Below are 122,531 nucleotides of genomic sequence, written 5' to 3' on the forward strand. Positions count from 1 at the left end.
AAATTAAGCTATCGCGATAGACCTCGCCGCTCTTGTCCTCTTAAAAAAAAAAAAAAAAAAAGGTCAGCCAATCCAAATTAAGTAGCGCAGAGCCGAACCAATCACAGCCGCAGCGTCACGTCGCGTGACTTGTTACGTACCGCACAAGTGCCAAGCCGCACGTGTGTTTGTTTGGGAAGCAGCCAGCGCGTAATGGAGGAAATGAGTGCGCCGACTAGAAAAATCAACCGAGCGTGACCGAAGAGAAAACAGATGATGGTTCCAATGCCGGAGAGATTGTCGAACGGAAGAGCCATAGAAGTTCCGTAGTGTGAAGGTATTTCGGCTATTTCAAGTCTGACAAAAAACAGAGTAGCGTGCACTGTAAATTGTGCCGAAAGCAAGTCTGGAAATACAATAAACTGGTGCATGCGTCACACTGTGCGCCACGTTATTGTTTCGGTGAAATGAATTTCTACAATACTGTTACTGTTAATTCTACTCTCTGCAGTGTTTAAATGCTTACATATACACACAGTTACTGTCCCTCCACACATGCGACTCGGTTCTGCTTCTATGCCCCAGCTTTGTTTACTTTTTCCCACCGAGGCTTCTAGACTTCTGATTGGCCAACATTTCTGCACGGTTAGGAATCTAGCGCCACCTGCTGCTTTGGCATGTTCATAGCAGCGTTTTCCTTCATTTCTGCCTTTATGTGTGGACGGGATTATTTTTTAAAACGAAAACGGAAAATCTCCGTTTTCAAAAATACCCGTGTACGTGTGGACGTAGCCTCAGTCTCTGACTGGAAGCGCTAATTCGTCATTCGGCTTTTGTCAGACTAAAGTAACTGTTAAAACTGTTTGAAAAGCTCAGCTATACAACAAGGAGAGATTGAGAATTTCCTTTTAGTTCTCAGTTTATTTGATATTGACAAAAGTTAGTCAGTTTTGTCTGTTCTTCTGTAAAACAAACTAAGATTTATTTTTAGAATTAATATTTTGTTTCTAAGTGGAATTGACAATTTAGTAGTCTGTTTCGTTTGTTCTATTTTGAAACTTAAACGCTTTAGCGGCTGCCTTTTGTGTAGTTTGCAATATTTGCCTTTATTTATCTGAAAAAGTCTCATGTTCCTTAAGTACATCTACCCTGTTGAACTTATTATGGGAAATAAATATTTAAATAAAAACAAGCTGCTGATTATTTCACATTTTACTTGTGAGCAACGGCACATTTAAATCTTACAAATATAGTTATTTGGCTTATATCGTGATAGATATCGTTATCGCCTGAAATGAAAAAAACATATCGTGATATGAAAAAATCTCATATCGCCCAGCTCTACAACAAACGATTGATAGATTGATGCATATATACCATCAAAACAGTGTACATCACTGTCACAACAGTGTTTATTTTCATTCAAAGGCTTTATGATTTTTCCTAGTCAAAATGCCCGGGCCAATTTTCTGTCCCAGTCCAGCCCTGTATGTAGCTCATCTGCAGTCTGGTGTTACCTACATCTTCCTATTCAGAAGGCAGAATTTCCGAGTTCTGAGTACAATCAAAGCACCACGACTGCAGTTTTTGTGTTGGATGTAAAAGGCGCACATGACGCTGTGACGTAGGCTAGAATCATGGCAGCAGTCAATGACGGTCCAGGCGTGGGATTTCTCTCGTGGAAATATGCACATTATCTTTTCCTTTCTATTGGTAGGTGGCACAGTGCACTTGTGGCAAGTAAGCAAGCTAGAAGACTGGCAAAGTTATGGAAGAAACACATTAACAAGAGAATTCTGAGTAAAACCAGAGTTACTTTCCCTAGTAACTAGTTACTTTGAAAGTAACGAGTAACTTGAAGTAACTGAGTTACTTTTGAGAGAAGTAACTAGTAATGTAACTAAGTTACTATTTTAAAGTAACTTACCCAACACTGATCCTTAGTCCTCTAGTAGTGCTAGTCTTGTATTAGGAGTGTGTTTTCATTCAGCAGGAGGTATGACGTGTTGATGTTTCTGCCAGATTGTCTTCTCACCTATCAGCCATTAGTTTGCACTGGCTCAGTGTAGAGTGTAGTGTACCCAGTATATTCTCTGATGCTCCTGCCTTGGCTTCCCATTATGGATGCCTACCGCTGTCCCTCGCCTAGCTGCTTGCCCATTCCCAGTATGTCTGAATAGTTACTAACTTTTCCCATGACACTGTTCCAAGTGCTCAGGTCTGAGCATTCACTTAGGATCAAAGGATTCCCAGCATACCTGCTCACATTTCAAATTCCACTCACCTGGTTCCTGTTTTTGTTTTTTTGTTTTTCTGTGCAGCATTAATTTAAACATTTTTTCTCCTGCTACCAGTACTTATACAGATGATCTGTGTGACATCTCTGTGATCTATGACATCTAGTACACACTGCACAGTCTGTGCTGGTTGGATATTAAATACTTCTTAAATAAGACACCAGCACTCACAGGCATTAGTATTTCTTGTTCTACAATGCTTTCTTTAATGAATCCGGTTCCCAGATTCCAGGTGAATTTCCACTTCAGTGTGAAATATATAGTGTGATTAATTCAGGGAGAAGTGCTGCAGGAGAGGACAAGCTGAATGACCCAATCCAAATTTGCAGTGTGACAAAATTAGTCTCCGTCTTGCATCAGGAAAGTGTAATCAAGGAAACTCAGACCTTTATCTCGATTATTATCTTCCAAATTTGGTAATCAGCCATGAGCAGATGGGAAGCCTCATTGACATGGAAAACTGCTGGCAAATACTTTCGAGGGCCTCTTGGCAGTCTCGGTGTAGATGAATTTCAAGTACAGCTTTGCAGTAAAGAAGATCAATTATTTAATGTGGTTTTAAACAATTTTGACAGATAGACCCATATTTTATTCACAATAGTATATAGAAAACATATGAAGTGTTTAAACTGTGGAAAATACACCGTTTTAAGAAAAACTGTAGCTAATTTTGACAGAAAGAAAGAAAGTCACATAAAACAATGGATGCCTGTGCCATGTGAGGTGAAGAAAGCTTCTGGTTTGCTGTTGGGTATCCGGTTGTTCAGTGATGACGCGACGAATCCTACTTCCGGGTCTAAAGTAGTCTGCGTTTAATATGGCTTTTGTGTTGTTAACATGTTTAATGTTATGTATTTTCTTCTATTTGATCTCAAAAAGCTCCTAAAACAGTCAGTGATCACTGTTGACCTCCCTCGGCTTTTATTACCGCTAATCATTTATTTAAGCTCAGTTTTTAAAACCTTAGGATGTAACTACAGCCCAGCCCATGCAGCAGTATATGAATGACTAACCTCGTATTGTGGATGGATTATCTCAGTTGTTCTCCTGGCTGAAGTTTGGTCCTTTTACAGCATCCTGCCATGCGATTACATTTGTTCCTGACCACCGAGAACACTCACGGTAACTTTTATCGAGTGGAAAAAAAAGTTAGCTTGTTTATATTATGCTAACGTAGCTGTGTCGCTAGCGGTCACGCAGCACATCATTATATACCAGCTAGCCCAACTTCAGTAACCCTACAAACGTTACTGCTGTTTAGTTTTCTGTCTTCATTTATGCTGGAAGTAATAACAGAGCTGTACGTTTTAATTTGTTTCCAAAACCCCGCAGTCAGGACATGCTATATTGTATTTAGATAGAAGCTAGCGAGCTAACTCCCTGCTAACTTCTAACTCCGTTAAATGTCATAAATTCCGTTTTCATGGATGCCTGGATGTTAAACTCAATTGTTACACCTGGGAGAGCAGAACGCTGATCATTTTATTAAAGATGAAAGGCTTTAGACAGTTTTTCAACTCTCAGTAATGCCACAGTGATCGTTTGATATATGGACCTGCAGCGGAGTTTAGACCCAGACACGGCTAGTGACGTCAGACTGAACAACCGGATTGGCTAAGCCTGCCTCTGTGTCTAGAAGAAACATAGTTCTGAATATTTCATGAAGCTACAATGATTTATACGCTACTGTCGTCCCTACATGTCCCTTTTGAGGTGTGAGTTCTGCTGCACTATTCAATCTTGAAGAGCCATGGTCAGACTAATTCAGAGACATAGTACTGTTGTTGTGAGCCATAAGGTCTGTAATAATTAAAGTACTCTGCATAAACATAAACTCCATAAAATGAATAAATTCCAAAGTCCAGCTGATTCAAGAACAAAAATCAGTTTCTAGTCAGGATGTTTTGCATTCTGCAGCCCTTTATGTGGATCTGAATATGTTATCAATGGTTCACATACCTGGTTGTTAAAAGGTTATGTGAGCTGAAAGCAGCTCTTAATTTCAGGCTGGCTGAGCACAACCAGCAGTCTCTCTTAATGGCTGTGCAGACTGAGAGCACGAACCTTTTAAGAAATGTGTCCAATTAAATGAAGAAGAATCGCCGTGCACAGGCGAGGGTTTATTTCCCAAAAAATCGGTACAATCGAGCGGCAACTTGAAAACAACTGCGGTACATTTCCACAGAAACTTGTTTGAAATTCAAACGACGCCGTCCTTCTGTTCCTTTTTCTTTAGAAACAAGTTGAGTTGAAAACATTCATTCATTTTCTTTCAAAGTAAAACCAATTTTCTTATCTGGGCTAGACTGTGACTGTGTGCCTGCTAGTTGTTTGCATCTTCATGTACTTGAAGTTAACTTTGCATGCTGAAGAAACTGCGAGATTTAAACGTGATGATAATCTTCTATACCACACGTTTCCTGGTGGTGTGTGTCAGCATGAGAAGCTCTTTCTCTTTTGTAACTTCACACACTCCGAGGTTCTCTGCTAATTATGTCAGTTAATCATCCTGTTCTTCTCTCATTTTTGGATGTCAGAATGAACATTTTTTCCCACATAACAAAGTGCTGCTCGTGTTTCCTCCGATGAAGAGATTTTTGTGCATATCTCAAACCAGACATTTCTCTGAGCGGATGATTTATATTTCACACCTTGAGCTCTTGTGATTACAATAAGCTAAAAGGGTATTTTTTGGAGAGAATAAAATCACTGGTGACAGACTAGTTGAATGGTATTCTGTTATGATTTGAAAAAAGAACCCAGAGCTGAAAATTATAATTTTTTTAAGCACAAAACTCTAATTTTACCTCCACCTGATTTTTTGAATTTTAAAAAAACTAACTGTAACTTTACTGTATCATACAAAATAAGACAGATTATTCTGTATGATAAAGTGGCAGAATAAAGATTTGCCTGTGCTTTTTTATGCTGATCCTTTCATACCCTCTCTTTGCTTTTAAGGGTTTGCACAGCAGCACCACTGCTGTGCAAACCCTTGAATCTTACTTAGTATGATAATAGCTGCCTTAGGCCCTTCTTTTTAAAACACAAGAAATGGATGTGTTCAAAGCTGAGCTGTGTCAAGAGCACTTTGATTTCTCATTAAGTTCTAAAACAATACTATGTCGCATCCATTTAATTTCACACAAGAAATGTAAAATTTCAGTAAAACTGCACCAATAGGCTGATTTAGCTACAGGTGCCTGACAGTCAGGAATGCAGTGTAGAAAGTCTCGATAGGAGGCAAAGAAATCGTGTTAAAAGGGCATTTTCAGAGGTGTCACATTGACTCTCTAAGATAAGATCCCTACCAGGTAACAGAAATAGGTCTGAGTTTGAATTCAGCCCTCTGAAACCATTGCTGCTTTTGCTCAAAAACTGTTTTTGGGTGTTGAAGAGAGAAGATGTAGTGTAAAAACAATCTTTGAAAAGACTTTTTTTTTCCATTTCACTTTGAAAGCGAGCTTGCTAAACTGAAAGTGTAAGTGATATGAATGGAACAAATTGTACCTGAGATTTTCAACACATTGCTTATTGATTTGTGGCGGCTTTGGGATAGTAAATAATGTAGGAACAACCTACATTAACTGATCTGAGGCATAGGGTCACTGCTACTGTGACTGTTTTTGCAAATGCGGTTTATTCTCTGTTTATCAAGCAGACACCGTACACTAGAGTCGCAATTTGCATGTAATTTGCCAAATGTTTGTTGCATATGAATGCAAGAGAAGACCCTGTGGATAATTGGAAGAGGTTAGCATGAAGATTTTATTTTCAAGTGCGGTAACAATTTGCAACAGTAAACTTTGTATGCATTGCATACCATATAATCTAATTAGAGTCTTCAGTGATGCAGTGAAAGACTCTCAGAGTGATACATAATCTTATCTCAGGAGGAGAAAATAGTCACAGATCCTGTGGGTTAACCCTAACAGCGATAGGGGTGTTACTCAAAAAAATTTTACATTTTATAACATATACTACAAGATGTATATAATATAGATTCAGCATTTTACACATTTTCTCCTTATGCTACAGCAATCATTATATTACACTTTCAACTCATTTCAAGTGTCTTATAACTGCCACAAGAACATCAAACTTTACATACACTCAACAGCCACTTTCCTCGGCACTCCACTTGCTCATTTATGCAAATGTCTAATAAACCATTCACATGGCAGCAACTCAGTGCAACTCAAGGGCTGCAGAGCGATCTGCTGCTTTCTTCCAGTCTCCCACAAAAACTGCGATCGGGCAGTTGTTGCACAGTTGCTGGACATGATTGAAGGTGGGCAAATGCATCGACAGAACATGGGTTGTTGAGATAGAACAGACTGGATCCAAGGATTATAAACCATGTACACACATTTCAACCGTTACAGTGAACAGTAATCCATTTATCCATCCATCCTCTTCCACTCATCAGGGTTGACGGGTGGCTGGAGCATACAATGAACAGTAATGTTCTTGCTAAGTTTTTTAAAGTAAAAATCCAGGTTTTCAATGTGGAAGAGACTAGAAATAGAAAAGTAACAGAGGGAATTGATGACAAGTTTAAAAATGCAAGGGAACACTCACATGTTATGAAGCATGAGCATATTCAGGCTTCAGATCCATCAGTGAGGAAAAGAGCTTTAAGTGAGCGCTGAATGCATAAGTGAACAGGAGCCTTCGGATGTGACGGACTTGGTGAGAGGCTGCTCTCATCTTTAATGGCCATCTAATTTAGTTTTCAAGATGTTTTTTTATGCCATGTTAAAAGTCAGAATTTAAAACATACTAATATCCTTATGCTAAACTGTTGAAGGGGAGTAAGGCAGATGAACAGTAAATGAAGTGTTTCATCTACTCTTGAGTGGCTCTTAGGAATTAAAAAAATATATTAAGTTCTTATATTCAGTGTATGTTTTGATTTCTTTGCTATAGACTGGAATCATTTTTTCTTTAATTTTGTGTATGGTTGAGTGAAACCATTATTTTTCCCAGTGGACTCAGACAAAGAAGAAACCAGACACATGCTGTAGTTATTCAGGTCTTATCATTTCTTTGGGTAGAGAAAGTGTGACTGCAGGCTCTATATGTCCATCTTTCTTCCTCTCCCTTTCTGTATCTCTCCGTATCTCTCATACATGTGGTACACAAACAACAGTCAAACAAATTAACTCCAGAAAAGCCCAGAAGGCTGTCTGGGCTCAGCTTGACAAATCCCACAAACACTATGACCACAGGGTGAAAGATAACTGTAGGCATGTTGAGATAGTATGGAAGGGTCTAACTGAAGGAATCCATATACTTTTTCTCAGCCTTGCTGGTGGCTTTGATGGCCACTCCATATGCCTCTGGATTAAAGAATCTTTGTTTGAACACTCCTTGATTCAGACAGCAGGACCCTATACCTCCTCAACCTTCAACCTCAGCACTGGCTCTCCACTCCAGCAAAAGCATCATCTAATTTGCTATTGACACCGCCATTGTGGGGCTCATCTCAGGGGATGATGAGTTTGTTTATCAGGATGAGGTGGAGCAACTGATTGCATGGTGTAGAGATAACAACCAGAACATATATATATATATATATATATATATATATATATATATATATATATATAGGAACCTAAAAATTCAGGAGAATTAGAAAAACAAGATCAGGCAATCAATACAATCAGTCATCAGATACTCTGCTGGGATAATAAGCTGGCCAAAGGAGAAGATAGAAGCCACCAGTGATGGGAATAACGGCGTTACAAGTAACGGCGTTACTTTTTTCAGTAATGAATAATCTAACTAATTAGTATTCCTATCGTTACAACGCCGTTACAGTTACTAACAAGAAAATGATGACAAAGCAACAAGGTGATATATACCAGTTTTTAAATTGTGTTGATAGGCCACGTAAAACCAGAGTCATGATAAACAGTAAACGCGGTGTTTTTTCCTCAATAGTTTTGTGACGTTTACTGTCTAAGGACAGAGCTAGCAAGCCCCCCCCCCCCCCCCCCCCCCCAAAAAAAAAAACAGGGAAAGTGACAACGAGAGAGAGAGAGCAGAAAAAGAGAGAGCGCGAGTTTTGAGATGTGAGAGATTTGTGACGTTTAGCGTGTTTGTGTAGTGTTGCGTGTCAGAACAATGAGGCGACTGCTGTCTCCAGGTAGAAAAAGGAGTGATACACCTGCTGCTGTCAGACCTGCAGGTATCAGGCAGGCATATAGTGGACAGAAATTATTTTTTTGGAGCGGCACAAATAATTTGTGTGGCATCTTATTGAATCAGAACAGCTGATTGTTCTGTAAATAGTTTGAAATGGTTATTTAAAAAATCAAGGTAAAAGGTAAATGGCTCCAAATAACTTTGTTGTTTTCAAAACTTGTGCATAGGATTTTAATTTTGACAATTTATATTTGCATTTAAAGTTATGAAATATGATTCATTAAACATGTTTGTGGTTGTTACAGTAAAAAAATATAACTTTTTCTACTCTGATTTTATGTTTTTTGTTTGATTTTAGATCAATTGTGGTAATACAGTATATCAAAATGAAAACATAACTGTAAATTCAGACACGTGAGGTTGTGCTGAAAAGAATGATACCAAACAAGGCAAAGTAAATAGCTGATATTGAAAAATCCTACAATGGCTGGACAAAGCTGGACTGAAAGACAGCACAGAGGTACTAAACATGGCAGCACAGGAAAAAGCTCTGAGCACAGGATTGATAGAGGCTGGGGTCTATCAGAACAGGCAAGACCCTGAGTGACCGGCATAATATACTGGAACATCTGTCCTGAGTATGACCTGGAAGTCCGGAGGTCAAAATGGGATACATTGCCTCAAGGGTGGTTGAGAATGACCAAGCTAAGATCCTGTGGGACCTCCAGATACAGATGGAAAAACTTGTAGGTATAGCAAGGGGCAGCAACATCAAGAAGAACATGAGACGCTCAAGAAATACCAAACGCTGAGAGAGGAGTTCGAGAAAATGTGGAGGATAAACGAAAACAGTGATCTCTGTGGAATTTTTGAACTTCATTTTTAATTTGTACCATCCTGAATCTTCATGATTTTGCTAATGACCGTACTTTCTTTTAGTCAGGTTGGCATTTGTCAAATGATTAACTAAAAACGGAAGTTGTGGTGAAAAGCCGGACTCCTACAGAATAATGGGGGTAAAGTACAACTCACACTCATGGAGTCACAAAACTAGTTTTGCAAAGAATGAATGATCTTTTTTCAAAGTCACAGAAAATGTTGCACAAAGCATAATTATGATGTAAAAAAGAAGCAGGAAGAGCTCTGCAATAATCCCACACTTTTGTTGAAGTGTATAGCCTCCTTAACAAGTAACCACAGTATTTTAGTGCCAAAAATTTATTCATTATATTTTAATGTCTCTATTTGTGTTTATTGTGCCTACACTGTTTCCTTTATCTTTGATACACATTTAAAAATATTCTAATCCAAATAACTTGTGCTTTAAAATCATTTTTGCATCACAGATCCACCAGATATGTGGTGTCATACTCAGCTGAAACAAAGAGGCTATCGTCTGATACCGTATCTCCCTCTAATAGACAACTTCTTTATCCTACCAGGAATATATCATTTGGGTAAATGGGCCGCACACATTGTTCAGATATCCCTTAAAGCAGCAAGGTTGTCCATGATGTGCCTGTCTGCTCTGTTTGCTTGGCTTTCAAACCCCATGTACTCCTGGATCTCACTGAAGCTTGTTCTAGGTCTAGTAGCCATGGCAAGCCACAAAACATTGCAATGTAGTGATTAGAAAGCTAAAATACAATTACAGCCTATGATGTAAAAAATAAATAAAATAAAATAAATAAAACATACAGATACCTCAGATACAGAGATCCCAAATAGCTTTCCCTTGTCTTTGCAACACTGGTGGGCCAAAAAAAAAAAGTTGACTGTTTCTTTGAAGTATTGTTATGATTTTAAATATCACAGTGGCACATATAAATATACAGCTGGGGTCATAAATGACCCATCCGGGTTACTCAAAGGTTAATCTTCTTTCCCTCTTGTTTATCTCTGAAAAACCAAACAGATGTTTGCAGAGTCACTTTTTGCCTAATTATTCATTGCTCGTGAGGTATATAAATAAAAATGCACAAACACGTCTGTGCTTGGATGTTCGTCAGCTAAGGACATGCACGCTTGTCTTCCGACTATCTATGCCAGAAAATTCACTGCTGCATGTTCGAGATTTGCCACGATGAAGCAGAATGGTGCTTTTGTGGCTCTTGACCTTTTCACATGCAAATCAGTGCAATCACTCTCAGCATGTGAAGAAAACAGGAGTTGATCCAGGCCTCTTCAAATCCCTATTAATGAGCAAATGGTGTCAAGGAACATTCCCATCTTCCATCTTAGCCTCCCAGCCATGACCTTTTCGTAATTGTCCCTCTGGAGAACCACAGTTCCTCACAACTAAACACTGAGTGCATCAGATGTATAAAGATGGAGGCCTGCCAGAGAGTAAATGCACAATCCATCAGTCCTGGAACAATTTCCATGCAGAGCTCACTTAAGTGTTTCTTCTTTATGCACAGCGGGTTGTTATTTCGCGCACATATAATGAGTTATTTGTCTGCTCAAAGCCTATAATCGTCACTGTAGCAGCAATAATGTTTCCTGCCATTTCCGTTCACACATATAGGGAGGCACATCGCATCAGAACAGGTGTTTGTGTGCATATGTGTGTGTTTGAGAGAAAGAGAGAGAGAAAGACCGAGTGTGTTAGAGAGAGAAAGCAGAGCAGAGCTGTGGTGCCCCCGTGTGGTGGAAGTGGAAAATATATTTACTGCCAAAAACTGAGATTTACTAGATTGCGCCTGCATTCTACAGGCTGCACGGTGATGAGGGAAACATCAATTAAACACAATTAAAATAATCTGTGACACTAAATCAGAAATACAGGGAAAGCTTGCGATTAACAGAATAAATCGATTCTATATATTTTATATATTATATAAAATATAGTATATTTTTTCATTGATGTATGTTTAGAAAACCTCACTATGTGTTTATGTATTACATTTTAAAGATGTCTTTCTTTAAACTCACCTGAGCATTATTTAAGAAGTATTCAAGCTGTATCTTAAAAGTGCGTATTTTAAGCATCTTGTTGTCTGCATATGTATGTAAAGCATAATATGATCATCATACTGTGTTAACACTGTAAAAGTGCTAAACACATATGCTTCATGAAGTCGGTGTAATCTCACTGATAAGCTTTAACAATGCATGGGGCTTTATGCTGAACGAGAGAAATAATGCAAAACGTTGTTCCCATTTCTGTTTTAGTGCAGCAACTGTTTCTTGCGGAAACTGTTTTAACATCAGGACAGTCTGTATGTGAGATAGTTTATGGTTCATTTTTACGAGTTTATAACCCGGGGACACATTTCCTCTTGTATGAATGGTGGCCTTCTAACTTTATTACCGGCTGACTGGCTTTCCGAAAGTGTGCTCGCTTGTGTTTAGGATACTGACCAAAGCCAATACAGCATTGTTTTTAAAGCAAACTGGGCGTCTTCAGTTGTGCAGCAGCACAGCTGTGATAATGATCCTCTGTGACCGGACTGTGTGCAGCCTCGGCAGTGCATCTTCTCACCAACTGCGGGCACAGAGCGGCGGTGGCAGCGCGCCTGCGCAGTGCATCCAGGGGCTCGGCGGCGTTCGGTGCTGAAGTGGGGCGGATGGCAGAAAAACAGCGGCGATGGACTTTACACCGCGGGATTCCAATTTACGATGTCTTTAAATAAGCATCGGGACGTCGCTTTTTCACACCTATCATCCTAGGACACTGACAGCCCACCGCAAAGGGGTAAGGTGGTGATTATTCTGCGCTAAGGGTCCACACGGGTTGGCTAGCTGACGTTAGCACGGCGCTAGCTGCTGCTCAGCTGCCACCGCCTCCTCTCCCTGCGAGAGATAGCCGATCTCAGGCTGACTGCTAAAGCTAGCGAGAAGAAAGTGGGTGGTGTTTGATTTCTGTAAAATGTCTGTGCGGCTGACAGCGCTGTGGAGCCCCCTCTCTGACTGCGTTAGCCGTCGGTGGTGTCAGCTGCGAGGGGATCCCCTCTGCCGGCCGGCTGGTCGGACCTGCAGCGACTCTGCTCAGATGGTTCTTGCAGCTGCAGGAGACAACCATGCAAAACAAACCAGCCGAGCAGCTAGCCAGCAGAGCTAGTGTACAGAGGGTGAGAGCAAGGTCTGATGAGATTGCCTTCTTCATATCTGAAGATATGCACAGGCCTTCAGGGAGATTCAAAAGATTCCGTTCTGCGACTGTCCTGTTAACTTTCTCACTCGGGAGTGCATTTTGTGTGTGTTATTTATCTAATGTAATACACTGTTAAGAGATCATGCAGTGCACAGCTGTAGCAGCACCATCACTGCAGTTTCCCATGGGTGTGTTGAGTCAGAGGAGCCCAGGTTATGTTGCAACTGCATCCTGAGAGACTTCCTGATTAATCTCATTAGGCCTGTACTCTTCATTCAAAGAGGTCTAACAGAATGCAAGCTGACCTATCAGCATCTGATGTTATTTGCTTCTAGGATGGCAACTTTTATTCTTGAAAGCAGTGAAACTCGGTGGCACCAGTATCGACATTTAAATTGATCCCTAAAAGCATTCAGTGATATGTCCTTTCTCATATATATATATATATATATATATATATATATATATATATATATATATATATATATATATATCTATATATAGATATATAGATATATATATAGATATATAGATATATATATAGATAGATAGAGAGATATATATAGTTAACAAGCCATACATTTTTTTTTAAAGCATTTGAAGATTAATTTACAAATAAGGTTAGCATGTAGTGTCCAAAAGAGCAGCTCTAATGTCATTTTTAGACTGTCTGCAGCACATGTAGCAGAGCAGCTCTTTTTGTTTGTGATGTTGTCTGACAGGGTTGAAAGCAGATTTTTTTTTTTTTTTCAGGGGCTCCGTTGAGTTTTGTGAATGTTTAATTTGAAGGTTGTTTAGGGAGTTTGATAGCCAAGTCAATCCTCTTGCTAAGTGTAGAATACTTATTAATTTCTGCAACCAAAAGCTTCTTTAGTTCCCAATAGCGAATTAGCATTTAGGCACCAGTTGTTGTTGTTGTTGTTGGGTTTTTGTTTTTTTTTCTTTAAACACTAATAAAGCAATCAATGTATTTCTTCTTCTAGATGTCCCAATCAGTTTTAAACAATTAAAAATGTTTGCGAGATTGAGTGAATTTAAAATTCAGAAGCAGTTTACATGAATTCTAGATGAAAAGATGAAAAACAAAGTGCTGGTGAAGTTTCAAAGGGTTGGTGAAATTAGGCTAGTTGTTAGCCTCCCGCCCCAAGGCTGGCTTCAGACCAACTACGGTAAGCTGATATAAAAAGAGCAGCGCTGGCAAAGTATTTGGGAGGTTTTATGACTTTGTAGGGCTCTCATTGACATATCAAACCTGTAGGTGCCCAGTCAGCAGACACAAATTAATTTAAGGTATAAGGTGACATCATCCACAAAACAAGGTTAGTAATGAGTATTTTGTGGGATTGTTCTAAATTATTCCCTACCAAAATCTCAGCAATGTCTGAATATATCGGTACTGTACAAAACGTAGCTTAAAGGTGTCTTGTATATGAATAGTGCTATTTAAAAAGACAGAAAGCTGTACAGAAGAATAAGGATAATAACCAAACAACTTTTTACAGCTCATGCCAATTCAAAAACATCAAGGGAGGTGTTACTGCAGCATTTCAACACTGACAGCGCTCTCTATGCAGTAGAGGCTTGGACCCGGAAAAAGGCTCGATACATCATCAGTAACAAAGCGCACAGATTGGGCTCTTTGTTGTGTTTCGAAAGCCATTCCTGTGCAGTTTTATCCCGGGATGATTTAGCCATATTGGAATTTTTTTTCACTCACGTGGATTATCAGGGGCATCAGTCTCCAAATTCCAAACCGGGCCGAGCTTTGTCGTAAACATTTCCCATAGTCATTTTCTTCATTTCATTCAGGAAGCACATCACTAAAGTTGGTGATCATCTTCGCAACAGGAATAAGCAAACTCACAAGTACAATGAAAAAGCCTGATCTTAACAAGCTGCTGTGCAAAATAATTTGTCATAGATTCTTAATATACAAGGGAAACTATTGTTTTCAAACCAGTTTAAACTGGCATGAACGGATGTTGATGCTCCCCTCACATTGCTTTTACAGTAGAGCAGTATTGAGACAGCATGTTGTGTCATATGGGAGGGATGGTAGTGACATGTGAACCTCGATTTTTTTTTTTTTTTTTTTTCTTTGTGCTGCTCTTTATCTTGCTAGACATCACTGTGGAGGAAATGAGCCATGTATAGGCAAGGGTGGGTGAGGGACTGTAGATCAGAGCTGATAAGGCTGCTAACCCACTGTAACTGAAGATGTTTAGTTTAGTTTGTTTGGTAAGTCTTTTCAATATTAGATATTATCTTTATCTTCTTTTTTTTGTATATGCTAATTTTACACTCTAAGTTGCAGACTGCTGATAATTTGCAATAGTGTTAAGGTCACCATGCGAACACCTCTAAGCTGCTGTTATGAGTAAGCACGGTGTTGGAGCACTAATTCCTGCATGAAGAACATGGAGCATGAGGGCTATCTAGGAGACACAGCAGCCTCTCTCAGGGCCAAAATCCAGCATATGGCTTTTGACATTGATTGAGTGTTGGGTTGCAGTGCCAGTGAGCTTAATGCTTTGCACCATAAATGTTTAAGATAAGCATTCGCAGCATCATTTGCCATTTACTGCATTTCCTGGTTGAACTGGTCTTATTCTAACCACATCCTTTAGCTTATCACAAGTAAAGTATTATGGTATCAGCGTCTGTGTTGGTGGCTGAGAAGAGGAAGCTGTTGCACAAAGGCGTCAGAGGAAAAGTACAGCTTCAGCTGATGTCTGTTTTCAATAGGGCTGCCACAAACGATTATTTTGATAGTCGACTAGTCACCGATTATTTATGCGATTAGTCGACTAATCAGATCATCATCCACTGGACGTAAAACTACAGCTTATTGCACCAGCAGCATCTGCTCTTATATAACTATCATTAGCTTACAGCTTTAAGCTTTTAAGGTGCTAACTAAAAATAAAGACAAGATGATAGTTTATTCAATTTTAATGAAATTTGCAGATTGTTTCGGTAAAGTTTAATAAACTCCTTGCTATCTAAACTATAACAGGACACCGGAGTATATTCTCCAGCATCTCACACTTCTGATAATCAGCTGTCTGCTTGACGTTTATTCAGCTGTGTAAAAACTATAACTTTAATCTCAGCCAAACCGATTTACTCAGGAACAAATAAAATACAAAAAAAAAAAAAAAAAAGCCAAACAACAACATTTTTAATTTATCTAAGTGACTCATATATATTTAACCTGAGTCGCGAAAGACGGCGGTGGGTTTGAAAACAATTTGCCGGGAGTCCGGTGTTCTCACGGCGCTAGTGACCTAGCCCCCGGCTAGCTATCGAGCTAGTGGGTAACAGACGTCTCCGAAAACGTCGGAGCGCTTTTGAAAATATGTGGTGTCCTGATAAACTGAGCCGATATTTGAGGTTTACACAGCTACATTCTCGCCTGAAAATATGGAAACTAAGCTGGGCCGCGCTATGAATTCTGGGACACAGCTGCTTCTTCTTCTTCGGGGTTTAACGGCAGCTGGCATCCTTGTACATGCTGTGCTGCCATCTTCTGTTTCAGTCCGTTATTACACTCTTAAATCCTGCTATTATTCCTGCGTCTTTTGCGATCTTACAAAGCTTCAAACGACGCGTCGACTATTAAATCAGTCGTCGACGATTTTGATAGTCGACGTAATCGTGACTAGTCGACAAATCGTGGCAGCCCTAGTTTTCAATACAGATGAATATGCTAGCTTTTTCACATAGTCGACTTCCTCATTAACCAGTAGATCTTTGTCATCGTTAACCCCTCTCATGTATTGATTGTATATTAAAATACAGTCCATTCCCAAATTAAATGCAAATTTTTACATTGTCCTATGGCTGTAGTGCTGCTTATCTATCTAGACTACTTTGGTGTGAGCTGCTCAGTTTGGGAGGTTTTGGCTGAAGAAATGCCTACCTTTGTCTTGAATTTAATGTAAATAATTGGCACCTTCCTCATGGTTCTTCAATGGGCACTACATTGAAAAAATAAAAACACAATATCTTTTTTTAGAAATCAAAGCCCGGTGACTGAAAAAGTCCCGGTGTTCACAGGTTTATGCAGCAACTGTTTTTCTTTTGAACTACACCTGGCAACGACACAGGATGTGACAGGATATAAACTCAGCTGAGCTGAGCTCAAATGTTAGGCAGTTTCATACCTATTTTGGCCGGTGCATGTAGATAGTAGAAAGAAAAGAGTTCTACAACAAGAAACATGAATAACCAGATCGTAGTTTCTAGAAAAGGGCATTGCTGCTTAGTTTCTCTGCTGCAATCTTTGCCAATTGAGCACACGTAGACAAGTAAGAGTAGATATCTTTACCACTTATAACTCCAAAACTGGGCAACTGGGCATCTACACCTAATCTAGATGGATGAAAATGAGGTTCTGCTCTGTGTCGCATTTGCTCGTATCTGCTTCTGTCTTCTTGTCGTTGCAGGATATATTTCTCCTGACTGATCATTTTCACTTAAAGTCAACTTCTGTGTTTCATGGTGTTTTCTTTTTGTTCACGTTCTGTGTTTTACAGATGCTGCACTTTGAATGCTCCCTACACCCTCAAGTCCATAAATGACCCTTTCACAGAGTTCTGAGGAAGCTTAGGAGGTGTTGGTGAGAGAAGCAGAAGTAGCGAGTGAAGTAAGGAAACGAGGGGAGGAAGTGGTCGCATTTCATCTCAGCTCTCGTGTCCCTTTCTGTGCCAGTTGGTCAGGGATGGTGATACCAGTAACCTCTCTGCCCTGTGGTGAAAAGAACCTCCTCGCCTTGCCCCAAATCTCCTGCAAGTCAGAAAGACGCTCAGACAGTCCCCCAGTCAGTCACTTCGTCAACCAGCCTGCTAGCATCCAGCAACCTATTACCTCATGCCATGACTGCTCTGTCTGACCTGTGTTTAGGAACTCACTAATTCATGGTAAGTTTCACGCTTTCCCAGTAATTTAATTAATATATTTAGATTGTTTTTTATTTATTTATTTTACAGAAACTGAACTTGTATTTTCAAGTTTACTGTCACAGTGAGGATCCAAATTTGTGTGAAATATAAAGTCAAATGCTTTGGTTAAGGGGTCAAAATGAAAAGTCATATGTTCATGTTCATAACCAAAGTTTGCAGTTGTGGTCCTGGAGGTTGACGGACCAAGCAACATCTGCCAGATCGTGTAAGATAATGAGTCGGCAGCAAAGGGTGACTGGCTTTTACTTCTCGATTTTAAAGTTGAAGTTTTGATTTTCATTTGTAATTCTCAGAATGGACATGAATTTAAATGTTGCTTAGTAAAAGTCTTTTCTTCATGGAAGTGAAACAAAGCAACCCACCGGTTATTTGTATATAGTGCTTGATATCAGTCGGTTATTAGCCATGAATGGAAAATGATCTGTCACCTTGAAAGGACGTTCTTTATCTTTGAAAACAAGGTGTTGTTAACTCAGAGTTAGAAATAATTTGTGTTCAGATAACTAATGGTAAGATGCTTTTTCTCACACAGTTTCTCAACAAACGGTTTATTTGTTTTTGTCTTTTTGTAAAGAAAACGCTATTAACCATTTTCCCTACCACAACAAAGTGAGAATGGAGGCAGGCTGCGACTTACGTGCCACGGTGACGTCATTATTCTGTTCTTTTACTTTTTGCACTTAGTGCCTCATCAAAGCAAACGCTGCTTGCGCTGATGCGAGGTCAAAGTCTGCACAAGGTGCAAATGTTTCTGGCGTTTTACATGTGGCACTAATTTGTGAAATAGGACGCTAGTTTCATTTGCATCGCTCTCGTGAAAAACTGCCTGATGGTGAAGCAGAGTGGAAGCTTCAACGTCAAGTTGGACTTTTGGATGATGATTGTTTTGGTTAATATGGCGTCCTCTATTTTGGTATTATTTTAGTATTTGCAAAAATGTACTGCATGTATGACAGATCTTGTAGCTATCTTTTTCATCTGTTTTTTTTTTTCTTTGCCCTCTGATGTTATTGTGTTAGTATTTCCACCCCATTTGCATGACATGTCAGTGCATCCTCCTTCTTTGGCTTTGGAACAAAGCCATACCCTCTCTGTGGTTTACGTCTAACAGCCTGTTTTTCCACGGTAGCCGCCCAGTTGCTAAATAACCGATGGCTGCTCCGCTGGACGGACGACAGCATTTGCATATCGGGCTTGTCTTTTTAGCCGTACCTTCCATGTTTCTTCATTGAAGCAAATTATCCGTCTGTAGAGTAGAGGGAACAAAAAAGAAGAAAATTAGTTATATTTTTCTTCTTTTTTTTTTAAAATTTGGATTTTCACATTTTTTATGAAAAGATTTTAATTTGAACCATGACATTACAGGTAGGAGTGCTTTTTCAGTCAGTATACTTTTAATTCTCATACTGCATTTGATTAGACCCTCCCAGCTAAGTAAATGCATAAAACTTTAAAGCTAAAGTTTTGACATCCTCGTGGCTGATCTTTCTAGCATTTCTAGTTGTATATGTTTGCAGCTGAGCTTTACGTTACGGTTAAAGCTTATGGCACTGTGAGGTAAGGGTTTTCCCAGTATAATAAGCTCACCAAGTAAACCTATAAATAGCATAAGGGTCATAAGAGTAGGTGAAGTTTTAGATATAATAAGGGAAACTTCTTGTTTCTAAACAAGTTGATTTGGATTTCGTACATGGCGTCAGTCATACCTGGGGTATCACACTAGGGTAGGATGAATTTTTTTCCCACCATATCCAGGTTTTATCTGTGAAACCATTCTCCTCATTTTAGACTGTTTTAAAGAAAGTTATGTGCAATGAATATGAGAAGATGCGAACAAAATGTCAGTCCTCTATCTGCAAAACTGTGGTTTCTACACACCTACAGATTCATCATTCTGTGTTAACATGAGCTACACCCCTGAAAGTCTGTGTGTATAGAGCCGTAGTACAAGATATTTACCCAAAGAATTTTGAAGGAATAAGTTTAGGTACTTTTCTAGATAATGGAATTTGAGAATGGCCTTCTCAAAAAAAGAGTCCTTAAAAAACTGTCTAAAAATAAACACCTCTAACCCCAAAATTTGCATAATTCCTATTAAAGAGCTGCAATTTTCCTCTGGAATATCTTACTGGCAAATCAGATATGTTCAGAAGAGACATGGAGGAGCCCACTGACTAGTCTATAGTGTAATTTTGTAGACTCATGGCAATCCCCATGTATTTGTACTTTTTTATTTATTTATTAATTTTTTCCCCATGTTGTGGCACATTAGTAAAGAAATCATGACTGTAAGAATAACTGCTAACATTTTTCCAGTATTCGCATGCTTTCGTTTGCCTATGCAAAACTGATGAGACACACCAGATAAATTTTCGTCGCTGCTACCGGTAAAAGTGATTTTATTTCTCCAATTCTGCATCCACAGAAATTTAAATTCAAAACCTCACAGATTTGAAACAGAAACTTCTGCCAATCTTTCTAAGAATGATTGCAGTCAGTCCAAGTTGGACTTTGGAGACCTGTGCATGAGGTGAAGTTGACAGTATTGCGCTGGTCACTGCAACTACTTGCAGTCAGTCTTCCACAGCAGAAGAATTCAGTGCAATCTCTGGGCAACCACCGATTTATTTATTTTATTTCATTATTAATATTTCTTTTTCATTCAGTCACAGAGAGGTAGCCACCATATTTTTATTCCGCTGTTACTGAGAGGAAAGCACTCTCCAAGATGGCTTTAATTAAAGGAGAACAGAGTGTGACTACAAAATTGCTAGCTGCACATTTTTGTTTCTCATGGCTATTTTTAGGCATCGCTTAAAGTAGCTGTAGCTGCAGCGGCAAAGAAATAGCCCACAAAACCTTTGCAAAAGTTTCCAATTCAATCAGTGAACACTGCGCTGTGCTTACTGGATATCCAATTATAGTGATTTTTGAAGTGGCTGACGGATGTTTTACAAAATTATGACAACTGATTTCTCCCTGTGCACCTTTAGAGCAATATCGGACTTGGTTTCTCAGTTTCTTTCTGGTGTTAGACAGTTTGATAAAACAAACACAGAATACCTCTAAGATTTTTTTCATTGACTCCTGATTCATCACATCGATTGAGGCAATGATTGATCAGCAATTTCATTACTGCAAGATGTTTTCCCCAGTGAGATACAATAACACCAAATGTTATTTATGTTAGACTATGCTAATAATACAATGGGCGTAGTTTTGCTTTACACTTTGAATGACCTTTGTCTGACTATCCAAGACCTGACAGAGGGGGTTTTGGTTTTTAGTCTTCAGAATCTTTAATAGTGAGTGAAAATCAGTTTGAAGCAACAAGGAGAGTGCAGGCAAACACTACACGTGTTGTTGTTCTAGGATATCGTTGGTTTGTTGCACAGCAAATGGCATCATCGAATCATCTGGACATTTATGTTCCTGATACGATAACGTCTTTAAATGGCGTTGGTGCTCCCAGGATACTTGAGCACCAGTGTGAGTGTTTTAGGCTGGAGCCTGTCAAACTGTAGCTGTCGTGGATCAAGAAGTTTTTGGTCCAGCATGTGCGAGGAATCAAACATGAAGGAATTAGCAGGAGAGAAACCTGTAACGGTATCGTACATTATTGTCATTTCAAAGCAAAAGATCGTAATAACGTTTTAGGTTGACGTCATGCATCATTGCACATAACGTATGTACAAAACCTGAGTGAGTTGGTATGAATTCTCATGAATTTGTGCCTGCTTGTCTGTGTTTGTGACACGCAGATCCTGTTTTTCTGTGTTGGTTAAAATTAATTTGTAGTTTCTGTCAAAGGTGAGTGAAAGACTTGGCTCAGTGCCAGAAACTCTCGCAACGTATGAAGAAGGGAAGTTCCTGTACTGTCCTGCCTGAGTGCTCTTCCTCTCTCCCCTGCACATAAATTCACCTGTCGCACAGTTTCTGTTTTGTTTCCTCATCTACTGTAACATCTGAATGTATAAGATGTTTAACTGCACGTTCTCATCCTCTTTACGGTGAAGCCCCGGAGTGTGAGTGGAGTGGAGATGAGAAAAAGGCAGGCGGCTCATATTGAGGCCCCATCCCAGGCCCCTGGACAGCCCCGACCCAACACCTGCTGCCTCTGCTGGTGTGGCTGCTGCAAGTGTCTCTGGTAAGAAAATGCAAAGCTGTACTAACAAAACTAGTCCATGCTAATATTATGCTATACTTTATTAGTTTTTAAGCAGCACCAGTGTTGTATTCTGTTTGTTTGTCCATCCTTCACGTGAGTGCAGTATCTCAGGGGTGCCTTGAGAGAATATTTTTCAAGTTTTTGCACAAAAGTCTCCTGCGCACCATGTGCTTTTTAGCAACCTTATCAGTTAATTGCAAACCACAGTGCGTGACATGGGCCTGGTAAACTTGAGTCAGCCATCAAGTTTGATGCATGTAAACGGTGCAAAGACGATGCCCGCAGAAACAGCCCACACGGCTGTTTGTTTCTACTGCTCGCCCGTGATGACCGCCAGAGGGTAGAGTTTGTAAACATGTTTGTTTTGCACATTTTACTTCCATTATTTGGTTTTGTTTTTTCCCCCACTGTTGAAACAATTGGCATGGCAACTCACGCTGGACTCCCATTGGCTCATCGGCGCACGCGGTTCATTGTGGCTGTAATGTTGCAGGATATCTTTAGCCACAACAGCTAACTTTGAACCTATGTCATTGTGTATAATAAAACCAGGGCTGTGCAGCCACAACCAAAACTAGGCCAAAGACCTGAGGATGAACTGGTTACATTTTTGCGATCAAAGGTCAAGGATGTTGTGGTTTCACTTCAGAAACACCCAGTAAAGGTCGCTCACACAACATGTTTTTGGAAAATAAGTCATAATCTCATGCTAACCATAACTACTCACACAGCTGTTTGTTGGTTGTTGTTTTTTTAGCAGTTTATTAAATTGAACTGTGAAAACAAAGCAAAATGTGTCACTTGCAGTGATTGAGCACCTATACTTCCTGACTAACACCAAAAAGCAAGTTAGGTACTAGCTGGTAGCGTTTATCAGCTAAAATGGCAGGTGGAGACCAACATAGAACTGAAACAAAGAACGTTATTCACTAAGTAGCTCTAAATAAATGATTAGAATAAACACCTTTGTGCTGACAATGTCATGCTGTCTGGTGGTTATGTCATTGTTGTTCCTCTGCAGCCCTGAAGAGGCCAAAAAATCCGTTATTGCCAGTTAAAGTTGCATAGCAATAAGTTGGCAGCACAGACAAGCAGAATAAATAACTGCAGTCTGTTTTGCTTTAGATTAGCAGGATCTGATTTTATCCTTTGCAAAAGAGGCCCAAAGGAACCACTGAACAAAACCAGTGTCTGAATTGATCATACAATAATGCAAACAGCATTTTAGCATTGTGTGATTAGGCAGCTAGTTGACAAATTATTTATTTTTCTTAATGGTTTCTTCATTTTTGTGTTGTGCTGTTATTTTGAACAGTGTAGACATTTTTAATAGTGTGAGCCTTAAGAGATTAAAATGCAGCCCTGGTACCTGAAATAATAAACAGTTGTCCTGCCCTTAATCCCGTTGCCCAATCTGTGATATTGCACTGATACTGAGTTTTACCTCAGCTGAATGAATTATGATTTTTAATGGCAACACAAAACCGGGGACTGACCAGCAAAAACAGAAAATAAATGTACATTTATTCCTTGAATTTTCTTTCTTTTTAGTTATTTTATTTTATTTTTTTTAATGTCTCATTATTGTGTCTCACCAGTGCTGACATGATGTAAATTGTCCATCATTGGTTACCTAAGCCCTCGGGAATAAAGATTAGCAGGTTTAGACGAGCATGCAAACCAAGCTTTTGGAATTTAATGCATTTCAGTGTCTTTAGTTGCAGACAGGCTGTCCACTTAATTCATCACCAGGCAGCCACCCCTAAACTATCTTTGGCTTTGCTGAGTTATTTTGAGCTCCAGAGTTGTAATCAGCTGCAACAGGCTGTTTCTGATTCACTACACAACATTGTCATGCAAAATCACCATATGCACAACTTAAAGATAACAGTGGTGCTGCATATAGATATACGAGGATTACTGGAAGCAGATTGCTTTTTAGTTTTTTTTCTCTTATACCGTGTACGGCTGCAGACTGACTGCGGCAGCTTGCTACTCTGTCACTCAGTGAACAGAGTCCTCCCTGTGCTGGGAGACCGCAAAGCAATGCTGTCCATGAATCTTTTTTCCTAAAAAAATGATGATTTTAATCAGCTAATCACCTTTCAAAAGCACAGTGCATTTAGACATGGTCTGGATGACCTGCTGAAGTTCAAACAGAGCATCAGAATGGGGAAGAAAGGTGATTTAAGGGGCTTTGAACAGTCATGGTTGCTGACAGACAGGCTGGTCTGAGTATTTCATAAACTGCTGATTTACTGATCCCACAGAACTCATTTCTCTGGGTGAAAATACTAGAGGTTAGAGAATAATGGGCAGACCACATTGAGCTGATAGGCGGTAAAAAACTAAATCCAATAGCCACTTTTTACAACCAAAATATGCAGAAGAGCATCTCTTAACGCACAACATGTTAAACATTGAAGCAAATGAGCTGCAGCAGCAGAAGATCGGGCTACCACTGAGAAAAAGAAATTGAGACTACAAAATTGGAAGAAAAATGCTCCGTCTTGATTTCTGCTGTAACGTTCAGATGGCAAGGTCAGAATTTGGCATAAATGAAGGCATGCAACCATCCGATCTTGTATCAGGGATTCACAGGGAGGCTGCTGCTGGTGGTTCTATGGTGGGGACATCTTAATGTATTTTGTTCCTCTTGTTACCAACTGAACACAGTGAACCCATCATGGCTGTTTCCAGCAGGATAACGCACCGTTCTACAAACCTCAAATCCTTATTGTCGGTTTCTTGAACACGACAATAAGTTCACTTTTCTCAAATGGCCTCCACAGTCACTAGATCTTAATCAAAAAGAGGTTCTTAGTGATTTGATGGAATGGGAGATTTGCATCCTGGACGTGCACCTGTCTATTGGCCCCTCAATGCGATGAGGTCATTCTGTACCCTTGGCACACAAACAGCCCCTAATCCAAATGTTTCCGCCTCCGTGCTCGACTGTAGAGATGATGTTGTTTACTCAGAATTTTTGTTCCTCCAAACAAGTTGATGCCAAAAAGCTCAATTTTGGTTTTATATGACTACAACACTTTCCCCCAAGCCTGTTCTGAATCATTTCCTGAATCATTTCATTCACTGGCCACCTTAAGATGGGCCTGTATATGTGCCTTCTCGAGCGGGGAGACCTTACAGGCACTGCGAGATTTCAGTCCATTACGGCATAGTGTGTTATCAGTGGTGTTGCTTACTGCCTTCAGATCATTAACAAGCTACTCCCATGTAGTTTTGGGCTGATCTACTTCCTCATGATCATCCATACCCATAAGGCAAGATCTTACATGAAGGATAAGATAAGATACCTTTATTAATCCCACGAGTGGGAAATTTAATAATAATAATTAGAGCAGGGCGATATGGCCAAAAATATTTATCACGATATATATTTGAAAATTTGCGATAACGATATAACCGACGATATAATTGATGCGAGACAAAATACAACTCCACAACATTACTAGCGCAAAAAGACAACCTTCCATTTATTTTCACTTAAACAAGAAGCTGGTTTTTATGTACATTAAAGCTTTATAAAAATGTAACAGTGCAAATGCAAATTCCTTGCTGAAAGTTTAACCAAAAGGCATTTCCAGTAGAAATGGGCTGACATATCCTGAGCATAACCATGTATAATATCCACTGAAGTTAAAAAGAGGTGCATTGCAACATTAAACTGCAGTGTGCAGTACGCATTTTTCGGACCATAAGGTGCACGGGATTATAAGGCACATTAAGCGAAACAAAGCAGTCAGATAAATCAAACTTTATTAAACTCATTCTTCTTGCTTCCTCCACTTCTGTACCATTGATTCATTAATGTTGAATTCTCTGGCAGCTGCTCTATTCCCATGTTGCAGTATATTAATGACTAACCTCGTATTGTGGATGGATTATCTCAGTTGTTCTCCTGACTGAAGTTTGGTCCGTTTACAGCATCCTGCCATGCGATTGCATTTGTCTCTAACCATGAAGAACCTTCACGTTAACTTTTATAAGTGGAAAAGTGTTAGTGTTCATCCTCCAGCTTCACTGTTTATGCTAACATAGCTGTGTCGCTAGCGATCACGTAGCACATCATTATATACCAGCTAGCCCAACTTCAGTAACCCTACAAACGTCACTGCTGTTTAGTTTCCTGTCTTCATTTATGTTGGAAGTGATAGCAGAGCTGTACGTTTGATTTTTTTCAGAAATCTCTCAGTCAGAACATGCTATATCATGCTTAGGTAACTAGCGAAACTAGCGAGCTTACTTCCGCTAGCTTCCTGCTAACTTCTAACTCCGTTAAATGTAATAACTTTTGTTTTCATGGATGCCTGGAAGTTAAACTTTATAGTTACACCTGGTAAAGCAGCAATGCTGATCGTTTTATTAAAGATGAAAGAATTTAGACAGTTTTTAACTCTAAGTGATGCTGCAGTGTTGTTTGACCTGAAGGATACGGAGTTTAGGACCCAGATTACTCCCAGATTTAAGAGCATCTTAGTCCGACAAATACGACAATAACAACGGCCGCTTGCATGTTCTGCAAAAAAATGTGCTTTGTTGTGTATCTGACGGACAAACACCAAACCAGTTCCACATCACGGAAGTTGCACCATTTTTACAAACCAATTCTGGTTCATCTGTTTCACTCAACAATCGGCCATGTGCGTATGAAAACAAAGGCACTGCGCATGCGCGTTTTACTCCCATTCTATCGCGATATTTCATTTTCCTATCGTTGCCTAACATTATACCGGTATTACCGTGAACGGTATAATATGGCCCAGCCCTAATAATAATGACACAAGCAGTTGACCCCTTCTCGCCAAGTTTCTTTCTGATAGTCTTGTAGATCATTCCAGCCGTGTTCTGGTCTGTAATCTTGTCCCTGAGGTCCGTTGACAGCTCCTTGGTCTTGCCCACGATGGTGGGTTGTAGAGGATCATATATTCAATGATATGCAAATCGGTTCAGAGCTTTTATGAAATGTGTTTGGTTTTCTGGGTTTTTGGTTGACATTCTGTCTCGCCGTTAAAAGGAGATGAGTCATAAACGAAAATCATTTGTATTATTTTTAACAAAGCAGTGCAGATGTTACACACAAGGATAGCCAGGACACTGACACAGTTTTCACTGTTTTAGCTTCAGGGGAATGAAGGAAAGCTGTGACTGCTACGTCAAAGTGCACGATGAACTCTGAAGAAACACCTCAAGATTTGGGGATTTGCGTGTGTTTGTTTTCTTGTTGAGAGTAGAAGAGTAGAGTAGAACTATTATTTTGACTTTACATAAATGCTAGAGAGCATTTTTTAAAGCTCGGACCTGTCATCTGTCACCATTTCTAAATTGTCTATGTCTTACACCAAAATCTGAGCACAAACAGACAGGTTAAAAATATGTTTTGATATTTCGGGGAACCAGCAGAGTTTCCAGGGAGTCGCTGAGTTCAGCCGAGTATCAGTTTCAAAAGTTCAGGTCAATTGTGGCTCAGCTATAATTAATATTAGAGCTGGAAGTATTAGTCAGTGGCCTGACAAACAAAAAAAAATGCAAAAAGGCTAAAAATCTCTCTCCCAAAATGTCAATTTTTAGTGTTGTGTGATTTGTAAAATTAAAAAAAGGTCAACTTTGGTAAAGGTTGGTGATTTTTTTTTTTCATTATTATTTATTTATTTTAAACATTAAGTTTAAAAAACAGTGATGATGTGCATTTGTCCCAGATTGAAGGACCAGAATCCAACACAACCAAAAAGAAAATAGTCAGCATCCTGTCACATACAGATTTCACCTTAGAGAATAAAACCTCCTGTACCATGTTGCCCACGAGCAAGGCACCAAAGCCAGGTGCTGGTACGTAGCTCCTATAGCTGCTTTGCTGTGGCTCCAGTCTTGCTGCGAGAGGGGAGTGAATGAAACATTGTTTTCAGGCAGTGAATGGTGAATGTGCTGCTTTTTTCACACCACTTCATCTGAAGTGGTGGCAGCCTGTGGACTGTGACTCTACTGTGTGTTTTTCAGTCAGACGCTCATATCAGATCTCCAGAATGAGCCTGGAAATTTGTCCTCAGAACCCTATATGTTTATTTATTTTAGTGTCGAGGCCGGCGGGGATCGTTAGTCCAGCCTGTGTGACACTGCTGAGAGTAGTATACGAGCTGCTTGTAAAGCACATATTGCTCTCTGTGTCACTTTTTTTGCAGTCGTGCCAAGTCGAGAAGTAGAGGCGTGTGTGAGTTTGTGAAATCTCTTGTGCCGTTTTAGAGGATCGGGGTGTATGAAAGTATTAATCTTCTTTTTATTTTCTCCCAACCTCTTACCCTTTAACCCCTCCTCATCCACCCTCACACAAGGCCCTATTCTGGTAGGGGTGCCTTCTATTTCCAACCACACATCACATGCAAAACAGCTGTGAGGAACAGCCTGTATATTTAGCAGTATTGTGAGGGCGCCAGGGGGCTGAGGCTAGCTTAGCCCATTACTTCTGCACAATGGGGACTTTGACAAGAGACTGCAAGAGGAAGGAAAGATCCTCCATGGTGTGGACAAAAATAGACAGCTCAGTGTGTGTTGCATTGTGGACTCAGCAAGTGTGACTGAGCTACGATAGACACAGAGGCTACCGTGAGTGTTTGCATAAAGACCTTAACTGATGCTTTATTGTTTTAACAGAGTACAAATTAACAGCTGAGAGAGCAGAGCTGCTTTCATTTTATCAGGTTTTATCAAGGTGGTGTCTTAGTGAGAAGCAGGAAGTAGAAAATGTCTGCCAAGCCACTGTTATGCATTTGAGACTTCATGGTATAAAACTGCAGCTTGCAGTAATCGTAGTGGAAAGCAGAAATTTCAGTTGACACACGAGATATCTTTAAATGTGTTACTGCCTTTTTGTCCATGAGTCCTGACCGGTGGGGTAATCTTTTTTTTTTTTTATTTATTTAATTTTTTATCTGCTATTACTAAGTCCTGCTCCTAAATTTATACCACATATCTCTCTTATCTACACTCCTCTGCACAGTGCTACTGCACAGTGCAAATTTACTTAAATGTAGGCCTGCAGGAAAGTCTACCCAACCGCTGAACAGTAAGGCATACAGTAAACACAGCCCACATAACCGTTTCCTTTTTAATAGTTTCAGACTCATGCAGATACACTTTTCATACAGCACTGTTTGTAGCTCTTTGCTATTTTAAACGATATGTGTAGAGAGTGAAGGTTGGGGCTGTACTGAGAGGACGGTTTAGACAGCGTGAGATGGTGGGACACAAAAATATATCAAGTGTTTATTAACCCAAAGCGGCTGTGCTTGCTGACAGTTACTGGAGCATGCTGTCAGTTTAGATATAATTGATATAAGCCTCTAGCTGCCATTTATTTGCCTCCTGATGCTGTGCATTATGAAGCAATTCCCAGGTTTAGCACTGCGCTTTGGTTTATTTGACAGCTGGTGTACCCATGGAACAATAGACAGAGGATTACAAATAAATCTGGCTCTATGTAGCTGACCGAGTAAATTTGACTCCAGCGTCTCCTACGCTTATGTTGTTGGCTAGCTCTTAAGATCCTTTATGAGAGGAGAAATCAAGTTGGTTGGATGTAAAGAAGAGAATGCGGAAGAAGTGAAGCAGTGCTTTGGTTAGGTAGATAGACTGGCCAAAGGATTTTGAAGATGGCGTTTCTTGGTTGGAGGAGCACTACAGAAAAGATTCATGGATGTAGTGAAGGAGGTGCTGGTGGGACAGAGGAAGATGGAGGCAGATGATCTGCTATGGTGACCCCTAAAGGGAAAAGCCAAAAAAGGAGGAGAAAGGCTCACGACCTGAGCCTTTCCTTCCTGCAGTTTCAGTTTAGTTTTGTTGTTGTTCTGTAGCATGCTGGTGAAAGTGAAATCATTTTTTAAGCATAATGATCCCTATGAACACTTTTAATTATAATATTAGACAAGTTTGACCTGAATAAACAATGTTATCATTTTTTTTTTTTTTTGCTATTGTAGGACTAGCTTCCTGGCTATCAGCAGCAGATGATTAGTTCCTATTGGGAAGCTTTTATTACAGTAACAGTAATCTAATAACTTGCAGTCAACTTAGGTAATGTTGTATTAGCTTCACGTGTCTCCTCTGCTCCATTAAAGGGCACATAAATTATGTAAATGACAAATTATTCATGAATTATTGATTTTCCCTTCTCCAATCCATCCAGGGGTAGAGAAAACACTGACATGTTTATCACAGTCAATTTAATGTTACGACCCTAAGTGTATACATAAATATTAAAGAAACATGCTCATTTTAATAGACATATATTGAGGCTTTTATTTTGGCAAGTATAATACTTTCTTCCTTTGATCCAGGAATGAAGACAGAATGGAGAGGAGTGAACGGCAGACCTGCACCAAGATGGACAGTATTGAAGCTACTGAAGAACAGTGAGTTCAGCTATCTATTCTCCCATTTGTGTGTCTCTGTCAATCTAACACAAGTGTGTCTTTTTTCTCTTTTTTTTTTTTACTGTAGACGCCCTAGCCTAGAGGAGGTGTTGTCGTGGGCACGGAGCTTTGAGATGATGCTGCGCTCGCTGGAGGGCCGGGAGGTTTTCAGGCAGTTCCTGCGTTCTGAGTACAGCGAGGACAACCTGCTTTTCTGGTTGGCCTGTGAAGAGCTGAAAAAGGAGACGGATCCCACAGCGGTTGATGAGAAGGCCAGGATCATATATGAAGATTATGTGTCCATATTATCACCCAAAGAGGTGAGCCACCACAGGAACGCAACCGAAACACTTTAAATCAAGACCTTGCACTAAATGGCAAACCTGTTTCCTCGGGGTCATCTTTAGTCCTGATTTATGAAACCCATGTATGGATTGCTTTGGTAGTCTCCAGTAATTAATCCTAATGAAACTGCCGATGCTTTCCTTTTTTTCTCGTTCCACTAGTTGTGTTAGGGCAATTTCCAAGGAATGCATGTCGCTATCAGGAATAAGTGTGACCACTTTACTATTCCCAAGATAAATTTTCCATTTAGCTACTACTTTATTTCCCATCAGCCATAGCTAGACTTCGTGTAGGGTTCATCACTAATTTAAAAATGTGGCCATGAGAAGTCACTGAACTAAAACTGTAAACACAGTTCATGGCAGTGGTTTCTTATTTCTGATTTACTATGCAGACATGTGCTAATGTGATTTACAACTATAGTTTTAAGTTGGATTGATTCCTCATTTGCAAAAGAAAAACAAAAAATGGTCTTTACACATGGATATGGGAGCTCTGCAGGTATACTGTGGTGTCTGGAACAGTAACTCTGGCAGAGGATCCGTTGGTTACTGTGCTTTAGGAGTGAAGCCTCTGTGGAATAGGCTAGTGCTGGCACATTCTGCACATCGGTGTTCCTCTAGCCATTCCTCAGTGTCATTTAATTAATCTATTAGCTGGGGTTTCACATTACTAAAATTTTAAACTGGGCACCAGCACCCTGAAAAATACTATTTCTGATGCCACTTAGGAAAAAAAATCACAAAATTAAGCATTTTTTATTAAAAAAAATGATGATAATAATAATAATAATTAGATCATTACTGGTTCGTGCAAATGTATTCATCTGTTTATTTCCTGTGGCTTCTGGTGACTTGGCACCATATTTCCTTGCTGATCAGAGTTGGTAAGGTAGGGTGCCACAGCTTCTAGTTGCAGACTTTTGTCTGCTTCATTTCCTGTCTGCTTCATAGCTTAACAGACAACTAATGTTACCAGTTACGCTGATGACAACACAAAATTCTTCATAAAGACTGGGGTGTTAGTCTTTAAGATGCCTCGTCACATTTGTTGTGCTGCTGTTCATCTGTTCAGCTGCTAGTGAGGGGCGGGGCTGTGTACTACCCTGTCTGCAGCAGTGCTGTGTGTGTGTGTGGGGGGGGGGGAAGAAGGAAAAAAAACGAGACTATTGCAGATGAGTAACTAATCCATGTCATGGCTACGGTACTGATGGTACCAAAAAACAAAGCAAGTACCATCACATTTTTTAGAGTTGTGGTATTAAAATGTACTGAATCCATTCTGGTAACGTCCGTATCTATCATTGGATTTGATGTTCTGCTTAATCAGGTTATTTGTGCTTATTTGCTTACTGACTTTACATTTACTCAAATTGGTAGGTTTGTAATGCCTCAGAAAGGCCCTTTGTGGTATGACTACACTCAGAAGCCTGATTGGTCTTTATACAGTAAAGTCAGAGAACCTAGTCACTTTATTTAACAGGGGTCTATGCATTTTCTTAATCTTGAGTGACAACTTTAATCGTTGTCATTTAAAAACCTGCTAGCAGCATGCTGGTTGTTGTGTTTGTATCTCTACTTCATTTTTGTTTGATGTAAATACTATAATTTCACAACTCTGTATGTTGTTTATGTTATTTCTACCAACCAGACTGATTGTAGTGGTTGCAGTCTGTCGCAACATTATGGTTACCTTTCTGGGGTGGTGCATGATTCAATGCAGAAGTTGAAGTCCTTAGCACATTTCCTGTCCCAACAAACCACAGATCATCACTTCTACTTAATTTTGTTCTCCTTACCCGAGGTGAGTCTGGACTCACGGGTCAGAGAAGGAATAAACCAGAGCCTGGCGGAGCCGAGCAACCTGATGTACGAGGAGGCCCAACTCCAGATCTACACCCTGATGCACCGGGACTCCTTCCCCCGTTTCCTCAACTCCTCTGTTTACAGAGACCTCCTGGCCAGCAGGAGGCGCACCTGCCTCGACACCTAGTCTCCTCCAGCCTCCATCATCGCCATCAAATGCCAACAAGACTACTACTTAAACTTCAAATACTACTATGGTGCCAGAAGTCGGGTTTGGAAAAACCTCTCCCTCTTTTTTGGTTGAAATGGCCGAGTGACATCCAAGATAGCTGGTTGTTAGTTTTTTTTATTTATATTTTTTAAGCAATTTATATCCAGTTCTCCGCTGGAGGTGGGTCAGCCTTTGCTGGTGGTTATTGGTCCGTTTTAGACCATTAATGCTGGCCAGTGATTGTTTTGCTAGCAATTTGTGCTTTTCGTTATGGTTGACTGGCCAACCCACGTATCAGCTATCAGTTGAGATGGCCAACCTAGTGACCCGCTGTTGGTTAACTGTGGACAAAGACTCCTTAGGAGGTGGGAACAGAGTGCGAGAGAGAGAGACAAAAAGGACAAGCCCACTGTTCCTGTACTGTAATATTTTAGACCTCATGCTTTTTACCCTTACTTAGTGATATTCTCTGTCTTTACTCATTATTTTTAACAACTTTTTAGTTTTTTCAAGTCTGTCCCATTCCTCAGATGTCTTTCATTTAATTTTGCTCTTCATTCCTTCACTGTCCAAACATGACATCTATCTGTCGGTGGGATTTAGGGCATTTCTTGCCCTTTTAACCAGTAGACACACTGGCTCTGCATGCAACTCTCTCTCACTATGATCGCTTGATGATATAAGCCGCGGACTGCAACTGTTTTTGAATATTAAGAGGTATTTAAGGGGGGCAGGGAGGACTGTATCTCTGTTTGGCTGTCTGTGTCCAGTGATGGGAAAAAGTAAACTTCTGACATCTTTAGGCTTACTGCAGTATTTTTATTGAGGAGATTTGAAGGTGTCTGCAGCACGTGCAGCACCTACCATTTATCCACCTGTCCATCCAATCCATCCGTCCATCCAAGCACTTTCCTTCTTTAGGATTCGTTAACTGGGAGAAGGGCTAGAATTGTGGTTGGGCAGCTACATCTATTATTATTACTCATGAACTTTAGACAAAAAAATCTCTCCACTGAGAAAATCACAATGCCTTTACATGCAGGAAAAGGCAGCACAAGTGCTGCTGCAGGTTTTCTGGAAAGCAACCACAGTTGGTCCACCAATCCCTACCTCCCTTTTTTTTTTTTTTTTTTTTTTACCCTCGTTTCCCTCCCTCCTCCTCCTCCTCCCTCCAGTTCAGACCATCAAGGCCTGACAAGCACAGGTGCCCAGTCTAGGGGAAAAAACACAGCTGGAGAAAAACAAACAGACGAAAAAATACATTGAATCCAAATAAATAATCATCTAATTTTTTTTAATTCTTGAGCAGAAAAAGAGGGCTTACCTTGTAGTGTTTTACAGTGAATTTTTGAGCATTATAGAAAGCCGCTTCTGCTTTAAGAACAGTAGCAGAAATTGCAGGCGCGGGTGTAATGTAAAAGGTTATCAAACCCTGGCTTTTGTCTGTAAGGCTTTAGCTTTAGTTGTGGCTAAAAACCGGAGATTGGATGCTTGTTATAAGCAGTTACGCCGAACCAGGTCCCAAACACGATGTCAGAGATGCCGTGATGACGTCAGTACTGGTCGCTAGGCTGTGGAGCCTTGGTCCTTCTGCCGTGTGGTGGTCCTTCAGTTAGCTACTGCCTGTTCAAGACGCTTGTTTCTTCATACCAGAGCTAGTGAAGAGGGTTGGTAATAACAACGCTTGCACACGGGGCTAGTAAAAGAAGCTTGCATAGTCATGCTACACACTCGCCTTTTCAACTAGCCGTCTAGGTTTCAGCATGCTGTAGTCAAGCAGTTAGCATGCTTGTGCTAGCCATGCTAATTTTCCACTCCACTGCCAGCCCTCGCGCACACTCTGGTTTGTTTTTCTAATCAGACTTTGACAGCATGCTACGGTAACGGCCGTGTGTTTATGGTACAGTGACACATTTACCAGAGAAAAAAAGAGGAGAGTTTAAGCGGTTGTGCCAAACCTCCCATTAACATTTTTAATACATGAAATGATTTTTTCTTTTAATGATGTAAACATTTGAACATGAACATGTGCATCCACATGAACATGTGGATGTACAATAGACAGTGCATGAGTGCTGTATATGCTTTTTTTTTTTTTTTTTTTTTTTTTGTAATTAACTGAGCCTCTGAGTGTATTCAGCACTCGATAGGTAGCTGACCTCCTGGCTTGTTTGGGTGAGTAGTGCCACATCTTAGCGTGTCAATGAAACGGTGCCACTCCTCACTGATTAATGTCGGCATCCATGTTTCTGGCTCCTTTAACTACCTAACATTCATGTGCCAAGCTTGGTCTAGATTAATTATAAGAGCGGATGTTGCACGACGCCTAGCAGGCCTTTGAAATGCAATTGGATGTCAATTTGAGGCTCTGTCTCACTTGTCGGAAAGTTAATTAATAAACACCTTTCAGGATATAAAGTTTTTGTTTGTTGCCACTGTTTCTAAACTGCAACTTCAGGTTTTGTTGGAGAAACTAAATAAGGAAACGAATGAATAAAAAAAACTCCTTTGCAGGAGCCTGGGATTTTGATGTTTCCTCCAGACTTATTTCAACAAAAGAAACAGACAGGATGTCACAGTAGTACAAAAGCTGTCTGCTGTGAATAATGGTCAGGAAGACAGGTTGAAACTAATAACCACGCCACAGTTTTTCAGTGTTCCTTATTAAAAATATACTCTTGTTTAACCTTTGGCAATATAGTACTCACATTCAGGCTATGTGAATATCCATAAGGGCTTGAACTGATATTGCTTGGCTGCTTTAATGAAGAGTTCTGCATGCATGCGCCCAGTTGACCAGAAACAGAGGAATACAGAGTAATTTACCAATTCTGATACCGCAAGATCAGCTTTCACTCTCACTCCTTGGAACAGTTTTACCTTTTCACAAAGTGAAAGCATTTTAGACATTTGTATTTGGACAACTCTGGAACTTTTTAACTCATAAAGCTCTCATGCAGACACATCCCTCTTCTGCACACTAGAACTACATTTCCTTGTTTTTTTGCAGGTTTTTTTCAGAGTCTATATAAGTAACATGAGAATGTTTCACCAACAACCAGATATTGAAATCATGGTGCAATCAAAACAAGTTTACATTTATAAATTGTGAGATGTGTGTACCTTATTAAATACTCGTAACTGTGGGAAGCTAACAGCCAGCAGGTTTGAAGCTGGCGCGAGTCTCTGCCCAGGGCTAACGGGCAAGCTGGAGTTTAAAACTGGGAGCGTTTTACAAGGAGGACAGACACGGTAGAAACCCAGGTTTTCTGCTCGCGTCCATTCCTCGTAATTTATTGTGACTTTTACACAGCGGGGAGAAGTACACAGTTGTTTATTTTTAATACCTGCGTTTTAAATGTGGATTTTGCAAGCAATGACGATGATGTGAAGTGATATAGTTGTCATCGCTAAGTTTAGATTTTTGTCTTTAAATTTCCATGGATTCCAAGTGAGAGGGTCTTTAAAATGTGGCTATGGTTTTATTGAGTAAAAAATATATAAAGAAAAATATTAAATAAAGGTTGCGAGCTAGAGCTGAAGTGTCCTAACGGGATGGAGGAGGTTTGCGAAGCTTTGGCCTTACTGACATGTGTTTTTTTTTTTTTTCTTTGTATAAAAAAGAAAACAAACGTCTCTGTAGGCTTTTCACTACCTCTCATGTTGGTTAATTTATTTCACATCTAGTTGTCAATGTAAAAGTTGTTTTTAGATCTACTTGAAGCCTAACACTGTAAACAAAAATGTGCACAGAAAATGACTATGTATATGACCAGAGGGGTTAAAGAGAGTTTGGCCTAGTCAACATATTTCTGTTTGTTTGTTTGTATGTGTGTTTGTTTTGAACTTGTGTTGAGCTGAACTAGATTTTGCATCTCTATAAAGAATTCAGGAATCCACTGTCTAAGGGCTAATCCCATTTTTGCCTATGCAAATCTGTTACTGTGGGTGAGTTGGGAAAGGGTGGGCTAATGCACCTTTCACCTGTTTTAGATGGACCATGGTTTACATTGCCCTTTGCTGATATTCTTCTTATTCAGCAAAAATGTACGCTTATTTTTGTTTATACATATACATACATACAAAACAAATAATATACAGAGTAAATAGTATATGCCTTCGTGATGATAAAAAAAAAAAAACAAGAAACCTTGATGAAAACAAATAAATGTGTTGTCTGACATTATGTGGCTGTGTGCTGGAGTCTTGGTAACCTAGATGACTGGAATTCAACTTGACTGTCATAAAACTGTCATTACTCAGGCTACAAGACTTGTAGCTGACCCTGTGCAGTATTACCTGACTGAAGGAATAAATTTTATTTATTTAAAGATCAACCAAATCATGACTTTCTGTGACAAACATGTTACCCTGACAGTAGCATGTTATTAGACAGTGGGGTAAACAGGGGACCACCAAGGATTTGTCCTTATCATTTTTAAAGCCTAAGACTATGTAACTTTTGGTAGGAAAAACCTTTTGTTGCCAAAGTAGGGGTAGGCAGGTGTTTAAACAGCAGTAAGTGTTTAAAGAAAAATATATCCGTAGTTTTTATGATCTGAAAAAGAACTTCACTCCTGCATCTCCTCTGGGCTTGTGATGCCTGTGATAAAGAATTTTGATCAACTACAGGTCCTTACAGACCAAATCACACACGGGAGAGCTTTCCTTTAGTGCTTTAACTAAAATCTAATGAATTAAAATCTACTCGACTACTCAACTAAACAGTAACCGGAAACAATATCAAAGTGCTACTACAAAAAGACTTAAAGGCAAACTTCTCCCACTTCTGACCAGATTGGGTGAGTAGTACAAGACGAGGATGAAGAACAGCGGATAAGGTGGTACAATGGGCTAAGCCAGAGACTTAACGTTGGGGAATGTGAAACCAGAAGGGGAGTGACATACAACCATATTCCTATGCTCGACCTGTTAGTGGGGCTTGAAAGAGAGAGGGGAGAGTGGCAGGAGGAGGGATGATTTTTCTTTTTTCTTTTTTTATTCTGTAATTGTTTTGTCAACCCCCCCCCCCCCCCTTTCTTTTTCTTTTTTCTTTTTTTTTTTTTAAAAAAAAAATCCATATTTCTGCCTACTACAACTTCAGGGTTAAAACAAAATGTTGTTTAGAAGTAGCACAAGTCATAGAGTTAGCAAACACACTCAGTAATGTCAGTCGCACAGCAAGTTCGTTAGCAATAGCTAACATTAGCCACTTTGTCACAGAGGCCTAAAGACCGCTCGGTGAACGCTTGGCAAACTGATCGCTGTAGAAAAAAAAACTCTGATCAATTGGTGAGCAGTTGCTGGCCTGTATGTCTTTCAAGACATACAGGAGCTACATCTGTGTTGTATACGATCTATGGCTGAAGCAACACGTTTCAAAAGGTGCAGCTTTTACTTTGAAGGCGTTGCACTCTTTACAGTTTTAAAACCTCTTGGCGAGTAGTCGGCAAACGCAGACAAGTCAGTGTCACGCAAACTTAGGGCAACTGTAGCAATCTACTCATCGTATACTACTTTGCTATCAGTTTCAGAGATGGCAAGCAACATCCAGAATCCTCTCACACCTGGTTTGAAACTGCTCCTTTTTCCACTGTGACTGATGGTTGCCAAGTGGTCTCCAACTGGTCTCTACGCCTGTGTGACAGGAGTCTTAGTTACATCCAAACTTTGAGTATACTGAGTGGAAAGAGTTTGTTTTACTGCTTATGAATATAATTGTTTTATCTCTAAGAGTGAGACCGTGTTATTGACTCATTCAAAAGTTACATAGTCTCACTTTATAAGGGCTTTGGAGCTGGCGCAAACATGGAAACAAGCTAGCCGAGTCAATGACAGTATCTGCCTTTGAAGTGTGCACTGTCCACACGCAAGTCGCAGTAATTCACTCTAACCATTCAAATAAACCCCGCTCACCATGAAGTATTCCATATTTTATTGTGATTATCTTTGTTGTTTGTCAGTAGACTCTCCACGAATGTTGTGAATTATATGATGAAATGAGTGGCAACACTGTGGCAACAGCAACTTATTTTTCTATTCTTCAACTTACTGTTCTTTTTGTAGCCACATCCAGTCAGACTATCACTGTGTTTATACAGTAGCATCGATGTGGAGCAGAAGTGGGCTTTGTGTTTGTTAAACACTCCACTAAGGCAAAACGATAGACTAGTCAGTTATAAGTTACTTACGGGACCATTTATTCAGCTCTAATGAGCCACTTTTAATGTTCACTTGAGGTTTGATTCAGATCTAAATTATTTTTTAACTTTTTTTTTTTTTTTTTGTCAGGAAAATTTAGCTCCTTAACTGAAATGGAAGTGACAGTAGTGTGTGTGTGCGTGTGTGTGTGTGTGTGTGTGTGTGTGTTTTCCTTCTTTCCACAGTGCATCATGGCTAAAGAAAGGTTTATTAATTGATGTCGGTTTTGTGTGTTCCCTCAGTTGGATTTGGTGCCTCTTTATGCTTCACAACAGACCTCAAGATCTTGTTTTCTTGTCTGTCTCACTCTCCCCCTGTCAGGCTTACGCTTTCTCTCTTTGTGACATCACATATAAAACTCTGTTATTAGCCGTTAGTGGAGAGACGGGCCAATTTTACAGCAAAAAATTGCACTGATGTTTAATTCCTCCCTCATATTGTCTGTTTTGTACCTCTTCTGGAGGTGTTTGTGCTACTCTCGGAAAGAGATTTTGTCCGTGCGGGTACTGCTCGAAGTTGGTTCTCAACAGTTTTAGGCAATCACTTCTCTCTTTATTGATTTAGATGCCTAAGCCTCTTGCTTTATGTCATGCCTTTGTAGATAGATCACGGTCATCGAGAAATTATCTGCAGGTGAAAATGAAAAAAAGAATTTTACCGTCACTTTAGGCGATTAGAAAAGTGACATTTTTTTCTATTCAGCATGCTTTGTGCTAAATAAATGAAATAATTCAGTTATTTGCTATAAACGATACTGTATGAGTATGTATTCAAGTACTGCAGTATGCAGACAATTAAAAATATGAGAAACTCTTTTGAGAGGTTCATATTTTTCTTCTAGTATGTTTGACTATAATATTGATGGTTATGGGTACTTAATTCTTGTTTTGAGTGTCTCATGAATTACCCGAATGATTAAATGAACATCTTTGTAGTAACAGATATGGTCAGTTATTTCCACATGCATGATTTGAAGAGAGATTTACCAGGACAGTGCTTTTTAATCCAGAGTCAGGCTCAACTTTTCGCTGTTTTTCACTGGTTGCTTGACACGTCTCTTGAGCGAGATCCTGATTGCTTTATTTTGACAGGTGAAATTTAATCTTTGTGGTCACTAATGGTCCAGAAGGTGGTCTGGGGTGAGATGTATATTAAATTTGGAGCCTCATCCTGCCGCACTAAACAGATGTGACCTCCCTTTTCAGAATTGAAATGCAGAGATGAGAATAGTAGCCAGTTTAAGGGTGAAGTCTTAAGACAATAGAAAGCATCTCACTGTCTCCAGTCTTCAAGATGACTGCTTGTATGTATGACTTTGAAATTTATCAGAGGAAACTGATTGTCAGTTCTTAACTGTAGCATGTAAAGACTTTTATATCTTCTAGTTTAAACCCAACCTCATGTTGTAAAATAGCACTGGAGGGACTCAAGTCTTGTGGCACACAGTGATTTAAATCTGTAGTCCAAGAAAGAGAGAAAATTAAAAAGTATTAGGGAGTTTAGACTTTGTGAGAGATATTCAGTCATGCTTGTACTGGCATTTTTTTTGCATGATGGAACAAGACAGACAAAATATTTGCATCCAGTTTAAAAACAAACAAACTAGGTTTAAAGAAAATTGCAGGGAGGAGTGTCAAAAGGAAAACGGATGATATATACTTGTGTACTTTTTTTGGTGAGATTTATTTGGGAAGATGGGAAGAAACTGCAAGCCTGACCTGAGGTTATTAATGCTGCAGTCACACTAGGGAAAAACGGGGTTGGAGACTGAGGCATGACCAAGATTATTGCAACCGTGTGCCGTTTTGGTACCGTCTGCGTGTATTTATAAATTAGATGCCAATTTATTTGCAAACCAGAGTGACTCTAGTCAGCCTGAGTTGACTGCTGGTATTTCTTTATTTTCAATGCCCTCGCGTCTTGCTTTATGCCATGTTTTCTGCAGGTGAAATGGGTTGCCTGGTGGATGAGAGGCCGCTCCCCAATAGGCAACCTGTGAAATTGCCTCATACTTGAAAGTGGGTGCTGCAACCACTTGCAATCAGTCTCCAACCAATTGCAAAATATTCAGTGTATTCACCAGGGGACCATTGGTTTAGTTTTATTTTTGCCATGTTAATTTTTCCTCTAGAGTGACTGAACCATAAGCTAGAAATAAACCTCACATAAAACCATTTTTTTCTTTTTTTTGTAATAGCAGCAGGCTCCAGTTTCATTCTTGCAGTCCCTGTTTTACTCTCATCAAGAAAAGAAAATAAGCCTATTTGCTGAACGTCACACAGTTTCTTTACGAATAAACAGCCTAAAAAAATATAGAGCTTTGTGGAATTCAGTTAAATAAATAAAAAGAGGGAAACTCGAACTGCAAATGTCCAACTAAGTACAGAATGAGTATGTCTCTGTGGTGGATGAAATGTGCCAAAATAATAATCTACCTTCCACTTTAGTGGAACGGGGTGAAAAGAATTGTTGGAATATAAAAAGATCCTGATGAAACGCATTTCATGAGCTTTCTTTTCATGTTGCTGTTGTGGGTTTGTGTCACTTCTGAATCATTCACATGTAATCCAGCTACCCAACATGTAACCAACAAAACCATAATATAACGGGCACTGAACCTTTTGAGATGTGACTGATGTGGACTGCAAGCAACCAGGTCAGCTCCCAGTAAAATTGTACAACTCACTCACAAAAGAAGCTTGCTATTATTTTAATTTTATCTTTACTGTTGCTGTTAATTTATTCCAGTCAGAAGTTTTTCTGTCATTGTTTTTCTTTTTAATCTGAAAAGACACACAAAAATGTTGTTCATCAGCCTTTAAGCATCATGTTTACACGGTGCTCAGTCTTGGTACACTTTGATCTACGGTTCTGTCTCTGTCTTTGTTTACACAATGACATCTTGCATTAAAAGAAAACTCCAACTTATGGTAACTGCCCTTGAATATCTGTAATTTAAATCGTGCTGCTAGAGAAAGAAATCTAAATGTAACAACTTACAATAAATACTTAATAGATTTTTGCCAAATGTGACTGTGTTTTTCTTTGAAGGTGTGGGAAATGAAGACTCTGATTTAAGGGACTCCAAATTGATTGTGTGAGAGACAAGGTCTGAAACAAAAGAAATATCCAGTGAGCAGCATTTGTGTGGACCAAAAGTCCTTGATGCCAGAGGTCAGGGTGATGATAGGAAGGCGGCTGTAACTCAAATAGACTCTCCTTCCAACCAAGGTATGCAGAAAAGCATCTTGTTGAACCTTCAAGCAGATGGGCTGCAGCAGAAGTCCGCAGTGGGCACCGCTGACGAGTGATCTGAGGCTACGATTGAGTTATCAAAACTGGACAATAGAAGATTGGATAAACGTTCCCTGGTCTGTGCCTTGATTTCTGCTGTGACATTTGGATGGTAGGATCAGGGTACATGATGAAGTGAGCGGCAAGTCTATTCATTTTTATTGTAATTTCCCTTTTATTAATTATGGCAGCAGGGTGTGGTTTCCCGACTCAGCTGTAGGAGGGAGAGAGGTGGGGCATTTACGGGGTGGCAAGGACTAAATTCAGTCTCTTATTTCATCAATTTATCATTTTAATCCAGAGTTAAATATCTTAAGTAACTATCAAGCAGGTGTACAGCCAATTTTGTGTAGGGATTCATGGATGAACTCCCTTTTGTAGATTTTTAAGCCTGTTCCTTCATCTTTATACCTGAAGCTGGCCAGTTTTCACTTGTCTGGTACAACAATACAAATAGTTTTCCAGGATCAATCAGGAAAAAAGGAACCATTTTAAAATCCAGACTGCAATCTGTCCACATAGGAAATTGTGCAAAAGTTTTAGGCCACCACTTATTTCTTTATATTTTTCTGGGGAAATGGGTGAAGCGGTTTGTTGAAACATGCAACGTATATGGAAATGCACGATATAAGGCAAAAACACAGTTTGTGCAATCCTAATGAGTTTGAAAGTCTATAATGGGTTTGACTACTTTTATTGTTTAACATAGCGTGAACTCTCTCAGGTCATCTGTCTCGTAATTTCTTCAAGTGGTCTTCAGGAATAGTTCTTAAGGCCTCTTGAAGAACATTCAAAGCTTTTCTTTGGATGTTGGCTACCTTTTGTTACATCCTCTGTAAAAATTATTGCAAATTGCTTCAATAATGTTGAGGTCTGGGTTCTGAGGAGACCAATCTATGACTGATATTGTTCCACTGTGTTTTTTCTGTCCAGGTATGATTTTAAGCCAGATGAATCAGCTAAAAGGCCAGATTCACCTCTCAGATCCTCTGCCTAGTCTTTGCTAGATTTCTTGTATTTTGCTTAAGGACACTGCTTTCAGATACTGGTCATTTTCTTGCATTTTTTTTTTCTTTTTAGGTCTGATACTTCTTCTTTTATCCCCCACTTGGACAGCTTCCTCAATTTCTTTCAAGGACACGCTGCACACCCTGCAGAGGCTTTTCAGCTAATAGCTCTTAGTCAATCACCTTGTTGGTTCAAAAGTACCAAATTATGTCCATAAAATTGACCATAATTAAAAAAAAATGTATTCAACAAAAGAAATGGGAACAAATTACATGCTTTTGCAGTGGTTGCTGGTAACAAAGTGGCTACACAGAAATTAAAATTAGTTCTTTGCTAAGATGTCACTGATTCAGCTCTTGAAGTAGATTACTTTTTTGTGCTTGAATGACTCATAGGTCAGTATTAGGTGGTGCAGCAAAAAAAACCCCAAAAAAACCAAAAAAAAACATTCATCTGAAAATGATCAGGTAAAAGAACAGAACTGAAAAACAGTGAAAAAGCAGCCAATGACCAAAGAAAGACCTCCAGAAAGCTTGGAGAACCTGCTGGTCAGCACTTTTACATGGTGCTGTACATTTTAAAACCTTAATAAATAAAAATGGCCAAATAAGTCTTTTATTCAGATTTAGGGGCTGTTTAATCCTATGTTGTGTTATGTTTCTTTGCAGGCTACTCTTAACTTACAAACCAACCATTCAGCTGAGAACTGGAAAGTCCTTTTCAGGTTTCAAATCCATACCCCGCTCAAAACGAGGCATACATTATTTTTTAAATGGATTACGCATGAAGTCAAATAGTGTTTAACAGAGTTTTCGGGGAGATCATCTGACTAAAGGCCAAAAGGCTAGTAATCACATGTTGGACTCAGACATAATGTAGTTGCTTTTTTGAAACAATTCATGATCATTTAAAGTAAAATGTTTAAACAACCTAATACACGGGGGAGTTTTGGCATCTCTGAGTAAGACTATATAATTAACCTGTGGCATTTTGATAAACTATACTTCCAAAAATAAATATTTCCTTCTGACACCCAGATTTAAATGAGACCTGTTAACCACAGAAAGAGGCCACGTCGTTTAAAAATGTCTTTATTTTTATCCTCTGCATCAAAGACTGTGTTTTCAGACTTTACATTCAGACAACAGGGTGAGACCACATGCTGAGGACAGAGGAGGCAGGTTTGTGTGCATGGGTGCTCTCTCATACAATCTTCTTTATTTATGTGTGTATAACTCTTCATACAGTCCTGTCTGTATGTGGGCATGAGTATGGGCACTGTCACAGATGTGTTTTCTCTCTCAGACAGTCTTTTGATCAGTTGGGTCTGGAACTGTTGAGGCAGATGTTGAATCCTCCTGGGTCTTGTCTAATCCCTGGCTGCAGCCCTGCTCGCTTAACTGTGTGTCGTCTTTCACCGTGACTGCAGCGTTGGAATTGCTCGCGTCTATACTCTCATATGGCTCTGATGTCCACTGAGGAAGAAAGGAAGAGAGAGGAGGCCGGTTTCAGGCACAGGAGAGCATTCGCTGTTTGTATAAAGCAACTAGCATGTTCGAACACAACAAGAATATCAGACGGCAACTCTGATCGTACCACTCAAAAGTGTCAAATGATGCATGAGAGTAAAAATCTGATTTTCACTTTGTTTTTTTCCTCTATTTTAATTCTTGACTTCACAATTTGGGCTCCAGGAGTACAAAACAACCAAAATGAGTCTCACTTCTTCAACTTTTTTCAAAACTTCAAACAGTAAAAATATGGGACTCTCTCCACTGGAAAAAAAAAAAAACCCCACACAAACATTTTTTGCCATGCACAAAATTTGGGGTTATGTTAAAATTTAGACTTAATAACTTAAATTTAAAATTCTTTTCTCTGAAGTTTCAGTTGGCAAGTCTAAATTTGGAGATAATAACCTGAAATGTTGACTTCTGAATCTTAAAGCAATTGTTTTTCCAGCTGCTGAAACAGGCTTCCACAGATTGATCGGTAGGTTTAGAGCAGCCTGAAGCCTGAACATTTGGCTCACAGAGACTCCTTGTAAATCCACTGACATCCTTATTTGAAACCCTGGTTATCTTTAATATGAGCATCCACCTGAATAACAGTGAATACATGGCAGAAAATAAGGAAAAGCAGAATACGGGACTGTGAATAAATATACGCCGCCCCCCTTCCTGATGCATTAGTTTTGTGCATATTTTCACACTGTTGTTTCAGACCATCAAACTAATTTTACTATTAGACAAAGTCATACAAAATGCAATTTTTAAATAATGATTTCATTATCAATCAACCATTTTTAAAAATTACCCCCTTGAGTGGAAGCTGAGTTCCATTTCACTAGCAACACCCAGGCCTGATTACTGCCAGACCTGCTGAATTTTTAACAAATCACTTAAATAGAACGTGTCTGACAAAGTGATGTAGATTAAAAAGTCTCAAAAAGTAACAAATCATGCCACGATCTAAAGAAACTCAACTATAGATGAGAAACAAAGTCATTGACATCTATAAATCTGAAAAGCTTAGAATAGCATTTCTAAGGCTTTGGGACTTCAGCAAACCACAGAACCATTTTCCACAAATGGTGAAAACATGGAACAATGGTGAACATTCCCAGGAGTGGCCGGCCTACCATAATTATTCTATATTCTATTCTAGAAGTTCACAAAAAAACTCAGACCAACATCTAAAGAACTCCAGGCCTCACTTACTACAGTTAAGGTCAGTGTTTGTGATTCAACAAAAAAGCAAGAGACTGGCCTTGGAAAACGTCCAAGGACAAAACCACAGCTGACCAAAAAGGCTCATCTCACATTTGCCCTAAAACATCCTTAAAAAGAGAAACTATTCTGTGGACAGACGCGACAAAAAATGTAGTTTTTTGGAAGGTTTGAGTCCCATTACGTCTGGAATAAAACCAACAACATTTTATAAAATTAACATGATACCAACAGTCAAACATGGCGACAGTTCTGTGAGGGTATGGGGCTGCTTCAGGACTGGGACTATTTACTGTGATTGATACAACCATGAATTTTGCTCAGGTTGTCCTTGAATCTCAAATATATTTGGATTATGCAGCAGCAAGTTCACCTCTGAATGGCTCAAAAAATCAATTACTTTTTCACACAGGGCCAGGTAGGGTTTTCTTTCCCTTTACTATATGAAATCATCATTCAAAAACTGCATGTCGTATTTACTCTGATTTTTCTTTGTCTAATATTAAAATTGTAAATCCAATTGAATCTTCTCAAACAATAAAAATGAGCTGTGCTTTTAGACAGACACTGGATGTGAGAGAAATATCAGTCTCTTATCTATTGGCAAAAACTGCAAACAAGCTCCTCAAGATGTTGAACTTTTCCCTTAGTATTTAAAACCTCTACAAAAGCAAGACAAGCAAGTCAAACTAGGAAAAAGTGTGCACTTGTTTTTCTGTATATGTGTACATCTAACTGCTGCCTACCTAGTCTAAGCTGTGTTGTGGAAACAGTCTTAAGTGGGTGCAGAATTCAGACAGTGCTCTTTTCCCCACCCACCTGTGTGGCTCTGCTGCTGGACCTATGTGAGGGCCCGATGGCAATGTTGACACTGGAGGATGACTGTGTATCGGTGGTGTTGCCCCCTTCAGCAGCGGACAACCCGGAGATAACCAGGCCGCTGGAGAAGCTACGCTTCCCAAACAGCAAGCTGAGTGTGGATGAAGATGAGGAGACCTGGCACCACAAGGAACGGAGATATTGCAGTTCTGTTATAATGTCATACAGTAAACACTAAGGTGATTTATAGGAACATCAAGAATCTCAGTTTTCAGATCTTCCATCTGTCGGCCATGTGTTTAGGCATGCTGCATTAGGAGTGTACAGTTCCTACCTGACTGGAGCGCTGCTGATGCTGCGCTGCCTGAAGCTGCGCGCTGATGCCACCTGCTCCTGAGAGACGAGGGACCTGGAGACAGACAAAAATCCTCTTTACACTCTTAGTAAGGGAGCACAAAAGCAGCTGCAACCGAGAAAAGTAAGCTTTTTACAATGTGTGCGTATACCTGGGAGAATATAGAAGCTATGGAGGTGTTAAAGGACAGCTGACTGTTAGACAGACGCTGGACAATCCCGTTATTGGAGCCCGAGTCCAGGATTGGGCCAGACTGGCTGCTGACAGGGGGGCGCTGACTCTGGGGCTGCACTGATCGACTGCGGTACTCTCTCCTGGCTGTAGAATTAAAAACGTGAACATTTGTAATGAAACGCAAGATTTAATAACCTAATGTACAATTTAAAAAGCACGTTATATTTGACTTCAGGATTTTAGTTTAGCTATGTGGCTCTCTGTGGTCTCTTAAAAAATAAAAACACTGGTACATCTACGTATTTGGACACCACCATAAAAAAAACAACAAGATGTTAAATGAAGACTTTCATTTTTCATTTTAAAAGAGTTTAGCAAAAGCATTGCAGTGATGTGGTGATCAAAGTTGTTATAATGTTAACATAGGTAAATTGGGTAAATAACTTTCAGAGTTGAACTAAAACCATCTAAAACTATAGCCAGTGAAAATTTCAACTCAAACACATGTTTTGGGTTGTTGGAAGACCAAGCGATGACACAGAGCAGTTTTGCTGCTCACTGGTTGAGATTTTGTTCCAAAGAAAATTGTCTTTTTTCACGATTCCTTCCAGGTTGGTGAGAGTCCCAGCTCCAGATGCACTGAAGCATCTCTACAGCATAATACTCCCACCATGTTTCACTGTGGGGATGTTATTTGTTGGATTGTACGCCTCTTCCTTCCAAACATGTTTTCCAAACATGAGCAGCATCTCTGTGGCCAAAGACCTCTAGTTTTGTCTCATCTGACCAAAGGGCGCACTTCTAAAATGCTTGATCTTTGTCCAGGTTGTTCTTAGTGTACTTCAGTATGACTTGAAGGCTTCTCTTCTGAAGAAATCAAGATTTTCTTGCACCGAGTACATACCTGTGCAGGTCTCCATCGAGACTACAATTCCCAGCCGGTCTAAGTCATTTACTAATGTCTTGGCAGTTGTTCTGGCGTCTTTACACACATCTCTCAGTAGTTTTATTTCCAGAGAATTTAAAATCTTTTGCCTCCTATCTCTGCCAGGCTTGTTCTGTACTGTGTGGCTCTCTTTGTGTTTCTTGATGATACTTTTCAATCCTCTTCTTTACACTTGGAAAAAAGTGACAACTTTGTATATCCATCTCCTGCTTTGTGAGTATCGAAAATTATTTTTCTCAAGTTGAAACTGATTTCCTTTGTATATGGCACTATGACACTTTCTCAAGTGACAGCTCAAACCCTTACTGAAGTTTTTTTTTTTATACTGTGTGTAAATTGTGCTTTAGAGTTCAAAAGTTGACCTTATTTTTACCTCATAAGTAAGCAGCCTGGTCATTAGTTACATGCGAAAAACTGAGTTAATCCCATGCTTGTAGAAACACCTTCTGCTGCATGAGTGACTTTATCGGTTTCTCACATAATTGTGGAACAGTTTTGTCCCACTCTTCTTTACAACATTGCCTCGGGTTATTGAGGTTTCCAGAGATTCATTTTTGTCCCACCACAGCATTTCAGTTGGGTTGTAGTCTGGACTTTGTCCCATTTTCCTTAATTCTTTTCTTTTTCGGGCATTCTGTTGGAGTTTTTCTGCTGTGCTTAGGATCGTTGTTTTGTGGAAAAACCTAATTTCTTTCAAGTCATAGCTATTGGATAAAAAGCCTCATATTTGATTCCAGAGTACTTTGACACACAAAAGAATTCATAATGGACTCAAAAACCGCAAGGTTCCCAGGCGCTGTGGCTACAAAACACACCAAAATCATTACCTCTTCGCCACCGTGGTTAACAGTTGTTATGAGGTGTACGTTCTAATATGCTGTGTTTAGTTTTTGCAAAACATGGTGGTTTCGATTATGACCAAACATCTCCACTTTGTCCTTGTCTCTCTACAGGACATTGTTCTGGAAGTCTTGTGGTTTGTTCAGATGCAACTTTGCAAACTTAAGCTGTGCTGCCAGTCTTTTTCTAATCATACTGTCATTAACCTTAACATTTAACATGGTAAGTGGAGCCTGTAGAGTCTGAGATGTTCACTCGTCATTCACTCCTCGAAGATCGTGGCGTTGTGTTAACACACACCTGAAGGCTCCAGACCATCAAACTGCCAAAACATCTGCTTTCATAGAGGCAGCCACACTTGTTGATGATCAATTAATCAAATGCATTTGATTAACAGCACCTGGATCTACTCAGTACGACCTTAACGCTACTGGAAGCAGTGCAAGTGTACTTAGTTTTTCATGTGATTGCACAGAGTAGTCTTTCCTGCAGTGGGAAAACCTCTCCCAGTGAAAATTTAGTCTGATTGTATAGAACTATAGGAAAATGACCCTATTGCGTAATTCATCTTTGATGCTAGTAAACACTTTTCTGATAGGTTTATATTCCCTTTGCTTGTTTCAAATATAATATAAAACTACATATTATTTTATAAAGCAGGGTCAGAGGGTAGGCAATGTGACAGACTATCATTTAGGGTGGGGCTTAGATTTGAAAAGTTACATAGCTTGACTTTGGTTCGTGTGATTAAAAACAAACAAAACCCAAGCATTATTAGGTTTACATCGAGATTGTAGTAGAAGAATTTGTACCAGCGTTGCGGTGTCTGTGGCTGTGTGCCGTCCTGGCTCTGTGCTGGCTCAGGCTGTTGGATGTGACAGAGGATGGGCGGTTGTGGCTCAACGATGACGACCCACCGGCACCGCAGTCCACATCCTCCATATTCATGCCGCTGTTACAGCTGGTCAGGTTGTCCTTACGCACCCTGCAGAACACAAGCACACAGCTCTGATTTATTTATTCATGTCCACATCAGTGCAAGGGATGCACACAGGCAAGGGGGACGTTCAAAAATTTACAGAGCCTTAACTATCAGCACTGCTTAAACCACACACACACACACACACACACACTCAGAGATGTTACGTAACTGTGCTAACATATGTGGTGGTGGTGGTGTTCCTCGTAAATTAGTTAAATGTGTTCTGGCTGGGGAGGCTTGATCCATCTCCTTATCTCCTTTTCTACTTAGTCGAATTAAGACAACACCTTTCAGTCAAGGCGGATGAAACAGGCTTAACAAACTAATCTAATCTGAAAGCAAAACTCTGCCCCAAGAAGCTTAAGGACGAACTGCGCAGTTACAAAGACACACACCATTAGCTGACCTGCAGAGGTTAATGCAGCGCCTGTACGATAAGCTCTACCGAAGGTATTGTGTAAATGATGGAGAGAGAAACAAAAGGCAGGATGAAACTGGGGCTGAAGGAAGAGAGAGCCAAGAGAAGGAGGTTTCTGCATAGCAAAGCAGAGAGTTAAAGCTTTCAGCTTCCCGCTTACTCTGTAATCCAGCTGTCTATTTCTCTCAAACATGCACTCGCACTGTCCCTGTACATGTATTTAAAACTACATCAAGTTGGCAGAGAAGCCTCTTCGCAGCACTGACTACCTCCAAGTCAATATCTGTAAATCCACAGAGCAGGCAAGGCTCCCACTAAGCAGGCAGCCAGAGCATTACACTGCAGTTTGCATCTTATCCAGAGTGATTTATACTAAATGCAACCAGCTGAATAAGAGCATTAGGAAGCTGGCATAAACTGCTTTATCCCAACTTTTTCCTCTTTTGTCCCGGAGACATAAGGCCTTCTGTAACAGCTCAGAAATATATATAGATATATATCAGATTTCTGATATGTAATCTTTGTGACTTACAAAATGCTATTAAGTAGATGATGCATTTTAGAAATCGCCTGGAGAAAAACAGAGAATATATACTTATTAGGAGTAACCACAATACTTTTGTACTCATCTCTGTTCTTATTCACCTCTTTGAAAGGCAGGCAGCTTCTGTGGCAAACTAAAGGGTTATCAAGGCAAATAAAAATACAGTCTTTGAAAACACAGAATAAGGAGACGATTTCAAACAACGAGTAAGTAAACAGTGCATCAAAACAATGGTCAAACTAAAGCAAAAGACAAAATGATGGTAAAAAGAGCTGCTGAGACTTAGAGGCATTTGTCAGTGAATTTCAATGCATACTATATCAAGAGGAAAATCCATAACATCTGCAACTGATGCACATGAAGCAATTGCACCGTCACAAACTGCAACTGTCCACTGGGCATGTGATGGGCCACACTGACCATGCACCGTGTGCCGGAAAACTACTACAACTTACTTTCTGCGGTCTTTGCAGCAGATAATTAGCTAGTCCAGAGATTCAAATCTTCTCTCCTGAAATGATTTTGTCCCAGTTTCAGAGATGAAATCAACTAGATGATTAGAAGAAATATGAAAGTTTTTGTCCTCCAAATATTCCAAATAAAGAGTGTGTTATTCAAGACTCCTCAGAGGCTCATGTTCAACCAGACTGAACCCATGACCTTCAACTTACAGCATCATCTTCTTACCCATCAGAGAGAACTAAATAAAGTCTGTTTTCTGTTTATCTTTAGCATGTGAAAAAAAACAACTAATTTTGAAGCACAGTCACAGGAAGAGATTTGGAAAAGGCTGAGCCTGGAAGGCAAGGATGAAAAAAGAATAACAAACTGCACTTTCTACTTAAGAGGGACAAAATGTACTGACCGCAGCCATTTAGAGCAGAGCCAGGAACGAATGGCATCCAGGCTTAAAGCCCCTCCTCCAATGCCGCGTAGTGTACCGTGTGTTCCTGCGTATGAAGTTGTCAGAGGTGACACGTACCTAAAAAACACAAAAAGAAAGAAAGTTAAACAGAGAAAACGTCTATGTGAGTGGGCTAAATACTTCTATTGAAGCAAATTAAGATTTTTCTGTGTAATAATTTGGCACGCACATGGGGTAGCCGAGTGGCTGGTCACAAGAAGAGTTGACCATGTTCCTCAGTGCTTGCTTTGAGTTTTGGATGCTGCCTCGCTCCGGGTTTCGGTTCCTTAAAAATATCAACTCCTGCTGCTGTCCTGCCCAGAGGCCTCGCACACACTCCTTATTGATCTGAAGAGGTACGGAAAAAATAGAAACAATCATACAGGAGTACAAAGTCCAAACACGAGAGAAGATCCAGAGAACATCTTGTTTGTTTTATACAAAAAGCAATGTGTGAATATGACAATGCTGTGGCCTTATAATTAGCATGTTTTAAGGTGCTTGTGTGAGGATTTTGTAACATTTGGGCAGCCTTGGGCCTTAGGGTCATGGGAATGAACTGTTCCTTTGTAATCATCATCTTATTTTAAGTGGTGTAAACTTTCAAATTGACCTATTATACTGATTTCTAACTCCATGTCAACCAGCCTCTGGAATAATTCTGGATATGTGACCACTCTTCTTGGCAGAATTTGTAGACTTCATTTACATTGGTTAGTTTCTTGGCACAGGACCTTCTTTGAAGTGTAGTCCACAATTTTTTAATACGGTTGAGGGCAGGGCTGTGGGAAGATTAATGTTAGCTTGTTTTATCAGTTCCAAAATGAGTTTTGATTTGCATTTGGGATATTTGTCCTGTTGGGACAACAAATTGTGTCCAAGTTTCAGTCATCCAGCTGTTGACATGAGATGATATAAAAATTGCAACAAAACAGCCCTAGACCGTGATGCTACCACCACCATGCTTGGCAGCTGGTACAGTGTTCTTGGGTTTGAAAGCTTCCCCTTTACTCCTCCAAACGTATCCCTTGTCGTTGTGGCCAAATAGCAGAATTTCTCTCTAACCATAAAACATTTTGTCAGAACATATTTGGCTTGTCCATGTGGACAGCTGTAAATTTCAGTTAATCATGAAGGTGCTGATTTTGGAGCAGGAGTTGGTCGGTGCCCTCAATTTACATGCAGTTTAGTGACAAGTTTGAGCCTCGGTGGTTCTTAGGATTTGCCTGAAATTCACGTTTTCTCTCATCTGAGGGTGACAGATTGGGTCTTCTTCAAGATCTTGGTAAAATAGTGATACCTGTACTTGTACAGTCTTGGAATCTGGAGACCTTCCCAACTTGTGTAAATCTACAATTCTCCTTCTTCACTGAGTTCCTTGGACTTCCCATTTTTTCTGAGTATTGAGTGTTGTTGAACAAATCCTTTTTATGCTGGCAAAGAGAAACTAAGATATGTAGTCAACCATGATCACCAACGTGAAGTTAATAAGCTTTGGCCTAGTCGAGTTAAACGACGCTGAAGAACTTTTAACGCCACTGATTAAAATATTTAACTGAGTGTTTGCATATATTTGAGCCTTTATATATACTTTTGACCCTGTGTGGATTAGAGAAAATCCAAAATAAATTCATACTTCCAAATCTTGTTTTTTTTTAAGTCATTAAAGAAGTATGCTGTACAATCATTCCACCCTGGAAAAAAACAGCTCAAAGAAATCATTAAAAGCCCAGAAATACCATGAGATGATGAGTGTATGTTATCCAGATGTGCGCATTTTCAAAAGTCTGTTTGACATCCTGAAGGGAAAGCAGCAACTCCAGAATCAAAAGGAGTTTGAACAGAAGAAATTCAAATTTGCGTGATTTATTTACACTAAGATTAAAAAGCAAAAAAAGCCACGATTATGTTCTATCATACATTTGGAAAAGTGATAGTGTTGGTTTGTTTATTGTCAAACCTTTGAGACCAACCTTCTCCTCATAGGTAGGCAGGATGCTGTCACACTGTGCACACAGCATTTAGCTGTTTAGTCATTCAGCCAGAAAATTAAACGTATTTTACCTTGATGACCTTGAAGCTGAGGTGGCGTTTGTACAGCATGATGATCTTGTACTCGTCAGTGCCATCATCAATCATGTGTCTCAGAGTGAGCAGCGTGTCACGGCTTGACAGCACAGCCTTACGCCAAGCGGGATCGCTCTCGTGGCAGATTACGAGGTTGCTGCGGTAGTTTGTGATGGCTTCGTACAGGATAGACGCCTCCTCGGTCTCTTCCAGACAGGTAAAGTGATCCTGCAAAAGCAGGAAGGTCATCATGAAGTGTTGAAGGAAATGTTTTCTCTATAAGGTGTATTTCCAGTACAGTTTGAGACTAAAGGTTGAAAAGCTACATGCTCTCGCTTTACCTGATGCAATTTGAGGCTCATTCTGACTGCAGGAGCCACCACCTTCTGGAGGAGGTCGAGATCAGTGAAAACCCACTCATCCTTAGTGGCGATGCGGAAGTCGCCTTTAAACAGGGTGTTGAAACCGTACAGAAATGATTCAAGACTTTAAAGAGGAAGGGAGGGATTTGAGGGGGGGGATAAAGGAAACACAAAGATAGAGAAATAAAGGATGGATTATAATAACATATTTTAGATTAGATTACAAGACATAATAACACTGCAGAGTCAGAGGTATGTTTGAATGACGGGGATGTTTAAAGATTTATCCACTGGCTCCCCCTTCTGGCGTTTCTGTTTAGCACCGGGTAATATGTACAACATGAGACAGACGTTCCAATAATTTGTGCATGTAATCTCAAATGCAACAGAAACATTTTTACTGTGTTTTAAGATCAATTTACCATAAGCATTTAATTTCATTGGTTTCCATTCATTTTATTTTAATGGAACAAGTTTATCTACTGCCAAAGTGCACAAAGGAGAGGAAGCAGACTGAAGAGGTCGACACTCTAACAACACACAGGGTATTAAATTTAGATTCAGATTCAGATAACTTTATCAGTCCCGAAAGGGCAACTTGTTTGCAACTTACCCACAAAACCTACATATATGGTCAAACACACAATCTATAGTATATACACATTGTCAAGGTAGAGATCAGCAAAGAATGAGGTCAAAGCAAAACAGATTCTTAAAGAATAAATAAATGTATTAAAAATAAATAAATAGACAAAGAAGAACAAATGCCTAAAAATGAACAGTCACGGAAAAAACTCATCTAAATGATCCCTGCAAGTAATCTAATAGCTGAGGGAATGAATGATTTCACCTCCTAAGACCCGAACTCTTTCATGGCATGCATTTTATATTTTTCTTTGCTATTTGGGTTGATTAGGACCTGATGAATGTGAAAGCAAAGAATTACCAGATTGTTTTTTTACCTAATTTTTGTTTTTGAGAAAAATGAGATCCACATATGAGGACATTTGTTTCAAATTTTGATAGAACAGTGGCAGTATAATGTCCTCGTAAGTGGATATCAGGCCCTTGTAGAGAAAAATTAAGTATTGTGGTCTAGACATCCCAAAATGTGATGTCCACATATGTGGACACCAGGTCCTAGGAGGTTAAAGTATTTGTTAACAATTACCACAACATCACTGTTGACGGTGCTTTTCCAGTGTCCTAAAACACCCTTCAGCTAAAGAAATGACACATAGTAGCAAATAAACCAACTAAAAATTCATAATATTCCCATAGAAAAGTCACACCTGAATAGATTTTAAACACAGTCAAACATTTCTACATGTTTACAACTGAAGCACATTAAGCAGTTGTAACCGTCTTACTGTTACATGACGGCACCTCTGCCTTTCTTGTGTAACTTCAGCTAATGGAGGCACAAATAAACACTTTGCTCACACCGAGTTCTATGAAAGACTAATGGGCTACCAAATATTTGCTCAAAGTGATGAGCATAAGCCTATGCTGTATAAAGACCTTAATAATATTTCCACACAGCTCACTTCACAGAGGGATTTGCAGGCCAGCCAAACCAGTCACGCACTCTAATATTTCACTGGACTGCCTTCAGCTTTGATAGCCTATAACTGTCACAGCATTTATTTCTGACCACAGTTGGATTTATTTATTTATTTAGTCAAATTCTTTCATTGATGATGGGAGAGTCAGACTGCTGCATGAAGTCTTCTCTGCCAGCTGAAACATATTGATTAATGCAGTAATTATGCAACAGAGGGCTTTTATGTGTTCGCTTTGTTAAATCCAGGTGGTGACCATTTTTGTGGCCAGGCAGTGTATGTGTGCTGTTTTTGAGTCAGACAGGCTTACCTGTTGGACATGTTGTGTGACGCAGTGCCAAGGGATCTCCTCCCCAGGACGGAGAGAGCATAAGACAGAGTGACCAGAGGAGAGTCTTCATCGCTGTCCACAGGCTGGATATAAGCACAAACACACGGATGAAGGCAATGGCATATGGGCCAGAGATAAAAGTAAGTACAGATTCAAGCATTATGAGTGCTATATGGCAATTTGCAGCAGTTTATTTTCACTGTGCAACTCTTGCTTTCTTTCTTACTCATGTCAGATTTCTAAACAAGTAAAAGCAGAATGACAATAAACAAAATTCCTTAAAGGAGACGTAAAACATTACTGTTTCCAGCTTCTCAAATCTGAAATATATTCTAGTTTTTCTTCTTCTTTCAGCATTTTAAGCATTTGGGCTCGTGACTATAACCACATTAAGTTGCAGCAGAGTGTAAACTGAAACTCGCAAGACGATGTTTAATAGAACAGTGTTAAAGGGACGTACCGTCTCCATTTTCCCAGCACAGTGCTGGATCCACTCCAGGTAAACGTTGCAGAAGCTGGCACGCGTCACCCCCTGCAGGCAATGCACATAGTCCTCATCGATCTTCACGCTAAAGACCTGAGGGTCGCGCTCAATGTGGTGCCACTTGGTGTAGGACTGCAGCGCCTCCTGAATGGTGGCATCCTTGAGCCATGTAGACAGTTTGGGAGAGTGGACCAAGTAGTAGATGATACTCTGAAAAGGAGATTGAGAAAGAATGGGTCAGTAAGTAAAAACTTAATACTCACTCAAAAGGAAGACGTGCTCTTGTACGTACTGCATTGCTTAGGATGTCTAGAGTCCTTTATTGCCATGCTGCTATTTGTAATGGTGATTAATGCATAAGATGCTAATTAATTTGTCATTTAAACTGCTTAACCTTTGTGCAGGCACCTCTTTAAGAGCCTTTTGAGACGAGCTGAATGTTCAATTTTCCAGAGGAACAACCTCCTTCTAAACGTCAGTAAGACAAAGGAGCTGATAGTGGACTTCAGCACTAAGCAGGAGAGAAACTACCAGACCCCTGTCATCAACGAGTGCCCAGTGGAGAGAGTGGACAGCTTCAAATACCTCGGAGTTCACATCACGCAGGACCTGTCATGGTCCTGTCACATCAACACCGTGGTGAAAAAGGCCCGACAGCGTCTCTACCACCTCAGACGCTTGAGAGACTTCCAACTGCCCTCCAAGGTGCTCAGGAACTTTTACTCCTGCACCATAGAGAGCATCCTGGCGGGAAACATCTTAACCTGGTTCGGGAACAGCACCATGCAGGACAGACGAGCTCTACAGAGGGTTGTGCGGTCAGCTGAGCGCACCATCTGCTCCGAGCTCCCTGACCTGCATTCAATCTACAGCAGGCGGTGCTGGACCAAGGCCAGGAAGATTGTGAAGGACCTCAGCCATCCCAACAACAGACTGTTCTCTCTGTTGAGGTCAGGAAAGCGATTCCGCTCCCTGAAGACCAACACAGAGAGACTGAGGAGGAGCTTCTTCCCGCAGGCGATACGGTCTCTCAATCACACCACCACACAGTACTGACCCACACATATGGTTCTTACACACACACTGGACTTTCTGGACTTTGGTTTTGCACAACACTGGTCACTATATTCTTCATTTCCAGTTAATACTTGTACAGCTGCTGTTATTGTGTATATATTTATTTATATTTAGATTTCTTCATACATTCTTATATAGTTCTATATTGTGTATTTTGTTGTACAGTTATTTTATTTTCAACTTTAATTTATATATTTATCTTTATCTTATTCTTCCCAGTTAAATTTACCCTTCATTCTAATTTGTGTTGTACAGTTATTTCATTTTTAACCTTAATTTATATTTTATTCCTTCCTAGTTAAATTTACCCTTCATTCTAATTTGTGTTGTACAGTTATTTCATTTTTAACCTTAATTTATATTCTATTCCTTCCTAGTTAAATTTACCCTTTTTAATTTTTCATATTTATTTCCTATCTTATTCATAGCCTTTTCCTTTTTTTGTTTTCTTTAGGTCACGAGCAGTTGTCCAAGCATTTCACTACATATCGTACTGTGTATGACTGTGTACGTGACAAATAAAATTTGAATTTGAATTTGAATTTGAAGAATGTTCAAAAATTCCCATAAACACACTCCGAAATCTTGTGGAAAGCCTTCTCAGAAGAGTTGAAGCTGTTTCAGCTGCAAAGAGCGGGCCAACACCATATTAAACCCTTTGGATTAAGAACAGGATGTCATTCAAGTTCGTGTGCGTGTGAATGCAAGCGAGCAAACACTTTTTTAGCAATATAGTTTGAAATGTTTTGATGCCCTGTAAACGCACATACTCTGTGAATCTGGAAGCTTCAGGTTGGAGTGTAAATGTACCTTCAGGTAGTAGGTGATGAGCAGCTTTCGAAGATCGTACACTTGCAGCATGGTGGCAGCATTGTTCTCACTGATGCTGTAACCCTCCAGCAGGTACTTGGTGGCCATCACTTCCCAAGCCAGCCAGCGCAGGTTGAAAGCAGCGTTGCATGACAGCATGTGAGGCAAGTGGCCCGGCTCACAGCAGCAGCATGCGTCATCTTCCTCCACGCCCTCTGTGATGGCCTCCACCTCGCGCTGCTGACAGTACGTCCCTGGGATAGAGACATGGAGTCATAAGTAAAGCAATAAGATACCTTTGCCATGGACGCGATGGGATGGCTGTACTTTACCTCTGAACTCTAAACCCCTCAGCTGGAAGGTGACCAAACCATTGCCAATCTCTATGAGGTGGACCAGGGCGTTGAGGTAGTCAGAAGCCAGGATGAAACAGTCCCCAGCGCTATAGTTGCCCCATCGGCCCAGCATGAGGTCACCACAAAGCGAATGCTGCAGTGATCGAGTCAGGTACTCATAAAAGATGGAGTTTAGGTTGTTATCGTCGCAACCTGCAAAAGAAGAGCCAGAAAAACAGATCAAATGTGCTTGCTGCCTTATCTGATACTAAAATACAAGATGCTCTTTGTGTTGGGGGAATGAAATAAATTAAACTGATTTGATAGTCCAGTTAAAGCTCACCTGTCTCCTTGTCCACCTGGGACACCAGCCTGCTGTTGGAGTTATCAATACGTTTTGTGCTGCAAGGAACACACAAAGAAGCATATCTGTGCAACACTGACCAAATGTTTTTCCTGTATGTGCTTATACATCAGGTTAAAAGCTGATAAAATATATCATGCAATCCCGTATGAAGTGTCTCACTATAAAACTACTGTATGCTTTTATTTCACTTTATTCCTGCTCTGCTGTGACTGTTCTGCTATACTTTCTGTGTCATGTTGCATTGCTGCTCATCTGAGCTTCACTGTGACAACTTGAGCAAACACTTCCTATTTCAACTGACTCCAGCTGAGGTGATGCTGTCAGTGATTTCAAGGTTTCAGGTCTAACACTGACAGTGTCACCTAAATATAGTCGTGGGGTAAGCTTGCACATGAAAGCTCTGGGAGTATTTCTGGCGTGCTCTCAGGGTGCTGAATGCGTGCAGTCTCTCACATCAATAAGTAAGAGGGAACAAAGACACTTTATTGTGTAAGCAGCTAAGTGTGAGACAGAAGGGGAGCTCAGTTCAAAAGACAAAGATTGATTGCTTCTTCAGTAAATAAAAAAACAGATGTGCAAATTACAAACTGGAGAAGGAAGTCACGACTCAGTATTTATCCTACCACGTAAGCCCATTTAACCACGTAAAAGCCTAATCAAAGACAACTTCTACATGAGCTATAGGGCCTGGACACCTTGTAGTCACTGAGTTGATCATGTGCTCCTCTATATATCAAAGTATTGTGGAGTCAAATGTGAGGCCATGTGCTGTAGCGTTCCAAAGTGAAATGCTGTGGGGGCACTTTAACAGAGTGGGCCAAAATTCCTCCACAGCAACGTGAAAGACTGACAAAGTCATACAGAAAATACCTCAAGTTATTGCTGCTAAAGGTGGTACTATAAGCTACTGAACCCTGAGGTACAATAAGCTTTTCAAAAAAATTGCATAGACGTGAAAAATTGTTTTTTCACAACTGCAAATCATTTTTTTAACACAGCTGGGTATTGTAGTTTTTAATTAAAATGACTCTAACTGATGAGGACTATTTTTAGCCACATTTGCAGCTGGACTGTGCAATTCAAACGTGTAAAAAAAGGACCATGCAACAGAATACAAGTCTACCTCATTAGTTTGTTTTAATTAGAAACGACAGCTCTGCAGCACAGAGGGAAAAAAGGCTATTTTAGTAAAAGCTAAACATATTATTTATTTTCATGAGCTACACTAATAATGACCTGTTCTTTAATTTTCAAGAATTCCTTAATCTGGACCATTTGAGAGACTGACGGCACATTCACTTAATTTCCTCATCAGGCCCTTACTTGTAGTTTCTCTCCCAGAACTTAATGGGCCTCGGATAAGAGGAAATGAAGATGGCACTGCCCAGGAAGGGGGCGAGTGGAGTGTAGAAAACTGTGGTGAGCAGAGTCTGGAGCAGCAGCATGGCTGAGTCTAGACGCACACACACGCCAGTCAAGGAAAGAAAAAACAGGCACTGATACACTTTCACACACTTGCAGGTCTTAGAGAAAGGATACGAGGCACAGCAAATGGCTGAGCAAAGGCATGAAAAGCGCTGCCCCAGGCGATCTGCCAGGGAGCGATGTAAACCAGGATGAAATGGAGTTTCAGCAGCAGCTCGCGCATCTGGACAGAAAGGGAAGCACACAGTCAATCCTCTGAGAGCCGCACAGTAGCGACAGCCTTATTTAACTGCCTAGCTTCATATACGCTCTAATTATTCTGCAAGGTTCACGACAGGCACATATTAACAGAACACAAAAGGGAAGTCTGTTGAAGGTTTCATATTTCAGTCACACTTTCTTTGGTTTCTGTCAATGGCTGCACATAAAAACACACAAAAACACACCTTTCAATCGCAAATAAAAACATGTTTTTGTTGCTCTCAATCAGCTTGAAGTTACTATTTTTATTATATTTTTGAGAATCACTTTCAAAAGGTTTGTCAGCAGATTTAATTTTGATTATTGTATTTTCTCAGACTTTACCAGAGCATGTAAATTAGCAGTTAGCATTCAAGTCTCAGCTGTTGTGGATAACAGTTTCTTTGTGACCTTGTTTCTGCTTATCACAAATGTGTGCTTATTTCTATACCCACTAAGTATTGTATACGTGTAAGATAACCTCCTGCATTCTCTCATGTGGTCCTCCAGAAATCATCGGTGGCTCTTTTACCTTGTGGAACACAATGGACATGATGAAGAAGTCCAGCAGGAAGCTCTCAGAGGCACGTGGACAATCGAAGTGAAAGAAAATGAGTGTAAAGAGCAGAGTGAGAAACTGGAAGCTGGGGTTGCAGAAGGATGAGCGCAGGAGTTTCAGTCCAGCGACTGTCGTCAGGAGAACATCACAGCTGAAGAAAGCACAAACAAGGGCACAAAAAAACGATTAAATCCCCCTCCTTAATGGGCTCTGTACTATCTTTTCATTATCTAAGTGGATAAGCAGTCGCACCAAGCTGACTGTAAATTTTACCAGTTAACCCAGGACGTCACATAAAAGGATTGATGTTGGCAGAATCTGATCAATCAAAGATCTACCGTATAAATAAAGTAAATGCTGAACCTTGGCCATCTTTGCTCCAAGGATAGGGTTAACCCTTTGTATACTCCTTCGTCAAGTGTCAAGATGCAAGAGCATCTTCTTAAAAATGTTTGCTTTTACCTTCAGTGAGATATTGTGTGGCGATGGCTATCGTTTACGAACACTATTTAAGGCTGTGATGAAGTGTGAAGATAAATAACTTCTGTAGGTCTCATAGTGGACATCATGTTCAAAGAGTGCCGTGGTCCTTAGTAACTCTTAAAACCACAGAAAGCAGAAGCTCCATCATCAGTGCTTGTAGTCAGGGACTGGGTGGTGTTGGTGTGATGCTGTTGTTCCATGATGAGTGTGTCTCAGAAAAATGTGATGCTTGAAAACAGAATGGAGGAAACCTGATCAATGCATTTCAGCATGTTGACCCGGATGAAGGGCACAGGCCAAAATGCTGTTCTTTATACAAGTGACGCTGGAGACGTGACTTCTTTAGGCATTTGTTTTTCTCTATGCACCTTGGAATTAGGTGAAGTTAAGCTAGAAGCTTCCATTCTGTTCACAAGCCAAAATGGTGAATGTGTAAGTTAACAGAGTTTTCACTGTTACAGCTATATCGTTAAGATGTTGTTTTGACCTTGTCCTTTCAATTTGGACTGTAAATTAATTCTCATACAGCAATAAAATTCCTATAAAACTGTTTGCAGCCAACAGGGGAAAAAAATCAAGTTCCATCTAAGAATCTAGATTTATAATTGCAGCTCATCACGGAAACATAAAGGCATCAGACACTAAAACTTTAGACCCGCCTACTATCCCAAGGGGTCTCCCACGAAAGTTGATGTGATTTTTCAGAGAATTAATTGGTCAGTAGGAGGTTAGGTTTGGAGCATAAGTTACCATGGCAATATACCATGGTCAGTAAGAAGTGAACCACCACCTTTGTAGTCCAGCAAACCCAGGGTTAACCCTGAAGTTACCTGGTTAAGATGAAATCTTAACCTTCCCAGTGCATACTTCTGGATCCGGTCTATAATTGTAATAAAAACACATTCGGCACATCCACTGAATAAACCAACTACTACTACTGCAAGTATCATCACATTTTGTAGAGTCACAATTGAGAATTATTAGATTAGCGTCAATAACATCAGTGTCATTCATTCATTGTTTTATGGCTGCTACTTGGTCTCCTATCTGCAATTTTAATTAGGTGGAATTGTCAAACAAATATTATTTGTTGCCATTTTTCAAATTCCACTGGACTTTTAATAAGCAAAAGGAAAATTATTATTATATTATATTATTATATTATTATTATATTTGAAAAATCTGCAGCCGACTGTCTGCCTGTTCTGCAAAGCCATGTTTTGAACCGGTCACAATAATACACATGCATTCAGTGACTCCTAAAAGCTGTGCTCTTTTCTAAACAGCAACTTGGTGAATGCCTGCGTGTGACCTCTGTAAACTGTAGCTACAAAAACATAGGTTACACTAGAAAATAATGATAATTAAAATCCAGAATGTGGAATCTTAAATGTGATGCTGTATGTTTTCTGTGGTCCACTTACTGGATTCCCAGCTTCTTGCGGTGACTGAGAGCAAAGCCATCATTAGTGAGCGCGCTCAGCACAATGGCGGGGTACACCACGTATTTCTCAAAGCACAGCAGTCCCACGTACAGGCGCTCAAACCACATAAGCACCGCGTCCTCTGCAACACATGACAAAATTGAAAAACCCATGAACGGAGCAGAAATCACAAGATTCCAGAGCACAGTTAGCGGGGACACATTTTAAGTTTAGAGTCTGACCCGCTGGTGGCGCTACAGCAAAATCCATCCACCCCGGCTCATTTCACAAAAACATAACGGCAAAGCAATACAGCAGTTATGTAGATGTTTCAGTGTGGGCTAACCAACAGACACAGCCATACTTTAGGTTTCACCACCATCGTGAAAAATCAGGGTGACTGTGTATAAGCAGGCAGGGTGTAGCAGTGCAGACCATTTCATTTATTCCCTCCATAAATTCAATTCAATTAATTCATATAGTGCCAAATCATAACAACAGTTGCCTCAAGGAGCCATCATTTAAAACCCATGTATAGCAAACGATATGACATAGTACTGGATCTGTTATTTCTCTTGTAAACACAAACTACTGACTGAAAATAAAGAATAAAAAACACGAAACAATACCAAAAAGCTACCTTTGTCTGCTTTCTTATTCAGCAGAGGTCATCACAGCGAGTAGCTCCATGTTTGATATGGCAGAGTTTTTTATACCAGTCTCAAAAATATTCTAAAAAGTGTCATCTGCTTTTGATTTTTAAACAAAGTTTCTTTTTTTTCCTTTCCTTTTGGCCTGCTCAAGCCATGCCTGGACTTGCACCACCTTACTTATCTGAGCTAATTGTGTATAGACCAGCAGGCCCTCTTCACTCTCCCAATGCTGATATACTTCCCTAAAGTGCTCTTATCTCCAGAGTGGCTTCCCATTACATGATTCTTTTTGAAGAGACTGAAAACCTGCCTTTATTTAATTCATTACAAGCCTTTACTCTTGGGCCCATCAGATTTCCACTTAGCTAATGTTTTTTAATGTGGTTGTGATATTATTTTAGCGGTATATTTATCCCATGTACTTGCATTAATTAGGTAGCGGGACCATGCTGCACACAGTGATTGTGCACTTTTATAACCGAGTGACTGATTGCTGTTACGCTAACTGTATGGTTTTGCTATTTGCACGCACATACTTCATTATTAACTACATGCAGTAGGGATACTGACCTCTGGGTTCAAACTGGTAGTACTCCTTGGTCTTGAGGACTGGGTGGGAGATCCACAACCAAGGGTGATGCTTCCTGAGCTGGGGGATCAGGTAGTGGGTTACAAACCCCACAGTCCCCGCCAGAGCATACAGCACTATGGTCACAAAGGGCTGCACACATGGGTATATAATAAAAGAGACATAAGATGAAATTATTGTGCCAGAAGTAAAGATCAAATGTAGAAGGCAGTGTAAAAAGCAGAAAACAAGTTGAGCCACCTTGAGAGACAGAAACACGGTACTCGCGGTGATGGCGAAGGTTAGGATGTAGGCAACGGAGCACACAATGATGTCCGACAGCAGAATTTCTTTCTGCAGAGCACAAAAGTGAGGGACAGCTGCAGTCATTCATAATCCACATGAAAACGCATATCCAGCTCATTTAGGTGTGCGATTATTCCTGACTATCTGCGCTGAGCCGCCAGTTTTTGGAGATCAAAGGCACAGGAGCACGGGAAGAGTTAAGCTTTAGAATCTCCATTAATGCTGTAAAAGGCGACGGGAGGTTTGCGTTCTCTGATGCATAATTCCCTTTAATCACACATAGTGATTGCCAGCAAACACTGATTCATCATCTCACCTTTATGCAGTTTATGCCTGCTCACGCTGTATAAATTCAGAGATGCACAGAGATAATGAGGATTGATTTTCTGATAATTATTATCCCAGATTAACCTGAGCTAACAGGGACAGGCCTGTAATCCTGGGGCTGATAATAACCTGAACCTCACCTTCTTCCACTAATATGAAGATAAATATTGTTACCATGGAATTCTGCAGTTTCTCAGGTAGAGGATCTTTGATGTTTGTATCATCCTCTTCCTCTTCGTCACTCTCCACAAGCGCAGGCATTATCTTTGACTTGATTAGAGATCTGAGAATAAGTATTTTACACGTTTAGATTAGTAATGACCGATGATAATAGGCAGCTAATAATAACAGAATTTATTTATGAAGCTTTTTAACAGCTTCAAATAAAACTTCTGAAGAATACAAATAAAGTGAGTCAGTGACAGTTTTTTAAATAGTATAAGTAGTATCAGCATGTTTCATCGGAGTTATCAACCATCTGCTTCCAGTTCCTTGTGTCAATGATTTCAGCTTTTTCAGCTTTTTTTAAATAAAGAACAAGAGGCTGCTCGCAAGCAAACACACACCCACGCACACACACACACACACACACACATCGCGTGATACTTACAGAAGTACAGAAGGGTCACTGCTTTGTCGGCTGAGGTGATAGGAAAGCACCACTAAAAGGCCACAAAAACCAGAGAACAGGGCTGGGGTGTGCTGCTCATCCCATGGTTCCTATAAACACCAACAAACACACACACACAGCAATGTGAGTTGTGAGTGTGTGTGACATGTGCTTGACTAGCAACACCTGTGTGTCACAGTCTTGGGTCATGCAACCCAGTGTTTTGAGTTTCACTGTATTTTGTTATTCATTTATGTTCTAGCTTAGCTTATCCAGTTATTTCTATTTTGCCTAGATTGCTGTTATAGTTCATTGTTTTGTAGATTCCCCTTGTGTTTTCACTCTGTGTTTTGGTCTCACTTACCATTCATATTGTCATGTCTGTCTCATCTTTTTTCCTGTTTTATTTTGAAAGAGTCTGGTGTTCTTTGTTCATTGTATTTAGTTTCACCTCCCCTGTCCCGTCATCAGGTTCATGTGTGTCAGCTGTGTCCTCATGTGTCTCCACTTCTCATGATCACCTCGTGTGTGTATTTAAGTCCTCGTTCATTGTCGCGTCGTCTGTGTATCTAGTCAGCGTCTAGTTTATGTCTGCGTCTGTGCTTTCTGCTTTGTTTGCCACCTTTAATCCAGCAAAAATAAAGGCTCGCTTTTCGTTTCAAGTTCAGTGCTGTCTCCTCCACTGTGTTTGCACCTGGGTCCTCACACTTCCACACACAGTCTGCCCTCCCTTGCAGACCGTGACACTTTGTTTAACTGAAGATTATTTTAAAAATTCCTGTACCTGTACTACATGCTTCCCTCTACTCCTTTAACCATTTAGGTGAACACAGCATTAGTTCAACAGGAAAGGAAAAAAGTACGAAAGAAGAAGATAAGTAATGTTACATCCTCTAAGTGCTCTTCCTCTGTTTCCTACCTTGAGAGCGCCGAAGCAGAAACCGTAAAGCAGAGACAGAGCAACCAGACTACGCAAGATGCTGTACACTGCAGAGATGAGACTGGTGGCAGCTGAGACACACAAGTTAGAAAGGTTAAAAATACATACAGTGGTTTAAAATGGCAACAAACTAACTCAGAAGATACTTTTTACTCGATGGCCCTGAAAATCTGTTCTGTCTTTGTATGTATGTTTATGAATAAACAACCAAAAGTTACAGTTTATAGTGAAAATAGGAACTAGGATCTGAATTAGCTAACACGAGCAATGCTAAAATCAAGAGATTAGAAACCTGTTCCTCCAAAAAAGTGCATGTCAATCTGCTCCAGCAGGTAGATGGTAAAGGTGTTGATCTGAGGGAAAAGGCCCACCAGGAAGGTGATTGGGAAGCAGTAGGTAAAACCTGTGTAATGCATAAAACAAAAGACATTTTTATGTATTTATCAAAGGAAAGAAATACTGTTAGCATACTGCAAGCAACTGCATCTGCATGTTTTCTCCTGTTGCATTTATCCCTACCCACTAGGAGGTCTCGTAAGAAGCGCAGAACATCATAGCAGACGATGGTGACTCCATAAAGGCTGGAGACCGGCAGATCCTTCCTCCTCAGCAGCTGCTCCAGCACCCAGATCAGAGCACAGAAAATGCAGAAGTAGGCCGCTCGGCTGTAGGCCACCAGTTGGTTGTGACCCTGGAGACATAGAGGGATGCCACCTGTAGGGGTTTACCCTGATTTCCATCACAGAAAGATAACACCTACACCAAAACACCTTCCTGTGTTTTCACAGTAATATGACACAACTACCATAGCGTCAAATAAGGCAGATCCTCTGTAGCCACTCTGCATGTTCACCAGTCAAAGCTCAGCAAAATTATTCACATGGAAAAAAGGAACTGTTTTGAAATTCATAACATCATATATCAAAAACTGCCACACTGAAGAGGAAGAGCAGTCACACGCACACACAACAAGGATGCACGTGTTTCCAAATTATTAGTGATTATTATACAATCTTTTCAGTATTTTTTTCAGTAACAAAGAAACAAACTTACATGGGTTGGTGAAGCTGCATCTGGTTGAACACTCTGCAAAACAAACCCATAAAAGCCAGTTTGAAAACAGCAGCAATAATACCAACTTTAGTCTGACAACATCCATCCACCAATCCTTTCATCTACCCATTCATCCATTTTCTGCTGCTTATCTGCGTCATTGGGTTATCTGTGTAAGTATCCACTGTAAAAGCTACGATTTAGAACCTCGACTTCACTTCAGATCAATCCTTGACTGCTGTTGAACTGGAGATGGCTGTTCATGTCTTCATCTCCTCCTACTTAAATTATTGTAATTCACTATTTTCTTATCTGTCTAAAGCATTTACCAATTTCCTTCAATCTTTCCAAAATGCGGCTGCAAAGCTTTTAACTCACACGCACAAATTTTGATCATATCAGCCCATTGTTAAAGCACCTGCAGTGGCTTCCAGTCAGGCTTAGGTTTCAGTTACAAACCTTGGTTCTTACTTGTATGGCCTTGGGTGAAGCCCCCAACTATATCATCAAATTACTCCACCCCTATTCACAATGCTGGATCCTTAGGTCCTCGGATAGAGGTTTTCTTGTGATCCCACATACTAGTCTGAAAACTAAGGAGGATTATGCATTTCAAATCTTAGCACCAAAACTGTGGAATAGCTTAACACTCTCTCTTCATGTTCGGGTCATGTTTTTGTGTTCTCTGTTGTTTTATTTGGTTCATGTGTGCTCATTCTGACCTCACATTAGCTGTCTTTTTTACCGATAGTCTGAAAGGCACTTTATGACTGCTTTCTTGCCTCAATAAATACATTTTACTTTTACTTTACTTTTACCCCCAGATCTTCCTCTCACTAACCAACTCCTCTAGCTTTTCTGGGGGGACAGCAAGGAATTCCAAAGCCAGCTTGGCGATGTAATCTCTCCAGCGTGTCCTGTGTTTGCCCCGAAATCTCCTGCAGGGGGGGACATGCCTGGAACATCTCACTTAGACTGTATCCATGTCAGATGCCTGAGCCACCTCAACTGGCTCCTTTTGATGTGGAGAAGTAGTGGCTCTACTCCTAGTCCCTTCCAAATAACCAAACTCCTTACCCTGTCTCTAAGGCTGAGCCCAGCCACTCTTTGGTGGAAGCACATTTATTCAGTCACCAAGCAGCAGAACACCAAAGCCTCTGCTTTTGACTACCACCTGACCAACAGGAGGGCTGGACCATAGGCCAGAATGAGCCACCTGGGTAGGCCCTGGCCACCAGACACTCACTGATGAGCTCCTCCAGCAGACCTGGTTCCTAGTATCCCCAATCCAGGAAAGTTAACATAGCCCAGTGTTGTTTTTTTCTATAGAGATCCTATGAATCACAGTTAATCTGGCCATTCACTCAGGGCCTGTTTGCCTTTGGAGATCCTATATAGCACATAACTCCAGGGATCACCAGGACATACAAATCTCTCCACCATAATGAGAGGGCGATTCATGGATGAGAAAATATGCAGCATAACATAGTGGGAGTTTAGTGTCTGAGGTAGGTCATCATTTCCTTGTTTCTGTATATATCATATTTCATTATATTTGACTAAATATTCTCTCTGGAGGCTGGAGGGTCTATAAAGCAGTGACTGACTAAATTAGTGTGCAGGCTTTGCTGCATTTCAGCAGAGAGGAAGTGAGTGGGAGTAAACAGGAACTGGCAAGTCTGAGGTCAGTTTTACTTTTTGTCTATATTTAGTGCCCATGGCTAATATTTTGACCTCACACTTTATTCCTTAAACGCAGCACAAGCTGTACCTATTAATGTGGCAATTACATCATGTTGGATTTTGTCCTCAGTTTGATATACAGCATCTTTATCCTGGACTGAAGACTTTTTTACCTTCAGTAATGAATAGTGGCAGCTGGCAATGACCAGACAGAACTGGAAGATCCAGAAGTCTTTGAAGCACCCATGGTTGAGAAGCACAAAACCCAGAAAGGAAACCAGGAAGGCCATGAAGACTGCAACTAGATTCTCCAGAACATCCTGGTTTCTATTATAAAAAAAAGCAGCACATGCAAAAGGCAGAGACAGGTCACAGCAGAGCCTCTAATACCTTATTAGGAAGGAAGAGTGCAAAGAAAAGAAGTGACTCAAAGAGAGACCTGATGCTGAACAATGTTCTTCACCACACAGTGAAGGATACAGGAGATATAAATACTAACGTGACATACAAAAACTCATCTCTAAAATTTTGTATGTAAACTAGATTTTATTTTCAAAGTGTGAACAGCTGGAAGATCTTACAGCAGGTTTTGTGTGTTACCTGTCCAAAAGGGCGAGCAGTGTGAGTCGGTCATATAAAATGTTGATCCACTTCCCAGGAAACAGTTTGAGTTTGTAATAAATTTTCCTGGCCGGCTTCTCCTGAGTGGACGTCTCTGATGAGTCATCCAAAGAATCCTCTTCCTGACACATACACACACACATGCACACGGACATAAGCAGCTTACACCGACTGAAATTTCAGTGCAATAATACAGAAAACAAAAACAGTCTGCTGTTTGAAACCTACATGATCCCGCATAATTCAAAATGCAGTCTTTTTATAACCAGATCTCTGAAAATGAGGTGCAGTACCGATTCATTCGCAAATCGTAATTTGATGTTTCAGCTTCAATAACTGATCCAGACAGCTTATGTCACTCTTGCTCGTCTGGGTCCAGATGCAATAAAGACTGATTCAGGATTGACCTTCTTGCTACTACAACAGCCTGACAGAGACAAGACATTAATTGGATTTAGCTAAGTTAAGTGGGCCATTCTAATGTGCATATAGAATATATATATTTTAAAATATATGCTGCCTAGCAACCTGTCCAGGGTGTAACCGCTGCTCACTCTATTACAGCTGACAGGCTCCTCCTAAGTTGAGGATGGCACGAGCAATCCTACCTGAATAAACAGTTAAGAAAATGGATGAATTGCTATTACTAGTAACCACACTGAGAAAAGTGTAACAACAGTAGAGACAAATAGCATATAAATATGGGACTGTTTATGTTTATGTACAACAAACTTAATTTAGATGTATGTATGATTAAGGGATCACGTCAACCATCCATTTTCTAAAAATGAGTGTACGCATGAAGTGTAATGAAAAACTGGTGTGTTTGTTCAATTGTATATACACCCGTGGAGTAACAGGGGACTTCATAACTTTCATAATGGTTGCACATTTACATCTATTATGGGTTATCTATGCATGTAAATAACGTACGTGACAAGAAGGCATACAATTACATGCTGGAAAAAAGCTACTCATCCAACATTAAACTTTTGATGTAGTCCGTAAATACACGACACTTGACTTCATAAGTTAAAATGTCTAATGTGGTAATAAAAATCTGAATTTGGAGACATCAAAACTGGTTGCATATTCAATTCAATATCTGCTAAATTAGATGCTATTGTCATGTAATTACAATTATGCTTTTATATGTGCATAAATGTTACAAATGGGTCATTTTAGCCTGCTGGTAGGTGGTTGCTAAGCAACGTGATGACATCCCAATAGTTAACATAAATATGAAGGATTTAAGTTGTGACTGTGCGCTAACTGTGGCTGCTCGACTGCTATGGTATAGGAGGAGTTTATAGAGAAACAGGCAGACAGATATGGTGTGTTATATTAAGAGTTACTGTAAATTAAGTACTTGGATACAAAAAAAACCTGATAAATTTATCAATGGATTCATTTCATCACCTGGTTAAAGTACCTCAGGAGTTTTTTTTAAAGAAGGAAGCAGATGTGTTGTCAATCTCACATCATTTGGGTTCCTTATAAAACATTTACAAACCCCTTTTGTAACCTTGTTTATTCTCAGGCTTCTTGTTGACTCCCTTTACAACATTTCTTGAGATTATTTTCATATCAGATTTATTATAAATTTGATGTTACTGGGTTGCAAAGCATATATATATATATACACAAAAAGGAGACAGACACCTGGAAGATCTCGGGGTGCGTTCTTCGTGGCCGAAGCCTGTGTGCAGGGATGATGCGTCGCTGGAAAGGGCAGTCACTGTGACCGCCCGCAAGGCCGTCCTGACACTCTGAGTTGGAGGAAGTCGACAGCAGGTCACTGAAGACACACACAGTGGAAGTTGATGTGAGTATGTGGAATATACTTGATTATACAGGCAGAGATTACGGTTTAGCAGAGGATGGAAACGGGCACTGACATAAGATGATGTTTAGAAAAGCTCATGGGAGCAGTTACAGACAGCATGCAGGTAGAGAAAGAAGGGAAAAAACAACAGAAAAATAAAAATTATTTATAACAGACAACTTGTTGCAGGCAGATGAAGAGGGGGACGGGTGGAGGGTGGAATGAAGATATAACAACAGTACCACATGTTGCCGGTAATGAGCTCTGCTCCTAGCGGCAGATTGAGAGCTCTCTCTGCATACAGCTTACGAGGCCTGTCTCCTGGTGACACAAACAGACACATTGAACTAGTCAGACACGCTCTATTTTGATAATAATAGCTTGGATTTGTTTAGCATTGCAGCCATCTGAGACTGAAGGGCTGAAAATCTTGGAGCCATTCCAGGAAATTGTCATATAATCTACAAGCTGCTATCATTGTGTGTGTGGGAAGCTGCTGGCAATGCTTCCCACACACACAATGTATTTGCACAGAAAATCATAATATTATTAGACCCCCCCAGATACTGACTGAGGATATTAACAGCACATGGTTGTTGATTGTGACTACAGGCAATTCAATTGTCTCCTGCATGAAACACATGAAATTTCTAAGAAGTAACAAAAAGATAAGGCAGTCTAAACGCTGGACAAGACTAGCTACTTACGGTGTACAGTATGAAAGGTGTAGGCCTCTTCTTTGTTGGTAGCCTCTGGTCTGCAGATGACCTGCAGCATGGAGCTCTCAGATTGAGACGTTTGCGAAGGAAGGGAATCGTAATCCGGATCCTTTTCTCTGTCTGTCTGTGGACTGCAGACAAGAAACAGAATCAGCCAGAGATCCTGGATGCTAATAGATTATATAAGTGCTGTAAACATGTGCTTATATCTGTGTGTGTGAAATCAGCTGAAACATGTGAGAAGTTAATGGAACGCTTACCTGTCAGGAGAGACTATTGGGATCTGTGTAGGGGGTATAGCCTGTAGTGTGTTGGTAGGCAGACTGGTGGGTGGTTTGGGTCTCTCTGGTTTGTTGTCAGTGTTGCTATCGGTTACTGTTTCATCTTGTTTCGAAGTTGCACTTTGATTTTCTGTACATGGATTAAAGGAAATCATTTTAATCCAATGCACTTTTCCAACCTTTTTCTTCTATCTATCTATCTATCTATCTATCTATCTATCTATCACACCACCATCTCTCACCTGGAAGTGCAGGGCCGTTACGCCAGGCTGCTCTTTGTTGACTTTAGCTCTGCTTTCAATATGATACTCCCGGACAGACTAATAGTTAAACTGCTGGAAATTGGACTTCCTTCTACCACCTGCCGCTGGATCAGAGACTTCCTCTCAGACCGTGTACAGAGAGTTAGAGTGGGGCCTCATCTTTCCTCAGCCCTCAGCCTCAACACCGGCTCTCCACAAGGCTGTGTACTGAGTCCCCTACTGTACACTCTGTACACACATGACTGTGTTAGTTCCCACCCAGACAACACAGTCATCAAGTTTGCAGATGATACCACCGTGGTGGGGCTCATCTCAGGGGGAGATGAGACTGCGTACAGAGCTGAAGTTCAGAGGCTGTCAGATTGGTGTGTAGATAACAACCTGGACCTCAATACCACCAAGACAAAAGAACTGGTAGTTGACTTCAGAAGGAGGAAGTCCGAGCTGCAGCCTGTCAGCATCAACGGGGAGTGCGTGGAAAGGGTCTCCAGTTTCAAGTTTCTGGGTGTGCACATAGACACAGACCTCCAATGGAGCTCTAACACCTCTGCGGTCTTAAAGAAGGCCCAACAGCGTCTCCACTTTCTGAGAATCCTCAGAAAAATGGACCTGAAGAAGGAGCTGCTGACCGTCTTCTACCGCTGCTCCATTGAAAGTGTGCTGACATATTGCATCGGTGTTTGGTTCTCCAGCTGCACCTCAGCACAGAGAAAGGCACTCCAGAGGGTCATCAATATGGCCCAAAAAATCATTGGACATCCTCTTCCCTCCCTGAAGGACCTGTACAGCACTCGCTGTCTCAAGAGGGCACGCAGCATCCTACGGGACTGCACACACCCAGGACACCGGGTGTTTAAGCTGCTGCCGTCTGGCCGGAGGTTCAGGCTGCTGAGGTCCCGAACAAATAGACTCAAGGACAGCTTTTACAACAGGGCAATAGCCCTGATCAATGTAAATAGCTGACCTGACTGCCTACCTCCCTGGACGTTTTTAGGGGGGAGGTAACCATGTTTAAAATAATAACAATAATAATATTTATATTTATAACAAGGTGCAATAATAATTAATGTGCAATAATAACAGTGTGCAATACACATACACTTATTCTTCTTTTTTATACTAAGTTAATATACTGTGTTGTGTTGTTTGTTGCGTTGTGATGTGTCATTTCGTGTCGTGTTGTGTTATATGCAGTGCCGACGTAGGACAGTTTTCCAATTTCATTGTACTACTGTACAATGTATGACTGTGCAATGACAATAAAGAGTTATCTTATCTTATCTTATCTTTCTTTACCTTCGTCTGTAGCTTCAACTTCCTCTTTGTGCTCTGGCTTCTCCTCTTCTTGTGTACTGCCACCTCCCCCTCTGGTACTCAGGGATCCCAACAAGGAAACAAACTCCAAGAAGTTTGATTCATTGGGAATCTGGCCCTCCTTTGCCTCCAGGTCTGATTTGGAACTGGTCATGGTAGCCTGACAGACAATGAGAAATATTTGTGAGTTTTTTGGGCGGTCATTTCTCAAATGGACACAGAAATACAAAGGGGCAAATCTATCAACATACCGTGTTGTGTGAGCGGCCTGAAAGCAGAACTGCATCTTTCCCGCTGTCCATGCTCAGCCCTCGGATGTGAGTCCTCCCACCAGGTCCGTAGCGACCCAGAGTTTGGGGCAGGCGCAGGAACCCTTGTGAGTCCACGTTTGCTTCCAGAGAGTCCGTGTCATCTGGGTGGGAGTGGACGTCGATACCCGACGAGCTGTTATCATTTGTCAGCTGTGGACTAGGTGTGCTGTCAGCGGTGATTTGCAGACTAAGACGTTTCTGCTCTGGATCTGCGCACTCGAGCATGGTGGACTCAGAGCTGGTGGTTTCTCTGCATAAGTGGAACTCTTCACTTTGGCTTGTAGTCATGTGCTGTTTCGGGGTGGGGTCGTCCTCTGAGCAGATCACTTCCTCTCCCTCTTCCGAGTCCTGCTTCTCCTCCTCGGGGGAGTCGAAGGTGATGACAGGGATTTTGATGTGACTTTCTCCTGCATCCTTCTGAGCCTTGCGGGGTACACAGAGACATGTCACTTGTACTTTCCCTCGAACGTAACAACACCTCTGACATAAATCAACCGGCATTTAACAGCCAACAAACTGAACACTATAACACACACAGAATACAAAATCTGATCTTCTGCATATATTTGGAGACTTAGAAATATGTCTACCTAACAAACACTGTCAAATTCTTTTGCACTTTGAGTTTCATACAGCAGCTAAGAACCAAACAAATAGTAAAGGTACACAATTTCAAAGTAGATAAAATAATAAAGAAATACAATGAAAACACAAAAAGACATTTAGATGCTGAATCAAATTTGAATAAAGGTCTGATTTCGCTGGGAAAAAATGAGCTTTTATACTGTTTACTGCTATCTTTGGTCATCTACAGCATGAACCTGAGAGCACTGAAGGAGATTGGTTTAAAACAAACCACTAAGGAAATTACTTAGACTACTAAAACTGGGTTAAGAGCTGTCCAACACATTAGTAAAACCTGGGAGCAAAGCAGTGAACCACGATCTTCTGGAAAGAAATATGTTGGAAAAACATCTTCAATGATGAACAGAGATCACTTCAAAGTTTAGTGAAATCACATTGTGAAAAAAATCAACAGCAGCACTCAGGGTTAGTTTAATCGTGAAAGTAAGAGCATTTCCACACAAAGATAACTTAGGGATTGGGACTACATAGCTGTGGAGCTTTAAAGAAACCACTTATCAGAGAGGCTAGTCAGAAAGAAAGGTTTCAGTTTGCTAGGGAGCATAAAAATGTGACCCTGACTGGGTGCATCAGGGTAAGAAGAGGTGGATGAAGTGATGATGGGGGCTGTGTTATGATCTAGGGTTGGTCAAATCCAGGTTCAGCAATGATATTTCCCTTAAAAATGTTGTCAACTGACAACATTTGTTATTACAGTTCTCTTCAGCTGACCAAAAATGTATTTTAACACTTAGGAGAGATGCCAAGGTTTCTACAGGTTAAAAATATTGCTGGTTTTCAATGACCTGTGTGCCTGTGACATTTAAAATGATGAAGTCACCGTGATGCAACTACAGTTGGGTAGTGGAATGAGATCATTTTAACATTTTAAAAGCTATGTAAATAGGGACAACACCAAGACACAAACATTATGTGTTTAAAAGTAACTGAGTAATTGATTCTGACCTGTGCATTCTCCAAAAGGCTCTGCTTGACGCTCTCTTCCAACTGAGCAGCAGTCTGAGGATCACAGCTCATAGTGATGATGATCTTGACTGTGTCGCTGTCGTCCAAGTGAGCTGGCACAGGTCCGGGGCCAGAGTTGTCTACCAGAACCACTTCAATCTCATCAGAACAGTATGTCTCCTCCACAGCCTACTCATAAAGAAAAATACTCGTAATAAACCCGGCCCTTCAAATTCAAATTGATCAAACATGTCTTCTTACTCTTTTATGAGGTCTACCTGTGTAGGAGGTTCTGGGATTTCAATGACATGCTCCTGGTCCTCATGGGGAGTCTCCAGTGAGTTGTTGTTGGCATCTGAGGCCTGTTTATGCCCCTCACTCTCCTCCTCACTCTCATCTTCACTTCCCTTGGAAGAAGGGAAACCTTCATCGGCTATTTCTCTGTCTGCAGTCTCTTTATCCTCAGAGTCTTTTTCCTCTATTCTGTCTTGCTCTGACTCTTTCTCTGCTGTCCTTTCCTGCTCCGACTGCTCTTTGTTAATCCCTGTCAAAGATCCCTTAATGTCTATCCCTTCTTTCACAGGTTCAGTTTCAATTGTTTCTGTATCAGTTTTCTCTATCCCACCCGCAGATTCAGACTGGAGCTCCTCTTTTTCAGCTTGGGATGGGGGCCTCTGCTGGGCCTGCAGCAGGGGGGCAGCCTGATCGGGATTGGGGCTAGAGAGATCATCAGGAGATGGCTCTGGGCTTGGCTGCAAGCCTCCCTCCACAGGCCTCTCCTCTGCAGCAGTTCTGTCTTTCTCTGGAATGAAATGCAAATTCAATTTGTTGATTTTAAAGCGTAATATTAATAAAAGCCACAATAAAGCTTTAAATCCTACAGTGGAAATAGTATAATACCCATATTAGTTGGCTGCAGCAATAACACACACAATTCAAACTATTACAGTAGATATCTTCCCATTGGGGAGGAAGCTATAGATTCATCCTTCTACTATTAAAAACAAATGGCACCATTTTTGCACAATAATCTGGTGCATTGCACCCGAGGATTTGGATTTCTTTTTTTTTCTTCCTTTTTCAATCAGCTGACTGGGCTCTTACTAATCACCAGTCCATTAGGTCATAACTTTACTGAAAGCAGTCAGCTGCTCTTGTTGGCCGGCTGCTAACTCTGTGATGTTTCCTTGGGAGGAAGTTGTCGGCCTGGATCGTGTAAGAAGCCATCCAATACAGTAGGGAAGAGGAACAGCTTTCTTTCAGCACAGACTGATTTTGACAACACACTAAACAGGAAACAGGTCTGTTACAATGAACCTTTCATGAGGGTTAAATGTGGAACTGCAGTTTTAAACTGCTGCATCCTGTCTTCACAGTTTTTGCATGCTTATCTCTTAGTCATATTGTTTGTGCCATTTTTAACATCCCAAATAACCACAAGGTAGTCTATTGGCATTGCTTCATACTTCATACTTAGTGTCAGTCTGACTAAAGTTTCACTAGGTTAAAAAAAATGAAACACTACAATTTGAGATGACTCGATCATTCCAAAACACAAAATCAATCTGCAGTTTACAAATAGTCACCATGGGGATGAATACAGTGCTATAGAAGAACCAGTCCATTTGTCATGTTTTTTTCCTTTATTAGTTAACTATCTGTATCTTAGATTAGCATTACCTTCCACGGTCTTCACCTCATCTGACTTTGAGCAGTCCTGTATGGAGGACAATTCAAAAGGTTGGGATTACAATTTAGACATAACACAGTATCCTCACACTGCCAGGTGTTAATATTTAAACCTTCTCTCACCACCCCAATCAGTCCCGGGTCAGTTTCAGTCTGTTTCACCGTCACCTGGATCACTGAACTGGGACGCTTCCGAGCCAACGTAGTCATGGCAACACTGTCAGGGACTGTGCTGCTCTTCCTAACGGCCAAAGACATGAGATGAAAACAGACACAGTTAAGTAAGAATGTGAATAATGTAGCACATTTTTTAAATACAGTGATGTACAGGTTAGAGATACAGATGAATAAAGAACACACAAATATACTGCTTTATACATGTAAATGAATTAAAACTCAATTTTAGTCCCAATGCAGTTAAAGGAAAACTCTAAAAACTGATGTAAAGACATTTTTTTGTTTATTTTTTAAAGCTGTTTACAGACTAACCCTAATGGTAAACACATAATCACCTGCTGATTTACTACGATTGTATGACCTGGGTCACCAAGAGGTGGAGCAGGATTCAAAAGTGCAGAGACATAAGAAACGGCAACACTTTGAAGTGCTATATTTGTGATAAGCAATACTTTAAAATTAGAGAAAAGGAACCTTTGAAGAGCGTCTCAGGATTTCCGCCACAGAGAGGCCTAAGAGGTCTAAATTAAGTTCTAATAGAAATATATTACCCTCAAAAAGTCCCTTCTCAGCGGTCAGGGCTTTCTGAAAGTTCAAAAACTTGAGCTTGTGGAGCTCAAAGTGCCAAACAGTTCCAAAGGTCATACGTACAATTGCTAGAAAAAATATGCTTGATTATTTTAGAGGAGGTGTTTCAAACATTTTGTGCCCAAAGTCTACCAAAGGGCAAATCAAAATTTCAGCATGCATCGTATCTGCCTTAAACAGTATCTCTATCATCTAAATTCTTCTGTCTCTTTTGGACTGTACTGTACGACTAAGGAAATCCTGGAAGCCCATTTGAAGCATCTAGACTTAGCATAAAACCCCTTTGCAAGAGTGTTGCCTTTAAGTTTCTTTTGCTTTGCAATAAGCTCGACAAGCGTATGTCTTTCACACAATCAAGTATCCTTTGCTGCCCCCAATTCAGGTCCAGAGTTGTTTTGATCTTTCTCTAAGAAGGGATGTTTTTCTGCCTCACAGCAGACTGTTTGGGAACTGCTTTAAAGTGTACTGCAGAAATGGCTGATTACATTTTTAAACACAACATCACACTTTGCCCTCTCATTCCCAGTTCAACAAACCAGACAGAGAGAGAGAGACGGAGAGGCTGGAGAGTGGTAGTCAAGTGAAATAAAAGGTGAATGAACAGAGGGAGCAGCATTAATGGAAAATCAGAAGTAAAGCAGAAGTAAAATATGGTTTTTTTTTATACTGGGTATGTTCTGAAATACAAATAAATATGCTCACACCTCCACTCAACCCTGCAGGAAGGTGCCAAATTGAGTGTGTGTGTGTGTGTGTGTGTGTGTGTGTGTGTGTGTGTGTGTGTGTGTGTGTGTGTGTGTGTGTGTGTGTGTGTGTGTGTGTGTGTGTGTGTGTGCTGCTTGTCAAACAAACAGCCAAGATGTAACCTGGTCGCTACGATTTTATATAAAGTTTCACATGTAAAAGCCATAAAACAGCAATTGATACATCAGCGGACAGAGAAAAAATTAACAGTGTGAAGAAATCCTGCAAGTTCCTTGGGAGGGAAATTTCGAGGAACAAGTACCTACTAAAACGTTGCAAGATGTCAACTGATTTGGAGTCTATAGTTGACATAAGTTAGCAGAGACAGAGACAGTCTATGGAACTCATTACATCAGTGCACCATTTTTAAAGGTGTATTTTAAATTCTATTTTAAATTCTAAAACACACTGACTCTTACAGATGAAAAAGTAGAAAGAAATACTTTCGTTTGTATTTCCTTTTTCATCTCAACTCAATTAAATGTAACACATTCACACAGAGAACAAGATTTTTTTTGTCTCTGTGCAGATCAAGTGTCTCAGTAAAGGGGCTGACTGAAGATCACTGACCTCTCCTCATTAGCTCGCTCACTCACCGAAACTGTACTTTGAGTCTTTGAAATGAAGTAGAGAGAGTGCATCCCACTTTGAGACACTTGATCATGAAAGTAATCCCATCTCAGACAGAGGGAGAAAAGCACAGAGACACATAAAGAGAAAGAAAGGCGGGACTAAAATGGAGAGTGATGCTTGGCTATGTTTAGTATTGGTGGTATTATTTTAAAATTGGGTCTCAGGCCTAAATGTATAATTTCATGTTAATAATTAAGCTGTGTCATTAGGGATTTATACCTCTGGCCTAGATCTTGTGTTGGTTATCCGAGTAGGGGAGCAGCTCAAGGCACAAGGAAAATTTTTTCTTGGTAGTTATATATTTACAGCTATTTCATATTTATCCCACTCACTGCATTTTTGGTTTTTACCTGATGCTGGGGGGCAGGCAAGAATCTGAGGCATTACTTTTCTTCTCCTGAGCTTTGCTGAGGTCAGAAAGGCTGCTGCGGACCACTGCCTCGCCCTCGTCGAACATCAAGTGCAGCCGATAGTTGGCGAGCTTGATAAGGACGAAGAAAACAGTGATGGAGGAGCAGTAGATGCTCAGAGCCATTGTAGTGGGAGGCAAAGCCTGTGGAGAAGAAAGGAAGAGCTTAGTCATATTGAAATCAGCATTTCCTGAATCTCCTGACTCCACCAGGACAGAGTTTGATTTAATTCTTCAAGCTTTAGCACCACCAATTTCTTTTGATTTATATTGCAACACAGCCTCAGCACACTGCAAGATCTGATTTTGATATATTGGTAGATTAATAAAGTTTACTAGTCCACTGGGGAGAAATTGCCTGTAGCAAAGAACAGGAATATCAAAGGCAAAGTATCATGCCAATCATGAGTCATAATGTCCCAGAGAGAGTTCTTGCTGTTTTGAATGTTTGCTATTGTCCCTCAACTTCCTTCCATCATTTATCCTGCGCTGAATACGACCTTCACAAAAAACGCTAAAAAACTTGAAATTTGAAACACCTTCCCTTGGAAAGCTTGTGTTGTTTCTGCAGGGGAAGCAGTGGATGTTTTCACACAGTCTAGAAACTGTCAGCAACAACAATTTAATATAGAATCAGTGCCAAAGTGTTTACCGTCTGAGGTGTCAGTCACACATCACCATCTGCCTTAATAGCTAAAATATGTGACTGGCTAATTTCGGGATCATCAAAACAGATATAATCAGCAATATCTTATCTTTGATAAACTGCTTACAAAAATGTACTCTGTGTACAATAAGCTGCCATTGCACTGTTTGCACAATCAAGTCACATTACCCTTTCAGTATTTGTACTGTTTTGCCATAATGTCTCCTATTAATTGCCTATTCACAGGTTAATGTGTTTGACCTATAGGTAAGCTGTATGGCAGGAACACAGAGGTCACTGAAGATGTCCCTTCAAAGACGAAGGGGTCAAATTTGGTTGTATTGTATTGTATTGTAGTGGAGGTTGGGCAGTAAAAGTCGAGACTATATATAACTGGGCTTTCCGCCTCTATTAATCACCATATAGCATGAAGCATCATCAGCCCGTGTATTGTCACTGGGAGTAATGCAGCCAGTGTCGCACCTTTATCAAAGCCCATGGCATGAAAATATTAGTGAACCACATTTCACGCTTTCTGGCTCCACCACTGTCACATCCAGGAGCAGCCATGCTTTCACTTACTGCATGCGGGAGAAAAATACTGCGACAGTGCCCTTTTTCCTGGCCTTGTGTTTCCATCAGCTGCTACATTGCGTGATATTCCATTCTCCTACAGCTTGTGGTTGTTGTTTTTTTCTCCCAAGGATAAACAGGGGCATTATTACAATTTTACCTAGGTAGTGTGGGCACCTTACACCCCACGCACGGCCTTGAACGTCACGTTCCTCAATAAAAACTCACCAGATGGAGAGACAAGGGCAACATCAGGAGGAATATCCACAGATAGAGGTGACATGAGTTGTTGAATTTATTCTGGTCCGGGTCGTGGTACCAGCCCCCGGTCAGGGATGCCCAGACCCCCTGACGGAGGGTTTGCACAACCTGTGAGCCCATCTCCCCTCCTCTCCCCTCCTCTCCGCTCAGGTTGGACTGGCTGATGGTGATGATGATGATGATGCTGGTGCTGCTAGGCTACAATGAAATGATCTCCTCTATCTAATCATGCATGCTACTGTCGCTACGCCTCCATGTTGGCGCGACGCAGCTTGACTCTTGAGTCTTTCCTTTCATGGCTCGGTCTTCCTCAGCGTTGTCCTCTCGTCTGCCGTTTCCCATCCCAGTGTCGATGCGTGCATTGCTGCTGCTGCTGCTGCCGCGGTCCTCATCATGTTCGTCTCTATCCTTCCTCTCTCTCCTCTCAGGCTTGCCTGTACAGATGCGCAGCTCTGACCACCCCCTCCCTTCTGTCTTTTTCACTCCTCCTCTCTCCATATTCATCCATGTCCATTATGCGAGTTCCACCTTCAATCAAACACTTTGCGACATGCAATCAAGCCACGTTGTGCATTACATACAATGTATTTGTAGCCTTGTAGCCTGTACAGACCATGAATTGCGCACAGTATTTAAAGGTTTTAGAGCTTACGTTTAAAAATAATGTACAGCGGTGCAAACATGCAAAACATATTATATTATATTATATTATATTATATTATATTATATTATATTATATTATATTATATTATATTATATTATATTATGCATGTGCACGTGTCTTTTTGTGGTCCACTATCGTTATAATTTCCCTGAAGGCGCGCTCTCTTCATGCATTCCTACAGTGACTCCTCCCCCTCCCCCCTGCTGCTGCTGCTTTGGTCACGTGTCAGGTGTCCACCAATGAGAGCACAGCGCAGCTTGCAACGGGAGCACCAGCCGTGTCCCCTGATCTTGTGTCCAGCCACTGCTGGGTCCGACTCCGTCTGGCGAGAACGTTAGCGGGATCTTGTTTTGATTAAAGTTGACGGATCTTTTTCAATTTCATATTTTATACCCTGTATTGTTTGTGTGGAAGTACAGGATATATACTGTGGTTCCCGAGTACTTATCCGTTGGCTGTTTTTTCCCCGCACATCACCGAAAGAGAAATAAACTTTGGAATTAACCGATCTCAAAGTGGAGAGGAGCAACTTTTCCAACAGGCTGACCTATGCTAAGCTAATCAGCTAAGCCAGAAGTCTGGAATGCAGTTGAAATTCCAGTTAAAAGTCCACAAAGGAGCGCACGAACCGTCCGTTTCACTATTCGGTGACTATATGAGATTTACTAGAGACTCTCACAGTGAAAGCTACTCCGCGGAGCCTCTCCGTATTTGGTCGGAATGGACGCTGCAGGTGCACCTCTTGAGGCACCTGCGAAAACTTGGTAACTTGAGAGCTAACTTTAGCCTTTTCACGTTAGCATTCAGCAGAACCAGACAGTGTTTTGTGATAGCTTTAAATTAATTTAGCTTGGCAGTTAATTGTTATTTTTCGCTTTACTGGCATTAACCAGGAGCTTTAAAAAGCGTCGTTAGCTAACCCGTATTTCGGCTAACTTAGCCGGCAACCTCGCTAGCTAGTTATTGACCCTCACACTTGTACCGGAGTGGCGACGTGGATACAGACGCGCTCTCCCACGGGACTTTGGACACAGTTTTACCACGGCGTGGAGTGCACAAGGATACCCCCTCCTCTGTTTTCATCGGATAGTGTCTTATATGTGACAGCATGAGGATTTCAAAAAGTTACAAGTTACCTTTTTAAAGTTTTCATTTTGTCCAAAAAGCGCTGCACCCTATGGTGTCGCTACGGCCACCGAGAAATGGATGTCTCGCAGGCCGCTTTCCCAAACGGTGAAGGGCGGCCGGGCGGCGGTGGGACCGGGGAACATGCTTGGGCAGAGTCCCCCTCAGTTCGGGCTTGGGCTCACTCTGCCCCGCTGTGCCCAACTCGATCCCTGTGGACAGCTGCTTATGACTACGAGGCGAGCGGCGAGGACGAACTCAGCCTCAGGCGAGGTGATGTAGTAGAAGTCCTGTCCAAGGACGCTGCGATCTCCGGGGACGAGGGATGGTGGACGGGGAAAATCAACCACAGGGTAGGGATTTTCCCTTCCAATTATGTCACCTATCAGCCCGCTATATACCGTCTCCCAGCTACAAGTGTGTCGACGGGGGTACCAGAGCGAGTCCCGAGCTCGCCCGTCCAGATCCCTTTTAGTGAACTGGTATTAGAGGAGATCATAGGCGTGGGTGGATTTGGTAAGGTTTACCGGGGCACATGGAAAGATCAGGAGGTCGCTGTGAAGGCGGCTCGGCAGGACCCAGATGAAGACATAACGGCAACCGCCGCCAGTGTTAAACAAGAAGCTAAACTTTTCTCGATGCTTCAGCACCCCAATATTATTAAACTGGAAGGGGTGTGTTTGGAGGAGCCTAACCTGTGCCTGGTCATGGAGTATGCCCGAGGCGGGACACTGAACCGGGCGCTGACCGGAAGGCGAATCCCTCCACACATCCTGGTCAACTGGGCTGTGCAGATTGCACGCGGGATGCACTATCTACACGAGGAGGCCGTGGTACCCATTATCCATCGTGACCTGAAGTCTAGCAACAGTAAGCAAAGATCGATGTGTGTGTGTGTTTGTGATTAAGACAGATAAATTGAGGTAACATAACTTGCAGAAGGATATTTTGCACTTCATCTTTTAGTCATTTATGTTATGTTAGTTATGCTTTGGTTTCATTCTGCTCTGTCACTCTTTAGGTGTTAACTAACTCTTTTAAATCACTTGTTTCATGTTTCCATCATCCCAGAATATGTGTCAGTGCTGTTTTGCAACTCCACATGTACCAACCTGTCACACAAATAATGATAGTTTACCATTTCCTTAGTCACATGACACATTTGGAAAGGTTCACTGTATGTTTATTAGTTATTTGGAAGCACAGCATTGTGACTGCAATATGAGGTTGCCTATTTCCCACAGCTGCCATAGTACTGCTCTGTACTCATGACGTCTTACAGTTTAAGAAGTTTGTGGTTTATGAAGTGGTGGGGGATGCTATTAAGAGGATGTGAAATGAAGTCAGTTTGCTCAGCTGGGCTGCTCCCTCTTGACTCATTCCTTATCCTTTGACTAACACACACACACACACACACACACACACACACACACACACACTTGCTTTCCAGACCCCTCTCCACCAGCAGGTGAAATGCTGTTCAAATAAATTCGGAGATTTAACAAACATATTAGGTAGACACAATCTGTCAACACTATCGGGCCATGTCCTTCATCACCACCTGGCAGTAGCAAAGTTCATAGGTGGAAAAAGAAATCATATGGAAGTTTGGTTTAGGCTTTTTAAGAAATATAACCTTTATGTAATGGATTTTCAACAGAACTACAACTGCTATAAACATTTGGTTTAGGAAAAAAATTCTTGAGTAGGTCTCACTTTTGAGCCTTTAAAAAATAACAGTTCATTTAGCTGCACTTGGTACAGTGTATTGGGCCAACTGTGCCGGTTCCACCATGGACTGATAATTGACAACAGGCCAGAGAACTTTCCCAGGACTGAATAATGAATGGACAGGTCTTGATGAGAAAAAGGTTCTGACTCGCATACCCACTGACACAGGCTGCTCACTTCAACTCAGGTGTGTTTATGTGTGTAATTTGACTCCAAACACTTTTGTGACCGGAGACGCTTATCAACCCTGGGCCATGTGGGGAACCGCTCCAGTGCACTGATCCCTTATCTCCAGCTCTGGGAAGCAGTGTGTGAACACAGGGGCGAAACCTGTGAAATGTATACATACCAGGCCCTCTGTAATCATAGGTCAGGATTTGTGATTGGATTTTAAAAAGAACTGTGATGCACAAAGTCCCATGTATGCATGTATATGTTGTTATTGCTTCTGTTTCCAAATTTTTTCAGTTATTGGTATTATTAATTTTTAACAGCTTTATGATAAACTACTTAATATAAAATGTGCTGATTTGGGTCTCTCTGTGGTTCGAAGTTAGCAGATACCACTAAAGATGTGATAAACGTCACACTCCTCTCCGCTGATGTGACAACCACACAATCTTGTGATCTACTTCATTGGTCACAGGCATGGAGAGTCTCCTAGTCACAGAAATGCTTGAGCAATGTGGTATGTTGCGGTGGCATGCCGTAAAGGCTAAGACTATGGCAAATGTAAAGGGAAGTGACAAAAGTAAGAAAATTTGTACTAAAGTGCTCTAACTGAGGCATTTTTTTTGCTATGGCAATTAAAAAAAACAAAAAAAACTTTTAAAAAGTCATAAAAGCACAGCTCTGGCTTCCTCTAACAGTCCAGTCCAAAGACATGTTAACTTAAATTAACTTGTGATTCTGTATTGCCCGTACCCCGCCTCCTGGCCTATGGTAGCTGCGATGCCCCCCCCTCTCCCTGCTCTGATAAGGGCAAGCGGAAAGACGATGGATAAAAGCACATAAGCTGTGAAATGCTACAATAATAACATACCAATGTGTAAGAGCGCTTCCCTACAAATACATATTTTCAATATATGCAATTTCAGTTCATGCTGTTTTGGGTGTTTCTATTGATAATCAATGTTGCCTATGGATACTGTTAACTTATTAATAATAATTTGGACTATAGCTGTAAAAAGAATTAAGTTACTAGCTTTTGTAGCCATCAGTAAAACATAATCATCACATTATTTTGAAATGCGTTTCATGTTGATGTGTTTTTGTGCATGTGACACACTTGATTAAATGTTATGAACAGTGTAGAAGAGCCCCACCCTTCAAGCAGTCTTATTTAGGATGAAGCTTTGTGTTAATTATAGGGCAGATGGAGAGAAAGGATTTAACTGCTGTTTAGACTGTTTGAGCTAATCGGATGTTTGGTGAACATACACAAACAGACTCCTCCAAACAGGCACAGTGCTGCTAACGCAACTCTTTATGTTTGTGCTGCCACTTCACTGTGACCTAGATATAGCATAGGCTTTTATTAAAGGAGGACCGTTTAAACTAAAATTAGGAGACTTTGATTAGTGTGTTTCTGCAAAGTTGAGGTATAATGAAATTCTGAACTCAGATCTCTATCATATAGCTGAATGAAAAGCACAATAATAAGCAATGCCTACAGAAAGAGGACAGAAAATTATGCCAATAGTCGATTTTTCAGAAGTCTGAAAATCTGAAGTCAATATAAAGTGTACTCTAAATAAACTGAGAATGGATGGCACTGTATGTGTTTGTTTAGAACTAGGGTAGCAAGTTCACAAAAGACTCTCTCCTAAACACAAATAGAAAAATGGCACCCTGGGGCGTGTTGGGTTGTTTTCCCAGTTACAAAAAAAGAGGGGGAGATCCAGCTTAGGAAAGTTGTTGCATCTGCTAATGTTCCCAGTTGTCTGTTTGCTTTGGCATTATGTGTGCTTAGGTCAATCAGAAAAGCATCTAAACATTTGTACTGATCCACATTAATGGCATTTGATACCTGTTGTGCAGTTTTTGTCATTTTTAATTCTGTTGTGTTTTGAGTTGTTGATTTTGAGACATTTTGTTCTGTCAGACTGTTTCATTGTCTTCTCTCAGTTTAAACCAGGACTTGTACAAGTATACACTAAACTTTTCCAGCTTTACTCAACTCTCTGTCTGTCATTTATCAACTTGGAGTGTACACATGCTCCACACAGGCAAACATACAGCTATTTGATCAATGATTAGCCTGTAAAGTAATATGTTGGAAGTCAGCAAGATTTGCCCAATCTCCTTTGTGTTTTTCAACCTAATCTGTAAAATCCCAGCCTGCAGGGAGGAATGTTGCTAATGAGGATAAAAGCTTAACATACGTTTACACAATGGACTGGTCAAGCAGCGGTTGCTAGGCTACTGTGGCCAGAAGAATGGCTAGGACTCGGAGGGTCTCAAAGCCCTCGTTTTGTTTTGTTCCGTTCATATTTAATCTCCCAGAGAGCAGCGGTACTCTTTTATTGCCACAAACTAAGGGGGTTTCCCTTGTTACTTCGTTATTTTCCTCCTTGCTCCATCCTCCTCCATCCACTTGCCACTTCTTATTTTTTGTGGCTGCATTTGAGCCAACATTTGTTTTTGTGGTTTTTTTTTAATCTTTAAAACATTAGCGTTATAATTTAAGCAGAGAGTTCTTCTTTAGCTTTGTCCATGCTCACATCTGTGTGTACCATAGTTGCCTTTTCATCCACAAAAAAAGAAAATGGGGTTTGTTGTGGTGACATTTATGGAGTTTACTATGAAACAACCCTGCGGCTTGTTATGTGCACTGGAAATTTTCCAGAGTAGCTCTGTGTTGGGCATGCAACTTGCATGTTTAGGGTTTCTAAATGTAATTTGTACTGTATGTCCACTAAACAGACAGGGACTTTTCCTGGCTAAAACAGGGCCTCTGATGGTTTAGCATATATCTATTCAATTCTGGTCAAGAATGCCAAAGTTTTATGAGGATAAGTTTATGGCTAATTTTGGTTGGAATATTTTGCCGTTTTCACCCTTATTGTGCTTACTTTGTTTAGTATTATTCATTAGATTCATCCAGGTCCTCCCTTTTTGTGTTCTAGTCCACTATGACTTGCATAATTTTCCTAAAGTTTGAGCAGGTGGATTCCATAAAGCAGCAAATATGAGCAGGAAGTCACACTGAAACCTGGCCCTGAGCCAGCACGCATAATCATTGGAGTTTCACACATATTTTGGTGCAAGCAGTACTATGCCAGGAATGCATGCTTGAATGCCATTGAAACTGATAGAGTTCATTTGGAGCGTGTGCAACTGCATCCTCCCATCAGTCTCTGCCTTTTGTTAGACTTCAACACACTGTCTCTGTGTTCCCCTCCCTCTCCTTGTTTCTCCACACACTCATCTTCTGTAGATTAGTGAAGACCTGACAGATGCCACAGAAGCGCTGGAGGGATTTCCTTTCAGACCTGTACACTGAAAGTGGCACAGATGTAGCAGGCAGTGAAAAATTTAGAATAGCCAACACCACTGAAGGATAATATTGTGACAGCCACCAGATCTCAGTGCTTAGCCTTGTGCATAACAAGTGACCCTGTTATGTCCAGTGCTGTATGTTGCACACATAAATTATGGGCTTCTCAGCCAGGTTATAACTGGCTGGAAAATGCCTCAACATACATGGATTCAAGTAGAAAATGCAAGTTTTCCAGGCTTAAGAAAGGCAGTAAATAGGCCCTGTAATCATATTGTGAATAATAAATGTATCTGCCATGAATGTGTTTTTGCTGGAGCTAAAAATAGATTTGGAAGAAATTACTGAAGTAGAAAGCAGTGATTCACCTATCAAATATTTTGTACCGAGACTAAGAGGAATGGCTTACCGGCTTGGTGCACTGTTAGCTTTGTTAACTTTGAATAGCCTTTGCTATCATCCCTCGAAATCATCTTACTTCTGTAGGAACAACTTTTTAGACAAAACTTCTTTAAACTCTGTTTTTCTTTACTAGGTCACAATGCAAAGCAAAAACAGGCTTGAAGTAGCTCAGAAACAGTGTCCCTGGAGATAATCTTTTTTTTTTCTTCACTGTATTTTGTGTTATCTTAGTCTACAATTGAATAAGAAGAATATAAGCGAAAAGTTACCAAAGCTTGACTATGTGTTGCAGGGCAACTTTTCTCTGGCTTCCCACAATTACCCCTGGTGACACACAGACAGTTACTGCCTGTATTTTCTCTGACAAGAGAATGGGCAGAGGGGAGAGAGGAGGAGTTGAGATGCTTTCACTGTGTTTTTTATGACCTCTCCCTGACTGCACCTATTGTTGCAGGGCCGGGTGAAAAGGAAAAGGGCCCACAGCTGAGAAGAGCTGCCTTCCAAATCAACCAATCCCCTCCATTTGCCTCTGTAGCTCACTAGCACATTGATAGATGCTAGTGTAGACAAAAAAAAAAACTAGCTGCATACTTCAAACATTTGATATGTTTAAATTGGCCTATTTAAAGGTTAATTCAAGCTTTTACAGACCCAAAGGAGGAGAGGAAGAGGATAGACAAAGAGCAACTGGCCCAGGGAGATGTGACCATGATAGATGGATTTAACCAGCCATTAGCCCTGATCCTTTTCCCATCGACCAGAATGCCTGGGGGCACTCTCCTTTCCACCAGTATAGACAGACCAGTCACTGAATATTTAGCAGCCTTGTTTCTGCTTACTACAGGAAACTCCCTTGCGCTCATGCTTAGTCAGTTGGCACGGTTACGAAAATACTGCCACATCAAGTTAGGAGACCACGCTTTAAACTCTGTAAATATTTTTACTGGCGCATCGGTATATGATTTCTGTTTAATAGCACCTCTAAATAGTAATATGTTACTGAATAACATGAGTTAACTTTAGAATGATCATGCAACTACGGCTTTTTGTAGTGTTTTTTTTTTTTAAATCTAGGTTTTGATTGTATTTTTTTTCTGGAAGTTAAAGAGTGCTTTTCTACTTTACTATGTGTTCATATATAGGACTTTTTATAGCCATGGATGACACTAAGTCTCATTATTCAGATAAATGCCATAGAAATATTACCTTAAATGCATTAAAAACACTAAGCACTAAGCTGCACCATCTCCCAAAACCGTTTATTTTCATGTATAACAAATTTGTTGCCATTGCAAGTGTTTTAGGGGTTTTTCAGTTCATTAGAGGTCCGAAAAGTGTACAGTTTTGTTTTTTTTACCTTGAGGGGGAGAAAGCAATGAGAAGAAGCGTGGGATCTGCTTTGAACATAGGAGCTCTGCTTCTGATCTTCCCACTGTTCCAGTATGAAAGATGGGTCTGCCTCAAGATCCACTGTTGGGAAGGGAAATTAAATGGGGGGCTGGACTGAGGGTGGGGTCTGCCTTGGAGGCATATTCATCTCCAGTTGCGCTGAGGTGTTGTCTGTTTCAAAACATTTTCTTTTCAAAAGAGTGAGAAAAAAAGCCACAGACGAAGCAAACATACATTCTGAAATATAACCTTTGAAAAAGACGTCTTTAGCACAGACTACAAACTATTACAGGACCCTTGCAATGCTGATAACAGGTTCATATTATAAAATTGTATACACTGCCAATTGTTGTTCAGGGAAATAAAAAGGACAGTATCTAATCAATTGTTTTTATTACACTGTGGCCAGTTGCGTGTTACACCCAACTGTAATGATGATATGATTACAGATTACACACAGCAGCATTTCCAGATTTCTCCAATACTTTGTTACCTTTGGGGAAAGAGGTAATAATATTTGAAAAGTGCACACCCCCTGTTAAATAGGTCTACCTTTCTACATTTTCATTAAGCGATGTTTACAGGCTTGATTTAAATCAGAAAATTCAAATGATACATTTTTAGTGCTGTTTATATTTCTGTAATAAAACAGACAAGTGAACAGAACAAGTTAGGATATTTTGTTTAAAGAAATCACCCTAGTATGCTTGTAAAGCCTTCTATTTCTCCTGGCATCTATGTCTTTGAGCATGTGCAGTTTAGCGTTTCCACTGAACTGACCTGTGAACTGTGAACAATGCAGTTTAATAATTTGGTTTCCATTACTGCTAGTACCTACAGACCTTAGTTGGTCTGTAGGTACTAAATTGACCAATTTTTTTTTATTTTTTATTTTTTTTGTATTAGAGCAGATGTAAGGGCTTTACATGTATTAACATTACACTTGCATCCAAAAATATGTTTCAAGTAAAAGGCTGGTTTGGCCTGGGGTTTGACTTTAAGTGGGATCCTTACAAGAAATCTACTCGAGTAGCTTTTTATTCCTTTGAATTGCATGTCCTCAACGTTGTTTAAAAATAAATTTAGCATCAAAGTCTCAAACCAATGCAGTGTTTTTAGTAGGGCTGTGCTATACCACATCATCTGCAATAATAATTTCAATGTTTTCAAAAAGTAGAGCAGATTTTCTTGAAATATTGTTATATATTTTTACTTTAGAATATGGTGAAGAGATCATAAGAGGTGGACTTCAATCAAAGATTGGTGATATGTGTTGCAGGTGAGCCATTAGTCATACAAAGTCATGTAGGCTTGTCCTTACCCATTTATCTCACCATTACTAATTTTACTAACAAATAAAGTGTCATCTCATGACTTCACAGGATAAGTTAGTACTATCCACATACCATAAGGCACACTGTGTGGCCCAAACACAGTAGTTTTACTGCTGTTCAGGGTAGTGTATTTCTCGCTTCCAGTACGAAGTGAAAGAATGTAGACCAATACAGGGATGGGCATTTCAAGCGAAAATTCTATACGACTTTCTTGGAAGAGAATCCCAAACAAGAACCTCTCTCAAGTGACAATGTGTAGTTGTTTCAGACTTGAGTCATACTAGCTGGTGCAGTTTTTTTACGTTTGTTTTTGAAGGAATTCCACATGAAACTTTGACAGCTGTCACACATGCTTTACCCGTCTAACACCTGAAAGTTAGCAACATGTTCAGCACAATCCTATTACAGAACAGAAGAAGGCAAGTATAGCTGTAGTCTAATCGGGTGTCACAAAGTGCACAAATATACAGCTTGCTTCAATAATTAGTTTAAAGACACATTTCACTTTTCACATACATGTTTGCAGACTAATGCATGTCCCACATATTATTTTGCTTCAGTAATAAAGAGATGCCCCAAAATATGTTTATATGAAAATATACCTTTGCTTCATAAGGACATGCGAGCATCAGTTTTTAATCACTCCTTAAGTAAAGCAGCTAAGGTTTACATAACGTATGTTGAACATTAGTAGAGCTTTAAAAATTTCCTATAAAGAAGTTTGAGTTAACAGAGTGCCTGCAAATGTGTGCTACTTTAACATGGTAATGATTAATAAATTGAGATAAAATATTGTGTATACTGCCAGTTCTTCACGAACTTTACTCAAGTTCTTCAAAAAAGTTGAAATGAAACAAAATAATAGGAAAATTGTAATAGAAGGTTTCCTGAAGTTGAATTCGCAGTATTGCATTTGTGTAGATCAGGGGTGTCAAACTCCAGGCCTCAAGGGCTGGTGTCCTGCAGGTTTCGATATCACCCTGGGTCACCTTAATCAAATGATTAGTAATTACCAGGCCTCTGGAGAACTTCAAGACATGTTGAGGAGGTAATTTAGGCAATTAAATCAGTTGTGTTGGATCAAGGACACATCTAAAACTTGCAGGACACCGGCCCCTGAGGCCTGGAGTAGGACCCTCCTGGTGTAGATCATAATTTCCCTTCACTACAAAGTAGCTTCTTATTTATTATTGGTTCTGTGGTTTCCAGGAAAGGGGCTAAGCTAAAGAACCTAGAACAGCACCAACACAATTAAGGATAGCCCACAGAGCAGTTGTTGTTTAACAGCTACAACATGTAGCTCTGCAAAGCACCAACACAGTTATTCTGGTCCCATGCTTTCCAGGGCTGTTATATTCAAACCTTTTGTTCAAATGTGTAGCCAAAATTCTATAAATTTGTCTTCATTTTTATTGATTCCACTTTATGCTTGGTTAGAAGTATACATTAGAATAATGGTTCACTTATAGTAGTGCTTTACATCTGTGCACTGTAACATGTGCCTCCTCAGACCTGATGTAAAACTGGTACTAAAATGTCACATAAGCACAAGGTTAATAAAACAAACTATAACTAGCATGTTTATTTTGCTAATGAAATGGCTTGTATTCTTTCAGTGTAATGAGCAGTTTAAGTAATTTTTATAGTCTGTACATCTACATACAGGCTATGATTTTCAGATCTTTCTCCCTTTTAGTAAAAGCAGTTGGTAAACATTTATTAGTTCCAAGTCTGAACAATTCATACACACAAGGCCTGACTAAAATGAATACATAATCACCCACTATGATGGGTGCATAAATTACACCAGGTTAGCTACAATTTGTGTTTCTGATAGTAGCTGAGCTGCTAATAGGCTGACTGGCTGGGGGGTTTTACCATAACGTCAGCATGGAGTCATGTAGACAGGAGTTAGGTCTTTTATCAGATATTTCTAGAGGGCTGACACTGAAGGATCATGGAGCTACAAAGAAAGTATTTGGCATGATATTCTATAGTCCAATCAGAGTAGAAGGTTTTATCCCAAAGCCACTGCTTTCCCAGGCTGTGTAACTAACCCACCATAAGTCATTATAAACCTACAGAGTCTGCTGGGAGGAATCTATGGAATCACTCAGAGAGGAGTTGACAACAGGAAGTAGTAGTAGTATCATTGGTGTTGTGAAACCCGTTTGTAATGGAATTCCCATTGTTGTAGCCTGGGTAGAGGATCCCCTCTGTGCCTCAGGCTAGTAATGGTACCAATACACTATTAGTGGGAACCCAATGAGTCTCGTTACAGTTAAATTGCTGCAAAATCATTTATGCTGGCTGAAAATACTTGTGCATGCCAAAAATATTTTAACCATATCTCTGTAACTTCCTTCAATGAATTTAAAGAAAATAGATCCTAACCATTTGTTTTTGATAGGAAGTATTCTACAAGTAGGAATTGGCCCATTTGTTCCTTAAGTTAAACAGTGAATTGATTTCTTTCCCCTGAGTCTTACTTTAAGTGTTTGTGTAAACTGTTAGGGGAATAGCAACTCTAAAACCAAGATTTGAAACTAGAGCTGCAAACTATGCATGGCCATTTGAAGCAAAGATACTATTTGGCTATTCTTCAAAGGTTTCACTCCTAAAAGACTCTCAAATGACAGTGCATAGTCGAAGCAGACATGTGACATGCTGGACCTTATTTTCTTTGTTTGTTTATGTTGAAGGTGTTCCACAAAAGACTTTGATGGCTGACCAATCCAGTTTGTACTACATGAAGGGCAACAAAAGAAATTCATTTATAGTTCAATCCAAGTTCTTTCTTTTTTTTCTTTTTTTCTTTTTTTTTTTTAACAGTGCATTTTCATGCAGCGTGCATCCAGTTAGGTGGACTGATGCAAATTTCACCCAGGTAATGTGAATAGAGGCAAGTTTTTGATTATGTAAGTTAAAATATTTAAACTGGGATGAAAAATTCGCTTCATTCTACATCACAAAAACCCTGGCATTTTCCCATAGATTGGATTGCTGCTGATGCCAGCAATAATCAGAAGTGGAGGTTAAGCCTATTGACATCATTTGAGGGCAGGTGGAGCTGTCTGGTTGAACTTATCTTTTATACAGAGATTTAAAAAAAGAAAAAAAGGAAAGTTTTGGAAAAAATTAATCACACCTTCATCTTAAGTTTTTAAAATGTCTTATTGTATCGATTGCCATCGTGCATGCATAAACGCAAGCATTGTTAAGTGTACCTTAGCTTCATGTTTGGTGTGAACAGACCATAATAAGGAAATTATGCTTCATTTATTTATTTATTTTTAACCAAGTGTACAGTTGGTTAACCCCAGAATGACCTTATTTGTATATGTGACTTTGTTCATACTATTTATTTATTTATTTATTTATTTATTTATTTATGTCTGGGATCATTCGTGACCTTGGAAACAGCTTTTTCTTTTTATATGCTTTGATTTTATTTTTATTTGTTGGTAAACATTCTTTAATATGACATCTAATTTGTTGCGATTTTCAGGTTTTTCAGTAGTATAAATATTGAAAATATTGTTTCCACAAAAAATACGAATGTAACATATTTACCAGTTTGTTTAGGTTTCCTTTTAAGCACAACTGTGGTAATAACAGGCACGGCTTTGTAACGGGCCATTGTCACCATGGAAACGGGAGCAGGATGATGACGCTGGCACAGTTAACGTGAAGCTGTTTGTTTACACACCACGAAGAGCAAAGAGGCGGAGCTGTTCTCGAGATGCTGAGCTCAGGTTTATTGAAAGAAAACATGTTTCTAGTTTCCAAAACAGCATTGCTGTTCCTGTGATTGCCATTAAAACCTTTACTGGGAATAAGCAAGTGGGAGGTCTTTATCAAAGCACCTGATCAACAAACTCTGTAGCTGCTCTGATCACCACCATTTGTTTTATGTGAAACAGTGAAAAGTCTGAAGTAAGCCTCTAGAAGTTTTATTAAAATATGCAGATTGACTGTTCACTTAGTCTGATTCCATGTTTAAATTATACTGCTTGCTGAAAGCTAACGGCAGCTGTCCTCTTTTACATGGAAGCAAACAGGGGTGAGTCTAAAGAGAAGTGTGTACTAGACCATATTTATTTCAAGGTTTTCATAACATTTTTCAGATTCAAAGTGAAATAATATATTACTGTGTCAATGAAATTGCATTAACATTTAAAAATATATATAAAAAAATTTTTTTCACAAGCTAATAACAACGTGCATGGGCCAGTAAAACTCTGACCCTCTGACCTGAGGGATTTGAGGTTGGATATTGAATTATTGTTAATATTAATTAACATCTACTGTTACGTCCCGGTCTAGGGGTACAGGAGTGCAACAAAAGGGTTAAAAGGAAGGTGACCCTGTGACCCTGGTCCCCAAAGCCATACCTAGAAGCCAATTTACAAGTTAAGGTGTTACCAAACTGAACGCTTAAACTCCGGGGTGAACAAAGGCTGAAATAACAAACAAAACAAGTTATTCCAAAAAGGGAGGTGCTACCTAAACCCTGGGTGAAACAAATATCAAACAAAAGATAAGTGCTACCCCCAACTCCCTAATTCAATTCAATTTTATTTTATTTACAGCAACAGTCACCTCAAGGCACTTTATATTGTAAGGTAGACCCTTTGAATAAATGAGAAAAAAGTACAGAAAATAATAAGGCAGTTCACCCCTCTACCTCAGTGCCTATTTACAAGTGAAAAGTATCTACACACTATATACAAGGCTTAGCAATTCTTGATCATGGAACCAATCAGCAGCTGCCAGCTCTGCAATTAGGAACGATCTGCAGAGACTCTTATATATCATCATAACAGCTTGTTTTAATGCATCACAAAAATTTTGCATCGCCAGCCAAACTTCAGATACTTCTGATATGCTCGCTTCTCTTCATTGCAGCCACCACATTCTTCTTTAAAGACTTACAGACACAAACTCACTCACTCGCACATTTTAACACACAGAAACAGATGTACAAAAACGTATAAAGCCTTCCAAGAAGACAGAGTAAAGAATACTTTTTCATTACAGCTTAAAGCAATAAAATTGCATTTTCTAAAATAGAAACCAATGAGCAATTCATTTTAAACGACTTGTATTTGTTCCCCTTTAAATATTTGTTATTATTATATAACAAAGAAAATGTGTTACATATTATCTAAATGTGTTCTGTAATGTACTCCTCTGCATAAAAATGCTTAATCTGAATTTTTTGGGGGTTTGTTTATTCACTTATTTTACATATGAATATTTTAAAATATCACTCAGAGAAAAAGGAAATAGTCTAAGTGTTTACAAAAAGAGAGCTGTAGAGCTATAAAAAAGGACATTGTATCTTTTACCAACTAAAATTGTATGGTCACTTGAGTTTTCCCGAGGTCTCTAAACTTGTTTCTATTATCTGTTCTCCATCTAGTCCTTTCCACTGCTCCTACATCTTTCAGCAAATCTGGTCCAAGTTTGACACATTTACTGTGTCAAACTGAATATCTGTGTACTTTATCAGTTAACTGTGCTACTTGTATTACTTGAGCCTGAGATTTTAATAAAATTTGATTAGTAGTGTAATATAGGCATGCAGAAAGGATTTATGTATAGGTTTGTGTGCATGTGTGTTTGTGTTGACTTGTTTAAACATCTTTATGAGGACCAAACATTAGAAGCCCACTGTACTTGCAGGGACCAGCAGTCAGTTGTGGGGACTAAATGCTGGTCCTCACGAATTTGAAGGCATTTTTGAGGCTAAGAATTTGGTTTTAGAGTTAAGGTTACAATTAGGTTGTGGTTAGGTTTAGGGTTAGGGTTAGGAGTATGCACTGATTCCTAGTGGTTAAGGTTAGGATAAAGTTAAGCATTATGTCAATTTGATGTCCTCACTAAGGTGTGAAAGCGAGTGTGTGTGTGTGTTTATTGGCAAGTCTTGGTTGTGTAGTCGTGTGGGAGTAAGTCCAAGGTCATCGAGTGATAACAGCACAATGGTGCAACTGAGTGCCGACAAACATTACAAAGCCTTGGTTTACAAAAAAAATGCTGTTAACAAAGAGTCTTTAGACTAAATAACGTTTTTAAGTTTACATTTAGTTACAGTCCGTCAAGGCACACAAATGCCTTATTACCTTGAACACTTCCACTATCTATCTTTATCATGACGTTGTTTCTCCCTTGGAAAATATTCCCACAGAGTGTAAGTGGCAGCAACGTTCCATCCATCCACGGAGATATCAGGCTGTTTTTCTTAACAATAAACTCTCAACACTGATTGCCTCTGTCAAACCAACCAAAGGGGCATTTAGACTCTCGAGTTATTGCTAGCCTTTTGTTTGTTCTGTAGAATCAACACAGCTGATAGGACATGTTCAAATTGACCTGTAGTGTAAATAATGAAATTGAGCAGCTTTTAATGTGAGGAGATCTTGGCAAAAAAACATTTTGTACATGATACAAAGAGAATCAAAGGATCAAAGACTTCATTTTGGCTACACCAGTTCATGGAAAAAGAGGCTTCATGTTATCAGAGGTATAATATTAGTTTTATTCTTGTTGAAATAAAACATTTAACATTAGAAGAAATGTGGCACAGGTTGAGAAAGCCCAAATGCTGGTTTGGTCTGCACATACACATTTGTTTTGGAAAACAAAGCTTTTTACGTGCACCGTTGCATTTTGTCCACATGTAAACAGCTTTATGCTAAAAATCAAGCTTTGAAAAAGTACTCTCAATGTGATCATTTTCAAAAACTGCATGTGCATTCATGTTTGGACAGGGATTACAGAGATTATGTGTTGCAACATCAGAGGTGTGTGTCTTTATCTCCATTGTTAACATCAGACTGGACTACGTGTTATTGTTTATAGGCTTCTGACATTTTTGTATGGTTAGGGTTACATTGCTTTGACATGCTCAAAGCAACAATGGTTTTTACGTTTTCACATGGACGATGGTGTTCATTAAAACGGTGCTTGTGAGGGAAAGGATTAAAAAACAAAAGCAGAATATTCTTGTTTTGAAAAATACCGTGTACAAGTGCATTTTCACATCTATATGTCATTTACTTCAGTCCATATCAGTTGATGAGCCTGATAGCTGAAACTTATAGTTGTTCCTTTTACACACAGAAAAAAAACACATTCTTGCAATGTGTCACTAGAAACCATGTGAGAACTTTTTGTCTACCGATTAGGCAAATGTGTCTGGGTGGGAGCAACAAAAGTAACTAAAGGTGCTGTGTTCTGGCATGTTGGAACAAGGGAAACAAGGGATTTACATTACATTTAAGGGCTAGTTGCTAGCCTGTACTGACAATTTGTGTACACTGAACATCTGTGGTACCCTGCCACAATCCAAACTGCAAAACTTACTTGACTATGGAAAAGCATTTCGCTCAAATTTGCAGCATACACCAAGTAGTTGGTTCGTATTATGTTTACACCATAAACAAACAGCTCTGGAGTTTGGAAGTGGACCAAGACCACCTCCTCCAAAGGGTCTCAGGGCAGTTGTTTTTGTTCGCACCCAAGCAAAATTACAGTGTTCACCCCTGCATCCCTGATTGTGTAGTTTTAAAGTGATTTAAATGGACTAAACACCAGAGACCCAAAGTTGTTTTCATAAGCTCTGTGCTCCCTTTTTCATTTAGTTGTTATTTACGGTTTGTTTATTATTCTGGTTTATTTATTCATATGCTTTTCATCATGTTATTTCACCCTGAGTGTCTATTAAGTTTTAGTAAACAAGACATTTGAAGATGAGGCTGCAATTTTAAGTATTTTCTGTAGGTATTTGTAAAGATGTGATTAAGAATATCCAGTTGTGCCCCAGATTGCAAAAAAAATCCTAAATCCAGATCTATATCTGGATGTGATTTCTTGTAAGATGGGCAAAGCCCTATCTTTGGTAACAATTTAATGCAAATGCAAATCAAACCAATCTCCCTTTGGTGGTAACTATTAGCAAATTATAGTCTATGAATACTGCAGCCCTTCATTTTACACCCACTTTCTTAGTGAACCACAGGTAACTGATATCATGAAGTGCATGCAATTTGACAGCTAAGCAACCAGAGGAGGCGGACAGGCTATGGAAAAACCTGCTGCTTTCAAGAATATTTAGGCCGTGTTTTTAGTCCATTTGCCCAGTACTTTATTCCTGATGCACACACAACACGTTCAGTGTGTGTAAACTGTATGTGTGTTTGTGTACGTCTTCAACTTGTGAATTTATTTATTTTATCCAGATCATGATGAACACTAAGGGTTTTGACTTCACACATTTTAGTTTGTGACTTCACTGTGGCAGCGCTCTCAGACCTGGTGTAGTGTTACCAGCAGGTTTGAGGGGTTCTTGCTCTCTTTAATGTGTTGAGCAGTTTTAGGACCCGAGGACAGGTGCTTTGTGGCACTGTCAGCCTTCTGTTTCTACAGTAATGAATGACCAGCATACTGCTGTTGGCCCTTTTTAAATATCTGCTATCATCTCCTCACCTGGACGGTCGCCCTTTTCTCTGTCGCTCACTCTTTGTATATCCCCCTTTCTTACATTTCACCTTTATTCTCCATCCCCTTCACATCTGTCACTTTCATCCCAGTCCCGTCTTTTCCTTTTTCCTTTTATCTCAGTTACACTGCTTTTTTTTTTTTTTTTCTCGAGCATTTTTTTTATCCTATGGTTTTTGTGCATCGATCTACCTAAAGTAAATTATTTTTCCTTTTCAGTTTTATTACTTGAAAAAATTGAGAATGATGACATTGGGAGAAAGACCTTGAAGATCACAGATTTTGGCTTAGCCAGGGAATGGCACAAAACCACAAAAATGTCAGCAGCAGGCACCTACTCCTGGATGGCACCAGAGGTCATTAAGTCATCTCTCTTCTCCAAAGGCAGTGACGTCTGGAGGTATAATGGATGATAATGACACATGAGGCCTTGACATTAGATTTAAATACTTACCTTTTTTTCATTTGTCTGTCATTGTTCTTTAAATTTATTTATCATTAGTTTACTTTGGGGTTTTTTTTTTTTTTTCTTTTCAGCTATGGTGTCTTGCTGTGGGAGCTGTTAACAGGGGAGGTGCCGTACCGTGGAATAGACGGCCTTGCTGTTGCTTACGGCGTGGCAGTTAATAAGTTAACCCTACCAATCCCTTCCACTTGCCCCGAACCCTTCGCTAAGCTCATGGAAGGTAAGTATGAGCAAATATCAGTGGAGCTGAAGCTGAGCTGAAGCTTTGTTTATCCACAGAAAATGTATGTGAGACTGGCATCTTATTACAAGAGAGGCACAAGAAGCGACGCCACCTGTTCCACAAATAGGCCATATGGCACCAAATATTAGACTTTAAGTTTAATTTAATTTTATGTGTAGATTTGTACATGCATACATATTTCTAGTGGAAAATGCGTGCATGGTAATAGTAAATGTACTCTTAAAATGGCTAATGGCAAGTTTGCTGGTTTTTCCCAACTTTGTGAATTTCTGCTGATCCAGCTGACTCCTTTTTTTTCTGTCAGAGCAGTTCACTAGGCCCACAAATACAGTATGATGTAGATGCCCTGGTCACAGTGGTTATGAGTCCATCTTTTCACTGCATTGTATTTGTCCAGATTGCTGGGACCAGGACCCCCATGTGCGTCCCTCATTCTCCTGCATCCTGGAGCAGCTTTCAGCCATCGAAGAGGCGGTGATGGCCACCATGCCTCAGGACTCCTTCCACAGCATGCAGGACGACTGGCGTGTGGAGATCCAGGAGATGTTTGATGAGCTCAGGACCAAAGAGAAGGTAGAGCAGAAGGAGGAGATTCTTTCATACACTAACATCAATATGTTGAAGCCACTGAACACGGAACTATCCTAGCAGCTGGTTAAACACATGAAAGTAAACTTAATTTCCAGCATCCTCTCGTCTGTGTCGCACAGTGTGGGAAGTTGGACCCTGACGCCAAGTATGAAAAAAGACCAGTTTTTCATCTTGCTTCACTCTTTGAGTTTTAGTAATGATACACGCAGGCTAATCTATCATTACGTCTAACCCCGATGTATCGCCCTGGACTGGTTTCATGGGATAAAAATGTTTAATTGGTTACTTTCAGTGGATAAGGCTAAATCGCACGTTTAACAATCAAGTCATTAATGCCGAAGTGCTTTAGTGGACTTCCCCTTGTTAAAACCTTAATCTGCTTCCTGTATAAGTCTGCTGTTTCTGGCTTAAAGTGGGGAGAGAGGAGTTAATTAGTGTTTAGAGAAACAGCAGGATCAGCACACAGAGCTGAGTTAATGAATGGTGAACGGAGTTTTACACAAAATACAAAAGTGCACAGGTGGTGTTTTTATTGAGTTTTAATTTGTGCCTATTTTTGTATTGTGGATTTATGCTGTCTGCTTTGTTCTAGTTTTTCCAGTTCTGCTAATCCACCGTTTGAGCATGAGGTTTACGTTTTTTAAATCTTACAATCCCCAAATTAAACGTTTATCTGCACAGCTGGTAATTTCTGTTGCTTCACCATGCTATATTAAATTCAACCACTATGCAAAGCTCAAAGAATAAGGCTAATTTAGCTTTGAGCTTTCCCATCATAAATTTTACAAGATTAGGGAATTAGTCCCTTCATTTAAACAGATTTCCTGTAAAAAATCTCACCGTAATCTGTGTCTAGGTGGGTGGCTGAAGTGGTTTGACTGTAAAGCTGCTTTATGGAAGTCATCCAGTAAGGATTATTATTACTCAACTGAGAGCGATTCAAGAGAAAATGGAGGGAGTGAAGAATGAGTGAGCAGTGGTGGGAGAGCATAACACTGCCTCAAAAAGAAGGCTACCTACTCCTGCCTATTTTAAAGATTTCAGTGCTCAAAAAACATGTCTAAAACCACACACGGAACAAATGTGACACAGAGGCACAACTTAAGAGTAGTTCTAAATATTGATCTAGCGAGGATGACATACATCCTTTCTGGATCTCTAAGGCACTTTTATTCATCCTAGTGTTATCCTTTAAATGTTGACTGTTCACTAAAAAAGTAGTTTATATAATTTACTTACTGTAAACTGCTTACTGTAGACTTGACTAGCTCTGCACTTGAAATTGTGCTTGCTCATGTTTTAGCTCATACAGTGTTGGCAAACAATGCCAACTTAGCTCACTATTGTTAGAGCAGCTATTGAGGTCTATAGAAGGTGCCTTAACCTCCTAGGACCTGGCGTCCACGTGTGAGGACATCACATTTTGGGTTATTTAGACCAAAATACTCAATTTGGCTCTACAAGGGCCTGATATCCACTCACGAGGACATTATACTGCTACTGTTCTATCGAAATTTTAAACGAATATCCTCATATGTGGCTCTCATTTTTCTTAGAAACAAAAATTAGGTTAAAAAAATAAAATAATTCTTTGTTTTTACATTCATCAGGTCCCAATCAGCCCAAATATCAAAGACAAATTAAAAATGCATGCCGTGGAAGAGTTCACGCCTTAGGAGGTGTCACCATCTGAAATCTTTCAGCCAGTTCTATAAATGCACTTACCTCTTAATACCTGCTTCTTCCAGGAGCTACGTTCCAGAGAAGAGGAGCTGACGCGAGCCGCCCTGCAGCAGAAGTCTCAGGAGGAGTTGCTGAAGCGTCGGGAGCAGCAGCTGGCAGAGCGCGAGATCAACGTGCTGGAGAGAGAGCTCAACATCCTCATTTTCCAGCTCAACAAAGACAAGCCCAACGTGAAGAAGAGAAAAGGCAAATTTAAACGTTCCCGCCTTAAACTGAAGGATGGGAACCGCATCAGCCTACCCTCAGGTGAGCTTGCAGACTGAACTAAGCTAAAATATTCCCACATCCAAACCTCACGATACAAATGAGCCTTCCTTTTTTTCCCCGTAATAGCACTTAAAAAAAATTGGATTGCAGTGCTTTAAAACTGGAGTTCTCGCTCTGAATGGATCCTCTCTGTCCCTTTGTGCCATCACTCAGTGGTACAAACAGAGTGAGATTTGCCCTGCCCACTGCCTGTCAAAGCTTTGAAGCTAATTTGCTATTTGAATTTCTTGGAATCTCCTGTCAAAAACAACTCCAGAGCTTGACAAATCATGTTTTCCCTGTATATAGTTCTTGTATGAGAATGGTGTATTTGCCACATCATTCCCATACATCTGTAGCAAAATAAAAAAGTTAAACCATATTGTATTTTCCAAGCTTTTAGCCTACACTATTCAGAAAAAATAAGCAAACTAACACGTCCAGATTAAATAATCACTCTGATGTTGTTGTGTTTGCAACATTTGAACTGTGTTGGAAAATCTAACTATACATATCAAACTGTAATCACTCAAACAGTAACTCCTCTGGGATTATAATAACTGTTTTACTTGTCCGGCATATTGCAGACTTCCAGCATAAGATCACCGTGCAGGCTTCGCCCTCCATGGACAAAAGGCGGAGCCTTCACAGTACCAGCTCCTCTCCTCCCAGCAGTCCCACACTTATCCCTCGTCTACGAGCCATTCAGCGTAAGTTCAGTTTGTGTTTTTGCATATTAAAGAGTCCCTCAGGTTTTCTTAGTCGTGCTTACTGTCCTACCTTGAGTCCAGCCTGCTCAAATGTAAAAGAACCAAAGAAATCACATCAGCTCTGAGAATTTCACAGGAACTGGGAACATGGGAACAGTATCATGCACAATGACTAGAGCCATGTGAACAAAAGCTCCAGAGGCAGAGGCAGTTGTTTGAACAGTTTTAAAAAGATGTTAGTCACACACCAACGCCCCTGCAATAACTGGGACAAATTCCTCTTGTGCATTTATGGTAGGTGATAATACAGATAGGGGTCTTCTCTGTAACATAGGAGGCACTGAAAAATCAGAGTACTAGAAAAAAGACGTACATTTGTATACAGATCCATGTGTTTAAACTTAGTCTTAATTGATGCTTTGAGCTACAAGATTAGACAGGTCTGTGCTATCCAAGGAGGTGGTGTGTTTTAGAAGCCTGTATTTAGTGCACACAGGATTGTACACTTTATGAGGAATCATGTATTTGCAGTTGTGTACACTGATTTACTTCAGCATTTTATTAAATCTTTATGCATAGCCATATGATACATAGAAATTGAATAACAGCCCTGTTGACATGGACACCTATTTCTTGCACATTTTAAAGTCAGTTTTATTTGCACCAGCCATAAATTTCATTCATACATATAAGTGTAAATGTTTATTCCAACAGATAAACATTTAGACTTATTTATGGCAGCACTGGCTGAAGTGCTCCACCTTCTGTTTTGTAGCATTAAATGCTCTGTTTCACAGTGCTCAGGCTGTAACATGTGCATTTCCCTCCTCAGTGACATCCCACAGGCCGAGGGACAGTTTGTATGTTTACCAACAGGATGTTGATTTGACCAGCGAGGTGTCAGCCTACTCTGGGTTCAGGAGGAAAGGCAAGGAGACTGGCTTCGCTCATGCAGCGTGAGGCGTTGCCAGTAGCACTGAGTGCTGTGTGTTACGTGTGGCTAACTTTAAGTGTTGAAAGTGGTTAAAGTTTCCAGTCAGTGATTTTTCTCTTGCAGATTGACAGCATTTATCTGATGTGTGGATCATAACAAGACTTTGGTGTTTTCTACTTGTAAAAATGTTTTCATCAACCTTAAAATCAAATAAATTAGCTACACAGTTCATGCTGCAGACATGGGCCACGGAGCTGTTTCTTTTTTCTTTTTTTTTGTCTTTGAATTCTACAAATGAATTTGGTGGCAGCTTTCTTTGGCTCTTGTCTGATGCTGTGACATAATTGGTGGATGCTGCTTTTGCTGAAGTTCATGACAACTAACCAATACCAGTAAGAGGATCTTAAAACAACACTGCTATTGGTTGCTGTTGTTTTTCTTTTTGAATTGTTCTATGATTATCACTGTCACGATTATGATATTCACTCTGAATCTTCCTGAATCAGACATTAAATTAAAAGACTCGAAAGCCATCTAGTGTATAACTTTTGAACAACAGTACTCCAGGGGTTTGGTGTTTACCCAATGTTTTTTACCGTAAGTACAGCGGTCCCTCGCTATAACGCGGTTCACCTTTCGCAGCCTCGCTCTTTTCCTGATTTTTTTTTTTTTTTTTTTTTTTTTTTTTTGGTGCAATTTTGCATGGTTTTGTTTTTTTTCTTACAACGCTTTGTGTTCTGCGTCCTGATTGGCTGTAGACCATTGTCAATCAATCTCGTGCGGTGTCTCCTCTACAGTACAGAATGCGTTCAGCTTGTCAAATTTACATAAATCTTCGATCGCTAGCAGTGTGACTCTGAAGTGCTGTACTGTATGTCTGTAAGTTTCCCCCCCAACAAACACAACAATGTCAACAAAACATTTTGCACCATCAAAGGCAACCGCGGGAGCCTTTGGTGTCATTCTATAATACTGGACTTATTTTTCTACAAAGGTTTGAACTTTGAGAGTATTTAAACAAGAGAGAAAAGTGTGAAAATGTTCATATCTGTCTGAGAAAAGTGTATAAGGTGTGTAGCGAGGGGTTTTACAGCCTTAAAACATCTATAATAATTGTAAAAATAAAGTTGGCTACTTCGTGGATTTCAACTATCGCAGTTTATTTTTGGAACGTAACCCCCGCGATAAACGAGGGACCACTGTACTTCATAATGCTTCTATGGATTGATTAATACCAGGATTGTACAGATGGCAGAAAACATTTAATAATCCTACTAACATGTCTAGTCCATATTTCGTGTGAGGACTGTCTTTTGGTCAACAGCAGCTTGCAGGAGTTGATTGATTGGTTTGTTTATTTGTAAAACTTAACAATTGCTGCATTTACAGTTACTCAAGATGAGAGCAACCGTACGTGGGGCCGCAGCTCCCCCTTCAGGCCAGAGGAGTTTGATGACGTGAAAAAGGGAATCAAGAAGAAAGGAAGAACCTGGGGACCCAGTTCAGTACAGAGCAAAGAGAGGCCTGCTGCCGCTCAGAGGTGAAGTGTGTTTACACACAGGAAAAAAAGCAGGACAGTCACGTTTTACTCGCACTGTGTAGTTGAAGACTTAAAAACAAGCTTGTCTAAGTCAAATTTTCAAAGTGATGAAATAGTTTTTGACTCTTCTTTGTGTATCTGATTCATGCTACATTTACAGAGTCCAAAAAAAACTAAAGAAGTCATCATTTGTATGCTTCTCTAAAGGACTGCAGATGGTCAAACATCTCAAAGTCTCATACGATTAAAAAAAAAAAAAACAAAAAACGTTCTGTCAGAAAATGTAACATTGCATTCGCACAGGGATGGTGAAGTAGGGCTGCTCGATTATGGCAAAAATGATAATCACGATTATTTTCACTGAAATTGAGATCACGATTATTTGACGATATTTATTTAACCCTTTAAGACCTACTATAGAACCAAGTCCACCAGAGCTTATATTTATTTTTTACATGCTGTAGTGCCATTTGTGGGAGCATTTCAAGTTGCTATACATCAATACAACTGTTATAGCCCATATTTTAATAATATGTATGCATTAAGTCCATAGTAATTACATAAATTGCAAAAAAGTGCAATAAACTACAAAAAAAATTGAAAATCGCTTTTGTTTTGTTTACATATATTTCTACTTGGAGAAATTTAAGAGGTTTAAAATTCGATTAATTGAGCAGCCCTATGGTGAAGTGAGCATAATATATACAAAAATCTAAACAATTGTAATTTATAATCAATCCTTTTATAAAAATATTTAGATGTTAGTAATCTCTGTACGTGTGATAATGTTTGTGCAAAGTTTCGCTCAGATTGGCCAACCTGTTAAAGAGGCGATGAAGTATATACAGACAAATGATCATATGCTACGATCATTATAGTAAGAGGATGGAAAGTTTCATGCACTGTGCTGCACTCTGAAACTCATCCGTCCAATAATGGTTGGATCGCATGGGCACAGTGTGACACACATATGTGTCACAAATAGAAAAGTAGAATGACAGGAAGCCGATGCAAATAGCACACACGAAGACACTGTCGCCTCAAAAGATGACATAGTAATGATATGGAACAGCCTATGCAGCACTAATTTTGCTCGACCTTGTGGTCAGCGTGGTGCATGAAAGAGCATCTTCAGTCTTTATATATGTAACTAATTCTGCAGTGTACCTCACTAATAATTCTTTTTATAGAGTGCGTCCTCTGTCAGATGGCAGTAACCCGTGGTCCACCAGCCTGGTGAAGTCCCAGAAGTCTGTCCCTCTTGCTGCCCTGTTTGCCGAACAAGGTGAGCTAAAACTGTGGTGACATTAAATTTGTTTAAATGGTGCTTGGATTTATAAGGAGCAGGTATTTATTGATATTTCCACTTCTGTGTTTTTAGCAGGGAACAGTAAAGATGAGACTTTCTCCCAGGAATGTTCTGACAGCAGCTCCAAACCAAAGCAGCTCAAGTTCCCCAACCAGGTGTACATCGATCTACCTCTGTGGAGGGACGAGCAGCAGACTCAGATTTGCCCTGGTGGAAACTGCGGGACAGGAGATGCTGGAGTGGGATTAGCAGGTCAGAGCGGCCAACCAGAGACTCCAGACGACCCATATACCACCACATCCACTTCATCCACCTCAACTACCCCACAGCTTACACCCACCAACAGCCTGAAAAGGACATCGGGTCGCCGCAAGACCGACGCTGTGCTGTATGGCTGCGGTTCGCTGCTGGCTTCGGTTGTGCTCGGTTATGACATCAGGGAAGCCCTGAAAAACTCAGCTGCTGGCGAAGACTGCGAGCCCCCGAAAGAGGAGAAAGAGAAGAAAAAGAAAGAGGGCCTGTTTCAACGCGCAACCCGTTTCCGCCGCAGCACCTCACCACCAAGTGGTCGCTCCCGTAAAGACGAGGGAACGTCAAACCACAACTCCCCCCAACCTGTCAATCTTATTTCCATGTCAGCCATCATGGAGTACAACTCCACCAAGTGTCTCTTACAGTCTGAAGCGGAGATGTCGGAGTCTAACCCTGTGAAGGCTGAGCATGTGGCTGTCAATCATCACACAGAGCCATCCAGATGCAGCCCAGCAGCAGTTCCAGAAGGCCAGAGTAACAAGACTGCAGCTAAAACGCAGACAGCGGTGCAAACCCAAAGCCAGCCGCCAGAGCAGACCAACCACAACCCAGCAGCACGTCTACGCAGAAAGAAATACACCACCAACCACAACAGTGAGTAACTAACAAAAAGTGAGAAAACTTGTATATACAGGTTTAAAAAGGATTCCCACTCCAAAAATGTATCTCCGTTTGTTCACAGCCAATGGCCTGCCCGCTCTGCCTCCTCCAGTCACACAAAAGAAGCAGGAGAAACAAGAGAAGGATGGAGGGCCAGAGAAGCCCTCTGGTGGAGAGGCCTTCACAAGACCGCGGCCAGTGTCACTCAGGGCCAAACCCCACACCTGGGCTCTGCTGCGAGGACGCAACAAAAGCTACTCCCTGGGTCACTATTCCGGAGAAAAGACGGCGCAGAACCTAAACGTGATGCTGTCCTCAGAGGTAGGGATGGGCTGCTCCCTGCTGGACATGGACACCGAGGGCCAGAAACGAGACTGCACCGTGCCGCTCTGCCGCATTCAAAGCTCTCCTGCACGGCCCTCTGTCTTTGAGCTGGACAAAGAGTTCCTCTCTTAGAAGTCTCGAGAAGCGAGCTGCTTGCTGGTGGTTGTAGCTTGTTGCTCACAGCCTAGAATGTTCAGAACTTACACACACAGAACTCCTGGAGGGTTTAGAAGCAGGCTGCCTTTGTTTCTATTTGATGAAGTTCTATACAGAGCGATAGAAACGGCTTTGTCGCAGTTCTAGCACATATTCTATGTTCTAGACTGCAGCAGAGTCTGAGGCTTTTAGAAAATTCCTGAGTCACAGGTGTTCCAGTGTGTTTCTTTCTAGTACACACACACGGGGTTCTGAAACCAAGGCAGAACTTTCCAGAGATGGATCAGCAGCTCTTCCTGTGATCATCTCGGTGCTTGACTGCTGCCTTTGTTTCCCCATCCTTTCCTCGCTCTTGTCACCCCCCACCCTTTTCCTTTCTCGTTCTATCGGTGCAGCTAAACGTTGACCGCTGCTGCAGCTTTCTCAACACAATACCCTCACCTTTTTATTTATATATATATTTTTATAGGTAATTTAATATGAAGAGACTTGACCTTACCTTAGAAACCAACAGGACACACATTCCATGTCAGTTTCAAAAAAGTGTGATCACGCTTTTAGATTTTTTAATTTTTTTTTTTTGACTTAAAAATCATGCATGCATGTACCCTTAAAACATTGAACAAAAATATACTATGCCTTGTTTGTAAATATTTCTTTTAATCCTTTATCGGCCTAATGCTGGCAGTTTTGTTTTCTTTTATATGGCATTAATGCTGTTTCATGACTGAGGCAGCAATGCTGCAGTACAGTTTGTTCTTGGGCAATAGATTGGTGTTTTCGAAGAGTCCGTGGAGTAGTCGAGAAATGTGTCTGTTAATTTGTTTTCATGAAGAAAAATGTTTTCTTTTTTGTTTGTTTGTTTGTTTGTTTGTATGCACAAAAACATCTGCCACACAGTCTGAGGAGAGTTTATGATGAGGTTCATGATTACAAATTGTAGTGTAGTCCACCCTAGGAAGGGGAAGATGGTGGCATTCACTTAAGAGACACGATTCATGTTTGTATGGTTAAGATTCAGACCAAAATCTTAGGTTTAAACACAGATTGTGGTTTAGGTTCAAATAAAACAGCTGAGCCATGTTTTAAAGCTCTGTTACACTTCCTTTTGAAACACTTGAGTTTTGCAGTCGGGGTTACTGTCACATATTTAATTGCTGTCCGTGAGTACACAGGAACAGATCACATTTCTGGACTATGTCACGTGTTACCATGAGGCCACGCTGTCTCGAGGTAGATTACATACTGGACCCGGGTAGAGATGCATGTGTGTTTCCACCCAGAATTCCCTGAATGCGGGTAGAAAACTGGAAGTCCTTCAAAGCAGACCTGGAATCTTCTCGTTTAGGAGTTGTGGTCATGTGTTGATAATATGGAATATGGAGTATTTATAGATGTTTTTTCTTTGTTAAAATTGTCTTTATTTGGCACACTGCAGCAGAGCGGGAGGAACGCATCAGCCGTGAATGTTCATGTGAGGGAAAACCCAAATAAACTGCTTGGATGTTTAGGATTTCTACAAAGCCCATAAATGTGCACACAGGAGAGTGTTTACTTACTGTTTAGAGCATCAACTGCACAAAACTGCAATACTTGTACTGTAAACCTGATAAATGTGTGCCTTTCAGCTTTGTCGTTTAAAAGCTCGGTCACTCAGTCATAGAAATCAGCCCCAGTTTGGTTGGTTTGATTCTGTGATAGCGCTGTTACATGTAACTGGTTTTAACGTTTAGTTGAGTCAGGTTGTCGGTTGTATCTGTTTCTCTTTGTACACTTTTTATACAATGTTAAGCAAAAGGTTTTTGCATTTAGAAAATATTCCGAGTCAAGACACCGTTTGCCTTTCATGATCATGCTAGTTTTCCTCAGTATTCACAAAGGGCTTTGAATGTTGATTTGTCAACATGTTTCTTCCAGACTTGTGTGAACTTGACAGTATGCAGAGCTGATAATGAAGGATATATGCTGGACCCAATGCCACCTGTAATTGTTTAGTAAGTAAATTGAATATAAAAGTGGCCCACTCAAGTATTCATTTACTAAAAGATATGAATTTCCAAATGGTGTAAATATAACTGATTGCTCATGTGTATCTCACTGTGGCATTTTATCATTTCCTGTGTTGCTGTGTTTTATGACCACTGAATTCAGAGCAGCTCTAAACACTGTAAAGGGCCTTACTGATCATAGGGGCTGTTAAAAGTGAAATAAATTAAGGGCATCTTTAAACACCAGCATGCACTGCTGCTATAACACTGCAGACCTGAAACATTCCCAGACACACATGCCAATATATTTTACAAACTGCAGCAATAATATTCGTGAATCCAGACACTGCACATTCAGGCTGTGTGGCTACAGGACCAAAATTCAGCTCTATCAGCACTAAGGCCTCTCAGTCCTCAGGACCAAAACTACTAAATGAACTAGCTGCTAGTGAGGAGTTCCTACAAAGAAGGCGACTCCACATGAAAACGCCACAAAGATCCTCAGTGTGAAGCACTGTAGCTGAAAGACCCACCGCCCTCCCAATCAAATGAGAACTTCCTGTTAAATGCAGTGCTTCCTTTAAATCACTGAACACGTGTCACGCTGACTGTGTCACATTGAGCTTAGAGTACGTCTGTTTCAGTGAGCGCTGTTTGATATCATTACAGTATTTGTCATTTCATGCCTGATTGATGAAGAGTATCCAGTTTATCAATGTTTTCAATAAAGTCTAAGTCGAGACTAATGTCATTGGTTTGTCTTTTTTTTTTTTTCCAAACACAGTTTAAAATATAATTTCAGTTTTTTGTGTCATCTGAAGATGATTTATGGGGATTCAATTCAACTAGTAGTTCAGCATCATGTTCAAAAGTTCCCCGAAGATGCTGTGAAACCCTCAAAAAGCTGAAAGCTGCCTCTGCCTACAGAAGCAAACCCACCAAAGCGTGGCACAAAGACTGGATGGTTAAAGGACAGGGCCCAGATTCAAAGGCAAGACAGTAAAGTTCATGAGATGGTCTTTTTTTCACAGCTATGAATGGGAAAGTAGCAACAACACAAGACTAAAATAATTTCTGACGCAGTGAGGTGAAGCTACTGTTGGTGAAGACCCAAAGCCCAGACCTACACCATCAGAACATGGATTTGTATTATTATTATTTTCCAAAGTCCTGCCATTCAGGGTAAAAGAAAAAGTAATCATTCTTAGACAACCATCAAAAACACATGGTTTGAAGCTCAACTGCAAGTCAGTCACCCTTGATGACCTCAGAGGGTTCAGTCGCTACTTTTAAATCTTCCTTAACAAGCAAGCTAAGTGCACAGATTATATTATTATACGACACATAAGTATAAAAAATATCGTAGGGTTTTTTTTCCTATATTTCAAAGTATTATGTAGACTCCTAGCAAAAGTTAAAAAGTCTGACTCTTGAAATCTGAAGGCACCACTATGGTGACTCTGTCCTTTAAGTTTGTATTCACTGTCGTCTTGGAATAAATCTAAACTACAACAACAGAGTAACACCAGAAAAAAACACACTAGAATCAAAGTTGCTGTTTTTGCATATTACTGAGCTTTAATTTAAAAAAAACTATATATTCATGGCTGCACAAATAGGCGTAACACTATACCTTTGTAGGCAATAAAATACAAAGAGGAGAAGACGATGAGAAAACTGCGAAAACACCACCAGCTTTACTGTTTGTACAAAAAGGGTCCAACTTACAGGACAGAGGTCAATTTCAACAGTGGATTTTATTTGTAGTGTGACACATTTAGCACAGTACATTCTCATACAGTTTTCTTTTAACAGAGTTTTTTTCTTTACAAAAAGCTCTCTTAAAGACGTTAAAGCAGCATTCGCTGATCCTCACTGCTGGACTGCGTGCGAGAGGTATGAGGAAACAGACATAAGTTGAAAATATATCTTGACCATGTGTGAACGAGCACACCAGATTGCAATAATATTTTTATGATTTATGGAGAGGAAAAGCTGCCTGTGAGTTCAGAATATTTTGCCATGAATAGAAAAAATTTAAAAAAATACTCTTTAAGTTTAAAAAAACAAAAGCAATCCTCTTCCGGTGAACGTGAAAGTTTGCCTTCATATGAGGCCTTTAATGCTTTGTACAATAAAGTGCATCACTTTTACTTGCACGGATGTGTGTGGCTGTGGCCGTCGAGGTAGCGATGGATATTTAAAGCTGAAGGGATGGCCGATGCTGTGTCTGCAGAAAAGAGAATAGAATTCAACTTTATTGTCATTGCACATGTCACAAGTACAAGGCAACGAAATGCAGAGAGAAGGAAATCAGCAAACGGAGCAGTTCTGTTTTGTCTCTCTAAAAGATCTAAATATGGTGAAAAGGGCGGGGTGAGCTGGGGTAATTACTGTCATCATGTACAGACTCATGATAGGATTACTCCTCCAGGGTGTTTCTTTCCCCTCCCCTCTATCTCAAAGCCTCGGGCGATTGTGATGTGACAAATGATACTAGACATCTCATCCGGGTGATCTTTTGTTGCAGCAGTATTGTTGGTCATCAACAATACTCTCCAACGGGTCGGTGTGCAGGCAACTAAAACACACACCTGCAACAGTTTCTCACAGATATGGCGGCTTTGCGCTGTGGCAGGAATTTGCATCAGTGGTGATCTACAGGAGCTAGACACGTCTCTACCCTGCAGCCGGCACGACATGATACGATGCAATGATGTGATATGAGGGAATGTGTTTTCATACCTGTGTTGTCAGAGGGTAGTGACGCATTTCAGAGAGCTGCGGGCGCTGTGCTTGCCCTGCAGAGGGAGGACGATCTGAGCTTGGAGGCAGTATTCTTCTCTGTGATTCAGGTCCTTCAGAGTCAGCTTGTGAGAACAGCACTTCATGTCAAACACCTCCTAAAGGAGAGAGAGATAAAGAGAGAGACAGTGAGTGTCCACCAGCCCTCAGCGGTAACGGGCGGCTGGAAGCAACAGGTGGTGCAGTTTGACAGAAAATTTCAAGAACTACAGGCGGAAAAAATGCAAATTGTTTTGTTCTTCTTTTTGTTGTTGTTCTTGTTTTGTCAATCATCTTTTGCTGCTCTTCCTCTTCTTCCTTCTCTATTTTGGAACTGTGCACTGATTCCACTGTAACCTTTCAATTTTATTTGTTCTAAGCTCCGGGAAAAAAAACAAATTAATTTTTGCATACTGCTGTGACGGCAACTGTTTGTGTTTGTGGAAAAAAAACTGCACGCCACCTTCTCTAAAGTGAGTATTTGAGTGTCACAAACAGCGAGGAATGAATTGACAATGAATAATTTACTAATGTTTACAGTGAAACCTGGAGAAAAAAAGATGCAATCCGGTGCTTATCATAGAGAAAATGCAGTGATTATTGATTATTATTTCATTCTTAAATGTTGAAACGTGTGCTAAAATTGGGGAAATGTAGAGATTTCAGCATGTTCAGCTGTTCTGACTTAAATTCCCAATTAAGTGTGATTAATTTATCACAAGTGCACAAATCAAACACAGTTTTCCCATGGAATTACATTCAGGATGTAATGAGTCTAAAATAAACCCGGCCTAATCAGTGTGGAGATGGATGCGCAGCAGGGTGTTTGGTGTGAGTGTGTGTGCGTACTTCTTCTCCACTGGGGTGTGTTAAGTAGATCTTGTAGTACAAATTGCTGTGCAGCTTCCGGACCAGGTCTCGGGGGGGCTTCACTCGGACCACAATGGCTGGTTGTTCGGTTACATTCAGTCTCAGCACAGGGGGGCTGATTTTGGCTGCATGGGAAACAAATTTCTTTGAGCTTATCCGCAGAGCGATGAACACACAGTTGTGAGAGCGTGAAGCAACGCAGAGGAAAAGAGAGGAAGCAGCGGAGAGTATGCTGCTGTTGTTTTTAACTTAAAGAGGGAAGTCTAAAGAAGTCATGTGACTGTGATTGGATTGCAAGACAATGCAACCTGAACTTTGGAGCTTTTTTTTTTATCTGACATTAGTTATATATAGTTTGGAGAGAGCATTTTTTAACTTAACTTAGATCTTTGTTATGCTCTATTTAAATAGCTGAACCAGCTCATGAGTGTCTGTGCACCTGGCTTCAGGCTGTGCTTGCTGCCATACGTTCCTGCATCAGTTTGGGGAAGTGAGAACGAACGGAAAGAGGATGCAGACAATGATGCGAGAAGTTGTGTAAACACTCACTGTCCCAACGCGGGCTGAATCTGGGGGAGAGGGCCCAGGCTGATTTGCTGCTGGTGGCCACAGACACAGCACCAACTCTGGCGTAGTACCACTCTCTGGGCTCAGAGGTCATGTCGCTGAGGTCACAGTGGTGCTTCCGGATCTTTTGACAGCCTGGCACATCGATCCACTCGGGCTCGCCATAACTGAGGGAGAAGACATAAACACAGAGGATGGTTATTTCATCCTGTGCAACCTACCCAGCATCCTACTGAGGGTGCTGCAATAATATTAACACAGATACTCTGACTCATTGAACCAACAGCAAGAAGATCAAAACTACATTTCAAGTTTGAAAAACGTCGTCATGAATTCCCTCTTACTTTTGCAGTTTTGCTTCCACCACCATAAAATCACACTTCCTCCACAGCTCTCTCTCTCGGTGTACTTCGAGACCGGTTTCCGATCTCAAATCTCAGTTTTCTGCATTATTCGCTGGCTTATTCGCACCAATCTACTGTTGTGTTCAGCGCTGTCGGCCGCTGTTTTGTTTAGTCTTTTTCAAAAATGACCGCTGACAAGAAAGCCTCATTTCTGCTGTTCAATACCGAAGAAATGTAAACTTTTACAAATTATGCCAAACTGCAAAGGCTTAGTTGTGTCTCTAATAAAAACCTCTATAACTTTGCTCTGCTTCACTTCAGCAGCATCAGGTAATGTTCATATATTGATTCGTGATTTTTTTCTGTTTTTGATCTGCTGCAGATTATTTTAAGGCGGTTATCTGCTATAAAAAGCCAGGACTCGAAAATCTCCTTCATGTTTTTCTTTGGTTTATCCTCCGTTACAAAGGTGTCTGCTGTGATGCTTACACCTCCGATGAAGTCTGACAAGTGTCAGCTTTGTTTTTATACCTAGATATTAAAAAATATGGATATGTACTGACAAATGATCAGAATTATGTTTCTGACTGTCTCAGTGAAAATTGAATTGAATCAAATCGAATCGAGACCTTGTGAATCGAAATTGAATCTGTTATAGAAATCAAAATTGATACCCAGCCCTACTCCAAAACTCAGCAAAAAAAACTGTATGTCAGGAGCTTCGTGGCACGAGTCAATACTTTACTCCATGTAGTCTAACTCAGTAAGTTCCACCTTAACTGCAAAACACTTCATTTGCTGATACATCAGCAATAATGATACAATGATCAGATATAATGCAGAAGAGGCAATGTTTCGCTGCTGAATGAATGCTTTTATTTTGATATTTTGCAGGACTGTTACTTGTAAAAGAGTCTTGCTTCCTTTTTTGTAGTTAAAACTGTGCTCCTGCACGTACGTGTGTGTGTGTGTGTGTGCGTGTGTGTGTGTGTGTGTGTGTGTGTGTGTGTGTGTGTGTGTCCTCTCACATCTTCCACTGGACGTTGTACTGCAGAGAAGAGTTCGTGGTGGGTGGAGTCCAGTTCAGGATGTTTTTATAGTCCACTGAGTCAAACCTCACCTGGCTGGGTCGAGGCAGTATCACTGGAAGTGTGAAAACATAATGAAGAACAGTCTGGGTTTATGCAAAGACAATGTCCATACTAATGTGTATTATTCAGAAACATAGTAAAGATAATGATCACATACACAGAATAATAGTATAGTAAATACTGTAAAGGTAAATGACAACATATAAAATCTGTTAATTTTACACTCTGAAAGGCACTGAACCCCAGAATTTAGTAAGAGTTTTCTAAGCTTTTCACATTACGCTGCATGGATTTTATAGAGGGCAACTTGCAAAGAAGAAGATGCTTTTAACATTTCTAAAAGATCAACAGCAGCTCCTGTCCAAACTTAACACACTGCAGTTAAATTATTAGTAAAAAAACAAACAAACAAACAAAAAAAACCCGAACACACAAAACAATACAAATAATTCTCATGGCAAAAATCATCTTTTTCTCACACCTTTGTCTGTTGTTCTTTCTGAACAAACACAGCAGCGTCGGACCAACTTTGTTTTCACTCCCAACAATAACATTACACTTCATTCTTTATTTCAACAAGTCTAGACTTTGATAGGGTAGGAGCAGGGGTAGGAGTTAATAAGTATGTGTATACTTCTTCCTACTCCTTTTCAGACCAAACAATTGTTATTTCATGTTAGACGAATGTGTTTTATTTTATTATATTTCTTTTTTGCTTGTCTGTACAAATACGTGTGTGTGTGTGTATATCTACACATATATTCGTATCCGTAAACGAAAGTACATGTAGACGAGTATATATTGGTTTTTTTTGTTTTTTGGTTGTTTGTTTTATTATGTCTGAAATAAATAAAGATACAATACAATCACTCAAAAAGTGTGTTTCAGTTGTTCAGGATTTACTAATGAATTTTAGACTAGGGAAAAGGTAATGAAAAAGTAGATTTCTAGCAGAAGATGCTGTAAGTTCTCCTATTGGTTGGTTTGGTTTTCTGTGGCACCAGTAAAGTTATACTTCTTGGTTTTATTATGGGAGCAGTGAGGTGAGGCAGATGTAAATCAGCCTAACTTTAGATCAAGAACAGCCCTAAACCACATGTTTTACATGGAAATAAAAATACAGAGAAATAAATTCTAAGAAGTTACCTTGTGCTGTGACAGAGATGCCCAAGTTGCCCAGCAGCGCTGCTCCAAGCAGGAGAGATGTCATGGTGTTTATGTGGTTTGTGGACGACCAACGTGCAAATGTTCACAACGAGCCACACTGGACTGGTGCTGTTGGAAACACCCTTGCCTTTAACATGCCATCAACTTCCCCTGGCGTTCCTTATATGGCATTTGGACACAGATATAGGATATAGTGTTACTTATTTGATGTAATAAGATGTTTTTTTTTCCTGTGTTTTTTACAAATCGTACAAAAGGATCCAAAACAAAAAAGTGTCAGATCACGTTACTTGTGTGCCACCCTAATGTGTGCTAAAGTATTGAATATCATGACTTTTCTGGGTCATTCCTGCCGAAGTCAGTTTTAAAACACAAAAGACACAAAGCTCTTACAATAGCAGTAAACCTGAGGATACTTGAGTCCCCCCTCATTCTTTGTATTCTGCTAGGAAAATGGGTTTACTGAAACTCCTTCTAAACTGCTTTTACTGCATTAGCAGTGTGTTTGGGATTTCGGTCATGCTTAAAAATTAAGCTGTTGCCAATCTGATGCTTGCGATGTGTTGTTGGTACCACAATCTGATGGCACCTTTCTGTGTTCATTATTCCATTTTTTAGCAGTGCAACTTCTTTTTCAGCACTTATCCAGTTTCCTCAATTTTTTTAGGGACAGAAGTTTTCACCTTATAGCTCTTTACAAATCACTTTGTTGGCAGAAAATACCACTTTATGCCTACCAAACTGTTATCTTTGGCATCTTTGTATATTTACTAAAGAAATCAGATTGTATGCCTTTGTGATAGGCTGCCAATAACAAAGTGTAGAAGGCTCTGATTTAAAACTGGCTATTTGCTAAGTGTGGGCAGGTTCAAGGACTGGACTAAAATTTGAAAATAAAAAAAATTGCGTGAAAAACATCAACACAACTTAAAATTACAATATTTTGTTTGGCAAAATTGTGTCAATACAAGGACACCAAATATTGATATTTTATTAAATAAATTAAAATACTCTGGGAATACTACTCCTCCCGAGATAACATTAGCTAAGGAAACTTATTCGAAGCTAATGGCTTAGACACCCCAGCAAAAATAGGACAGCAACTTCATTGCATCTAGAATAAGTGGCTGCGTGGTGACTGTGTTGAATTTCTTCACATTCTGTGACAGATCGTGGCGACTAAATAGTTGTCCAAAGCCATTCAACGGGTTACCTGATAAGAGGTGAACTTTCCAAAAGAAGTCGCTGTCTGCCTTGGATTGACTAAAATCACTTTCAGGGAGATTGTTGAAGGTTTGCAAATAAATATGGTCTATTTTCTAAATGCAGACAGTTTTCTAACATGTTGCCATCTTTGTCAATGAGCACAACGTGAGGGAACTCAACTGGCTGGCTGTTGGTTGCATTCTGGTTACATTACTGTATAACAGGAAACTTGGTCAGCATATTGGAAAATGTTAAAAGTCACATTAATTTCATATTGTGAGTGAAATATTGTGCTAATAATAATAATAATAATAATAATAATAATAATAATAATGTGGGTGTCTGGTGATTCCCACCTCATCTAAAAATAAATGAAAAACCAGCCAATATTGAAGCAAAAACACAGACATGGTCATTTAGAAAGACTGGAGAATTTAAGTAATCTATTGCTCAAGATCACTTTGTTTGTTTGTTTGTTTGTTTTTTTAAATACAAGAAACTCTGGCTCTTTAGAAGAATTGGGTTAACTCACTACTTTTGCACAGTTCTGTATAATGCAGTGCATTGTGTGAAAAGGTGCATTTCCCATTAATCTCAGTGTCAACATGGAAACACCTTTAGTAACCCAGATGTAGGTTACTCCTGCTAAGGCCTTTGTTGGTTCCCTGTCGTTCAGGAGGATTACCACACTGCCCCATTTCTGGTCTACCCAGTTATAAGCAATGCTAATCCTTGTGTAAGAGTTTACTGGAAATCTGTTACATAATGATTTCCTATGCATGACCTGCCCCTTTTCATCACACTTCATATTTCCACTCTGTGTTCATTATCAGGTATATTGCCACCAGTGAGTATTTATAGCAGCTGTTATTAGGTAATGCAGAACATGAACCTATGCAAATTACTTTATTATTTTATTTGACATTATTGCAGCTAGACTTCATCTTTTCTTTTTCTTCATAATTTAGCACAGGGGCAAACCCTTCAGCAGCCTTTCAGGATTTGAAAAATATTAATTTAATTTAAAACAAAACAAAAAAAACCGTTTTTTTATACTAATTAACTGGTATACTGATAAGTGGTTACACTCTACTACATATTAAAGTAGTTGTGAAAAACGTAAGTCGAAATTAACATTTGAAATAGTTAAAAGTAATTGAAAAAAAAATCAAACATACTGTTTAACAACAAATTTAAAGTTGAAAGCTACAATTTGTGGATATGCAGATGAAAGTTTGAAAAAAGTAACAAATACATATCAAGCAGCTACATGGTATGTGTAAATGTTAAGCTCATTTAATTTGTTAGCTATTAATATTGAATGTGGTAAAAGTGTCATGGACAATATGTTCCTGGAAGTAATAAATAGGCAACAAATTAACTAAGTATGTAAATAAATGGCAAAATTTAAACATAGCAGTAAAATGTGTAAGCTTATATCTATTGAATCAAATAGTGTTTCAATAAACAAAGTATATGCAACACATGAGATAGCATCTAAAAGGAAAAAAAAATAACAAAATGAAATAAGAAGTTGAATAAAGTAAAGGATAAATTCTGGATACTAGTAATAGATCAATGGAGAAAAGATGAAACGCATTTGGTAAAATATTAAAGCAGGTAAAACAGACAAACATACGCGCTTCAAAAGCTAATATTAGATGTCAGCAAAGTAGCCTAATAAGTAGCAAATAGTAAAAGCTTAAATGCTGTGGGTGAAAGGTTAAAGTAGCTGAGAGCAAGAAATATACAAATGTAAATTACATCCATTGAATTTTGAAGTTAAAAGCAAATCGAACACACCAACTCTGAAATCGTGATTAAAAAAACAAAACAAAACAAAAAAAACCTCTTAAAGTATCTGAATTTATAAGTTTTAGTCATTCAGGCCTTTTTGTCTTTAACACATTCTTGCAGTCGAATTGGTGTGTCACTGGGCTTTATAGATATCTGCAGCTGGGTATCATTGCATATCAGTGAAGATGTACAACACTGCCTAAAATATGTATAATGTAAATACAACTGGGCCTGGTACAAAACCCTGTGGAACTCCTTAATTAACCTTAGGGTGTTAAAAGCTCCATTTATTTGAACAAGTCTAATGGAGTCTAATAGCTTTTTAAAGCTCTTAAGAATAAAGGCTATGAGTACTTGCTTCTAAAAGTAATGGTTAAATGGTGACACTATAAGGTAGCAACAAGGGCCTAAAAGTAATGTGTGAAAAGTGCAGCAGGCAAATGGTTAAATGGGTGAAATTAATAGAGAATAAAAAGGCAACAGTAGCATTTAAATAAATGGATAAATGGTAAAGAGAGTTAAAAGTTACGATTAAAAGATCTGGTTATAATTGGTAATAGTGGCATTTTGTTTTAAGAAGAAGGATGAATACAAACAGGCTGTAATTGACATAAAATACATTTTGGCTATATCAACTTTGTTAAAACTAAATTTCAACTGAAATTGATTTCAGCACATAAAACACGTTTTTTAACTTGGATTTGGTTTTGCAGGAATTCATCTGATAAACCTGTGAAGACACAGATAATGAAATCTGTTACGGGCAGAATAAAAAGAAGGTGTCCATTTTACCCACACAAAGCAAAGAGGAAGGAAACAACAGACACACAAACACAAAGGAGGTCCCCCGCCTGTTACTGGTGTTACTGGATGCCGAGGAACAGTTTGGGCAGCTTAAATGTCAAAATACCACAGGCATGAGCATTTCTTC

The 122,531-nt window shown here is 40.0% G+C and overlaps 4 protein-coding genes across 5 annotated transcripts; 2 read left to right on the forward strand and 2 right to left on the reverse strand.

The window, feature by feature from the left end:
• Positions 1-11,965: 11,965 nt before the first annotated feature.
• rgs17 (regulator of G protein signaling 17) lies at positions 11,966-41,643 on the forward strand. Its single transcript, XM_080868750.1, has 7 exons — positions 11,966-12,123; positions 17,061-17,143; positions 17,236-17,444; positions 21,503-21,633; positions 30,006-30,080; positions 30,169-30,400; positions 32,229-41,643. Exons 3-7 carry the CDS (start codon positions 17,442-17,444, stop codon positions 32,415-32,417), a joined length of 630 nt encoding a protein of 209 aa, XP_080724876.1. The 5' UTR covers positions 11,966-12,123; positions 17,061-17,143; positions 17,236-17,441; the 3' UTR covers positions 32,418-41,643.
• Positions 41,644-44,039: 2,396 nt separating this feature from the next.
• On the reverse strand, positions 44,040-82,568 carry pcnx2 (pecanex 2). Its single transcript, XM_080868427.1, has 40 exons — positions 81,933-82,568; positions 80,427-80,629; positions 78,058-78,175; positions 77,926-77,962; positions 76,524-77,047; positions 76,246-76,434; positions 74,596-75,078; positions 74,327-74,504; positions 72,747-72,897; positions 72,475-72,617; positions 72,010-72,088; positions 71,605-71,740; positions 69,922-70,064; positions 69,495-69,648; positions 67,639-67,671; positions 67,105-67,276; positions 66,878-66,988; positions 66,565-66,656; positions 65,646-65,755; positions 65,210-65,318; positions 64,664-64,756; positions 64,405-64,555; positions 63,182-63,323; positions 61,248-61,425; positions 60,590-60,698; positions 60,374-60,503; positions 59,027-59,085; positions 58,681-58,896; positions 58,349-58,602; positions 56,438-56,671; positions 55,957-56,060; positions 54,064-54,208; positions 53,720-53,950; positions 51,846-52,003; positions 51,617-51,733; positions 49,620-49,792; positions 46,999-47,165; positions 46,827-46,901; positions 46,493-46,669; positions 44,040-44,419 (listed from the first exon to the last, which is right to left on the reverse strand). Exons 1-40 carry the CDS (start codon positions 82,083-82,085, stop codon positions 44,246-44,248), a joined length of 6,405 nt encoding a protein of 2,134 aa, XP_080724553.1. The 5' UTR covers positions 82,086-82,568; the 3' UTR covers positions 44,040-44,245.
• A 351-nt stretch (positions 82,569-82,919) lies between these two features.
• Positions 82,920-110,660, forward strand: map3k21 (mitogen-activated protein kinase kinase kinase 21). 2 transcript variants are annotated; one of them, XM_080868105.1, is made up of 10 exons: positions 82,920-84,624; positions 100,831-101,011; positions 101,149-101,297; positions 101,719-101,894; positions 103,661-103,901; positions 104,489-104,611; positions 106,935-107,085; positions 108,276-108,370; positions 108,467-109,300; positions 109,389-110,660. In XM_080868105.1, exons 1-10 carry the CDS (start codon positions 83,832-83,834, stop codon positions 109,760-109,762), a joined length of 3,117 nt encoding a protein of 1,038 aa, XP_080724231.1. In that variant the 5' UTR covers positions 82,920-83,831; the 3' UTR covers positions 109,763-110,660. The 2 variants fall into 2 exon arrangements, with proteins under 2 accessions (XP_080724231.1, XP_080724232.1); XM_080868106.1 differs by having other exon boundaries at positions 108,470-109,300.
• Positions 110,661-112,661: 2,001 nt separating this feature from the next.
• Positions 112,662-118,740, reverse strand: il22ra2 (interleukin 22 receptor, alpha 2). The gene is made up of 6 exons (XM_080868107.1): positions 118,577-118,740; positions 117,368-117,482; positions 115,978-116,162; positions 115,408-115,553; positions 114,520-114,677; positions 112,662-114,004 (listed from the first exon to the last, which is right to left on the reverse strand). The coding sequence occupies exons 1-5, from the start codon at positions 118,638-118,640 to the stop codon at positions 114,528-114,530; spliced, it is 660 nt and encodes a 219-aa protein (XP_080724233.1). The 5' UTR covers positions 118,641-118,740; the 3' UTR covers positions 112,662-114,004; positions 114,520-114,527.
• Between the last annotated feature and the right edge of the window lie 3,791 nt (positions 118,741-122,531).

This window comes from Rhamphochromis sp. 'chilingali' (assembly GCF_963969265.1).
Source record: "Rhamphochromis sp. 'chilingali' genome assembly, chromosome: 20".
In the NCBI taxonomy this organism is placed as follows: domain Eukaryota; kingdom Metazoa; phylum Chordata; class Actinopteri; order Cichliformes; family Cichlidae; genus Rhamphochromis; species Rhamphochromis sp. 'chilingali'.

What these genes read in the sequence shown, in the direction of transcription:
- il22ra2 (XM_080868107.1), bottom strand. Translation starts at nt 118,640, where the DNA reads ATGACATCTCTCCTGCTTGGAGCAGCGCTGCTGGGCAACTTGGGCATC. An exon ending in CATCTCTGTCACAGCACAAG is followed by an intron (nt 117,483 to 118,576) that starts GTAACTTCTTAG and finishes TCACACTTCCAG; the next exon opens with TGATACTGCCTCGACCCAGC. An exon ending in ATTCAGCCCGCGTTGGGACA is followed by an intron (nt 115,554 to 115,977) that starts GTGAGTGTTTAC and finishes TTTCCCATGCAG; the next exon opens with CCAAAATCAGCCCCCCTGTG.
- pcnx2 (XM_080868427.1), bottom strand. Translation starts at nt 82,085, where the DNA reads ATGGGCTCACAGGTTGTGCAAACCCTCCGTCAGGGGGTCTGGGCATCC. An exon ending in CCAATAGTCTCTCCTGACAG is followed by an intron (nt 72,618 to 72,746) that starts GTAAGCGTTCCA and finishes TCTTGTCTGCAG; the next exon opens with TCCACAGACAGACAGAGAAA. An exon ending in TCACACAACATGTCCAACAG is followed by an intron (nt 54,209 to 55,956) that starts GTAAGCCTGTCT and finishes TCCTCTTTAAAG; the next exon opens with TCTTGAATCATTTCTGTACG.
- map3k21 (XM_080868105.1), top strand. Translation starts at nt 83,832, where the DNA reads ATGGATGTCTCGCAGGCCGCTTTCCCAAACGGTGAAGGGCGGCCGGGC. An exon ending in AAAGGCAGTGACGTCTGGAG is followed by an intron (nt 101,012 to 101,148) that starts GTATAATGGATG and finishes TTTTCTTTTCAG; the next exon opens with CTATGGTGTCTTGCTGTGGG. An exon ending in AGGCCTGCTGCCGCTCAGAG is followed by an intron (nt 107,086 to 108,275) that starts GTGAAGTGTGTT and finishes TTCTTTTTATAG; the next exon opens with AGTGCGTCCTCTGTCAGATG.
- rgs17 (XM_080868750.1), top strand. An exon ending in ATTGAAGCTACTGAAGAACA is followed by an intron (nt 30,081 to 30,168) that starts GTGAGTTCAGCT and finishes TTTTTACTGTAG; the next exon opens with ACGCCCTAGCCTAGAGGAGG. An exon ending in CCATATTATCACCCAAAGAG is followed by an intron (nt 30,401 to 32,228) that starts GTGAGCCACCAC and finishes TCCTTACCCGAG; the next exon opens with GTGAGTCTGGACTCACGGGT.